At 48.4% G+C, this 142381-nt stretch overlaps 3 protein-coding genes and 1 non-coding gene across 5 annotated transcripts; 3 read left to right on the top strand and 1 right to left on the bottom strand.

Moving 5' to 3' along the window:
- The first annotated feature begins 4012 nt into the window (after positions 1-4012).
- On the top strand, positions 4013-17636 carry LOC111144046 (leucine zipper transcription factor like 1). The gene is made up of 10 exons (XM_022498125.1): positions 4013-4128; positions 6180-6304; positions 8775-8969; positions 9330-9390; positions 10534-10605; positions 12244-12309; positions 12396-12473; positions 15041-15217; positions 15957-16060; positions 17164-17636. The coding sequence occupies exons 1-10, from the start codon at positions 4126-4128 to the stop codon at positions 17180-17182; spliced, it is 900 nt and encodes a 299-aa protein (XP_022353833.1). The 5' UTR covers positions 4013-4125; the 3' UTR covers positions 17183-17636.
- A 20952-nt stretch (positions 17637-38588) lies between these two features.
- LOC111144287 (solute carrier family 6 member 20) lies at positions 38589-70363 on the top strand. Of its 2 annotated transcripts, XM_022498528.1 has the most exons (12): positions 38589-38654; positions 38727-38856; positions 52261-52401; positions 54161-54252; positions 55599-55826; positions 58514-58624; positions 59353-59594; positions 60483-60645; positions 63583-63787; positions 65562-65721; positions 67278-67443; positions 69102-70363. In XM_022498528.1, exons 2-12 carry the CDS (start codon positions 38736-38738, stop codon positions 69249-69251), a joined length of 1779 nt encoding a protein of 592 aa, XP_022354236.1. In that variant the 5' UTR covers positions 38589-38654; positions 38727-38735; the 3' UTR covers positions 69252-70363. The 2 variants fall into 2 exon arrangements, with proteins under 2 accessions (XP_022354236.1, XP_022354237.1); XM_022498529.1 differs by lacking the exons at positions 38589-38654; positions 58514-58624 and having other exon boundaries at positions 38736-38856; positions 69102-69251.
- A 5051-nt stretch (positions 70364-75414) lies between these two features.
- On the bottom strand, positions 75415-136719 carry LOC111143885 (SAC1 like phosphatidylinositide phosphatase). The gene is made up of 20 exons (XM_022497913.1): positions 136629-136719; positions 117904-118001; positions 114626-114700; positions 113235-113362; positions 110588-110737; positions 108022-108081; positions 107110-107143; positions 102300-102401; positions 99889-99974; positions 98991-99077; positions 98413-98481; positions 91820-91899; positions 87792-87890; positions 85266-85404; positions 83224-83293; positions 83030-83102; positions 82214-82307; positions 82006-82098; positions 81025-81082; positions 75415-77269 (listed from the first exon to the last, which is right to left on the bottom strand). The coding sequence occupies exons 1-20, from the start codon at positions 136658-136660 to the stop codon at positions 77133-77135; spliced, it is 1764 nt and encodes a 587-aa protein (XP_022353621.1). The 5' UTR covers positions 136661-136719; the 3' UTR covers positions 75415-77132.
- Positions 136720-137075: 356 nt separating this feature from the next.
- Positions 137076-137148, top strand: TRNAR-ACG. Its single transcript has one exon. It is a non-coding gene; the product is annotated as a tRNA-Arg (tRNA).
- Positions 137149-142381: the final 5233 nt, after the last annotated feature.

The raw sequence follows: 142381 nt of genomic DNA, 5'->3' as shown, positions 1-142381 counted from the left end.
ATTATAACCCCCTTGGTTCAGAAAATTTTAGATTAAAAAGGAATTTTAAATTAAAACAACTATCCGTCTGCAGGTTTGCAGAGCAACTCGAAAATCCCCAAGCCCCAAACATACTCACGAATGACATATTTGCATGATCTACCCACTCTTTTCATCTCCCAGCATTAATAACACTTAGCAAGCACGGACAGGAGTTTGCCCACGGGAAAATACACTTAAGTTTCCTTCGATACGCAAACTGATAACTTCACCTAAATGTCATAAGAGTGGTTATGAAACTCATTTTTTATCTTGCATCCACTGTACCCAGTAAAGTGACCTTCCCTCTATGTGAACTCATGAATGTCCACTGTAGTAAGAAAGAGCCAGAGATTGTGAAGCTGAACTATTGCCCTGGAGTATGGCTAGCCCATCATGGGCACTAAGCAATGGCGACCATTATCAAATTCAACAAACACTCAACAGAAATGTGAGAGATGGTGTGATCAAGCAGACATTTAACTGAGCTTGGAGTGGGTCATGTTGCAGGGGGTGGGTATTGAGACGTTGATGTATGGACCTTGCAGGGAGACAAGAGTTCTGCCCGGATGCCCCTGGGAGGCAATGGTGGGGGTGGCCAACCCAGTGCCTCTAGAACATCCTTCCATGCCTGAGGGTGCTCCAGGTTACACGCAGGGACACCCTGCCCTCTGTTCTTCTTGTCCCTCAGGCTCAAGTTCCTTCCATGGGTAACTGCATGTATAGCAACCCTTAATCATTTAAGTGAAGGATTCCTGATTGTGCCCCAAGACTTTGCCAAGCCCCACACAAACGGGAAATCTACACCTTTGTCCCCTGCTTTTCAACAGCCACGGGACACCCATAAGCTTCCCCAAACAGAAGTTAAGGTGCCCCACGTTCACAGGAGTGGCGCTAAAACTGAAAGAGAAAGCCAGGGCACCTATATTTGGGTAGGATTAAATGGTTGAGAAACTCTCACCGGTGATCATGAGATTTGGATTCTAGACCTGACTCCACTCTCTCTTGTACTGGGCAAGACCCTTTACTTTTCTGAGCTGTCTTTCTGCATTGGAAAATACTGTTTCCTCCTAGCTCTTAGTTTGTCAGAATTGAAACTTACCCATTTTGATTATTTCCATTGTACCGTATTGGCCATTTAATTCAATAAACCTGTGTTCATTGTCGCGCATCTTTTTCTAAAGATGTCATCCCTTCGTACATTCCATAGGATATATCTGCTCCCACTTTGTTCTAGCAATGGAAGTTTCAAGTTTATTTTTTAAGGCACCGAACTTGCGTCTTGCAACAACTCCTAAGCCTGGTGCGTAAAGGAAGGTGGCAAGAAACGAAAAGAAAAATGAAATTCTCGAAACCAGAGTATGATTTAATGTCCCCCATACCGGAAGACTTCACACCTACTTTCTGGTTTTTCTCCTGAAAACTTAGCTTCATCACGCACTCCAACTTCAGATGCCTCTGCCTAGCCTCCAAGGACCTGGACACGTAGCCGTGGCTCTCAATCCCCCCCATCCATTAAGAATCAGGCAGAACCGGGACTGTGAAGTCCTTTCTAGACTTTTAGGTCCCAGTTGTGACCCTCTTTAAGTAGCACTATGTAGTGGCCAAAATCAACACAAAGCCAAAAGCGTGATCTAAGTTGGCTTATCTATTCCTGAGTCAGGACTAACTCATGCCAGATAGCTTCTCCTGAATTTTAAGTCTCCCAAATTCTCAGGAAGTTCCCCACTCTGTGCTCCTTCCTATTTATTTCCCATTTCCTATTTGCTCCTTCCTTTATTATTTCCTGTCATGCCAAGCTCATTTTTTAGCTTATTCATTCCCTCCTCAGTGTGTCTGGCTCATGCTTCTGAGCCTGCTGAAACGCCCACTCAATGGCTTTCACCCACCCAGCCCCGAGCCCATGGCACACGCAATAATCTGTTTCACCCTGCACATTTGCCTCTTCTAGGACAATCTCCTTCCTTCCTCCCTCCCTTCCCTCATGCTTTTCTTTTTATATAAAATTGACAAAGAAAATTCTAAGAAATACATTGTAAAACGATTCCCCTCTTTGAGCTCATTAAGTTGGCCATTTCTTCATCACCTCACATATTTACCTTTTTTTAAATTTATGAGAACACTTAAACTCTACTCCCAAGGAATTTTAATTATCCAATACAGTGTTATCATCAACAACCACATTATGCATGAGATCCTCAGAACTTACTCATTTTATAAATGAAAGATTGTACCTTTTTGCCAGCATCTTATTTCCCCCACTCTAAGCCCCTGGCAATTGCCTTTCTATTCTGTTTCTATGAGTTAGAATTTTTTTCCCCCTAATTCCACATATGAGTAATAACATGCAATATTTGTCTTTCTTTTGTGGCTTATTTCACTCAGCATACTTAACACCCTCCAAGTCTATCCATGTTGTCCCAAGTAGCAAAATCTTATTTTATGGTTGCATAATATTCCAGTGTGTGTGTGTGTGTGTGTGTGTGTGTGTGTGTGTACACATCTTTTTTTAAAAAAGATTTTATTTATTTATTTGACAGAGAGAAATCACAAGTAGGCAGAGAGGCAGTCAGAGAGAGAGAGAGAGAGAGAGAGAGAGAGAGAGAGATAGGAGGAATCAGGCTCCCTGCCGAGCAGAGAGCCCAATGCAGGGCTTGATCCCAGGACACTGGGATCATGATCTGAGCCAAAGATCATGATCCCAGCGTCCTGGGATCAAGCACTGCCCCACTGAGCCACCCAGGAGCCCAGTACACATCTTCTTTATCCATTCATCTTTGGTGGACACTTGGGTTGCTTCTGTATCTTGACTGTCGTACAATGCTACAGTAAACATAGGAGTGCATGTCTTTCTCAGGGCTTTTGTTTTCTTTGGGTAAATACCCAGTAGTGGAATTACTGGCTCATATAGTTCTGTTTTCAACTTTTGAGTAACTTCCATACTGTTTCTTCCTGTGGCTGTACCAATTTATGTTCTCACCCAGAGTGCACGAGGATTCTCTTTCTCCACATCTTCCCCAACACTTACTTCTGAGTCTAGCCATTCTGACAGGTGTAAGGTGTTATCTCATTGTGGTTTGATTTGCATTTCCCTGAGGACTTAGGACAGTGTTTCTTAAAGAGTGCTCCCTATCCCTCCTGGTGTGTGATAAAAACTGCAGATTCCAAACACCCAAGCTAGACTTCCTGATTCAGAATTTCTGGAGGGGTGAGGTCCAGGAAGCATTTGTTCAACAAGTTTCCCTGATGATTCTAGGCATAATTTGAAATTCACTGCTCTTTCACCAACTCACATTTAATTTTAAGATTTATTTACCTATTTATTCGACAGAGAGAGACACAGCGAGAGAGGGAACACAAGCAGGGGTAGTGGGAGAGGGAAAAGCAGGCTTCCCACTGAGCAGGGAGCCCGATTTGGGGCTGAGTCCTGGGATCATGACCTGAGCCAAAGGCAGATGCTTAATAACTGAGCCATCCAGGGACCCGTCGCGTTTAATTTTTAAGGATAAAGCAAGACTGTAAGGGGGGGGGGATTAGCTGGGCGGGGAGACCGCTATTCAAAAGTCTATCGTGGCATCAGGCAGAGCAGGAGCTGCCGGTCTTGGAGAGGAATCAGTCCGGCCACCCACGCCCAGGCCCCCTGAGACCACTAAAAAGTCGGGGAGTCAGCCCTTCAAACCCCAACCGGCGTCGTCACAAAGCCCGGGAAGGGAGGGACAGCCCTTCCCGGCAACCCAAACTCCGACGCTCCAGAGCGCCCCTGAACGTGAGGGTCCAGGCGGCCTCTCCTCTCCGGTTACCACCGGCAACAGCGGCCGGGTCCCAAAGTCGGCGTGGCGCAGATAGGCGGAACTTCCGGCTCTGGAAACCAGTGCGCATGCGGCAGTTGGCCGGTTACACTCTACTTCCTGTCGCGTGATCGTGAGGGCCAATAAAAGTGCAGCACTTAGGGCCACGTGCCTCCGTTCCCATTAGCAACCGGAGGCTTCTAAACAAGTTGCCCTCCCTCCGCATCTTCTGCGGCCCAACCACCCGCGGCGACCCGGGGCTTGGCGGGGCTCCGTCTGGCCTCTCGGGCTCCTCTAGGCTGCGACTCTCGCCGCCGCCATGGTGAGTAGCCGGCCGGGAGCGACAGCGCGCGGAGGAGATGCAGAGCGGGGCCGAGGGAGGGCGTGGCTGCGTGAGCCCGCTCATGGGTCTCCCGGCTGGTCCCCAGACTTCAGTTAACCTCGGCCGCAGCCCCTCCTGCATAGGAGCAGCCTCTCTCCGTCGCGTGGCGCCGCGTCCTTCCTCGCTCCCGCCTGGGACCAGTGGCCTAGGTCACACCTCGGAGGGAACGGCCTCCTGCAGAAGGCGCAGGGCAGGCTTCTCTGTTCCTAAAACTCCCCAAGTTTTTAAGACACACGCAGGCGCACCATTGGGCGGCATGAACAGTTATGTATGATAACGAGTTGAGGAGGGAGAACGTGATGGAATCTGGCTTTCGGGTGTGAGAGCGACATTAAGAGTCCACACCGTCCACTTGACAGCCCAGGACACTTGAATGATTTATTTTGACCTGTTCAGAAGAGGCTAGTTGTCCCGTGTGCTAAAATATATACATTCATCCTTCCAGCGGTTATAGGATGTCAGCTTAAATAGGAGCCTTACTTAGAGCAGTGCACGGTGTTCAGAAAAAGGGCTGAAACCAGAGTTGGGGCACCATTGAAATGGGCCACTGAAACACATCAGCAATGAAATGAATTTAACATTGTGGGTCAGCTGTACTCAAATTAAAAAATAAGTAAAAGCTCCCAGGTGATCATAAAAATAAAAGAAGTTGCTAGTGAGCTTTACAAAAGCAATTTGAGCAGCATATGGGTTTAAGGACTAGGGGATAGCATGGGGATTGCCACAGTAGAATGGACATGGAGAAATGCAAGGGTAGCTATAGGGATTCTCAGGTTTGAGGTTTTTTGGGTTTTTTTTTAAGCATGAATAAAGTTTATATATATATATAGCCTTCCCCATAGTCCGAAGGAAGAAGAAACCTGTAGAATGTTGAGAGGGGAAAATAATTGGTTAATCAAGTCCTCCAGGAGTCTGAAAGAGAACCAATTAAGGCATGATGAAGAAGTGACCTTCAAAAGGAAGAATGCTTTTAAGTGCATCTGTTGGCACATATCTATTGCTTGGAGGCACTGTGCTTAGTACTGGGGACGGGGTTACCTCGGGGAACAGGGTGGGCAGGGTCCTGGCCTTTAGAGACATATGTCCTAAGGAAATCGAGTCTGCAGAGAGGAGGTGTGTGGCTGCAGAAGGGCCACCGTGAGCAACTTGGGAGTTGAAGGAGATCATGCCTGATTGTTAGCCTTGGTGTTGGAGGCATCCCAACCCTGTGTGTCCACAGTGACAAGCCTGAAAAAGGCTTGGAAGTTAGATCTTAGTCTGTCGTAGGAAGGCTATGATAAGTGATAGATCATTATTCCTAAAATAAAAGATCATTGCTGACTCATTTAGTCCCTGCATTAGATGTTCAATGGCATGATGTCCTTTTCTTTTCAGCATAGCTATAAAATGAAAACTTCATTGATTTCTAGCTCATAGTTGTCAGACTCTCTGTTGGTTTAAAATAAAGACCCAATTACTGTCTGTTTCAAAACCAAATACATTTTTTAAAGCTCTATTAGCTAGGGTAAGGTTAAGTTGGTGTAGTAGATATTAAAAAAAAAAAACAACCCACCAAAAACAAAAACAGTGGCGTAAAGAATGCAGAAGTGTATTTTGCTCACTTAACAACCATCTCACGAGTCATCTGAGGTCTGTAGGTCAGTGCTGCTCCACAAAATCAGGAATGCCAGTCTCTTTCATCCTGCTATCTGCCCGACCCCTCCAGAGAAATAGGTGTGACAAAGACATACCACAACAGAAGGCTCAGGCTTTGAAGATGGCCCACGTCTCTTCTGCTCACATCCATTACTGAGCAGTAGTCACGTGGCCAGACCTGGTTGCAGGAAGAGCTGGGAAGCATCATCTAGTTGGGCAGTCATTTACCCAGGGAGAAGGGAAGAGCAAAATTTGGTGGACATCTAGCAATCACTACACCTGGATATCTTGTATATTTTCATTGTTGGTTCCTTCATCACATCTTCAAGACTAACAATTACTTCTCTCTCTTTTAGGCAGAGTTGGGCCTAAACGAGCACCATCAAAATGAAGTTATCAACTACATGCGTTTTGCTCGTTCAAAAAGAGGTCTGAGACTCAAAACTGTAGATTCCTGCTTCCAAGACCTCAAGGAGAGCAGGTATCAGAGGACTTTAAGGAAACCCAGAGGGAAACATGGATCCTTTCTGGGAGCCATAGTGGGAATGCTGTAGCAGAGACCATACAGACCATGGCTGGGATTACCGTGGTCAGTTACTCACTGAGAGTAGCTACACCACGCCTTGTGGATGTGGGAAATTCAAGAAAGTGGGTTGTGGTGAGAGGAATTTATTACTAGACATACACCCGTGATAATTATGAGATTGCAAAGTTTCAGAAGAGCCCTTAGGAAGTAGTGAAATGCATGTAGGTTAGTGATCACTTTGCTGTATTAAAGATCCCAGAACTTTAATTACCGGAGTTATTAATGAAAGGATTAGAGCCATAAGCCATGACAGTCTGCAAGAAAACCCCTACGTAGTTCCTATTGAAGAATTAGAAGGGGGTAAAACAGCAGAAAACCCTGAAAAGCCATTAACTAACAGAAATTCTTAATAGATGATAACTAGTTGGGTTGAACCCGTCATGGAATATAATGAAGTCCATAAAAAATGCATGTTTTATCTAGAGAAAAACAGGGGAATCAACAAAAGAAAAGGACTAAGTAATAAAGAGACATACGACTACTTGGGGGTCAGACTTTGGCACAGTTAAATGTCCGATGAGGTGGAAATGCACAAGGCCTCCACGTGAGTGCTGAGTGTCACAAAGCCGTGCTCCGCACTCGGTAGCAGACAGTGTCAGCTCTAGGCCACTACCGAATATAATCTGGTCGGCTGGTTTCCTAACCCCCAGCTGATGAAAGCTGCAGGCTCACTGGCCCAGCTATGAGTCAGAAGAAGTACTTCAGTACTCACTTTATACATCGAGTACCTTAATTGTTCATAGTCATGAACTTGGGTTGCCAAAAAAAAAAAAAAAGTTGAAGCAGATTTGGTATGTTCCATTAAAGAATACAGGAAGATTGTTGATATATTGAATAAGGACTTTCATCAAAAATAGTTAAAGTTTTGGGTTTTTTTTAGACTGGTTAAAATCAGGCTAAAGGAAACGCTGAAGAATGGTAAATCAAATACTGTTCACTTGGGTATAGTATAACTCTGATAAGATTTTGTGGTCCCTGTCTTCATTATGTCCTTCTGGAAGTGAGGAAGAAAAACTGGGGCTGGGGGCCTTGCTCCTTATTCCCTGAGCGGCTGGGAGTGGGTCAGAAGCAGGTGCAGGGCAGGGTAGGGTGGGACTTGGTGGGGGTGGGCGGGGAGGGGAGAGGCCCTCTTACTGCTGAACTTCCCTTGGAAGTAGGAGCCATGTGCAGACACTTTCTCAGGATTCAGCTGTCAGGCATGTTAACTGAGATTGCTGGAAATGCATGTGGGGCTGAGTCACCCCACTCCCCGCAGGACCAGCGGCATACCACCTCCGAGCCTGTGTTCCCATCTGTAAAGTGAGGGGATTGAAGAACATGGTTCTGAACTTCCCTCCCACGTTCCATAGTGTAATGGTTAGCACTCTGGACTCTGAACCCCCCTCCAAACCCAAACACTGTCTGTGCAAGAGTAGGTTTAATGCTACTGGTGATGTGATGAGTGGTCAGTGCTCAGAGGAGCTTTTTTTTTTCTTTTTAATTCAATTAATTAACATATTGTATTCAGAGGTATTCATATTCAGTTTCATAGGTAGAGGTCAGTGATTCATCAGTTGCACATAACCCCCAGTGGTCATTACATCATGAATCATGAGCCCTCCTTAATCCCCATCACCCAGTTACCCCCTCCCTCACCCATCACCCCTCCAGCTACCCTCAGTTTGTTTCCTGTGGTTAAGAGTCCATTATAATTTGTCTCCCTCTCTGATTCCATCTTGTTTTATTTTTTCCTCTCTTCCACTGCGATCCTCTGTTTTGTTTCTTAAATTCCCCATATGAGTGAAATCATATGGTAATTGTCATTCTCAGAGGAGCTTTAACTAAGAGAAGTCGGTTTCTTTTTCATTGGGGCCTAAATGCTAGGAGAAGCAACATGTAATTGACCGTTGATTTTCTTACAGTCATTTACTCTCATGTGGGTAGTTCATGCAATTATTGAAATGCTAAACAAATAATAGAAAGAAAAGAGAAACTACACCTTCCGGGTGACTTTTGAAACCACTAAATGGGCTAAAACTAATTTTAGCAGAGATTAAAGTAGAAAAAATTTTAAACTGAAAAACTAAAGAAAAACATAAATGTTTGGGGGACTGTTTGCAAGCATGGACTTCGTAGTAGAGGATGTGCTCATCCACTGCGTGGTCATTTAAGTAGACTCAAAGATTACCTGAGCTTAGAAGAAAACTAACTGAGCTTGAGTTATTTTTAGTGTGTCTTATTAAGAAAGAAGATCGCTCCCAGAGAGACTTCCACTATAACCCTTGAACCCTTCCGATGACGTGAATGTGGGTTTCTTAATTTTGTTGTATTTCGTAAATGGTCTGGGTTGTTTCTCCTGAAGCCTGAGACTGTGGCTGTTTTTCAGGCTAGTGGAGGAGACCTTCACTGTAGATGAGGTCTCCGAGGTCCTGAGTGGGCTGCAGGCTGTGGTCTACAGCGAGGTGGAGTCTGAGCTCATCAACACAGCCCACACCAATGTCCTGCTCCTGCGGCAGCTCTTCTCCCAGGCTGAGAAGTGGTACCTCAAGCTACAGACCGATATCTCTGAACTTGAAAACAGGTACCCACATCTGTACCTGCAGTTAGGGTAGGAGGGGCCCAGGCAGGATCTCAAAAGTTAGCGAATGCCTTTGCCACTTCTTAAGACCGGCGTGTGAGAAAGTCTGGGGGGAGCAGCAGTGAAGCATCCGGTCACCGAGTGGTCTCTTATGTGCAGAATGCTGGAATATTCCAGTTCAGTCCATGTGGCTTAGATTCCCAGCCATTAGTAACTATTTTGGATATGGTAAAGTTTCCTTCATGGTGCTCTGCCCTCCTGCCGTGTTGTAGTAGATTGGGACCCGTGATTTTATTCTTCTGGGTGTGGGTCCAGATCTAGTCTAAATGAACTTTTTTTTTCATATTTGTTTTGATCTTCAAGAGAATTATTGGAACAAGTTGCAGAATTTGAAAAAGCAGAATTTACATCTTCCAATAAAAAGGTAATTTTTGGTCATTCTAAGTTCATTTCTGAACAGCCAGTGTTTCAGATCCTGAAGTTGCACAGAGCAGTCAGGGGTGAAAGTGAAAACCATCAAGGAAGAGCCTTCAGTTCAAGAGCAAACCTCACAGATTGCCTTGTATTTTCAGGCAAAAAAAGGAACAGTTTGGAAGGAACTCTGGAAACCCGCTTCAGTCTCCTCTTGCTCACTTGTGTGTGCTCTCTCTGTCTCTCTCACTCTCTCTCTCTCTCTCTCTCTCTCTCACACACACACACACACACACACACACACAGAATCCCTGCAGTCCATCTTACTCCCCGCCCTATAAACTCTTCACTTGGTTGACGCTCAGCGCGGGCGTCGGTCCTGGCCCTTTCTCTCCCGCCGGTGACCTTGAACAGGTTGCCTCTGTCGCTGAGCCCTGTTTTCCCCATCTGTTAAGTGGACACAATCCTCGCAATGACTCTTGACCTGCTTCTCTTTTTAGAGAAGCATCATCGTTTGCAGTGACCACCTCACACGGCGTCGGGCGGGCGCCCCGCAAACACTCCCTGGTGTCCGAGCGAGAGAAACGGTGCTCACATGAGCCCATGAACAGACACGTACAACACAATTTTCCAGTGATTCACTTGGAACATAATTCTGGCTAAGAAATGTCTGGGCCGGAGGGCGTGGATTCACCTGTTTTTAATGTGTATTGCTGAAGGGCCGCGGTATTTGCGGCAAGTTTCTCCTCGCCCGCGGCGTAGCCACACATGACCGTTTTCCCCGACGCGGGTTCAGGCAGAAGTCTGTTTCATCCCCCACATGTTAAAACTCCTGTCCCTAGAGGCTGGCGTCTGTATCTGCTCTAGCTTCCAGCACCTTCCGTCCTGCCTTTCTTCCCTCCTTTCCCTTCCATCTGAATTTATTTCAAAGGATATGGGGAGGACGGGTTCCCTCACATCCCTAATCTGTTTGGGGCACCGCAGAGCAGGCACTGTCCTTGTCACTGGGGTGTAGCAGAGAACCAGACCTACAAAAACCCCCGCCCTGTGGAGTTGGCAACCCCATGGATATGTTTTTACAGTGTTTTTCGCTTAGAATGTGCAAGTGTTGAGTGATTACATGTGATTTTGGTTTGGTTTCTATATTTTGTGTCAGCCCGTCATAGAGACCATGAAGCCCAAACTCGCTCCACTTAATGAGGGCGGAAGCACGGAACTCCTGAACAAGGTAATGTCCTCGTGGCAAGAAAGCCAGACCCTCTCCCTCGGCCCTCTCATGGCCTGCACAACTGGAGGGTGGAGAAACTGAGGGAGGAGGTGGCGGATTCGGGCTGTGGTCCACTGAGGGTAATCAGTCCACTATAGTTGTTCTGCTTCGTGGTGCCATGGGCCAGAAGAGGGCACTCACCTTCCAGAAAGTCTGAAGCAGCTCTTAATTTCATCGTTTTGTGATGACACGAAGGGCATGGCATTTTGGACAGTGTTTTATTAATGGACATTTGAAGTTTATGATCTACAATAGCAAGGATGGGGTTTTGAATTAGGAGTTTTATAAAAGTTAAATACCAATATACAAGTATTTGTCACAGCTCCTGCATTCTCAACATTGTGCTAGATGTTATTAGATAAAAAGCAGTATAATACTGAGTCTTTTGTCCTCAGAAACCTTATCGTTTCATTGAGCAGGGAGAATTAATATTTTGGAAGCGGGATTGCTACCCGTGTGCCCAGGGTGGCTGAGAAGAAACACTTCACGAGGATATGAGCAATAGAGGACAGACTTTGGAGGGAGGTGGTCCCTGAGCTGGGCTGAAGGCTGAAGACGGATGAAATTGTCAGAGGGAAGAACGGGAGCATGGCAGACAGGGCAGTGGCGTGGGCAGCTGTGAGAGGCAGAAAGAAGAGTGCTCTGACTTGGCACAGAGTCCGTGCTCTCTGATAGGGCCGATGTGTGTGTTGGAGCTCGGGGAGGCAGAGAGTCGACTGGGCTCACAGCTGACTCTCGTGATAGAGCTGCTTGGAGCAAAGGCCTGTGGCCTCAGGTCAGGCAGAAGCATCTAGGGTCTTGGGCAGAGTGTGGCACTGATAGAAACTGTGTTTTAGGATAAGTACCTGTGCTTATGTCAGCGTGCTGTGTCAGCTGGGAAAAGACCCAAGAGTGGCAAGATCAGCTGAGTGAGAGGTGGGACGAGAGGGCTGAGGACAGAGGCCTGAAGGGAGCCTGAGAGACCGGGGAAGAGACTTAGAGCCGCAAGTGACGCACCAGTGTGGAGACCAGTGGGCTGGGTGGGACGAGAATCGCACCAGCAACCAGAACACACAGGTGTTCAAGCTGTTCTATAATTTCAACTTAATTTTGGGGGCTCCTGGGTGCCTCAGTCAGTTAAATGGATGCCTTCGGCTCAGGTCATGATCCCAGTGTACTGTGATCAAGCCCCACATTGGGCTCTCTGCTCAACAGGGAGACTGCTTCTCCCTCTGCCTCTGCCTCTGCCTGCCTCTCTGCCTACTTGTTATCTCTCTCTGTCTCTCTCTCTGCCAAATAAACAAACAAACAAACTTAAATTTTGCAATTCAATTTTGAGGTGAAACACTTTCAAGTATTAAAAATACCACAGTTAAAATAATAAACCTGAATTGGGGCGCCTGGGTGGCTCAGTGGGTTAAAGCCTCTGCCTTCGGCTTGGGTCATGATTCCAGGGTCCTGGGATCAAGCCCCACATCAGGCTCTCTGCTCAGCAGGGAGCCTGCTTCCCTTCCTCTCTCTCTGCCTGCCTCTCTGCCTGCTTGTGATCTCTGTCTGTCAAATAAATAAATAAAATCTTAAAAAATAATAATAATAATAAACCTGAATTTACTCACAAAGGAAATTTCCAGACTTCAAGAAGAGAACGAGAAATTGAGGTCAAGGCTGAAGACCATTGAAATGCAGGTAACTGAGAAGTACTTTGACAAAAATATTGGAAGCATTGCCTACGGACTGAATATTGAATGTGTGTTGTTTAAATCTGATTATAGGCAACGCATGCATTAGATGAGAAGTCAAAGCTAGAAAGAGCACTGCAGGATTTACAGCTCGACCAGGGAAATCAAAAGGTGAGAGAAGTTTTGAAGGTAGGCAGTAATACTGTAATAGCTTTGTGACAGTGGGTCACTGCACCAATCATGGGGGTCCCTGTGTACGGCACAGAAATCCTGTCACTGTGTTGGTCACCTGAAAAGGATAGGGCATTGCGTATCAATTATACTTTAATTTTTTTAAAAAAGGTGTAATAACTTTTAGCTTTCTTTTTCACATTTTTCAAGTAGAATAAAGTTACAAACTTAATATGAAGTGTTGAGGGGCGCCTGGGTGGCTCAGTTGGGCGTCCGACTCTTGATCTCGCTCAGGTCTTGATCTCAGGGTCATGAGTTCGAGCCTTGCCTTGGGCTACACAGTGGGCTCCACAAGGGCATGGAGCTACTTAAAAAGAAGTCTTAGTTACTGTTTGTTATGGCCCTTCCCTTCCACTCCCTGAGAAGGGTGCCACTGTTGTCCTGCCTCGGGACACCCCCATCCAGGAAAGGCTGGGGTGAGGGGCATCGCCGAGGCAGGGACACAGCTCACATGTTCCCCATGTCCCCAGAGCCCCCTAGCACACAGATATGCTGAAGTTGTTTTGTTTTAAGTTCCTCCCCCTTTTACCGTGACATTGCACTTACAATGGGGGGAAAGGAAGTGAAGAAAGAAAGACTTTTTAGTTCATTGGGTGTGTATTTGGTTTTATTATACGGAACTCATTATTAGTGAAGTCAGCCTTCGGTGAGTATGACAAAAGAGAATGAATTTACGGGGTCTGCATCTTCACATCCCCCATGTCTGGCGGGGCTCGTGTGATACGCTGAAACACAGGGCTGGGTCTCCAGGCCTGTCTCGGTGGGTCAGTGAGGCTCGCTCCTGCTGTTGGAAGTTCTCACAGACAAAGTTCTGTCTCCTGTGGCCTTCCCGTCTGCACCAGATGTTGGAACAGACTTCCTGTCCCCAGGCCATGTACGTGGCTTTGCAGGGTGGCTCTGGCTTTTCCCGTGGTTGTACTGTCCTTGCCAGTGTCTGCTAAACACTCCCCAGACTTACTTTGCTCGACTTCTATTGTTAACAGTTTTTTTTATTTTTTTAAGATTTTATTTATTTGTCAGAGAGCCAAGTGAGCACAAATTGGGGGAGGAGCAGCAGGAGAGGGAGAAGCAGACTCCTCACTGAGCTGGGAGCCTGAGTGGGGCTCGATCCCAGGACCCTGAGATCATGACCTGAGCCGAAGGCAGATGCTTAACCAACGGAGCCAGCCAGGCATCCCTCTTTTTACACTTTTTTATGGAAAAATTCGAACACACAGAACAGTAGGGGGACTAGGACAATACACCCCGGGTACTTGTCACTCAGCTTTACTGATCACCAGGGCTTGGCCAGTCTGGTTCCCCATTTACCTCTTCTTCTCCCCTCCCACCATGTTTTTTTTGAAGCAGATCTCAGACATTACATCATTTCATCTGTAGATATTTTTAAAATAGGAATATTAAAAAAAAATAAAAATAGGAAGATAATTCTTAGATGACTTAAAAAAAAAAAGGAAAATAAATATGGTTTTCAATGCTATTTAAAGGACCATAGATTTATAAAACACAGAGCTACATACTTCAGAATGGCTTTCTAATTTCTCAAAAGTAAAACTGTTGCAAACATTTTTAGATAATGAACTTGTTTTTAAAGCCATTTTGGACTTTGTTCCAATTTTACTTTTCAGACTTTAGCAAAAGCAAAATGTGTACATGCTTTCACTAGCTGTGATGAAGTAAAATCTTTTTAAAAGACCAAGCTTTGCGCAGTGGCAGTATCGTAGCCAATGAGGTTTATCCGAGGCGCGATTATTGCTAATTGAAAATCTTTTTAAAAGACCAGATTTCAAAAATGAGTGAGGAATTTTGTTGGTAATACTGCTTCTCCTTCACGTTTAGCAATTAGAGACTATTTTCCTGTTTAGTAATGCAACTTTTTTCTATTACAAATTTGTCCAGTCATAGACAAGATCCAGCTGACAGAGTGTACAAACATGCCTGTCACAGTAATACAAAAAAAAAAAAAACCTTAAGATCTTATAAATTTAGCAAGTCATATAATCAGTAAGCATTGATTAGGCTCTCATATTTTAATGTAAATATTGACTAAGACATAGATTTATTAAATTTTTTATATAAACTCTGTAAGTTTATTATTTTTCCATCTATATCATTCAAAATTCTTCACCAGGATTTTTTTTTTAACCTGACTTTTCAAAAACGAAACGTGTTTGCCATCCCTACCCGGGGACATACAACCTTGTTAGACTTAAGATCGCACCTCTCTCCTGTTCCTCTTTGGAATTCAAGCAATTTGTAAATGATATTTTACATGTCTGGAGTTGAGTGACCACTGAGTGTCCGTCAGGTTCACGGGGGTCGAGGGTGAGCTGGGCACACCAGCAACCCTCTAGGAGCAGGAGCTTACCCAGGCTGGTGGGGGGCCGGGGAGTCTGGGGGCCGACGCACACACACACAACATTCCTATCACAACACCAAATCACTGTTGTACAACAGTCACCAACTGGGATGTCAACATGAAATTATGTCAGTGTGTATATCTTTCCTAGGATTTTATAAAAGCCCAAGACTTGAATGACTTGGAGAACACAGTAGCTGCTTTGAAGAGTGAGTTTCAGAAGACACTTAACGACAAGACAGAAAACCAGAAGTCCCTGGAGGAGAATCTGGCGACCGCCAAGCACGACCTACTCAGGGTTCAGGAGCAGCTGAGCATGGCTGAAAAGGTCAGGTTTGTCTGCGTGCGTCTACCTCGCTGAGGAACAGGGGTCACCGAGGGACCCACGCTAGAGGCCAGCCATAGATTTTCCTTACCTTTTCTCAGGGTATTGGCCAATATGTGTTCGAGAATTATCATTTCTGGGCATTGAGCTCCTTCTGTGTTTGACACTAAGATATCTATGATAATAAAAAATTGCCACTCCTTCCTTTGGAATGGTCAGAGACTCGGCCACGGATAGCTTATGTGAGCGGCCCTGCACCCCCATGTTGCCCGGCCCCCTACAGCCCAGCACAGGGATGGCTGACTTCTCTTGAAAGGATTCTACCCCTTGTTTTTAATTTCTATGAAATATGTAGAGAACCATGTTCTTCAGTTTAGGGATGAGACTCTTAAGCATATGGGAGCTAAAATATAACTGAACGAAAAATCCTCCTCCTAGAATACTGATACCATGTTGGGATTCTGGGGAAAGATCATGTGTATTTCACCTGAGAATTAGTTTACCATTTCAAACAGATTTCTCATTGTCCTTAGTTACATGCTGACAATGTTGCTGTTTTCTTGGGAGGAATGTATTTTTAAAATTTGCAGTCTTAATTTTATGTAAGTATATTCTAAAAAGAAATTCAAAAATAATATAAAAGTATTAGTAAAATTAGAGCAAAAGTATACATGTTTATGAGATGTGTTATTTCTCTCTGTCTCCATTTCGTACTGACGGACCGACATTTTTCACTGTGCAGGAATTAGAGAAGAAATTCCAACAAACAGCAGCTTACCGAAACATGAAAGAGATTCTCACCAAGAAGAATGACCAAATCAAAGACCTGAGGCGAAGACTGGCCAAGTAAGCCTTGCTGATCCCGTGTGGCTCTTGGTTTTGTCTCACCGCCAGATCGCTGTGTGTTCGTCACTAAATCTCAGTTTTTGTCCAGAGAGGCCAGGCCTGGGGTGCTTGGTGTCCTCTAGTCTAGAAGGCTGCATTTGAGGAACATGGAGGAGGTCTGGCCAGGCCATCCCCACTACCCTTGAGGGCTTCGGTATAGGTTCCTTGGGACTTTAGACCTACACGCACACGTCTACACCAGGCTACCCTTGGCAATGCATTCCTTTAAGCAGGACAGCAGAAAGGAAACCCAGCAAGCTTCCAAGGCATCCTTGGGCATTTCTCATTTCTCCTTAGGAATGTCCTCAAGAGCCTAAGGCCTGGTCGTCCTATGCCCACCCTCAACGACAGTTCAGGTGCTAGAGAATGTGGTCCCTGCAAGTGGGTGCCCTTGCCAGCCTGGCTTAGAGCCCCATGCGCCGCAGAGCACTGGGTCCCTAGCCGTGCACTGCCCTGGGATGGGGAGGGACATGTGCCATTACCGGAGCTCAGCGCCCAGAGCGGGGACCCAGCGGCCGCACACCCGCCACACAGTCACAGCTCAACCCCAGTCCTCCCGGCCCACGTGTGCTCCACTCCTCGGGCTCATGTCTGTCCTCCACAGTTTGCTCTGGAAACTCCGCGGCCCTCTTACCTTAATCAGGGCTCCGGGGGGGACAGAGTGAGGAAGTAAATCCCAGATGCACTTCATCTGTAGAGAAGGGGGGGAGGTCTGTTAACCTTGTCCTCGCGTCGCCCCATCAGCACCTTGTGACCGTCCAACGACTCAGATCATTATGGAGTCTCTGCTGTCCTCAGCTGTCATGGGTCTAAATGCCAGCTCCAGAGACTCGGAGTCCGAAGGTGGCCTCGCACTTCCCTGGTCCTTCGTCCCTGCTGGGGGAGCCTCGCACGGTGCCGTGGCGGTCTCTGACTTCACCCTGTAGTGATTCTAAGTGAAAAATGCACTGTGACTGGGGTTGTCGCTGGAGAGCTGGCGGGTCAACTCACTGGGGAGCAATGACAGCAACAAAGAGTATCATGTCATTATTTATGGTCTTAACAGAATTTTCATCTCTTTGCAGGTACGAACCTGAAGATTAAAACCCAAAGAAGATTTCTCCTGGAAGCCGCCCAGCACGTGAAAGCACAAGCCGTTTCACCCCTCAGGCATGTATTTTGAAGCAGTTTGTTATATTCCCTCTCTTTATTTTTCTAATATATAGACTTGGCTTCTAATATTTAGAACGAGACTTCCCGTTCCAGTTCCCTAATTGAGAAGAGGGGAACCTACTGACCGACTCTGGCCGGTCCTCCCAGAGCCCTCTGAGCGCTCCTGAGTCTTCATTCCGATGCAGTGAGAATTCTTTATTAGTCAAGAAGAGATGGTTAGAGTAGAAAGAAGAGTCTTAGCCGTTTGCATTAGTATGAAAAGCACCCGTTTCAATAAATGTGAGAGCAGCGTTGTCTATTCTTGTACGTTCCCCAGAGCAAAAATACAGTTATTAAAGAGAGTTACTACAAATAAACCTGATTTTTCAAAATCAAGTTCATTTTCTCTATTTCATTTTAAAATACGAATGCACTGAAAATGTGCTACTAACTTTTATAGGCAGCATTTTTATCAATTATAAGGAAAATTAATAGCAAACATGAGGATCTGATTAACTTCAGTCTCTCTAGCTAAACGCTGTAATTATCAGAGGATGTGCATTTTTTTTTAAGATTTTATTTATTTGACAGACAGAGATCACAAGCAGGCAGAGAGGCAGGCAGAGAGAGAGGGGGAAGCAGGCTCCCTGCTAAGCAGAGAGCCTAATGTGGGGCTTGATCTCAGGACCCTGGGATCATGATCTGAGCCAAAGGCAGAGGCTTTAACACACTGGGCCACCCAGGCGCCCCCCCACCCCCATGCAGACATTTTTTGCAACCCCACCTAGTCATGAATCTGGATCGCTGAAGTCAGGTCCATCCATACTTCTACAGTTGAGAAAGTCTCTAGACTCAGAATAAATATAATCTTTATACCTCAGTTGTCCAGAATATTCTCTTAAATTATGACTTATATCCCACATAAAACCAGTTAGGAGACCTAAGATTCAACTTCTGATCGTTGTTCATTTATTTGTATGCATCTAGAGTAACTGCATTTTCAAGGGATTCTGATTCTGTTTCCATTGGTTCTGCTTTTTTTCTGGAGTGATTTTGGATAAATCATTAAAAATGAGGCCTCAATCTCTGCAGTCATGTAATGCAGTGATTTGCCATAAAGGTAAATAAAATAAGGTACACAAAGCAGTAATGCATCAGAAAGAAAGGACTGACTTCTGTCACATTTAGAAAGTAACTGTTTGCATTTCCAGAAGCAGTGTCACGCCCTAAGGGAGTGCTCTCTGCTGAGAGGTCATCCCACTTGCACAAATGAAGATTTTACTCACCAAGAAGGGTTTACCGATCAGATGATAAGGCTCATTATTTTTATTCAAGCTTGTAATACTAGCCTTGAATTTGCTGTTTTTCTTAGAGGCTTTGTGTTAAAACACCGAAGGAACAAATGGTAAAGGGTAAGACCAACGACCTCCCCTGAAAAGGACACAGAAGGCAATCTTAAAAAGACGAATGAATCAGAGAAGGGAAAAATCCAACAGGCCAGCATCTATCGCATAATCTCTCCCCACCTGCCTCTCACCGTTCAGGTCACTCGTGAATCTCTCTTCCTTCTAGAGCTTTTACCTGCCTAGTTCTTTAGCCCCAAGTTGATACTCTCTCCAAAGATCTATCCCATTCCTTAAGGACCAGGATATTCTATATAATTCAGAAACAGAACATGCTAGAAGAGCCATCAGAGACCATTTGATCATTCCCTCCCTGCATCTTCTCAATGTGATGCCCACGGGAGCGGAAGAGGTGTTGAGAAAGCTATATTGCTAAGGAGAACTTCAGCTTGTTTTTTGGTAGCAACTTTGAAATATTCTGTATGGTGTGTTCCTGTTCAATCATAAATTCAAAAGTAATTCTGAAACCTTAAAACCTAACTGTGCCCCACGGGAAGATAATATAGGACATTCTTTGACGTAAATCAACACGATGATTCTGTTGCATCTAAATACCTTGTGCTCGGCTTTTGCCCAGCATCGGGCTGGCCATTCTTTTGGAATGAAAAGATAAGTCTATATTTGCACAAAACAAAGTTTTAAATATTTATTTTTTGCACACTTACCTAGTTTTAAGATTTATCGCATTTGACTAAGCAAGCAAGCCCCTCCAGTCTGTATATTTTGGGCTCCTAAGAGCATTGGCTGAAGCCGTGATTAACCCTCCGGGGCACTAAGCCGTCTAGACGGTACATTCCTGGCTGTCGTGATGCAACTTTGGTCGAACTTAAAAATTCAAGGCTCCTGCTATGCTTTGACTCAGACCTTTTGTCGACAAAAATAAGTATAAAGGGTTTTTGTTACTAATTTTTTCTGTTCAACATCTAAGCATTCATTTTTTTCCCCATTATGTGGTTCGTTCTGAGTCTCTGTTAACTGTCTCGTGATCACCCACTCACGTCTTATAAGACTGTTGGGGAAATATTGCTCTACATTGAATGGAATGTAATTCTGTTTCATAAAACCTTTGCTATCACTTCTGTTCTGATGAATGGGACAGTCGGTGGAGATGCATACACTTTGACATGCTAGGTGCTCTTGGATAGAGTGGATTGCACACATTGGGCGTGAACAATTTCCGTGGCTTATGTGTAAATGCTTATTATATACTGAAGTTTTGCCATCAGAAGTTCAAGACCTGATTCCTCTCATGTAAGCAAGTCTTTTAAAAATAAAGACAGAAGGGGCACCTGGGTGGCTCAGTGGGTTAAGCCATTGCCTTTAGCTCAGGTCATGATCTCAGAATCCTGGGATCGAGCCCCTCATCTGGCTCTCTGCTCAGTGGGGAGACTGCTTCCCCCTCTCTCTCTGCCTGCCTCTCTGCCTACTTGTGATCTCTGTCTGCCAAATAAATAAAGTCTTTAAAAAAATAAATAAAGACAGAATAGTAGTATTTAGGCAATACTGTTTTTTAAAAGATGTTATTTATTTATTTGAGAGAAAGTGAGAGAGCACGAGTGGAGGGGGGAGGGTCAGAGGGCAAGGAAGAAGCAGACTCTCCGCTGAGCCAAGAGCCTGATGCAGGACTCGACCCTAGGACTGCGAGATCATGACCTGAACCAAAGGCAGCCGCTTAACAGACCGAGCCACCCAGGTGCCCCTCAATAACATTATTTAAACAACAATTTTTAATACTACACGGAAAAAAACTTGGAGTATTTTACAGATTTTTTAAAAAGACACTGATATTAAATAAAGCAAAATTAGAATTTGAAAATGCTTCATAATATTTTCCAAGTACCGAGAGGACATGAGGTGGGTACAGTGTACCAACAACGAGGTGGCAGTACCCTCACTGCCTTGCAGAGAACTGAGGAGGGGCCACGTGCTGCCAACAGACTCTTGTTCTGGAATCCTGTCGGTCGGGAGAATCCGAAGTCCCAGGGAGCTCGGCGGTGTAGCAGCACCCCTACTGTGTGCCATGGCCCACAGAGGACAGCCCCCCAGCGGCCCCCAGCGGGCTGCTCATTAGCAGTAGTGTGGCCTCCCTCCTTGATTCAGCGAGGGGACGGCTGGCTGCCCGTGGGCTGGCTCTCCTGCCAGGCACACACCCCCCAGGCCCTTCCTCCAAGCCTTCTAGCCCGGTCCTTGGTACGCCCTGGTCTCCGACCTCCTGGGAGGGGCATCGCAGCAGTGTGTTAGGACTGGCCTTGTGTGTCCTTGCCAAGGTGCCAAATCCCGGGTCACAGAGGAGAGCCCACGTATCCATAAACTGTCCTTAGCCGGCTCCTGTTCTGCCACCCACGGGGCCAGCATCCTCCAGACCCCCTGTGCCCACGCACACTCTTCCAGTTCCTGCCAGCCCATGTGAGCCCGGTTCTTCAGCCCTTTCCTCCTTGGAAAGGAAGCAAATAATTCGGTTCCTTTCCAAGCAGGACAGTGTTTCTTTTTACACAGGCCATGCTGGTCCTCGTCCCCGTTGTCCGATGTAGGAGGATTGAGCACAAGTGGGGGCAGGTCTTGGGGAGGACAGAGGCACTCTCACTAGTCTTCTCTGCCAAGAGAGGCTAAATGTGATTTCCAGGTGGGGGGGGCAGGGGGCTGCTCTGTAGCTCAGGCATGAGCCACCTGCTAGACCCAAGTATTCAGGGGGGTCTGGGGTATGGAGGCCCTTGAGGGCATCTGCCCAGATGGGCCTACGTCCCATCTCAGAGTCCCGCCCTTCCTAACCAGAGCCTGGCTTGAGCCACCGGGACTTGACAGGCCTGTGAACTTGGTCCACTTCGGGATCAGACCACTCGTGACCCCATCTTGGATTCTCCTCATAGAGGAGATGTGGGTCTCTTCAGTGTGCCCTAGGGCATTCTGATTGTCGCAGCCTCTCCTGTGGTGACAGCTGGTTGACCAGAGCCTGCTGCTCTCTTCATCACCCCAGTCATTCCCAGGCTGGAGTTTGGTCGCTGGCACAGCAGCACACCTGCGTCCGTCACCTCCGCACTCAACACCAGGAAGGGGATCCTGTTGTCATCTGGTGGGCATCCAAGTCCAGTAGCTGGGCTCCCCTAAAAGCAGGCCCTGAGACAAGGGTTTTGGTTGATTAGTTTGCTTGGGAGGGGACCCCAGGAAGGAGGGTGAGGGCAGGGGGGTGGAAGGCAGAAAAGGGAGGGAGCCGAGAAAGGGCGTGTTCACGTGCGGGCGACCGCTGTGGGCCACCAAGCTCCATCCCCCTCAGGAGCGAAGAGGCTGTGGTGCCCTCCACCAGCTCCTTTATCAGGTTGAGCGTTGCTCGTGGGATGTGAACTCCCAGCCCTTCTCGTGCCTGGGTCGAGCATGCTCCAGTGTTCAAGAAGAGACATAGAACCTTCTGCCGGCCACCTCCTGGCAGGGATAAGCAGGATGTGTGGGGCACTGCCAGCACCAGGTCCCACCATGAACTGGGAGGACAGAAGCTATATGCGGTGGACGTTCTGTACATGCTGTCGGTCCTTCCCAAAGGCTGAACTCAGATGAGGAATCACAACCCTGCTCAGCCTTTCTTTTTTTTTTTTTTTAAAGATTTTATTTATTTTTATTTATTTGCCTGAGATCACAAGTAGACAGAGAGGCAGGCAGAGAGAGAGAGCGAGAGGGAAGCAGGCTCCCCGCCGAGCAGAGAGCCCGATGCGGGACTCGATCCCAGGACCCTGAGATCATGACCCGAGCCGAAGGCAGCGGCCTAACCCACTGAGCCACCCAGGCGCCCCCCTGCTCAGCCTTTCAAGCCCAGCGTGTGCTCAGGTGGCCAGACCACAGCCACCTCCCCATGGCCAGGGCTCTGAGGAAAAGCATATCCCTGGACCAAGCGAGCCCTCAGCCCACAGCACCCCTCAGTGACTCAAGTGTGAGGGCCTGTGACAGAAGCTCCGTGCCAGTGTCTGTGAAACTTCACCCCTGCGTCCTGCACAAGCGCTGCTTAAGCCATGAAAACCTTGGGTAGATTGTTCAAAATTAGATATTACCTCTAAGTTAGTTTTCTGATAACAAAAATTTCCCCATACCAATGACCAAAATTGTTTGAAAACCCGGACACTAGAAAAACCTTTCGTACACAACATAATTCCCATCCTTTTAAGTGGTGAGTCACAATTATAATTTTATCTTCCTGACGATCAGAAGTCGGTGTCACAAGTGTCCATGACTGTCTAGCGACCGCGGGCTGCTGAGGCGTGGAGTGCTGTTTGCCCCAGTAATAAGTGGTTTGCAAGCACTGTAGTTTGTTTTTTAAAAAAAATATTAGAGAGAGAGATAGTGTGCGAGCAGGGGGAGAGACAGAGGGAGAGAAACCTGAAGCTGACTCCCTGGCGAATGTGGAGCCCCATGCAGGGCTTGATCCCGTGACACATAAGCTCACGACCTGAGCCAAAACAGAAAGCTGAACTCTCAAGAAACTGAGCCACCCAGGGGGCCCAAGCACCATGTTTTTTGAATGACTACATCTTTTCTTAGGGTTTCCCCACGTCCACTGGTGTCCTTTCATCAGGCTGGTAGCTCACACTCTGACTGTGACCCGTGCCTAGCCTCTGCCTCTAAGTGGTACGGGCTTGGAAAAGCTTATTAGAATTATTTCTATCCCCAGAGTGAGGGCTTAAGGGACTCCTCTTCTATGGGTGATGTGCATAGACTTGGCATCTTGGCAGCTCCAAGACCTTTTCAGGTGCTTTATAAGACAGTGTTCGCCGGCCAGGTTATCTGCATTGCTACATGGTTGCAGTTTGCAGGTAAGTAATTCTGGCTAAGTGGGATACTGTATCGTTTCTTTATTTCTCTTGCCTTATCGCACTGGCCAGGACCTCTAGTACAGTGTTAAATGGAAGGTGATAGAGGAAAGCTTTGCCTCATTCCCAGTCTCTAGGGGAACCCTTTAAATACTTCACAAATAAGAATAATGTTTGCAAGGGGTGCCTGATGGCTCAGTCAGTTACGTGTCCACCTCTTGATTTCGGCTCAGGTCATGCTGTCAGTGTTGGGAGATCGAGACCACGCTGGGTGTGGAGCCTGCCTAAGATTCTCTCCCTCTCCCTCTGCTCCTCCCCAACCCCCCCCCAAAAAAGAATGTTTACAATATCCTGTATTAGCTTAAGGATGTTCTTGTCTATTCCCAGTTAGCTGAGAGCATTTACAAAGGTTATAAGTGGGCATTGAATTTTGCCAGATGTTGAGATGATACTCTTTTTCTCATCTTTTTCTGTTAAGGTTGCAAAGTACAACACTTAATTTCCTGATATTCAACTATTCTCAGTGTCCTGAAACCACTCCTCTCAGTCAGCTGCCTATCCGTTGCTGACTGCCCAGCTAAAGAGAACCGCCTTGGCCAAGTTTACACGCCCCTCCGGGTGACAGCATCTGACAAGGGTCAATGTAGAGGTATAAAGGCCAGGCCCTCTTACCCCCTTTACAACCCCCCACAGGGTTGAGAGCCTTTCCATGGGGCCTGCCCAGCCCTGCTCTTCCCCTTCCCACGGACTCCCCCCAACCCCACCCATCTGGGGTCCTGCACACCAATCTCTATGTCATCTGCTTCCCGAGGGACCCCACCTGCAGCAGTCATGATGCACTATCCTTTTATACCTTGCTGGTTCCTATTAGTTGACATACTCCTTGGGGGTCTTGCATCAATATTCACATCAGACTTTGCTCTGGAATTTCCTTTCCTTGTAAAACAGCTATTATTTGAAAGCCACCAACAGTACCTCTGAAATTGATCCCTGGTTCATACTGAACTAAACCTTTGAATCCTTGAACCAGTGCCCGTCCCACTTGGTAACTAACATCCATGATCTGTTGTCAGAGTCAAGCCCGCCTGAAAAAGAACATAAATAGATAAGGAGAAGCCTGGAGGAGCCAGGTGGGGGTGACAGGCAACCCCCGGTGTCCCCCAGGACAGCTGCCTGATTAACTCAGTCAAGGGCTCCTCGCTCCTGGCGGAGGCTGCTGGTAGGTTCCGGAGGCCTGAGCAGCAGGTGCGAAGCTGGAGCATTGGGGTCGGAGACGGGGACTCTGCCGGCAGCGCCGTCTCTCAGGTGCGCGCCCTCGGTCAGCACTGTCTGTTCTCTGTCCCTTTGGTTTTACATTTTCTGCTTCCTTGTACATTCTTGCCACATAGTGTCTTGGACTCTAAAATCGCATCTTCACACCTGCTTCAGGGTCCACAGTGGGGATTTGCTCTAGACAATTATGACATTATTCTAGACAAACCACCTGATACCACCTTTTTTGAGATATAATTTACATACAGTTACCTGCACCCGTATCAGGGGTCCGGTTTGATGAGTTCGGACAGACGCAGATGCTTGAGTGTCCACAATGAGGTTGGGCCATTTTCACCGCCCCCCCCCCCAAAAATAGCTCGTGTTCAGTGACCTTCCCGTGCCCTGGGCTCAGAGCCATGCTCATCTGCTTTCTCTTGGGAACGCTCAGCTCGTTTCACACAGCATGCTTTCTTTTATGTCTGGCTCCTTCTGCTCAGCAAAATGTACTTGACCTTCATCCACATTGCCATGGGCAGCGTCCATTCCTGTTGGCGCTGGCCAACCCTCCAGGGCGCCATGTGTCAACCATTTGTTTAATCGGCTAAGTCTTAGAATACTTCAGCAGGGACTTAGCAGGCTGAAATCAATAAATCAGTTCCTTTTCAGGCTTGAGTGCCTACTAGGTGCCCAGCCCTGGTGTTTGAAACACATCACACACAAAATAGTCATTTGTGCCCTCAGGGAGCCAAGGGTAAGAGAACACAGAAAATAATAATAATAAATCCATGATATGGCATATACATGATTTTCCTAGAGTTGCTGGAGCAAATTACCTCAGCCTCGGTGGCTTAGAACAACAGAGATGAATTCTTGCCCACATCTGGAGGTCAGGCATCCAAAATGAAGGCGTTGGTAGCCCTGGTTCCTTCTGGAAGCCCGAAGAGAAAATCCACTCCCTGTAGCTCCCGTTGCTTCCAATGGCAGCCGGCAGTCCTTGCTGGTGGACTCATCACCCCCCATCTGCACCCCCGTCTTCGCATCCCCTGGGCCTCTGTGTGTCTTCTCCCCTTCTCTTCTGTGGACACTTGCCATTGGAGTTTGTGCCCTCCCTAACCAGGATGCTCTCATCTCCAGACCTTTAATTATACCTGCAAAGTCCCTTTTCCAAACGAGGTCACACCCATAGGTTCTGGGCGGACATTTCTGGGGGCTACCCTTCAAACCACGCAGTGTTTTGGAGGAATAAGTTGCTGGAGTAAAGTAACAAGAGTTGTATAGAATGAGGAGGAACAGGAGTGCCGGGGATGCTGAGTGCAAGGTCAGTAGGCGGGTCAGAACAGTCCTCCTTGTTCCCAGGCTGAGGGAACAGCAGGCAAAGGCCTCTGCCGAGAGTGGCCGGCATGTGGGAGGGCAGCAAGGAGCCCCAGGGCTGGATCCTGCTGGCCATGAGGCTGACTGGGAAGAATCTAGATTTTACTCAGAAGGAGCCGTTGCAGAGGTGAGCCTCAGAGTGATAAAACCCAGCCACTCTCTGGCTGTGTTGAGCTCAGACCTCCTTGGACAACACTGGGAGCAGGGGCAGCTCAGGAGTCACCCGGGTGAGTCCCGGGCTTGGATCAAGGGAGGAGCCGTGCAGGTGGGAAGAGCGGTTGAGTCTGGGTGTTTTGAATCGAGGGAAAGCTTAGCAGCAAAGCGCACAGATCCTAGGTGTACACTCACAGCACTCCCACATGGCAAGCACTTTGTGTAGCCCCCAGATGAAGACTCGCCTGCGATCTGCCCCTGGAGGCCTTCAGGGCTGCTGGGGGGGGGCAGCCCCACCTTTGCCCAGGGGCAATCACTCCTCCGCCTTCCAGCCCCTGAGGCTCCTCGTGGCTGCTCTTGAACTTGACACACATGGACTCACACTGCGTACCGTGTGCTGCTTCCTTCCACACCGTGCATGCGATTCCCGTCCTGCCGCAGTCCATCCACCTCGTCCTGCCTCCCGTCTGCTCACCTGCATGCTCCGCGGTTCCCTTATAGTCTCACCGCTGCTGGACAGTTGTGGTTGTTCGGGGCTGGGTTCCAACACACTGCTGGGGGACTTCCGGTGGAGATCGGTGCCCGCGGGAGGGCCACTGCCAGATGGTGCCACGCACCAGCGTTCGGCGTGAGACGTTTCCACGTTGCCGGCTGCCACGCCTGCCTGACACTAGGCGAGTCTGACCCCGGATCTGTGTTGAGGATGAAACCAACAGGACATCGGGGCGGACTGGAAGTGTGGTCTGAGAGACGGGAGTCCAGAATGACTCTAGAGGGTCGGCCTGAGCGACTAACTGCTCAGTGACACTTGGGTGAGCAGAGATGAGGAGCGGGTTCCCGGAGGTGAAGGTCAGGAAGTCTGTCTGTGCCTCGCAGACATCCCAGCGAGGACGCTCGAGAGACGGTAGACACCCCAGTCTAGACGTCTGGGCTGGAGAGACAGCGGTGTAGATGAGATGGCTGTAAACCGTGAGAGAGGAAATCACACCAAAGAGGTGAGTATGGGTGAGAAGCAGGGGTGCTATTATGTATAGTGAGAGCGGGGAGAAGAGGACGACTCAGCAGAGGAGACAGGGAGGGGCTGCAGAGAGCCAGAGCCCAGGCCAGAGGAAGGAGCAAACAGGGGGGGGGGGGGTAGGTAAGGAAGGGACACTGAAGACTGACCTTCAAGCTAAGCCATGTGGGGTCACTGGTGACCTTGACCAGACGGTTTCCTTAGACTGGGGGCTGGGAGTGCTAGGTCTAGTGCAGGTGACTGTAAGTAACAGGAGGAGAGAGACTTGGAGTATAGACGCCTCTTGATGAGTTTTGGTATAAAAGAGCAAATACAAAACCAAAACCAAAAAGCAACAGGGAAGAAGCCTGAGTGGAAAGGGATATCAAGCGAAGGGACCGTTTCCCTGAGATGGGAGAAGTCCAGCATGTTCTGTCTTCCTCCCCATTAGAACATGCGCAAGCCGAAGATGGTTTTGTTGACTCCGAAGGCATTTTCGTGAAAGTGGGAAAGGCAGGAGAGAGAGTGGGCAGAAGTGGGCTGTTCACCAGGAGCCCCGGGAAGTTGCAGCCAGGTCTATGAACCCCGAACCCCGTGTGCCCTGCAGGCGTGAACAGGCCTACAAACCCCCCAGGAGGGGCCGGCTACAGCATGGGATTTGACTTGAGGGGGCCTGGGGAGGGGCCCGCATGAGTCTGCATTTCTCCCGGGCTCCCCGGCAGTGCCCACGCTCGGCCCCAGACCCCATTTCCAGGATGGACAGGGGAGAAAGAAATCCCAAACAATGTGACCTGGGGAGCTCTTGCAGAACGAAGCACGTGTGTTTCCTGGCAGAGCGAGGCTCACAGGGCTTTTCCAGTTAGGCTGTGTGAGCACAAGCCCAGAACAGCACCGCGGGGCACAGTGGGAGTCCTCAGGGGGTCCCCGATGGGGACAGCGCGGGCCCCATGGACACTCTGACCCTTGAAAATATTTTCACAGAGCCCCATCTGTTCTCCCTCAGCGGATCAGGCCTCCTAGCTGGTCCTGATTGTTTGTTCCCTGCACAAGTATGTGGGGCACAGAAGCACATCGGGCCAACAGCAACAGAAAGGACGGAGGGGTTCTCTGTGGCCCGCTGGGCCCGGTGTTTGCAGAGCACGCAGCTGCGGGTCCTCAAGGGGGATCAGCTGAGTGGCCCCGGGGGGCGGCCGAACTGTTTTCCCAATAAACCCATTGCTGCCGTGTCTGTTCACTGGAGCCTGTGAAACGCCTGTTTGTTCTCCTCAGGCCTTTCTGAAGGATGCCCTCTCGGCGGTGTCCGTGCCCACGGACCCAGCAGCATCTGCGGCAACTTGCAGAAAATCGTTTCAGGTGACTTGGCTGAAGGAAGTTGTCCTTGGGAAGGGGTCACATGGACAGGAGGACCCCCCAATCCCCGATGTTGCCTTTGCAGTTTCCTTTTTTTTTTTTTTAGATTTTATTTATTCATTTGACACACAGAGAGAGAGAGACCACAAGTAGGCAGAGAGAGAGAGAGAGAGAGAGAGAGAAGCAGACTCCCTGCTGAGCACGGAGCCCAATGTGGGGGGCTCCATCCCAAGACCCTGAGATCATGACCTGAGCCGAAGGCAGAGGCCCAGCCCACTGAGCCACCCAGGCGCCCCTTTTGGAGGCCCCAGAGTTCGCGCCAGGACAGACTCTATAATAGAGTCTACAAATTCAAACATTCACTCTAGCGTTTCCCAGCATCGTTTTCCACTTAGGCCTCCTGTGCTGGCAAGCCTTAGACTTCTTTTCATTTTCTTTTCTCCTGTGTCCGTGACTTTGTCACGTCCCTCAGTGGCAGGAGGACCAGAAACAGTCGCAGCCTGCAGCCACCCCCTCCCCACCCCACCTCGCCCCGGCCCCGCTCTGTGTGGCCGCCCCGCCTTGCATCCCGGCTGGCCACTCTCCACCATCCTGGGGCTCACCGCCGCACTGGGGTGGGCCGCACAGTCCGAAGGGCTCGGCAGGGTTCGGGGAGGAAGGCCAGCAGTATCTCCCAGGCTGCAAATGTAAGACGCCAACTCAGAAAGCTGACATGCTCACTTTTCTCCCCCGAAGCCCATCCATCAGGATATAGTCTAGTGTCTAAAGTGCATGTGCAGCGCTACCTGTCACAGGTGCCGTGGGAAAACCAAACTGACACATTTTCTACAAGTTAAGAAAAAAAATGGTGTTCAATGAGCCCCAGTGAAACCATCTGACAAATCCTGAATATAGGCCATTCTGCAAAGGCCTGCAATTCGCCTGGTCTCTCCAGAAAGTTCATGCCACAAAAATAAAAAGGTGGGAAAACCATCTGAAAAGCAGCCCTGGGGACACCTGGGTGGCTCAGTGGGTTAAGCTTCTGCCTTCGGCTCAGGTCATGATCTCCGGGTCCTGGGATCGAGCCCTGCATCCGGCTCTCTGCTCAGTAGTGGAGCCTCCTTCTCCCTCTGCTCCCCCTGCTTGTGCTCTCTCTCTCTCTCTCTCTAACAAACATATAAATAAAACCTTTAAAAATAAAAAAAAGTTAATTAAAAAATAAAAGCAGCTCCATTTGCAACGGCCAAATGCAAGGTACGAGTCCTGATTCGCTCCTGGATAGCCATAAAGGGCCCTGGGGACAGCCCCCTGAAATGTTCACTTTGCATATTTTGATGAAGCCGAAAGTTACGTCCTTAGAACATTTTAACTCCTATCTGGCTTCCAAGTTACATGCCTCAGATTTAAGTTCTACCTTTTTATTTTTTCAAAATCCCACAAAGTAAATGCTCCTCGGTGGTGAGATCTTGGTCATGGATTACGGGCTCACTGTGCCGTTCTGGCACATCCTCTAGTGTATCCTGATACCTATTCTTTTTTAAGATCCTACCTGGGAGTCACTGGGCTGTGGGAATCTGTAGTGGGAAATGCTGAGCTCTTAGCACTTTAAATATTGCTCTGTCTCCATTTCTCCCTCTTCTCCTTCTAGAATTCTAAGGAAACATATGCCACTTTCCTGCTCTACGTACTGTAACCTTTGTCTCTCTGTGCAGTGTTCCAGAAAATTCCTTCTGACGGATCCTTGAGTTTGATGACTTGTCTAATCCACTTTTTTTAAAGGATTTTATTTATCTGACAGAGATCACAAGCAGGCAGAGAGGCAGGCAGAGAGAGAGGGGGAAGCAGGCTCCCCTGCTAAGCAGAGAGCCGGATGCGGGGCTCGATCCCAGGACTCTGGGATCATGACCTGAGCTGAAAGCAGAGGCTTCAACCCACTGAGCCACCACTTTTAAACCCGTCCACTGAGTTTCTGATTTCCATTACTGCGTTTTTTCATTTCTTAGAAATTCCACTCGGTTCTTATTGTAATGTATCACTAATACATATACATATATACACATATAAAATGTATCATTCTCCATTCTCCGCTCTTTCTGTTTCCTGCTCTGCCAGCCACAGACAGGCTCTCCTAGCCGTCCTACCAATTTTTGCTTCCAGTTTCTTAAAGCTGTTTTATTCATTGTATTCCACTTTGAAAACGTCCCATCTTTCTGGTGAGAGATGTCCATTCTGTCACTAATAACACTTTTTGGGTTTCAAGTCTGTTCGTCTAAAGTAATACACCTCTCCGTGGCTTTCTTGGGGATACTATTTTCTCGGCGTTTCCTTTTCATCAATTCACCCTAAGTTTTTCTGTGAGCTTAGGTTTAGTATGTTTCTTCTAAATGAAATTTTTATCCCAGTCTTTGTCCTCGTCTATTTAAGTCATATATATTTACCGCAACTCCTGCCACACTGGGATGCATTTCCCCATCTTATTTTTTGCTTCCTCTTTGTTCTAAATTCTTACTCATGCTTCCCCCTCCTTTGTTTGCTTTCATCAGACCGTGCAAGAATATAAAGCCACTAGAACTGCAGGCTGGCGTAGAGTAGTGACGCAATGACCCGGATACAACCGCGGTTAGGGATCGTCTACCAAAGCTGAAAATACGCACACACGCATCCGCTTCAGCAAACGCGCCCATAGAAACGCGTGCGCACATGCACCCGGACACATGCACCCGAAGGCCCTGGCAGCTCTCTTCACGGCTGCCAAGCCCAAAGATGATCCAGATGTCCCCCGAGAGTAAAGTGGGTAACCGATCCGTGGTTATAATCATAGAGAAAACACAACAGAGCATCAAAAAAGGAAAAAGAATCAACTACAGCTACATGTACCAACTTGGAGGAAACTTAAAAAACAATAATCGGGTGATATAAACAAAACCAAACCCCGAAGGATAGTCGCTGTATTTTCCATACTATAGAGTTCAAACACAGATAAGATGAAAGTCTAGTGATCGGGGATTCACGCCTTGGGAAGGAGGGGAGTAAAATCATAGGGAAAAGCAAGAAAGGCGCAGTCAGCAGAGGGCTCCCTCTGCACGGAGAGTGGGGGCCTGACGCGCAGGATGGCGGAAGGGGCCACTCGGGGCTGGCAATCCCATTCTGGACCTGGGCGAGACGATCATTTGTGGGCCGTAGATCTGATGTGCGTCTGTCTGCCTGGCTGTTCTATCTCACCATGAACAGGGAAAACAGGAATAGGGTCCATAAGTATCTCTTTTTCTACTCATTACCATCTTTTGCCAAACTCCCACACTCCCTGACAAGGTCGATGTCTTTCCATCGGGGTGTCTCGTCTTCGAAGTCGCTGTACGCTCGGGGTCGGCCTGGGGATTTGAGGTCCCAGGGGAGCCTCATTCTTACCCAAGTCACTCCCTGATCAGAGGTAAAGGAGTGAATGGTGGATGAGGCACAGAGAATGTGGGACACACACACACACACACACACACACACACAGAAAAGCTATTTGCCATGTCAGGGAGAGGAGCAGAGTGGCCGGTGGGACAGACACCAGCCCCAGAGGCACAAGGAGGCAGTGGGAGCCCACGCTCAGGGAGGCAGGCCAGGAGGGAGAGGGGCAGGAAGGGTCCCGTGCTGGAGGGAGAGCCGTCAGCTAGCCAAGGGCTGCTCAGGACCTGGGTTAAGTCATCAGTGGGCCGAGGGAGATGGAAGGAGAGGCTTAGGCACCCAGAGAAGATCCGGGACCCCGGCCCAGGGCCATGAGACAGGACAGAGATCTTGGAGCAACAGCAGCATCAAGGTCCTGCTGAGGATTCACGGCCCATGGCTGCCGCAGACCCAGTCACAGCTCTGCGAGATCTTTCCAGAAGCACTCACCAGCAGTCTGGTGAACCCGGAGAGGCTCGCATCTGGGTGGCTCAAGGCTGAGAGACATTAAAAGGACTGGGAGTCAAGGGAGTTAGCAGGGCGATACGTGGAATTGGGTGCCCGTAAAGTCCAGGCCAGAGACCATGGTCCCTGGAAACAGAAAGGCAGTGGGAAGGGTTGGGGGTTCGGGTTTCCACTCTCGCAGCTGGAATGGCTTCAGGAGACAGAGCCATCGAGGGCATACCCAGCCTCCCAACAGGAAGATGAGGGGTCGCATTCAGCAAAAGAAAGTCCCATCTTTTCTGGGGACAGGATAGCATTCAGACATGGCTGTGTCCCACTTCCTTGCTCACAGTCCTGGCCCAGCAGGTGGGAAGCTCTCTGTGGCAGCAGTTAGCACAGAAAACCCCCTTCAGTCTCCCAGGCCCCCGTCAGGAGTGTCCGGCGGGGCTTCCTGCAGTGATGGGGACACTCCTTGTCCGGCTGCCCAGCACGGCAGCCCCCAGCCACATGCACTACCCGACTCTCGGAGCATGCCTAGTATTTATTTCCCGTTAGCTCATTTAACGTTAAGTAGGGGACACCAGAGTGGCTCAGTCGGTTAAGCATCTGCCTTCCAGCTCAGGTCATGACCTGAGGGTCCTGGGATCGAGTCCTGCATCAGGCTCCTTGCTCAGCAGGGAGCCTGCTTCTCCCTCCCCCTGCCAGTGCGCTTTCTCTCTCTCTCTCTCTCTCTCTCTGACAAATAAATAAGATCTTACAAAAATAAAATAAGGTTAAACAATGGCAATGTGGCCAGTGGCTGCTCCGTTGGACCATCCAGCTTCAGCTCTCCTCCCTGAAAACAGAGGCCTGGGCTTGGCAGCGTGGCCTCAGTGCACTTGGGGACCTTAACGCTTTTGTCCCAAGTTCTCCACGGAAACCCTGTATCTAGAAACCTGCTGGTGGGGCGGCTCCACTCGGGTCCATGACTCAGGCTCCCACTACGGCCTACCAAGCGCCAGGCATGCCATGGAATTCTGGGGCTCCATGGGCGCCGCCTGTGAGCAAGGGGTGGGGTGCCCTCACTGCACACGCAGCACCGGGGAGGACGCAAGATGGCTCACCGTGGACAGACATTCTGGAATATTTACCAGCTTATCTTAAAAGGCATTAGACAAACAGTAGCTTCGCCCATATGGTAATGATCGAAAGCTTCCTTTGAAAATGCATTTACGTGAAACAGTGAATTTCTTTTAAAGGAAAACGATCCATAGAGAATAGTCCTCGTGGTTCACAAATGGGGCACAATATGGGCTCAAAACCCCAGCAGATGTGACCATGGCGCAGGGAGCACTGAAGGGTCTGATCTGGGGGTCCGGGCATTTGGACCAGGGCCGGCGGCGTGCCCTGGCAGCTTGTCAGAAAAGCACCCCAGGAGGCCCCACCCATCCTGGACCTCCCGAAGCTGGACCTGCATTTGAATGAGCCCCCAGGGCATCTGTGGGCACACGGATGCTTGAGGGGCATGCGCTCAAAGGGGCTGGTGACAATGAGAGTCGGGGTGGTGGGGGAGAGGGGGGGGGGGGGTGGCGGTGGCTCCCCAGGAGTTCCACTTGCAGCCAGAGGAGGCTCAGGTCTCCTGGGAGCTCCTGCCTGCTCAGCACGCCACACACACAAACACACACACACGTGCACACTCAGCCCTGATGTCGAGGGGCCTCCAGCCTGGCTCTCAGGAGGACCCTCCCCTTCACCCCCTGAGAGCCCCACCCCACCCCGACCGCCACCCCCAGCAGCTCCTTGGGGCTTCTGCGAGCCCATCTGCGCTCCCGCAGAGAGAGCAAGCAGGTACCTTGGGCAGCCGGGTGGGGGCGCTGTTCTGGCCCTGGGTGTACCTCCAGTCCCCCAGCCCGGCAGCCTGCTGGCACGTGGTGGATAAGCCACAAAAACTCGAATGTCTGAAGAAAATTTCTGAAATGTGGGCACCTCGGTTATCGATGCTAAAGAGCAATAATGATGAAATGACCCCAAAGTGCTCATTTATCCTCTGGACTTTACGGACACTCAATGTCAGGAATAGGAATAGGGAGAAAAAGATGAGTAAGACATGACACCGGGGCGCCTGGGTGGCTCAGTTGGTTAAGCATCTGCCTTCAGCTCAGGTCGTGATCCTAGGGTCCTGTGATCAGCGGGGAGTCTGTTTCTCCCTCTCCCTGTGCCGCTCCCCCTGCTTGTGTTCTCTCGTGCTTGTGCTCTCTGTTAAATAAATAAATCTTAAAAAAAAAAAAAAAAAAAAAAAAGACGTGACACTAGCCATGGAGCAGAGGGGACACATATCCTGCTCTCTTCGTGACAAGGCTGCACGGCCAGTGGACAGGACAGCATTAGAAACCAGATCTGCAGCCCCAGGCTTGGGGCGGCGGAGGGGTGGGGGGCAGGGAAGAGGGAGCAATGTAGCCTGGCCAGGGGCAGGGGTGGTGCTGGGCTTCCAACAAAGGGTAGTGTTTCATCTGGGTTAAGAAGAATGGAGAGGACTCTCTCCCAGGTCAAGAAGGCAGAAGGTGTTCCTGGCTGAGGGAACAGCCCAGGTGTATAAAAAATGCACAGCATTGTTGGGAAGGTGAAAAGTCTAGGTGAGCAAGGGTCAAATTCCTCCTGGCCCAATTAAAAAATAAATTCCTCAGGGCTGTCTGGACTAGGCTCCGGAGTTTGGACTTTATCTCATGGGGAACTAGGGATTGATGCGGTGGGCGGGGGGGGGGGGTGTGTTAAGTAACAGCATTATCGAGCAGGCGAGCGCATTAATTATTGACAGCTGCGTGGCTGGAATTGGTGGTAAAGACCTGGAACCCCCCCACACAGGGCCACGGCCACACCCGTGTAGTTGAATCAGGACCGTCCCTCCTTCCCCAAATCAGATAACTGGAGCAGGCTGACCCTCTGACCTGATTGACAGGGGGCCTGATAAGACCAGACAGGTGGGAGGGAGGGGAAGACTCTGTCCTGGCAGTGGGAGGCCCCAGGGAGCACTCAGGGTGAGGCCTCCCTTGGGCATCGGCCCTGCTGAGACCCGGCCCCGCTGAGACCCGGCCCCGCTCCCCTGGCCCCCACCACACAGAACTTGCTCCCCCAGTCCCGGGGCCCTGCGGAGTGCTGGCACCTGCTCCCACAGGCTCGGGAGGGCCACCTCTTCCAGAATCTTGCAAGCTGATTGTTAAAGGCAACCACGATTAAAACTTCAGTTATATAAACTAACAGGGAAACGGCATAAAACAGAGGTGACAAATGCCTTCAAACCCCACCACTTCCTAATGATTCACTAATTCACTAATTTGCTTATGATTCACTGCACCTCCGTCCTGCTCTCCAGGCTGTGTCTACTGCGTGTGTCTCATGGAGATCCAGACAACGGCAGGCTCCTGTGCGTCTCTGCCCAACTCCACGTTCAGCGGCAACATGTTGGAAGCTTGGACTTGGCCACAGGGGGAGTATTTACACCAGCGAAATCAGCAAGCGCTATAACCCAGAGTTCTGTAGAGAGCTGGTCCCTTTAGCATTTGCCACTGCTCACCTCCACCCCCTGCTTTGCTGGTTCCCCAGGGAAGCGCAGCTGCCCCTCCCAGGCCTGTTCTCCCAGCAGCACTTCTGGTCTGGTCAGATTAGAGGGAGCTGTCGGTGGACGTCAGAAGACACCCTCACCAGGAACCCTGAGCCATCTGCCCCTGAGGATTTACTTAGTCCTACTATGGGGTGTCTCTGTGCGCTCCGCCCGGAACCCCCTCCCACCCTGATCAGGCTCCTGCAGGGTCTGGCAGTGTGGCCTGACCCCTGGGGCTGGGGAATGGAAGAGGGGCCTTGCCTTTGTCACACCAACCCCCTACAAGCAGGTGGCCGGCAACCATGCTGGACATCTGTCCGGAGTACTCAGCTCCTGAATGCCACCATGGGGCCAGCCGCCCTCTAGGGAAAACTCACCCTCGAGAGTTGTTTGTTAAGAGTTTGTTAAAATCAAGAACATCCGTTCATCCGAAGACACCACTGAGAGAATAAAAAGACAACTCGCAGACTGAGGGAAGGCATTCGTCATACCTAAAACTGACACGGGGCTCATATCCAGAAGAAGTAAGGAACTATCTAGGTCAGGAGGAAAAGACAAGTCAATTACGAGCTGGCAAAAGAACACACACTTTATGGCAGAGGATACCCAGACGACCCAGTTCACCTAGAGAAAGGTATGCAGCCTCCTTCATGTGTGCGGGAAATTGAAATTTAAATAAGTCCCAGTGAACCATAGCGACACACTCACCAAACTGGGGAGCGCTTTTAAAACAGAATGACAGATATTGCTGAGGATACAGCAACACGGCCGAAACTCTCGTGGGAGTGCAAACTGGTCCTACCTCTCCGGGCAACAGTTTGGCAATATGTGCTCACGCTGAACCTCCAGTTACCGTCCAGCCCAGGAGTTCCCAGCGATGAGCGGACTCATCTCCCAGTGGCACTTGGATGCTCATCACCGCCTTATTCACGATAGCCCCAAACTGGAGATGGTACCATGTCCCTGAGGCAGCACCCAGAGTCGGTTCGTGGCATGGAGAACTATGCAGCAGGGAGAAGGGCCTAGAGAGGTGCTCCCTGAGCAGAACGACTTGCGCAAGGAAGCCGGGCATGAAAGCGCACACGCTGCCCAAGTTCATGTGCCTAGAGGTCCAAGCAGCGGAAACTAACACATAGCCATAGACCCAGAATGGTGAGTCCCTCTGGGGAGAGGGCAAGTTGTAGGAAGAACACTCACTAGAATCCCAAAGTTTAAAAAGCAGCAACAGTCCTCCTTGCTGCATTGAAGATCTCTGCTGCTTTGGCTGTTGGAGGTGGAAAGTTCAAGGACAGGTTGCCCATCTGAGGAGCCTCCACCTTCCTCGGGAGCCACCGGCTGGCCAGGCAGGGACTCAGGGGGAAACCAGAGTAGTGATCTCATTTTGGCTTCAAGGAAGATTTCCACTAGCAATTCCACTTCTTATCTCTTTATAGGTAGGTATCAAGCATTTTCTTACCTGACACCATACCAGGCACTGTTCAAAGTCTATCATTATTATTAACTAATTTAGCATGCTACCTTTTCCATTCATCCAAACCTCTGGGGACGTCTACCAGTGCCCCCTTTATCAAGCACTTACTATGTGGCAGACAGGAAGCTATCACTTAATTCTCACATGAGCCCTTGGGAGGCGGATATGTTGTTTCCATTACAGATTAGGCAACAGAGGCTCAGAGAGGTTCAGTGACTTGTCCAAGGTCACACAGCTCAGTGGTAGAGCTGAGCTCTAAAGCCAGCTCTAGCACTTCTCCAAGCACCAGGCTGAGACAGGTGTAGTGACCACCTTGAGCCAAACAACCTTTCCAGACACGTTTTTTAGGCTTCAACTCCGGCATAATGAATCAGAATCTCTAGCCCTTAGACCCAACTGAGCAGTGGAGTATCCCACAGAGGTTGTTCAAAACAAATCCTGATCCCCATCTGGCACTACAGAGCCAGACTCCATGCTCTGCACACAGTAGGCTGTAGGGTCCATCTGTAGATGGAAGGAAACCTGCCTGCCTGGCTTCCTCTTCCTCCAAGAAGTGCATGTCTGCGCAGGAGTGGAGGCGCTACGGAGTCCCTCCCTTCCTTCCAGTCTCTGGGCAAAAGGCATGTTTCCTCCTGTGGGAAGCCCTCCGGGACCACCCCAGCCTACCCCACGCGGTACTGCTCACCCTTTTGCTTTGCCTTAGTTGTCTTCCTCGTGTCTCAGTCTTTTATATGGACCAAAATGAACCATATGAAATTGTCTTCTCTGTAGGCCAACAGTAGCTGAAAATGGGGCCTTTTATCCCGGCCAATTTAAGCATTTCCCTCCCCGGATGTCAATTCCCGCAAGGGTTGGGATGTCTGCGTGTGGCTCACAGCCGGTCCCCAGATGAAGCCCCGCACCCGGTAGGCACCCAGGAAACGATGGGTAGATCGCTGGGAGAACCTGACGGCTCTGAACAGCCGCGAAGCAACACGCGGGCCCCGAGGTGGAGCCGGAGGGCCCCGGCACCACCCTCTGCCCCGCCGTCCCAGGCGCAATCCCAGGCGCCTTCCCAGCGGCGGCGGCGACAGCCCGGCGGGGTGGGGCTCGCCGTCATCCATTTACCAGCCTCGCCCCTCCGGCAGGCGCACGTTAATGAGATTAGCAATTAAAAAGCGAGTGAGCAGCCGGGGCTGAGGCGCGGGGCCACCCCCAGGCCGAGCGGGCGGGTCGTCCGGGCTGCGGCGCTCCGAAGCAGCCCCGCGCGGCGCCCGAGGGGGAGCCGGCTTCCAGCTCGCGGCCATGGAGAAGTCGCGGCCGCTGTGGGCCAACCCGCTGCAGTTCGTCTTCGCCTGCATCTCCTACGCCGTGGGCCTGGGCAACGTGTGGCGCTTCCCCTACCTGTGCCAGATGTACGGCGGAGGTGAGTGCGGTGCGTGCGGGAGCCCCGACTCCAGGCCGGTAAACTGAGGCTCGCCGCGGGCGAGGGGGCACGGGGGTGCAGAGCCCGCCGTCCCGGACCCAGCACATCCCTATCCGCTGCCGACCTGTTACCCAAAACCGCCCTCCTGCGGCCTCTGCAACGCCCCAGCCCCAGCCCAGCGGCCGCCGAGCCTCCTCCGCACTCGGGCTCAGTGGGCCTCAGGAGGCTCCGGACTGTTTTCCCCCCGGGGGAAGAGGCTGACTTCTAGGGAGTAAAGCTGACATTTAAGTGTAAAAAGTGAGCAGGGAATTGTCTTCTTCAACAGAAACTCCTGCTACAGTTTTCAGATACGAAACATACTCCCAGCAGTTTGGTTTGAAACCGGTTACAAGGGTCTTGAGCAATTCTTAAAAAATTTTTTTATTATTAAAACACTGGTTTGAATTTGGAGCCACAGATGGCAGGAAAGGCAAATCATTCTGTTTCTAATTTTTCTTGTTTTGTTTTTTGTTTTGTTTTCTTTTTTGTTATTGTTTTTGGTTTTTTGGTTTGGTTTTTCAAATGTTTCCTCTTTTTCTCTGAAGCATCAGGGCGCATTTACTAGACAGACCCACCTACGCCCATTGTAGTCCCTTAACATTGTGGGGAGCTTGGGAACACCTTAGTGACACGCCAGGGAGCGTCTCTGCAGGCCAGCCTATCATTTTGTAAGGCTGAGAGGGCTTGAAGTCTCAGCATTAAAGAAGAGTTTTTTTCCTTGGTTCCATTTCTAGAATTCTACCGAAAGGAAATTATCAGAGGTCTGACCAAGGGTGGCGATGGAAGGACAGTCTCAGTCTTTTAATAAGAGTAAAATGTTAGAAACTTCCCAAGCCCTCAAGGAAAGGGATTTAGTCCAATAAGTTATGGAACGTCGGTGTGCAGCCGCTGGGATGGAGTTTTCAGAAACTTTCATAGGAGTTTTCTCCTATCATCTATTCAGTGGAGGGAGGGGAAGTTAGATTAAAAACTGTACATAAGGGGTGGTCTCAGCTATGTTTAGAAATAGGCCAGGAAAAGAGAATGAGAACAAAAAATACACCAAAATGTTAACAGTAGTTAGCTCAGGGTGGTTTTTCTTTGCCTTGGAGTGTGTGTGTGTGTGTGTGTGTGTGTGTGTGTGTGTGTGATGTTTTCTATAATCAGGAATGTTTTTTCACCATAAAGGACAATAAAAGATGTTAGACCAAAGTATTAACAAGATTTAACCCATTTAAGAAGGACCAAGACCTAAAGTACTGCTCCCCTTAGCCTCCTCTCACCTGTTCAAAAAAAAGAAAAAAACTGGCAAAAGGTTAACTCTCTGATTCCTTTTTTTATTAGAAGGGCATAAACATATCATAATTATGGGAAGGGTATGCTTTGCCATGTGGTATAATGGCTTCATAGCTGGCTTTTCAAAGAATTGCTTGTCAGGATGAGATTTCTGGGTCCTTCTGTGCTCAGCACACCTACTGCCCACAGTACCTTTGTCCTGGCTGCGTGGTTTCCACCCCTCGGGCCAGGTGAGCCCCACTGTCACATGACTGTTAATTCCTTGTTTCTAACAATACCATCCCCTGAATAGCCCGCAGGTGACGTGGGTTGGGTAGAGTAATTCTGTAATTGTATATATGTAGGGAGTTGCTAGGGGAACCGCAGGACTTTCAGGACCCGGAAGAGAAAAGAAGAAATCCTGTACCTGGTACAGGGTATACTCGGGCTGGCTGGGCTGGGTGGATAGAGAGAGATGGAGGATGGCTGATGGATGGGTAGACACTAAGGAGAGAGACAGGATTGGTGGCTCGCTGGGTCCGGGATGGACAAAAATAGGCTGGGCAGGTGGCACGTTCTCAAGGTCTAAGTATCTACAGAGTAAAGACCCAACAGCTTATCCTGGCCCAGCCAGGGCTTCATCACCTGACACCTGCTCCTCTTTCCACCCCATTTCCACCTGCTCATCTGCCAGCCCCACCGAATGTTCTAGACTATTCTGGACAGTTCTCTGTCAGCGAATGCATACTCCCTGCCTGCACACTTTGCACGAACTATTTCTTCTACCTGGGAAGCTGTCTATAGCCTGGAGGCCTCCTTTCTCTGCCTCCCATCAACCCCCGTGGTGGGAGTCAGAGGCGGCACCAAAAAGTATTTGTTGGACTGCTAAGCGGGATCCGTTAGAAACACATGGGGTACATGAGGTGGGGATGTGCGTGGTTTTCCCTGAGCCTTTCCCTGTCCAGGGGTGTTGCCTATTAATAAGTGATTTATGTGGCCCAAAAGCCAGGCCATTTGCAGACCCATTCTTCACCTAAAGCTAAAGGGTAAGCCAACCACATCGTGAAAGTCTCCGGAGGAGGGTTTTTCTCAACAGCACCATGACCCGCCGCCTACAGCCAACAAAGGGCTTATTTATAAACTACAGGGCCAAGTTGTGCCAAATACTTCCCAGAATAAAGAGGATTAGGGATCCGTGCTCCTTTCCACGGGGCTGGCTCTGTGCGGAAGGGGGTGGGGGTGGGGGCTGTGTCCTTCCTGCTGTCCAAGCCAGGTCCAGCACAAGGAATGTTAATTCTGAAGATTACATTTCGGGTACCAGCCGCCTCTGTGCATGCGGGCGCGAGAGGAAAAATAGCCCAGACCCTCACCGGGAACGAGTCAGCAGCCCTTGGTGACCGTGTCCGCGTCCAAGGCACTGTTGTTCTGGAAGAAATCCAGGATGCGAATGCATGGGTTCACCCGTGTAGAAAAGAAATGCACCAGCAACTGCTTTTTATACACATGTGCTAGAGTCATGGAAGAGACACCGACAGATGGGGAACAGTTGTGTGGCCGGTGGCAACGTGGATGATTTTCCCCCTAAGTTTTCTCTCTGTTCTATGGGATCTGTGAAGAGGATGAAGTCGGAGGACTGCCTGCCTGCATGGGTTCGATGACTCTCAGACGGGATGTCCCACTTCCCCCCTCAAAGCCCCCTCTGCTCCTCTCTGGTGCTTAGAGTGTAGCCTTCCCGGGATCCTGATAAATGGCAGGTCTCTGGCCACCGCCCCCAGAGATTCTGACTCAGGTACCTGCCGAGAGGCAAGGGCAGGATCTACCCTTCTAGCAAGGTCCTAAGTGGTGCTGATGCTGCTGGTCCTTGGAGCACACCTTAGACAGAGGTCAGGGGTGTTCTCATGCTGCCCCCAGGCCAGCAGCTGCTGGGAGTGAGGTAGCAGGGTGCTGGGAAAACGTGGAGCAACCGGCTTTTGATAGGAGAAGTCAGACCTAACTTGGAGCATCTGATGATTATCGCCGTGTAAATGCTCCCACCATGGCTGACGTCACACACTCATATCCTGGGACACGTCCCACCGTGAGGTCCCGGGATGCAGGGCTGGCAGCAGTGTGCGCGCCAGCTCCCGTGAGCTGGTCTGAGCTGGCGCTGCGTGCCCCTGCAGCCACAGCCCTCCCGGCCAGCGCCTTCCCCCCCGGACAGAGCCACAGCAGCTCAGCGTGCAGATGGACAGGCGGACGGCACCTGCTGTGGCTCGCCATACAGCGTGTGTGCGCACGTGTGATTGATGAATGCACGTTTGTGTTTCTACAGTTCTCCTCAGTGGGATGGAAACCTGAGGTTCAGAGGTTGTAGTGCATCGAGCCCTTAAAATTTCCAAAGTCAACTCCAGATAGTAGGTGAGAGCATGTGCTCTGTGCGTCTCTCGAGAAGCCCTGACCGCCGCTGTTGCTACAGGGGCTTCTAGACAAGGTGCTGGGAACCGGCTGGTCTGGGCTCTTGGCCACAGGCCCTCAATGTCCTCCTCCCAGCACCCCTGCAGTTGGTCCTGTCTGCCCCACTCAGAGATGGGAGACAAGTCCAGGGAAGAAAAGGGGGCTTCTGGAGGTGGAGCTGGGGTTTAGGCCATTTCCCTCAAGAAACGGAACTCTCCCCAGACCCCCTGGGGTTGGGGTTTCCTCTTCTGATAAAGGCAAGACTCCTGCAGAGGCCTGGGCCTCCCCCGCCCCACACACCCCTGCCCCTCCTCAGGACAGGACTAACCCTGCCTGGCTCAGGTTCCTTCCCCACACGGCCTGCTGTGACATTCAACCACAGCTTCCCCTGCACGCCAGAGGGGTCTGGCCGAGCACCTGCTGTCTGCTGTGTCCACCCAAGAGAAGCCCTTGACACTTGCAGGCCAGCCCTCTCTCTCCACCCCTGCCCTTCCCCCAAATGTCAGTGCCTCCCCCCTCCCAGGGGGGATACCCACACTCCTTGCCTCTTCCAGGACACCCCCTACTCCTTAATTTAAAAGTGTCTGTAAAGCCACGTCTTACCATGCATGGCACCGTGGACTCGGACGTGGCTCACCCCGGTCCCCGCCCCACCCCCGCAGGGAAGAAAGACCCCCAACCAGATCACAGCGTCCACCTGCCAGTGGGGAAGCCTCTAGCAGCCCCCCGAGAGCTGGACCGCATGCTGATGTCTGGGTCCCACCCCCAATTCCTGAGTTGGTCTCACTCCAGTCCTTACCAGGTGGCATATTAAAGCTCCGCAGGGGGTCCTGCTGTGCCATAGGGATGAGAGCCACCATCTGAGATCCTTCCCCAAACAGACACGAACCTAGAACATTAAACAGTCAACAAGGCAAACCTCTTAGGAGTTTAATTTCAGTTCTTCAGCAAGCACAGATTGAGGATCTTCTGCTGCTGGGGACAAAGACGGTCATCACCCTGGAGGACGCGACAGCATGGGAAGGTCTCTTCCACAAGGAGGGGCGTCCAGAGGGCTCTTCAGGAGGCTTGACTAGGTGCCTCAGGAGGAAGGACTAACTGCCTGGGAGAAGCCAGGAGGGCTTCTGGCTGGACAGATGAGTCTGAGCTCACCAGGTAGATTTAACGACAGGATCATTCTGGGCAGAAGAAACCATGTGTGAAGATGACACAGAAGGGTGTACATCTGAGGGGAATGGCAGGAAACTCCAGGTGGCCGGGAGGGCACACGAGGAAGGGTCCAGGAGGAATGCAAACAGAAGGGCCTTGACTAGCAGGTTGGCAAGATGGAACCGGCATAGCGAAGCCAGGATTCCAGGCGGGGAAGGGGCACCTTCAGACTTTACAGAGCCTACAGACGGACGGACCGATGGATGGCAGGACCGCGTTCACCAGGGAGGCCAGTGAAGGGATACTGCTGGCAGGAGGCCTGGGCGGGGGGTCGGATGGGCAACTGCAAGTTCTAGACCAAGGTGGGAGGCAGGGTAAGCAGGACTTCCATTTTTCGTACTTGTGTTTCTGTTCTTTATTCCCAAAAGTTGATCGGAGTTGACTCTACATAGACTTTTCTGGGAAAGCCCAGTTGGGAGGAGGTGACTGAGGAGGAGGCAGGCCATGGGGTTGGGTGTGCAGAGAACAGGACCGCACTCCTCAGAGGGTGGTCCCTGGACAGCAGCTTCCGCATCACCTAGGAAATTGGGTTCTGTACTCCTTAAACACACACGCAGGCACACACACACACCCCAAAAAGGAAAAAATCAGGGTAAAAAGTCCCTGTGTGGTTTTGGAGAAACAAAGGCATGGAAGTGGAAAGATGGCGTGAGTTTGAAAGCCTGAGTGAACTTCCCCTGAAAGTGGCTGCCTCTGGCTGTTTGGTGTCTTTGTGGGTCTCAAAGGACAGAGCCGAGATTTGCGGAGATAAATTTCATACAGAGAGGAGTTTCTTTTGTAGGGAGCTTCTTGGGTGTGGCAAACAGATACGGTACTGGCTGTGATCATTAGAAAAATAAGTAGCGGGGTACCTGGGTGCCTCTGCCTTCGGCTTAGGTCATAGTCTCAGGGTCCTGGATTGAGCCCCGAATCGGGGCTCAGCAGGGAGCCTGCTTCCTCCCCCCGCCCTGTCTGCCTCTCTGCCTATTCGGGATCTCTGTCAAATAAATAAAACCTTAAAAAAAGAAAAAAGAAAAAGAAGCAACTTGTTCTAGAAGATGTATTCGTGTGTGTGTGCGCGCACACACGCGAGCACATTGGGTCATAAATGTAAGAATACATGTTCATGGTAGAAAATTTGGAAAATAGAGAAATATGTAAAGAAATACAAAATCACCCCAATTCCAGTAGCCAAAAAGTCATGACTGTTCGATCTGGAGGCATATTTTATATGTAATTCCATGTCTTAATGATTTTACTTGCCCTGCGACAATCAGCGATTGTTTCCAAAATCATTTAATATTCTTTGAAGCTGTGAACTTACACGGCCCTTCGAGATTCTGTTTACAGACGTAGCACTAACTAATTTGCCCATTCTCCAGGGTGGTATGGGACTTGATCTCACAAACCTTGCAGGCTAGATGTCTGGGTAGTAAGTACATTCTCAACAGTTTGCCTCGGACTACAACAGTAGGTCTCCCGGCATGGAGGGTGGAGACCCTACCCCGCGTCCCCCGCTGATTACTAGCGTCTCCGGCCAGCTGTTGACCCTCCGGAGGGGGGCACCAGAGCTCCTTCTGGGAAGTCAGTCCTTTTTGCAGACATTAGCCCACTTATCCTTGTCAATGGGCTGCTGGGGCTGCCCGATGGGCTAGCTGAGAAGGTGAAACCCTCGAGTGTGGGCTTCCCGGGTGAGAGGGTCCAGGCGTCTCCCCTGCTGTCAAAGGCTGCTGTGTCCCTGGGTCCTCTCCTCCCCGCCTTTCTCATGATCTGGCAGTCAGGTCCGGGCCGGTCACCTGCAGACGGGGCTGAACGACCCGAATGTTCTGCGGGGCAGGGACACTCTGAGCCCACCACTGTGGCTCTTCGCTCTGTGGGACCTGGTAACTCACAAAACTTTTTTTTTTTTTTTTGCTTACAAAAGTTTTTTTTTAATGTTTACTGGGAACTAGGGAGCCCTTTCTGTGACACGGCTAGGGAAACATCTGGTAGAATTTGTTGTTCCAGCTGCTCTGTCCACGGCCCTCTCTGCTGCTTGGTTCTTTCTAGAGACCCAGGAGATGCACTTGCTGTCCCTGCCTCACCTTCTGTCGTTTCCGCTGTATCCTCTTCCCCTGGGCTACGGGGTCATTTTTCATTTTTTACTTACAACCTGCATTGGCTTTAAATTCATTTGCCCTATTTTTTCATCTTCATAAAATCTTTTTTCTCCTTAAATTGTCCTTTCTTCCTCATGGCCTGACGCTCTTCCTTAAGCGCTGTGTTCTCTTGGCTCTTAGAGACCAGCTACTAGAAGTTGGCTACAGATTTCTTCTGTGCGTGCTGGCAAATTGCTTTTGAAGGAAAGCATTTGCTTGAGAAGCCTTTAGAGGAGCCCTTGTGTCTTGATCCGCAGTGTATTATCCGGGGGCCAAACACTGCCTTCTGAGCGCTCACCCTTCCGAGGGAGGTGCAGAGCAGTATAGACTTGCCTCAGGTCCAGATTACCTAATGCAGCCACAAAATAAAGGGAGAGTTCAAAGGAGCCTTCTATGAAATTTTACGGTTTTAACAACGTGATGGTTTTAGCAACCATGACGAACTTTCCCAGACCTCTCCTGTCATCTCTCTCTGGTAAGAGCTTCACAAATTGCCCACCCACGTTGAACCACCCACAAAACCACTTACCATCCAGTGGCCATTCAGCAAACACCCACTGAACGTGCATTTACTTTATATCGGGCCCCGTGGTGGGAACTGGAGATTCCACGGTGGGCCAGGCAGACCCCGTCTCTGCACTTGGGAGCTGTTTTGGGAAGTGGGGGTGAGCGGAGCAGTAGACTGTGAGGGGGGCACCCCCACTTAGCTTTGGGTGATGTGGAGAGGCTCCTGGAGGAAGCTGTGTGCGTAGAAGGTCCAGCGAGCCTGAGGGACTCTGTCCTGCATCCACCAGATACCCACTGTGCTGGGCTCTCTGCTCTGTTCCGAGCAGACCAGCGAGCGAGGGCATCCCTGCTGTGGGGAGCAAGGCAGCAGGCAGACGCTGGAATTACAGCATCATGTCACAGGAGTTACTGCTCTGCTTGGAAGGTCCAGCGGGGTGAGAAGTTGGAGGGTCTCTCTGGTGTGGGGGCCATGGTCACTAAGGCAGACCGGGAAGGCTCCTCTGAGTGGGGGCAGGTTGGGCAGAGAAATGAGAGAAGGGAGAAAACATTCCAGGCAGAGGGATCAGAGAGGGCAATTGTGTAGAGGCTGGACCAGCGGGAAGGGCCACGGGGCTCAGGGGCGTGAGGGAGGCCACCAGCCTGGAGAGGAGAGCAGAGCCCTGGGTCTCAGAGCCAGAGGCCATGGGAAGGAGTGTGGGTGTTATTCTAGGTGTGAGGAGAAGCCAAGCAGGCTTTGACCAGGTATGTGTGGGAAGGGCAGAGAGGGACACAGTTGGACGATCAGCTGTCAGGGGGGAACTGTGGAGTGGACGGACACCAGGAAGACCAGCCCCAGGACACAAGCATGCTCACTGGGGAGGTGGCAGTAAGAGCTCTCCAGGCTCGGAGCTGTGTTTATATCTCAGAGTAGAATTGTCCTCTGTGACTAACCATTCCCCACGCCCAGGGTCGTGCAGACACACACAGGCCGGTGCTACCTGACCTATCTCGGCACCCCAGAGCCCTCTGAAGCTTAAGGACGAAGAAGGAATGATGGAATTCGAGGGTCGCCCATCGGCAGCCAGCACGACGACAGGTGTCTCCCACAAGAATCCTTAGGGGCTGCTCAGTCTGGCGGGCAGGGGTCTGATGGGAAACAGGAGGGTGATCTCAGCTCAAAATACCTCCCAGCAAAGTCACATCATCATTTCCAGGGGGGCAAACCCGTAACTTTCTGCAGAGAAACCTGGCAGAGCCTACCTTGACCAAGTGAGCCAAGTGAACCCACCCGAGAGCTGGGCAAGGCGGCATCATGTGCCCCTGGACAAAGACCCAGGTGGCTTCGGTGTTCCTGCCAAAACCCAAAGCAAGGGACATTCCACAGAAGAACTGGTGAGGATTCTATGGCAGGTCAAGGTTGTGAAAGACAAGGAGAGCCCGAGAGGCTGTCCCAGTTTGAAGCTGAGTGAGGGTATCCAGCCTGAGACGCCTCTCATGATGGTGAGGCCGGAAGGAGGATGGGGGTGGGGGAGTTGGTCAAATTGCAGGAAGGTCTGCAGGTTAATTTTTGTTTGTTTGTTTGTTTATTTAACACAGATCACAAGCAGGCAGAGAGGCAGGCAGAGAGAGGGGGAAGCAGGCTCCCCACTGAGCAGAGAGCCCGACACAGGGCTCGATCCCAGGACCCCAAGACCATGACCCGAGCCGCGAAGGCAGAGGCTCAACCCACTGAGCCACCCAGGTGACCCAGGTCTGTGGGTTAAATCCTCATGCTGCTGCCATGTCACTCTCCTGGTTCTCCTTGCCCTGGGGTTATGCAAGAGAATGTCCTTATTTTTAGGAGCAGTGTGATGAAGTATTGAGAGGTAAAAAGGGGGGGTGCAAAAACCGAAGTAGTACGTAGAGCAGTGAATTCTTTCTCTCAGTTCTGTGGGTGCCTGGGGATTTCTCCAGGCTTCATCAGGTCTGGCTGTTGTGGGGATGTCGGCCTGCAAGTCCTCCCACATGGGCACTCAGCATGGAGTTCGATGGGCCTTCGGTTCTCCTCCTGTGGCTTCTCATCCCTGGGTCATGGGAGCAAAGGATTTTTATCCATCTCTCCCTGACAATGGGGTCTGCTCATACTAAGGCAGGATCAGAGGAGAGAAGTCCGTGGAAGAGGGTTGGTCAGTGGACTCATTTTCAAACTCATCACAAAACTAATTTTTCTTTTCTTGAGATACGCAGGAAAGTAAACTTTTTTTTTTTGGTGTCCATTCTAAGAATTTTGATAAATGTTTGGTTGCATTACCTCCACTGCAGTAATGCCCCTTAGAGTCAGCCCTTCCCTTCCCGACCCCCAGCAACCACAGATCTGTTTTCTGTCCCTGTGGGGTTGCTGTTTTCCAGAATGTCCTATAAGGGGAATCATACAGTGCGGAGTCTTTCAAACCTGGCATCTTTAACTTAGCATAACACTTCTGAGAGTCTGTGGTGCTGTAGCATGGATTAGTAGTTTGTTCCTTTTGCTGGCTGAGTAGTATTTCATTGGATGGATGTACACAACTTATCCACTCATCTAATGGAGAACCACTAAGTTGTTTCCAGTTTCTGATGACTCTGAACGGAGCTGCTATAAACATTCATGCAGAGGTTTTGATGCGAATGTTGTCGCTTCTCTAGAGGAAACACTTAGGGGTACGACGGCTGGGGCACACAGGAAGAGTGTGCTTAACTTTATGCGAAACTGCCAAACCCCTTTCCAGAGCGGCTGCACCACCTTCCAGGCCAGCAGCAATGCCCGGGAGTCCCCCCAGGTCCTCACCAGCACTCGGTATTGTCAGCCTGGTTTATTTTAGCCGTCCTGATAGGTGTGCAGTGGCATCTCACCGTGATCCGTATGCTTGTTGTCACAATGAACACCAACATTGAGCATCTTTTCATGAGCTCATTTGCAGTTCGTGTATTTTCTTTGCTGAAACGTCTGTTCAGATCCTTTGTACTTTTTTTGAATGGGTTCTTCGTTTCCTCATTGTTCAGTTTGGAGAGTCCTTTACAAATTCTAGATGCTGTCTTTGTCAGATTTGTGTTTTGCAAATGTTTCTCCCAGTCTTCAGCTTGCCTTTTTCATTTTCCTACCTGTGTCTGTCACAGCACAGTTTGAAAATGAAATCTGACTTACCGTTGCCGTCCTTCATAGATAGTGCTTTTGATGGGGTAGGTGAGAAATCTTTGCCTAGCCTGTGGTCAGAAAGTTTTTCTCCTGGGCCATCTTCTAGAAGTTTTATAGTTTTGAGTTGTGCATACGGGTCTATGATCCATTTTGAGAGGTATTGGGGGGGGTGGGGTTCTAAAATGTGAGATACGGGATGAGATTCATCTTTTTCTGCATTGGTGTTCAGTTCTAACACCACTTTTTTAAAAGATTTTATTTATTTATTTGATGGGGGTGGGCACAACCTGGGGGGTGGCGGCAGACGGGGAGAGGAAGAAGCAGACTCCCTGCCAAGCAGGGAGCCCATTGCAGGGCTCAATCCCAGCAACCTGGGATCATGACCTGAGCCGAAGGCAGAGGCTTTACCCCACTGAGCCACCCAGGCGCCCCTCTAAAACCATGTGTGGAGAAAACGGTTGCAGAGTGAACTCACGGGGATCATGTGTTTGGATAGTTGGAGGATGGGAGGGGAGATAGAAATGTCTGATGGGCAGACCCCGAGTGTCCCTGTGACCCTGCCTGGGCACCAGGTCTTTGATTTCCAGCCTCCCCATGGGCCATGGGCCATCAGGCAGGCCCTGTCAGAGAGAAAATCTGCCATGGATCTTACCAGGCCTCGTGTGGTTACTGTTTAACACCTTGGGTGCAAGTGAGCTTTTCTTATGACAACTGAGAGTTTGAATGCTGTTCCAAGCAGGTGATGTCCATGCAACCTTTGTTGTTAGGTTTGGGGTGGGTGGGGACCCCCCCCCACAACAACACTGCCTCTTGAACTCCCTGCTCCAAGAAGAACCTGGGGAGATGCCAAAACATGTTTCAACAGGGCAGGATGGGAGGAGGGCCTGGTAGAGACATCAGCACAGAGTCCAGAAGTGAGAGGGGAGCATGTGTCGTGGGCCCCAGTGTAAGTGGGGAGATCAGAGCTGGGAAGGCGAGGCCTGGTGGCGATGGCATAGTCAGTGCCTTTCTCTCTGTGGTGGGAGATGGCGCTGCTTGGACTCTGCTTGGTCTTGGTGCCAGCGATCCTCTTTCTGGGATTTCTGCCCCGAGGAAAGAACCGAACACGTGGGCCAGGCTTTGTCCCACTGCTCTGTTTAGGATGACAAAGGATGAAATGAGTCTGGGCACGTTTTCCTAGCAGAACGCCAGGCAGCTACGGGGGGGGGGGGGTGATGCACACGGACATGTTGCGGTCGGGAGAGGGATCGTGAGATCCCGCCGGGGGAGAAGAGGGAGCTCGGGGGCTCTGTATGTACAGTGAAGACATTGTTGCAAACATTAGACGTTCATGTAAGCATCTATATTTCATTCTTTGACTTGAACACTTTTGCAACCAGTTCCTTCTGTAACCAGCCCTTAATCCCCGCAGCTGTAGTGTCAGGGTTTTATTTTAATCAGGAGTCCTGCCCTCTTCTCCTCCTGGAACCTTTTGTCAGGTCCCCTGCCAAGGAGCTGGGAGCCCAGGGGGAGAGATGAGCAGGGCTTCAGAGAAGGAGGGAAGGAGGGGCGGGGCTCCCAGGAGAAGCAGCAGGGTGAGGCCCTGCAAGCAGAGGTGAAGGGAGCCCCCAGCAGGTGTCAGCAGTGGGGAGGGCTTCCAGAGCTACGGCCACACCCCAGGCTCCCCACTGTCATCACAGGCATTCATCCGCTGATCCCTGCTCAGGGACCCATGAGTTTTAAATTTGTGTTGGTGATAGTACTCTTCATTAAAATAAAATTTTAGACCGAGGGCCCCTGCATAAAACAGATACACATACAATAGAGGTACTCTGTCAAAGAAGATGGTGGTCTAGGCTCTGTCTGTTGGGGACCCCTTGTCTCCCCACACATACATCATTGGTTGGTACAACAGAAGATGGACTAAGGTTTCTGGCAGAGGAGCTGGGGCAGCTGAGGCATTGAGAAAGGCACTCAAGGGGCTTGGGACAGTGGCAGTTTACTACCTGGGATGGAAGTGTTTCAACGTTTTAACTAACAAGTCCACATGTCATCCACGGACAGATGGTTGAACAGATGGATGGATAAGTAGAAAGATGAAAAGATGGAAGAATGGATGGACGGATGGATGATGGATGGTTGGATGGGTGAATGGATGAGTGGTTGGATGGTAGATGGGTGGATGGTTGGGTGGATGGGTAGGTGGATGGTTGGATTGGGTGGATGGATGGGTGGGTGGATTGATGGACGAATGGAAGAACACAGATGGATGAATGACAGATGGGTGAGAGGAATGAAAGAACAGTGTGTTGGGGAGCCTGGGTGGCTCAGTGAGTTAAAGCCTCTGCCTTCGGCTCGGGTCATGATCCCAGGGTCCTGGGATCAAGCCCCGCATCAGGCTCTGCTCAGCAGGGAGCCTGCTTCCCCCTCTCTCTGCCTGCCTCTCTGCCTACTTGTGATCTCTGTCTGTCAATAAATTAATTTTCTAAATCTTAAAAAAAAAAAAAAAGAACAGTGGGTTGTGGAACAAGGTAGAAAAGAGTGAAGGCAGAGGGTTAGAGGATGGATGGAAAGGTGGAAGGATGGGTGGGTGGAAAGGTAGAAGGATGAATGCATATGTGGAAAGACTGAAGGAAGGAAGGGAGGGTGGCTGGAGGGATATGTGAATGGAGGTCCTGCAGGCTCCAGAGTGAAACGTGTTAGTGATGGCCTGGTCTTGGCTCTGGACACCCGCAGGCAGCTTCCTGGTGCCCTACTTCGTCATGCTCATTGTGGAGGGCATGCCTCTCCTGTACCTGGAACTGGCCGTGGGGCAGCGCATGCGGCAGGGAAGCGTCGGCGCCTGGAAGACCATCAGCCCCTACCTTGGTGGTGTCGGTAAGTGGGTCCTCTCCCATCTGGGGCCCCCTGGAGACCCCCTGCTGTATCCCGGACACTGGGGGGTGGGGGTGGGAGCCCACGGGCAGAGCAGCTGGAGCAAGGAGCCCGCACAGGTTCTAAGAGCAAGCCCTTGAGGGTGGACTCACGCCCCGGGTTGGGGGGCTGTAGAAAGCCAGTAGAGAGGGCAGGATTTCTTACTCGTGTGCCGCTGAGAAAGGGGGGATGCATACCCACTGGGGAGCGGATGCCACATTGCTTCTCTTTTCCGGGCCTCCGTTTGCTCTTCTATAAAAGGAAGCTAGCTGCCCCATCAAGGAGCTGTAACACAGGGTCCAGCCAGCTTCCATTCTGGGAGCTCCTCTAGGTACCTGTGCCTGCACGTACCTGGCACAGAACAACGTCTCCCACTCCGTGAGCACCGGCTCCGTGCCAGGTGCCTGCCGGTACCATAGATGCTTTACGGACCCACATGCTCTGGGTCATAGCACTGAGAGCCTGTGGGATGCGTTGGTCCCTCCATGCGCAGAGGCAGAGCCTGCATGCCCACCTCCCCTGAGAGACTGCCAGCGGGCATCCGGGCACCTCTTGGAGATCGTTAACCTGCCCTGTGCAACCCTCACGTTTCAGGGATCCCTGGGCGCTGCAGGAGGGACTTTGGCCCACACGGGCCACGGTGTCTTGGGCTCCACCCTCCCTCCCCCAGGCAGGAAGGCAGGCAGGGGCACAGGGTGGTGTTTTGGGAGCAACAGGGACATACATGGGCCTGGGATGTAGGCTTTGTGCAAAAGCGATGCGCCCGTGCCCTCCCAGACCATCTCCAAACCCCAGCGGCCTCCTTATCCTGAAGGGCTGTTAATTTTTAACAAGGCGGTGTGTGGTTTTACCATGGGCCCATGTCATCAATTGCAGAGGGCTTCTCCAAGGTGGCATTTGCTGCCTCAGAGGAAAGCTACCAGATGCTTATGCCAAGCCCAGGTGCGGGAGAATGTTTAACCACTGGCCCTCGAGGAGGGGCGGGGGTAGGGAGGATCTGGCTGTAGCGTTCACCAGTGCCCCTGGTGTAAATATTTGCACTGGTGGTGGTGGGGAGGGGGCTGCAGACCTTTCATGCAGTGTTCCACAGGGCAGGGGTGCCTCTGGGGGGCTGGTGTGGGTGGGTGTCATGCACCCCTGCCCCGGGCCCTGCAGGCTGGCCAGGTCAGCGCCAACCTGTCCCTTCCCCTCCTCACACCCCGTCCCACACCACTGCTCCCTGCTGCCATGAAGCCAGGCTGGGCACAAGGGACCCCACTTGAGGGGAGCCCCAGGGGACATCTGTGACCTCCAGCATCGGGGTGGCACTGGGCAGGTGAGCAGGCCACTCACACTCCGTGCTGAGCCCATGCCTGCCATGTCACAGCTGAGCGCTCTCGGGCCATCTCCCTGCCTCATTTTCTCCTCTGGGAAGTACGGGTAATAATGCCCACCCCCACCCACCCGTGACCACATTGTTGCCAAGACCTAAAGCCCAGCAGGTGCTCGACGTCGCACCTGGCACTGAAGTGTGACAGACTGGCATTGGACTCACGTTCTCAAGGCTGGGGAGTGAGGTTGTGGGGACGGACTGGCTCTTAGAGAGGGGCCACGGGCGCCTGGCCACAGCTGGCTCTCCTGCAAAGCGGCCGGAGGAGGCTTTGCTGTCCTGGTGCAGTCACTGGGGTGCGTCCCGGGCTGGTGGACACGGGCCAGGCCTCAGCACCCCTCTGCCTCCTCCTAGGCCTGGCCAGCGTGGTGGTGTCCTTCTTCCTGTCCATGTACTACAACATCATCAACGCCTGGGCCTTCTGGTATCTCTTCCACTCCTTCCAGGTGAGTCAGCCCAGGTGGGAGCAGGAGCCACCCCCAGGGGGCAGCCTCTGGGGCTGGGGTCAGGGGCAGGCCAAGCACCCCACGCCAAGCGGCGGGCTCCTGCCGTGGTGTGCACGGGCGTGCGTGGGGCTCCGCATTCCCTCTGAAAGCTAGGACCCCTCCACCCTCCACAAAATACTGAGCAGCACCCCTGGAAATCTATGGAGAGAGCCCCTGGGGAGGGATTCAGCCAACCCAGCAAGACAGGAGGGGAGCCCTTCCTCCGCCTCTGGTTCACCCCCCACCCCTCCCTGCTCCGGTCACTCGTCCTCCCAGCTTTCTGACTCCAGGCCGAGCCCCCACTTCTCCCTGTAGACCCGAGTTCTCCTAGAAGGACCATTGGCCCCCCTGTAACACAACAGGGACTGCTCCCAAAGATAAACATTTTAAACATGTACTTCGGAAGATAGTCGCAGCGGGCGCTCATGGTAGTGATTGGGAGGGAGCTGAAAATCACAGAGAAGAGAGAACCCCGATTCCTCGCGAGGTGCTCCTTGTGTCCAAGCCAAGAGGGGTCTTCGCTTCTGTGGCCCGTGCTCAGGGCCTTTCATCAGTGCCTGCCTGTCACTCTTGAGGACCACCCCCCACCAGCCTCTGCCCCCTCTTGCCCTCCAGCAGCCCCCTTCGGTCTTGGACAGAAGGTTACTGGGCAGATGCCACACCCTTTGCCCCTGACCCAGACCTTCAGAGGACAGACACTGTCCCCAAGTTCTGAAAGTAAGGCAGGGCTGGCCATGCACTGTGGACTAGCCCCAGCTTGTGGGGCCGCTCTCTGGAGCACAGGGGCACAGCCTTGAATCTTTGGAACCCCAAGTAATGCTTGGGTGAATGACCTCAATGAGCGGGACTTGGCATCTACACTCGGAAGATAGTACGTCCACACCCCACTCTGGCCTCCCTGGTCACCCCACTGGAAAATTCCCTGTGTACATCCTTGACACAAAGGACTCCCTACTCTGAGCTTAGTTGCAGCCGCTCATCTCCCTGACTCCACAGCCTTGCCCATCCTCCACCTTCTGGGTAGAAATAGCAGCTCCTTGTATTCTCCCCATGGGTGACAGTTCCTGCTCCTCTGTGCAGACCTATCATGTGTAGTTGGGCAGGTCACGCACTGAACAAGAGGCCTCCAGCTCAAGAGTTGCCGTGTACATCGCCGGTGTTGCAGATCTGTATTGAGCTTGCGATGCCTGTCTGTGCCCCTGACCGGCCCTCCCGTTCCCTGCCCAGAATGGCCGCTACCAGGGCCATTCCCATCCTCCCCACTCAGCCCTCACCTGTCTATATAAATGCTTCTTTTGATCCCAAAGGATCCCCTGCCGTGGTCCGTGTGCCCACTGAACGACAACCACACGGGCTACGACGAGGAGTGTGAGAAGGCGTCCTCTACCCAGTACTTCTGGTACAGGAAAACCCTCAACATCTCCCCGTCCATCCAGGACAGCGGGCACGTGCAGTGGGAGCCGGCGCTCTGCCTCGTCCTGGCCTGGCTGGTGGTGTACCTGTGCATCCTGAGGGGCACCCAGTCCACTGGCAAGGTGGGGATGGCAGAGCCCCTGCCCGGGCTGGGCACAGCCAACGGCTATCTTCCGCCCTCCGGGGGTGCGGGTGCGGGGGGACACTGGGCTGGGGGGGGACACTGGGCCGGCGGGGAGGGTATGGACACGAATCACCTACCAGACCACCAGGCACATGGCCAGTGGTGCTCTAAGTTGCCATCTCAAAAGGAGGACTTTTCCACTGCCTAAAAAGATGAGCGTTTCTGTGCCAGCCAGCCCCACGTCCATACCACCCAAGGGGCGCCAAGCAACTAGACAGTGAGTTTTCCCTTCCCTGGAGATGTCCCCATGAGGCCCTTGCCGCTGGCCCTCCAATTTAGCGGCGAGGTTGGTGTCACCCGGAGAACCTGTAGAGAGAGCTCTGATATCTGACTCCTCCCTGCCCCCTGCCCGGAAGTCCTGGAGTCATGGTGTGGAGAGGAACCTGAGCATGGGTTGATGAAAGCTCCCCCAGGTGATTGGGACTACAGCTGAGTCTCAGAACCTTTGCTCTAAGCTGCTGTCAGTGACCTTGCAGAGCTGTCCCGCCGGATGGATGAACCTTCCCTCGTTGGTGCCTCCCCAGGCTTATTCTCCTGTGGGGGCATGGATGCTCTTTGATCTGCCCCATGGAGAAAGTGTTCCTACAGTCTCTCCAGCACCTGGCATCTTTCTGGAGCTGCAGCAGATGCCCTACCCTCCCCCTCCCAGGGCATGCCCTATCCTCATACTCGGGCACTCGTCCTACCTGATCCCTTGTGGGTTGGGTGTGCACCTTGTCTCCATCTTGGGGAGCCCTTCATAGTAGGGTTCATCATCCCACTCACGTGAGGCATCGAGGGGCAGAGGGACCTGCCCAAGGGCACCAACCAGTGAGGGAGGAGCCTGGGCAGACCCAGCTTTGCCCCTGAAACTCCCCAACCTCTTGGTTTGGCGAATTACCTTCTGTTTGTTCTTCCCGGATTTTCATGACATAATTCACCCCAATTTTCCCTTCAGAAGGTCCTAAGAGGCCACCAGTCCTCATCCTCTTGACCACCTGGGTCGCCTCCTGAAGCCCCACCATGTTTCTCTCGATGCCGCAAGACCAGAACTGCTGGTGATATTTTAGGTGCCCTGTGATGACCCCAGGGCCATGCCCATCCCACGGCCAGGCTGAGGGACTAATGAGTCCTTTCTGGAAGAATTTAGAGCCTGTAGCTACTCATGTACTCAAGCTGTCCCATCTTGAAGTTTGGCTCATAGTTTATGCTCATAAAAAAAAGTTCTTTGCAATTTGTCTTTGCCAGATTATCATGAACGTGACAAAGATCTGAGGGCAGTGTCTATAAACTTGGAGATTTAATGAGGCCATCTCTTTTCGAGAGCATTTATAAATGTGTGAAATGAGGTCATGTCCTGCCGTGAACTTCTATTTCCTCTGTTCAAGCCACGCCCCCTCTCCATGCAAAAGTACCCCCGCAGCTTTATGGGGGAGTAATTCGGTTAAAAACTGTGTACTATTTCCTGGCCTCTTCTCTTGGAATCTCCTTCCCCCCATCCCCCAACTTCAAGAGTTGTCGTGGATGGGTCAAAAATGGTCTCTCCCCATGGTGTAGGCTGGGTCACCTGTCCAGCTTCCCTGATGGGGGAGAAGTGAGCCCAGAGTGCTTCTGGGAAACTTACTGACCTGAGAGGAAGGGGGGAAGTTCCAAGGGCCTACCCTCAGTATCCAGTAAGTGTCCACCAGTTACGGACATTGGTTACCCCTTTCCAGTTGTCCTCAATGGTCTTCAGCTCACTGGCCTCCTGTCCTTGACCACATCTGTCTCCATCTTGCTCCTGGATTATTTTTCTATCAAGTCAGCTGGCTTGATGGCTCTTCTCAAATTAAAACGGCCTCGAGAGGAATCAGTGATAAGAGACAGGCCCCACCTCTGCCTGCTGTCCCCGGGGGATGAGCAGGTGCGAACCGCTCGTCTGGTGGCCTCAGAAGGTTCCAGGCAAGATGGTGCCACACCTCAGCAGGAAATGGGGGCTGAGGGCGAGCCCATCTGGACATGGGCCTCCAACCAGATGAACCCAACCTTCAAGCAAACTGCTTTTGCAGAAAGAATTTTGCAAAATACCTCTGTGCTTTCTGTAAAGAGACTGTGGTACCTACATGGGTTGATTCCGAGAAAAAGTGCCTGGTCTGGATGGACAGGCGCGCACCTGCAGGTCCCGGTTTGAAGGTCGTGTAAGAGTTTGCGTCGGCAGGCCAGGGGTATGACGCTGCCGAGCCACCGTGGAACCCACTGAGCTCGCGATGCCTGTCAGCAGGGAAGGATTTGGTTGAAGAAAAATGCCACTCATGTGCAGAAACAAAGTCAGATGATTGAATTTCTGTCATATTTCGGATAGGGACATTGTCCCCACACCAACATCATCACCTTTCCAGAGCCCTCATGGCCAAGTTTTTCTTGGGTCTCAGTTCTGTGGAGAAATGCCATGGCTGCAAGCCCCTGAGGGTTTTGTTTTTTTTTTTTTTTTTTTTTTCCCCAGCCCAAACTCAGAATCATTCCAGTTGTCGATAGCCTGAATGCCCGAGACAGAGTGGCATGCTCTATGGGGACCACGCACGGGTCTGTCCCAGGGACAAAGGGGCCCGGTGATCGCGGGTCGCAGGGAGGCTGACGCTGCCCTCTGCCGCCCTCTGGTGCCCGCAGGTGGTATACTTCACCGCGTTGCTGCCTTACTGCGTGCTCATGATCTACCTGGTCCGGGGCCTCACGCTCCACGGAGCCACTAACGGCATAGCCTACATGTTCACGCCCAAGGTACGGGCTGGAGGGAGGGGTACCCCCCGTCCTGCAGGGTGGGTGGAAAGGCGGGGGAGACCCAGGGAGGTGGGAGCAGTGTGGGTTACCTATGAGCGCTGGGTCCTGTCCTCAGCCAGGCGGGGGTCCTGTTCATGCTGGGAGCACTGAGTTTTTTGTCCACCCATCCCCCTCATCCTCCCTGCACCCCAACCGACTATGGCCTTGGCCTCATGTCTGGCCTCGCACATACCCTCCTAGCAGCCTGTGGACCATATGATTTGTCGTCCAACAGTCTGTCTCCCTCACCCCTTTCCCTGCAGGGTATTCTGTGATCCCTCCCCAGCCCACCCGCTCCCCTGTGCCCCGCAGCCAACCCTCCTCTGTCGGCAGGGTGTGGGGAGATGGGGGGGTCCTATTTCCTTTGGGACAAAACAAGTTCTTCATTTAGCAAATCTGGTCCCTGGAAACAAAAGGACTGGCAGCGCCCCCACCCCAAAATGCCCCCCCATTCCAGATGGCTCCCAGTGTCTTAAGTTAACTTCACGGTGGACTTTTCAATTGCGCACGTCCGCTGGGAAGGGTGCCACAGAAACCGGACAGGAGCGATGTGTGCGTGTCAGCCGCTGGGGAGTTGATGGGCTCCGGCCCCCAGCACAGGTGCAGTGGGTCCCCTACTGCCGGGCCCTCCGCCCCCTACCGGCAGGTCACGGGTGGTTCAGTGGCCCCCTCCCCTGCCGGCTTTGCAGCTGGAGCAGCTGGCCAACCCCAAGGCCTGGATCAACGCGGCCACCCAGATCTTCTTCTCCCTGGGCCTGGGCTTCGGCAGCCTGATCGCCTTCGCCAGCTACAACGAGCCGTCCAACAACTGCCAGAAGCACGCCGTCATCGTGTCCCTCATCAACACCTCCACCTCCATCTTTGCCAGCATCGTGACCTTCTCCATCTATGGCTTCAAGGCCACCTTCAACTACGAGAGCTGCTTGAACAAGTAAGCCCATCCCGGGCCGTGTCGGGTGGGCGGGGTGCGTCCACCCAAGCTCCCCCCAAGGGCCGCTGGGAAGAGGTGGGCGCCAGGAAGGCAAGGGGTGAGGGGCAGAGGGCACTGGCTTTGCAGCCCTCCATCCAGGGCCCCAGCCTGGGCGCCCCTGCCTGAGGGGCTGAGGGCAGTTCAACAGACAAGCCTTCCTTTCTTCTGCCTCATCTCCCTGACCTTGGAAGTAGTCTAGCGGCTCTGTGGGTGAGTCCTGAAGAGGACAGAGTCTGCTCTCTGTCTCCGCCTTCCCAAAACACGACCACCCTCATCCAGATCCCATGTGGGAGTCACCGGCCACAGCTGGCTACTTACAGATTTAAATGGGGATGGATTTATATAATTAACTCAATTTTAATTAAATTAATTAGTTGATTAAACGTTAATTAATCAAAGCAGTTGTGATTTTAAGTTAAATTAAGTCAGTTAAATTTCTGTTTAAATTGATTTCCACTTACATGTAAATGAATTCAGGTCGGTTTCTCCGTTACACTCCCCACATTCAAGGGCTCAGCTGCCACAGCACCCCCCCCACCCCGCCCCAGAACATTCCCATCATCCCAAACATTCTGGAGGAACATGCCGGCCCAGAGATCAAGGTGGCTTAGCTGGGTGGGTTGGTTTCTCATCTCTGGTCCCACTTGAAGCTCCTTCAAAGCCATTCAAAATCACACACACACCCCCACCCCTGCTAAACTTTAAAAGGCCACAGATCTACAGATTCCCGTTGTTGGAGAGACCCTGCCCCATCAGAGGGGAAGGACCCCCAGCAGCCCAGCTTCAAGAGGGTTCCGTGACCGTGGCCTTTCTAATCAGCCAAGGTCCACCTGGTCCTCTGCTCGGCAGGGTGATTCTGCTGCTGACCAATTCCTTTGACCTGGAGGATGGCTTTCTGACCGCCAGCAACCTGGAGCAGGTGAAGGGCTACCTGGCGTCCACCTTCCCTGGCAAATACAGTGAGGTGCTCCCGCAGATGAGAAACTGTAGCTTGCAATCAGAGCTGGCCACGGTAAGGCTCGGGCAAGGTCTCGGCCGGCTTCCCTTCCCCAGGAGCCGCCCACAGGAGCAAGTGCAAGCCGGTGGGGGTTCTGCAGTCAGCCACAGGGTCGGGCCTGTGTGTCATTTGCCAGATGGAGTGACACCTTCTTTGCAAAGCAGAGAACACCTTCTTTGCAAATGCCCATGAGTTGGGGGTGGGGGGGAACCTGCCGGTTCATACCCAGCGGGAGGCATTTGACATTAACTTTGGTCCTCCTGAATCCCTCCCACGGATGCTGCATTGGAGGAACCCGGGGCCTGGAGCTGTTTCCGTCACCATCATGCTGGGATCATGGGCCTTCTGGTCTAAGCCGTGGTTAGAGATGTCTGGCTTCTCAGCCAGCCATAGCTAAACAGCCTAAGGTAACTGGGGTATAACCCACCTGCCCCCACCAGACCCCTTCTCCTGTGGCTCAGGAGCTGGCTGAGCCCACCCCATGGAGGCTGCACTTGGTGATTGGCCCCTGGCACCCTGTCAACGCGGGCCACCTTCCCAGGGAACATTGGCTCTGGCTCGGGCAGTCGGCTTGCATCACTGTTATGGATCGGCTCATTTCACGCACAAGGCAACACTGTCCTTCCTGGCTCTCTGCTCACCCCGGCCTGTGGCCTGACACCCCCTTCCCGCCCCCCACCCCCCGCTCCCCAGCCCCCAGCCATCAAGGCCTTGATCCACTCCCTTTGGGCCTCAGCTCCTGTTCCGTGTTCTCATTTCAAAGTTCCTTTTTGTTTGGGGGCCCCTGGGAGCTTTCCGCCCTGACTTCTGGGCTTGGCTCAGTGTCCGAGAATGAGGGGGTGACTGATGGCTTCAGACTGTCTTTCTCTATTGCGTTCGTTGCTGGGTTTTCCCTCCCCTGTGATGCCTTATTCTCTGCTGTTTGGAACTGATCTAGCGAATTTCTCCTCTTGAATTTGTCCTCTGCCTTTTTAACTCAACCAGGTCTGAAATTCAACAGGGTCTTGACTTCCCGCCCACCCGGAACAGGGACTGTAGTTTTAAATACCGCCTGTGTCCGCCTCTGTCCTTTTCTCAGCTCCTGTGTTGGAGGCTGTGCTGTTTTACACGACAGTGTGTGTCTCTCCTCGCCTTTGTGCCTTTTTACCTGTTCACCATTTCCTCTGGCACCCCAGACATCTTCCGGGATCATCATCTCCCTTAAAACGCGTTCCTTTAGAGCAGCTTGCTTTTTTCCCTCTTTAGTTTTAATTCCAGTATCGTTCCCGGGCTGTATTCATTTCCGGTGTATAGCACCTGCTTCTTGATAAATTTCCTCGGATGTCGTCTGTATGCTAATGCCGATACTCAGTCCCCTCTTTTTAAGGACTGTCTCCCCTGTGTGGAAGGTCCCAGGTTTATAGTTATTTTCTCTGGACACTTTGGAGAGGTTTGCCATATGATTTCAGTTGCCTTGAAATTTCCTGTCCTCCTCCGAAGCTCTCGGCTGCCCCATGCTTTCGCTCTGATTTCTCTGGCCCATCCCTTGAACTCTGGCCTCGGTAACTGAAGCATGGATGTATTTTGTATTCATCCGACATGGGTTGGATGAATACGCCAGGATGCCCCCAGCCCCAGGGTGGGTTGGGTGAGGTTGGGGCCTCCTGGAGCCACAGATCCACGTGTCTTTACCAGTTCTGGAAAATTCACACCCCTTAACCTCTTCATCATTGCCTGTACTTCTCTCTCTCTGCTCTGGAATTCCTTCCGGACCTCCGCATCCTGCCACTGCATGTCCACTCGCTTCTCTTTTATGTTTTCCCAGCTTCTTATCTTTTTTTTTTTTTTTTCGTTGTGGATCCGTTCCTGGAATATGCCTCCCGGTTCCCTAAGTTTCTCTTCAGCTACAAGTCGTATTTAGCTGTTGATGGAGCCTGTCGGTTCAGTGATTTGTTAAACACGATTTTTTTTTTTTCCCTCACATTTGCTCCCCATGCTGAGTTTCCTGGGATACGCTTACTTTTGGCAGTTTTATCTTCTGCTTCTTTGAAAAGGTCCTACATAGCTATTCCAGGGGTGGCCTTGGGCAGGAGAGTGAGGGCAGTCGGTTTCCTGACTGACACCATGGAGAATTTGTTGGCTCATGATAATAATGATAAAAAGCAAAGCCAACTTTAGCAGGTTTTGTTACTGTTTGTAAATTCTCTACAAGGGACCACCCCCTGTTGTCTGCACGCAGAGCTGGTGAATCCCACTATGCTAATTGGTATGCCAGAAGTCTGCCAAGCCAACCGGTGTCGGCCATTCTGGGGGAGTTATTCCTAACTCTTTCCTCCGTGGCTTGTCGTCTTTGGGTTTATACATCTGTTTGCAAGCTCGCTGCTCGATCTCTCTGGTGGTCCTGCAGGTCTAGATTGCAGGAGTTTGCCCCCAGAGTGGGTTTGCTTCTGCTGCTGGTACCCAGGGGGCACCCTCCCCCATGCCCCCAACCCCAAGACCTCTTCCAAACCTCTTGGAGGGTTCGTCTGTAAGCGGGAGCTCCAGGCTCTGGTTCCACAGGTGGCTATCCCTGCAGGGCTCTGGCTACAGAGCAACCCTGCCCTCCCAGGCCCCGTGGCTTCACCCACCCACCTCGCCTCCCAGCCACTGGGGCCGCACAATGCCTCAGTGGCCGTCCTATTGGAAGCACAAATTATCCGAACCTTGTCTGATTGTATTTCATCCCGAATGGACGTGAGTTGGGGCAGGAGATGGGAGCTCAGTGTTCCAAAGTGATGAAAGGGGCTCCTCATGGCTCACGTGTCTACCCAGCCCTGCTAAGCCCGAGGGGCCCGTGTGCACATGGCAAACCCCAGCTCGGCCCGTGGCTTCTCCTGGCCACCTCCCAGGTCCCGCAGGTTGCTTTGTATCGGGTGTGCTTAAGGAGCCCCAAGCCCCTTGGGTGGGTAACTGCTATCTTCTCACCATGGGCAGGCGGTCCAGGGCACCGGCTTGTCTTTCATCGTCTACACCGAGGCCATTAAAAACATGGAGGTGTCCCAGCTGTGGTCAGTGCTCTATTTCTTCATGCTGCTGATGCTGGGCATTGGGAGCATGCTGGGGAACACGGCGGCCATCCTCACGCCTCTGACTGACAGCAAGGTCATCTCCAGCCACCTGCCCAAGGAGGCCATCTCCGGTGAGTGGGCCCATCCATGGGGGATAGGGGACTCAGGGAGGGCCAGGCATGGTGCACAAGCAGATGGACGAGCCTTGTGGTCTCTTGTCCTTGGGGCCGTGTGGGATTCGGAGTGCATGACTCGCCTGTGCTTCTGGTTCTCCATCACGGGGAAGGATGGTGGCCACCCCAGCCTTGGGGAAGGCCACACTTACCAGCATGGTGCTCCAAACTCTTCAGGCCAGGAGACAATCTGCTCTGGTCTTTGTTTCAATCGAAGCATAACACTTAGAGCATGTACATTTCCTAAACACAATCTCAGTGATTTTTACATGTAACCACCCCCTAAGTCAAGATACAGAGCGTTTCCAGCACCCCCGAGAGCCCTTCCCCACCTCTTCCCAGTCCACATGCTCCCAGCCCCAGAAGCCACCTCTTCGTGACTGCTACTGCTTCAGGATCGTTTTCCCGCTCTTGAACTTCATATACATGGAATCACGCTGTCTGTGCTGTATGTCTCTTGTCTTCACCAAACTCGATGCGGTCCTCCCCATTGTTGCAAGTGACCATCGATCTGTCCCTTTCCTGCCTGCGTGATAGATGATCACCTAGAAGACCACCCAGCACTGTGTATCTTCCCTTCTGCTGTCGTGGGCCATTTGGGTTGCTAGGGAAGGAACGTGTTTTTCTGATCACGCATCTCCCTGCTTCACTCCATCACCCATCTGCTCCACCATCATACCTGGTGATAGAACCCAGTGGCCCCCCACTCCTGCCCACGATGACCCCATCCCACCACATCTAGGACGTCCCTTCTCCCAGCCTCATCCCACCGAGCTCACATCCCATCCCCTTAAAATCCTGGCCAGCCAGATGGAGCTGCCCACCCCTTGTCAGAACCTTCTAGCACTGAGCATCGCTCTTCCCACATGGTCTCTGTGGCCACATGCTATGTGCCGTTAGCTCCCAGCCAGCACATAGCCCCTTCCTCGAGGTGTGTCCCCTCAAGATGGCACGGGGGCTTGGTGACGGGTGGGACATGGTGTGGCGGTGAGAAGGGCAGGTGGGAGCTTAAGGGTCAAATACTTCATGGGGTCCCTGGGGGAGTCTGCCCGTGGAGGCTGGTTCAAGAACCTGGGTTCTGGAAGCAGAAGGGCCTCTGTCTGAATCCTGACTTCCCCTCTTAGATGCTGTGGGATGTTGGGAAAGTCCTCCTTATCTTTGAGCCTTGGTTTCCCCAGCTGTGAAAGGGAGCTCCCCAGGCTATTGGATCCAATGCACGAGACGTGCCAGGGGCACGTATAGTGGGAGCTGGGTAGACATTCCTGTCTTCCTCTCCCCTCCCTACTCCCTCTTCTGGCCAGACATGAATCCTCTCTAGGAGGTTCTGAAAGGGGTGCCCTGATTCACCTCCGTGAGCTCAGAAGCTGAGTTGTAGGGGTAAATGACATCACCAGACCCATAGGCTGGGTGGGACCCACCCCCACCCCCACCCCCACCCCCACCCCCACCCCCACCCCCACAGCATGGGGAGACAACAGCACCCACAACTTTCTCTTTTCCGCTGAGCTTGACGCCCCCTGCAGGACATCTCCCTGAATTAACATTAGTGACTTGTGCAGACACACACTCCTTGGGACACCTTTGTTGTCCCCTGAACACACACACCTGTGGCATACAGAGGCAGAGAGGCCAGTCCATGGCTAAGTCCCCCTGGGGTCTGTGGCTCCACATAGGAAACTGGATGAACAGGTAGGCGTCTCAGGCAAATGAGCGTGTGGTCTTGTGGCCCCAGGTCTGGTGTGCCTCGTCAACTGTGTCATTGGCCTGGTGTTCACCATGGAGTCTGGCAACTATTGGTTTGACATATTCAATGACTACGCGGCCACGCTGTCCCTGCTGCTCATCGTGCTGGTGGAGACCATTGCTGTGTGTTACGTGTATGGGCTAAGGAGGTAAGGAGGCCCCACCCCTGACACCTGCTGGGGGAAGGGCCCATGAAGGCCACGCCCCCACGAAGGCCTCGCCCCACAAGGAAAGCAAGTCCACAGTTTTCTCCTCCAACTTGGCACTGTTTTTCCCTTGGCCCAGCTAATTCTCTGCCTCGCTCCCACCTTCAACCAGTATCTCGTCTTTCTGCTTTCTGTATTGCAATGGGAGTGGGGAGGACCAGCCATGACCCTAGAAACCAGACCCGTTGAGCCATGTTTCCCTCTGTGTCCCTCGAAGCTCTGGGGTCCCCTGTCACACCAAGGGACTTACACATGATCAAGTAATTTCGGGATGTCACAAATAAGAGAGAGTCAACATTTCTTTCCTATAGGACTACTTGGAGCCTCAAAGACCACTGTGAGTCTCAAAGGGGGTATAATGTGTAGCATGTCCAAAACGTTTTCGGTCAAGAAAGACTTTGGAATCTGTCCTTCCATTTGCTATCTGTTGAGGACATTCGGGTTAGAGTGACCCACTCTTCCTTGTTTTCCCAGGACCAAGGGGTTTCCTGAGACGTTCAGTGTGAACACTGGGGACGTCCTGGGTCAGCCGGGACAAGTGGGTCACCTAGATGTGGTAGTCTAGAGGGAGAAACAGATCGGTCCCCTGAGAGGGTAGGTGTTTCCCAGGAAGAGAGAAAGTTGCGGAAAGAGGACCAAAAGGCAGGGCCCAGGGGAGATGCTGGAGAAGGGACACAAGTCCATGCAAAGGGGTGGTACTAAGTGGTCAGGGTTGGAGGGAGGGAGAAACCAAAGGTGCCTCGCAGAGCGGAGTTTGTAAGCAGCAGGACCCAGGAATGGCCGGGAGAGGAGAGTCTCTCGGCTCGCCCAGGGGACAGCGCCATCTAGCGACCACCGACCCACAGTGCCATGTCACCCTTCGTTCCACAGCCAGCTAGCTCTTCCCATATCTCTCTATCCAGGCAAGTTGGAGGGGGAGCGGGGATGAGCAGGGGATGTGAAGGGACAAAAGAGCGTGTCATCTTGAAAAATCTCAGGCATTCACATGAAGCACAGGACCCTTCATGGCCTGAAACCCAGGGTCCAGCCAGGTCAGCAGCAGCACGGGAACAGGTGGCTGTCTGCAGGCTTCTGTGGGAACTCAGCACAAGCCACAGGCCCAAGCGTGGCAGGTGGCTGTGACTACCGCCGGTGACGGTCCTGCCTCACCCCACCCCACCACACACCCGCCCCTCTCCATGCCTGCTTCTCCCGCCATGGGGAGTAGCCCTTATGGTCTACACCAGCAGCCTTCATCCAAAGGTGGCACCAGGAAGGTATCTTCTGATGTCCCTGTAACCATGAGGCGGTTGCTTTGCTGCCCTGCTCTGTGGCGGCCTCAGCCCTTCTCCCCTCCCCACCCCGCACGCCCTCTCCCCAGGTGTCAGAGAGGAACCCCAAAGAGGTCATCATCGGTGGTGCTCAGAACAGGATCTTTCTAAGCAAAGGGATATGAAAGCTGGAGCCGTCTTGCCCCAACAGCATGGATAATCCTGACTTTCGCTGCATTTTCCAAACAGATTTGAAAGTGACCTTGAGGCCATGACCGGTCGTGGCCTGAACTGGTACTGGAAGGCCATGTGGGCCGGCATGAGCCCCCTGCTCATCGTCAGCCTCTTTGTCTTCTACCTGAGTGACTACATCCTCACAGGGACCCTGCAGTACCAAGCGTGGGACGCCTTCCAGGTACCCTCCGGCTCTGGGCCCCCTGGGCTCCCTTCCAAGCACCGGCTTTACGTTCGCTGAAACCGACCCATTTCCCTGGGGTGGGCAGGTCAGTTGTCACGACACAGAAACACTACCCAGGTAATGAAAAACACTCAGCTCAGGACAGCAGAAGTGGGCTTTGGTTTTTCGCTGTGTACTCCAGTAAAGAGAGTAGGATTCCCTCCCAGGACTTCCCAGGGGGCCTCTGGAGGCCGGTAGAAGGTCTGCCAGGTGCTGGTTCCCACCCCTGACCTCTGTCCACTTAGGCCTCCTCGGGGAAGGCAGAGCGAGCCTGGAGGGCCCGGCCCCTGACCCCCGGAAAGCATGGCCCCTGGAAGGGACATTGCAGGAGCCCTAGGGGACTTGCATCAGCACTTGGGTGCCGGATCCTGGCAGGGTCCGGGTCCGGGTGCGGCTGGGACAGACAGAACAGGCTCGCTTGGGGCTCCACACAGCTGCTGTGCCCCAACCGGAAGGACAGCGTGTCAGCATGTGAACAGCCAGGGGCCGCACGGGGACCCTCGGCCTCGCGGCCAGGCCAGCTGTCCCGATACAGACGCGCTTTCATAGAGAACGTGATCGATAGTGGCTGAAGGCGCCCCCAGCCCTGGTTCCAGCGGCTGCGCTTCTCCAGCCGTGGCTGGGGGACGGGGGTGTGTCTTCCCCAATCCACAGCAGCCTGATACATCCGTAAAATGCAAGGACAGTGAAGCACTTGAAAAGTGACATGAGGAGAATAGAGGAGAATATTTGCAGAGTACAAGCTCCCATCACTTCTGATACCCAACAGACAGAAGACGAAGCGGTCACATTGCTACAACAGCTTCTCAATGCCTCCCCCCGCCCTGCCCCAGTTTCTGCATGGGTCAGGATGGAACAAAAAAAGGGAATAGGCAAGCAACAGAAAGTTCGCGGGCTGGTTTCCCACACCACACCCTAAGCAGCGTTTGGGGTCACAAACCACGCTTGGGCCACAGCAAACACCTGCTTCCCCTGGACGTAGCTGTTCCGTGGCTCCCACTTTTTGGCCTCATTTCTCATCAGCTTTAATTCATGTGCATTCAGGGAAGCGTCCAGCAACTGAATCCAGAGGTCCCTCAAGGTTTCTCCTGACCAGAGCTGTGCCATTCAATGGGGCAGCCAACAGCCACATGGGGCTGTGCCCATCTGAGTTCACCACAACTGCATACAATTTAAAATTCAGTTCTTCACCCTCACCGGCCGCATTTCCAGGGCTCAGTAGCCCCCTGTGTCTGGTGGCTGCCATGTTGGACAACCCTGATACGGAACACGTGTGTCATTACAGAATGTTCTGTTGGGCAGCACCGGGCTCAGGTTAGCCCCCTGCACATAGGTGCCCCTATTGGTGCCCCGAAGGGAAGGCCCTTGATTATTCCTGTCGGTGATCTTTCAGAGGCAGGGCCAAAATAGTGGCTGTATGCACACTAGCTGAAGTTCACGGAAGAGAGAGAAGGCAAGGGGGACGGCAAGCGGGGGGTGGTCTATCCAGCATACTTGCTGGTGAGCTGCAGAGCCAGGTGGCCCCGGACAACCCCCCACCCCCAGCACACGCCTCTCCACCAGGTCAACCTCTGCGTGCAGTGGTTTCTTCCTGCTGACCCTGTTTCCCCTTGCAGGGACAGCTCGTGACCAAGGACTACCCCCCATACGCCTTGGCCGTCATCGGGCTGCTGGTGGCCTCCTCCACCATGTGCATCCCCCTGGTGGCCCTGGGGACTTTCATCACACGCTGTCTCAAGAGGGGAGACACGCCCCCCGCGGCCTGAGGACTGGGCTTCCCAGAGACCATGCTCAGCTGCTCCCTGTCCGGCAGCTACGACTTACAGACGGAATCTCCTTGGCTGCTTCGGACAATATTTGCTCCAGAAACACTCAGCCTGTCGTCTTCCTGAGTTCGTCAAGAAGGACAGTGGAGGAAGAAGGTTCCCTTGGGAGGACCCACACCCCACCCACGGAGCAGCCCCTGCTCCCCTCTGTGCCCCTCCCTGTGACCAGAGACACGGGCTTTTCAAGGCCAGTCTGGAAGACAACTGCTTTCTTGACTTTAGGGAAGTCCTAGAATTAGGCCACACTGTGAGCTGAAATTTGACTATAATTTTCATGGAATAAAATTTAAGCGACTTTTTTTTTCTTCTGAAGAAATCCCAAAATAGGAGAGGGCAGTTGTTTTTTAGATCAGCTGGAAGAGAGGTTTTCTCCAAGTGCCTAAGATGACAGCCGAATGTCACTGGTGGAAAACCAGGTCTCTCTTTTTGAGTCCCTGTGAATATGTAACTGCTGGGTCCTTCACTAACACGACCGACTGGCCAGGTGGATGGAGGCCTTTGCTGGGGTCCAAAAGGGGCTCACTTCTGTGATCTGAGGTCTCTCACGGTGGGTCCAGGCCCGATCCTCCCAATTACAGTGCGCAACCCCAAACCACCCGAGAAGTCCATGCAGACAGCCCCTACCACTGGATGTTGGAAAAGATGCCAGAACCACTTGTGGGTGAGGGCACAGCCAACTTGTTGTTCTATTTGGACATGGCGGCCAACTCATTAGAGCAAAGACCATGAACGTCACTTACAGTCCATCTTAAATTATTTGTACATAGGTTTTCTAGAGTGTAGAAAACAGAGCCTTTTGGAACTGAAGACACCATATTTATGATACAGCATCAGTCCACAGTGCCAATGTCCCCTGTCTTTGACCGCAGTAAGTAGGTCAAGGTTATCCCTAAGCGGAGAGGGCCGCTTCCTGCCCTAACATTCTGTGCTTCCTGGACATACAGGATTCAGTGAAGTTTCTTTGGGTAGATTTGTACAAACATCTTCGCAGACACTTAATTGGAGCATTAGTTGGAGGGGTTTGTTGGTGGTTTTTTGTTTTTTTGTTTTTTTAACTTCATTTTCATGGCTCTAAGTGTCCTATATAACAAAAATAGGCATTAGGAAGGTCTTTTGCCTTTTATAGCCATCCTATCAATATTTCACAACTTCACCTCATTATTTAAAAAAAAAAGTCACTTGCCTCTAGAATGCACCAGCATTTCCTAACCACAAATACTCAGTCCTCTAATTTTTTTCATCAGAGGGTTTAGGGCCAACAAACCTTACCTACCAGAGCTTGAAGAGTGGGCACGCTCCATGTCAAATACACAGCACAGTCTGTTCCTGAATCCCTACAGAGAGGAACCCCCCCCCCCCAAGCTCACAGGCACAGTCATGGTCTTGCAACATGGGCCACCCCTCCTGGGGTCTGGCGTCAGTGGGGTGTGTCAGTCCTAAATGCCAAGTAGCCTCAGGACCATGGGGCCGACGCCGTCCTCATTCCTGTATTGAGTTACTGTATGTCCCTGCCGCTACCCCTGGCCGGCCATCTGAACCACTTGGGAGCGAGGCTTGCCGTCTCCCCGTGCGTACCCAGGCCCCGCCCGGAGCCAGCCCAACCCGAGGACCAGGGCCCCACAATGGGTCGTGCATTTAGGAATACTTACATCAAGAAGAACCTTCAGACATTTAAAAGCATTTTTGAGTCCTTCGATTGTCATGGACAAACCACTAATACAGAATAATTTTTGCACCCAAAGCTGGACAGATGAAATCCCGCTGTTCTAGAATAATGTGCTCGAGCTAAAGGCCTCGGGTTTTGGTTCAGTTTTATTCTGGTTCCTGTGAACTTCATGAAGGGCAGAACAGTTCTCAAGCATCCTCTTGAAGCCATAGTTAAGTCCTGTCTCGAAAAAATCCTCGGTTGACCATTTTCAGGGTATTGCATGGAAGTGGTCATCTGGCGTTCATCCACCTGCCTCCCAGAGAGCTGGAGGGGAAAAGCGACGTTCCGTCCCTGTCCACGTGACAGTCACCTAGATGCCATGGCCAGATCGCGGGCTCCAGGGAGCTTTCTATTAATGCTAGAGACCTAATGGCCCTTGGCTTAGCTCTAAGAAATCAGGGACGGAACTATCTGGTTTTTAGCAATTTTCCCCATAAATAAAACCCTAGACAAGTGTATCTGTAAGGTTTTGGTTATGTACTGGCTGCAGTTTTAAGAGCTTTCCACACAAGATTTTCCTGCATTATGTAAAGAGACGAGTTGATTTGGGAAACATGACAAATAAAGGAAGATCCAGCCAGTGTCTCGTTTCTGTCCCCTTCTCCGTGTTTCCCCCAAGCGGCCAGGGAAGCCACGCTGCCGCAGTGGACAAAGACCCGAATGGGATGGTCAGATTCCCTAAGAAAAGCCAGAAAAATGTCTAATTTGCTGCATGTAAAACAGGTGTAACCTCTATCTTTTCAATCCTTCTGACGGGCATCCTGGGCAGCCTGTCTGTCTCAGGGTCTGGCTGAGACCATAAGAAACCACGGTAGGCATGAGTGTGCCCTTAACAACTATGCTGGGGGCAGAGGGGGTGTATGCAAACTGCTGTGTTCGACTTTTGTCTGCGTTACATAAAAGATTAATCTCTGGCTGTTCCACTTGATTGACAGAAAAGCTGGGACAGAGAATTAACTCCCCGATCAGTTTTTACTTGACATTAGTCAGGGGAAGAAAAATAAGTAACAGATTCAAACATCCACTTGAAAGGCTAAAACATCATTGACAAACAGGAAATTCTCAACCAGAATGTCGTGACCAGTCCCTGACATGGGAACCACTTCTCTTCCTGACTGTGGCTCACCTGCACAGTATCAGTGTTACTAAGAGCACCAACTGGTGGGTTACACACCAGTCCCGGGGTAGGTGCTGGGGATGGTGCTGAACACAACAGACATCATCCCTGGCCTTCCTGGCACTTACGTTCTGGGAGGGAAGAGAGACAGTCATGGGCAACAAATGAGTACAAACTGTGATTGTTTCTAAGAAGGCAAGAAATGGGTCAAGTGATGGTTTGAGAGGGAAAGTACGTCAATCAGGTGGTTGAGGAGGAGCTTTGAGGATGGAATGTCTGTCTAGACAGAGTCAACAGCATGTGCAAAGGCCCGGGGGTGAGAAAGAGCAGAAAGGAGGCCAATGGTTGGAATGGGGAGAGTGCTCGGAGGTGGGCTTGGAGGAGTAGGCAGGCTCGAGTCAGTCAGGCCTTGTGGGCCAGGCAAGGGGCTGAAGATTTTTCTTCAAAGAGCAACAGAACCCCACTGAGGATTTAACGTGGGCACCTTGCCCTGTGTGATCTGTAGGAGAAGATTTATATAGCACATATAACCAACAAACAACTCTAGAATATAAAGAAGTTCACAACAAATCAAGAAGGACAATCTAACAGAAACCGGCAAAAGACGTCAACAAGGCACAAAACAGGAACACCAATGACCAAAGAAGGAATGACAAAAAGATGCTCAGGGTCATCTGGGATTGGAGAAATGCCAGAATGCGATCAGTATCTCATCCGTACCTGCTAGATGAAAAAAATCAGGAAGTCTGGCATACCGAGCGCTGATAGTCACATGGAACCACTCGGCACGGAAATGGCACGAGTCCATTTAGAAAATGATTTCGTGTTATTCTTGTGTTTCTGGTTCCTCGTTCTCCTACTGGGGAGACAGCAGGGAGAGACACACTCCCACGGGAGCCAGGAGGCGTGGAGAAGGTGCACAGCTGGACCGAGTGCAAGAGTTACCAACCAGAAACCACCGAAATGTCCATTAGCATCAGACCGGACCGGATAAAAAGGAACATGTGATCTATTAAATCCGAATGGACACAGAGACGGTCATAAATTCATTCACTATAAACAAGCTGGCAGGAGGGGACGACAGCTGGGACCACCGAGCGGAGGAGTCCTAGAAGCATCACGCCGAGTGCGCACACAACGATACACAGATGGACTCGACTAGTAAGGCGAGGAAATGCAGCAAGAGCAAGCAAAGCCAGTGGAAAGCTCTCCGGGAGGACGCAGGGGTGGCCCTGGGAAGAACATGGGTCTCCCCAGGGGCAGGGTCTCCTTGACCCCATTCTGCTACGGGCCCCAACAGCACAGGAGGGAAGCCACGAAACTTTAGACTGAGCAGAGGTACTGGACTTGTCCAGCGAGACGCCTTCTTCCCCCAGCGCTCCTCCCACAGAGGGAAGGGAGCCCAGAGCTATAGGTAGCGCTGGGGGAGGTCCCTGCACACCGCAGTGTCTGTCTCCTCCTCCTCCCTCTCCCTTCTCCCCTGCCCCCGGCCCCCTCCCCGGTGAGCACAAGCTGCTGGTGACGGAGGGCCCCAGGCTCGGAGCCACACAGCCCATGCCCAGTGCAGCAGAGATGAGCGATGCCTGCCAGGCCCAGCCCAGACTGCAGGGTTTGGGGAGCAAAACAAATGGTATCGCTGTTCTGTGCCGTTCTGGGGGCTAATGTGCCACGCAGAGTCTGGTTACCAGAACTCGTCAGTCCTGGTCTAAGCTGTACCACCTGACAGGAGGCCACCGAAATCTCTGGGGCACCAGCCCAGCGTCTTGCTCCTCCCTGGCTGCAGGGGCAGGCCTCCTAACACGGCCCCAGGGACGCCCACCTCGTAGCACTCATGCCCCACCCCTGCATGAGCTGGACCCAGGGACTGGTTTCGAACCCACGGAGAACAGCAGACCTGACGACGTTTCTGAGATTCGGTTACGGGAAAGACTGGCACTTAGGTCTTGCTGGCTTCTATAAGCCAAGCAGCTGTGCTAGGGAGCCCATGGGCAATGGACAGGGCATTCCAAAAGCTTATCATAACACGTCTTTATTGGGCTACTTTCTTCTGACATTGGGACTCTTGGACGATAAAACCCCAAGACCTTGGTTTGTTTAAGCTGCTTCCCCCCATGCCACCCCTGGCACACCTCCAATTCCATTCCAAACTGACCCCACAAGTACAGCCCAGACCGTTAGAACCAAGGAATCTGGGTCACATGACTCTGGGGACCGGCGCCCCCCTACTCCTAGTCCCAGAATCCTCAACAGGACAAAGTTGGTCATTCTGGAGTGGCAAGTAAGAGCGCAGTCACCGCGGATCGCACACGGAGTCATGTCTCACTTGTACTGGATGTAAACAGGCGATGAGAGCATCACTGACCTTTCTCTTCGCCCCAGGAAGCAAGGAGCTAGAGATGAGCCAGCACATATACCAATTAGTGTACCAGAGGAAGGACAGACGGTCACAGGGGTGGGTGCGTGGGAGAGAATTCCTGAAAAACCCTTCGCAGGAAGCTGCTGGGGCGGCTCCCTTCAGTAGCCTGGGCAGGAGAGGCAGCTGCTGGAGCCCAGAGAGCCGACGCCAGGGACAGGCACGACATAGCTGGAGGCGGCTTGGCTCGGCTCGCGGCAGGGACAGAGGACCCCACAGCCCACCTCCAAGGCCTTTCATCTCACTGCCCACGTGGGCAGGGGGTCTCCGAGGTGCATTCCCACCTGTCGGGGACACATTACTGTGGCCCGAGAGATCAGTTTCTAATAGGCAAGACTGTCGCTCTGCGCTGGTGAGACCTGTTATCATTTTGAGAAACAAATTAACTTGGCGGGGCAGGGTGCAGGGGATATCTTTTTATGGAAAAGTACTTTACTAAATAATTCGCTGGTTTTATCTTTAACTAAAAATTACTTATACACACAGACACGACTTCTCAAGTGATAACTGGAAAGCAGGTTTCAGAAGGTATGAATTTTCTTGCTTCCTTACACTGTCTACTTTTCTATAAAGCCCCTGCATGCACTGCTTTGTGTGAGTTCTAAAATTCTAAAATACAGGGGCGCCTGGGTGGTTCAGTCCGTTAAGCATCTGCCTTGGGTTCAGGTCATGATCTCAGGGTCCTGGGATCGAGCCCCACATCGGGCTCCCTGCTCAGCGGGGAGCCTGCTTCTCCCTCTCCCTCTGCTGCTGCCCCTGCATGTGTTCTCTCGCTCTCTCTCAAATAAAATCTTTTTTAAAAAGTTGTAAAATAAAAAAAGAACCTCCCTTTTAAGACAAAGTATAGGAGTGATACCAACAGTGGTTAGAAAAGAGTATGACATTTATTTTCACTTAAGGATTACAGTACATGAATTTAGAAATAAAATCACGGCAGGGCCCTGGATACGGACACTTTTAGGCGCTACACACCGGCATGGTCCCCCCACTGTGGAGCAGCCACACGAGCCACACAGGCGGGGCGGCTCTCAGTGGGTCTTTGCTGTGGTTGTGGAAGTCAGTTCTTCATGGGAGATGCCCAGGGGCACTTGACTTACTATATTACAGTAGACATGAACCGAGTTTCAAACATTTCATCTTTGGAACAAATTATGCTTATTTACATGTTAAGAATAGGTAGCTCTGATCACTTCCCTCCTGGGAGTTTTCATGAATGATTTTAAGCTACAGAGGGCTTCCAGCTATTACCTCCTTTAGAGTTTCTAGAAGCAACGACTCTTATTAATGTTTATAAAAGATAATGTTGGGAAATAAAAAGTCATGTTGAAATAAAGGCGCTTTGAGAGATACTGAAGGACCACAGAAGGTCTTCCTTACTATTGAAAAAAAACTGTACATATTTTCCAGCACAACACAAATATTGTAGCAGGATTTAATCGAACGATTTTAAAACAGTGGCAAGAATACTACCCTACACACTTTTCTAATATTTAAACCTCATAATTACAGTTTGAATATACAGTCCAACTTAGAATCAGAACTACGCGCAGCTTCTAAAGCGTATTTTTCAGGCTTGTTTTTGCACATAAATTAACATTGAAGTTGGTCCTTGATTTGGAGAACTCCAACTATGTGGAAGCACGAAATTTCAGACACACTTATTGACACAAACCTTTCCAGAGTGAGAAGGGCTGATGGTGCCATGCGTGGAAAGCGGCTGCTGCCTCCAAGCGCGACACCACGTCCCGCCAAGAGTCTCCCGGAGGCTCACTCGGCTCGATGAACGGGCCCAGGGGGAGCAACACAGCCGGGAGGGAGGAGGTGGCCCACCGAGGGGCTTCTCCACGTTGGGGTAAATCCTTAAACAGAGGTGGCTTTGGACCTTTAGCGTAAGACACAGACTTTACATTCTTTGATTTCATTTACACCTTTTAAAAAAGATAAAGTCTATCGGAACTTCCTCTTCTTTACACTCCAGTTCAAGCTGGACTCACAGAGCGGCCCAACCGAAACTCCACTGGAACGCCAGGCCCGGCTCCCCTCCGCCCGACCAGGAGGTCACGGGCTTCCCCGGCTAACTACCTGACGTCTGCGAGAGACTCACGCTGTGTGAACAGAGGTGCATTAGCTCATTATTCACCTTTTAAGTTCAAAGATGTGTGGGGAAGTCTGCTTGCAATCAGGAACTGCCTTTACAGTGACAATAAGGAAACTGAGCTAGAAAAATAATTTTACCATTTTAAATACGGAAAGAAGCTAGATCTCTTAAATATATTACTTATTCTGCAAGAGTTGATTAAATCGACAAAGAACAGATTCCTTCCGCTCCAGGGGCTGGATTCAGGTTACCTTTTAATTACAGAAGAGCTTCCAATTATAACTAGAGCCGTCCCAGTAGTGAAGAGATGGTCAAGGCAGGAACTTTGGGCCGATTGTAGGTCCTCCCCTCAAACGGAGCCCAGGGCAAGCTTCTGGAGAAAGGCTTTCGAAAGACCTTGGGCCCACGTGGAAAGCGGGTCAGTAAAGACTCCAGTTCTGCATAATGGAATCTTCCAAGCCAAGCCGCTTTCCACAGACACAAATTCAGTCCATCTTTTCTTTCTGGACCAATCTGGGAGCATCGACAAAATCCTTGCCGTTATAAAGAATAATGAAAAATGTTCCAATACTTGCAACTCCCCAGAAGAGCACGTAGGCCAGTGTTTCTGTCCAAGTGTCACCTGTTGATATAAAAAAACAAAGAACTGGGGCACCTGAGTGGCTCAGTTGAGTGTCTGCCTTTAGCTCAGGCCATGATCCCAGGGTCCTGGGATCGAACCCCACTTCAGGCTCCCTGCTCGGTGGGGAGCCTGATTCTCCCTCTCCCACTCCCCCTGCTTGTGCACTCTCTCACACTCCCTCTCTCTCAAATAAATAAATAACCTTTTAAAATAAAAAATAGGAAAAAATTTTTTAAAAAAACAAAGAGTTGGTAAATCAAAATCATTTTATTGAAGGGCGCCCAGGTGGCTCAAATGGTCGAGCATCTGCCTTTGGCTCAGGTCATGATCTCGGGCTCCCCGTTCAGCAGGGAGTCTGCTTCTCCCTCTCCCTCTGCCCCTCCCCCCACTCGAGCGTGCCGGCGTGCACACGCTTTCTCTGTCTCTAACGAATAAATGGGATCCCAGATCCAGTTTTCAGCAGCTTAGCAACATTAAAGTCTAGTGTTTAAACATTACAATTTAAAGTTTCATCTTGACCACATCAAAGTTGATCAGCACATCTACAGGAAAAATACAACCACCTCTCAATTAAGGTTTGAACGACTGGATCTTGAACTCTGGCCGGCTTCAGAATCCTTTCCAGAGCTCGGTAAGACATCAGCTGCTGGGCCAGCCCAGAGATTCTGATTTGGCAGGATGGGGGCGGGGGGGTGGGCCAAGAATCTGAATTTCTAACAAGTTCTCAGATCATGTCAAGGCCACTGGCCCAGAGACCACAACATGAGAGCCACCTGACTAAACTGTGTGGTATCACACAAAAGGTCATTTACTTTAAGATCAGGTACCTTCCTATTACAAGAGGCTATCAGTAATACATTCGCCACAATCAAAATGCCTACACAAAAACTAACTTCACAAAACACACGCTTCAGAAAAGCTCTGTATGAAAGTGTATAAAATAAAACTCAGTAACAGATTTTAATGATCTATTGCACACAACACTCCTGATAGGCATTTTTGCAACATCTAGAGTTCAGGAAGGTTAGCAGCCAGGGGAAAAGATCTACTTTGCCCTTCTCCTTGCCGAGTCGAACCGAGTGCTGCTTTTCTCCTGCAACAGGCCACAGATGGGGAGCCCCACGGAGCAGGAGAGGGTGGGGGCACGCGCCAGGGGAGAACAGGCTCCAGGCTCCTTCTTCATCAGCTGTCAGAGTTCACGCTACCCTCATCCCCCATTCTCTAAAAACCCGAAGTACAGACTACTCAGACACTATCCTATCTAAACACCACAGGGCTCATCATTTCATGGCAATGAACTGACATAAGATGTTGCATCAATCTCTTTGTACTTAAAAACACATACGGGGCGCCTGGGTGGCTCAGTTGGTTGAGTGACTGACTTCGGCTCAGGTCATGATCCCGGAGTCCCAGGATCGAGTCCCGCATCAGACTCCCTGCTTACTGGGGAGCCTGCCTCTCCCTCTGACCCTCTCCCTCCTCAAGCTTGCTCTCACTCTCTCTCTCCTCAAATAAATAAATAAAATCTTTAAAAAAAAATACAAAGTTATGTGAGCACTAATGTTCATACCTTTGAGTTTTAAAATTCTTCTCGGACAAAAAAGAAAGGCAGTTCCTCACAAGCCCAACCGGGGACCATCCCCAAAGGAACTATCCCCCTCTGTTCAGGCTGAGCTGTCTGTCTTTTGACTTGCCTGCCTCTCTAGAGGCTCCAAAGGGAAGTCAAGAAAATACAGAACAGATCAAAGTAACGAAATGAATTCAACAGGACACAGGCTCTCAGAAAACGGCATCCGCTAGGCAGTGTTTTAAAGAAGTCAGGGAGTCGAGGGAGCGATGATCGTGGGTGTCAGAGAAATTGTGGCGGCAGGTGCTGGCTGGCCCTGTCCTCCTCCTTCCTGCCCCGGAACCGGACCCAGGACCCGAAGTTAGGCCACGCAGCTCTGCCTGTGCTCTAGGACCCCTCAGTCTGTTTTGTACTCAGAGCTAAGAATGGTTTTTACATTTTTAAAGAGTTGTAAAAACAAGCAATGGCAACAGAGATGATACAGTTTGGGAAATCTAGACTAATTATTATCTTGCCTTTTACAGAAAATGTTTGTGAACTGCTGCCCTAGAGTAACAGCAGGACGGCTCCCTCCCCGTGTGGTGACCGTCTACAATGCTAAATCCCCAGGGGATTGCAGGGTTGCAGAGACCAACAGGAAGCCTCCGAGAGCTTCCCCTCCAGAGTGCGCATTGGGGGGTGGGGTTAAGGGTCCCTAGCTCAGCAAACCTGTGCGGAGGGCTTACTATATCCTGGACACTGGAGACAAAACAATGAGAAAGACACGGTGTCTGCCCTCAAAGAGTCGCTCATCCAGTGGGAAAAACAAACGAGTATGCAAATCATGACACACAAGGAGAACTACACACAGGGGATGCCGGGGACACCGGAAAGGGACACCACCTCCAAAGAAGAGATCCCCAGGTGCTTATGCGGTCAGAGGACAAAGTGCTGTAAGAAAGGGACACAATGCTATGGAGATGAAAAGGGGATAAGGTCCAGGTGGGAGAAAAAAGGGTCATGGTGAGAGGGGCGCATGGGAACGGGGCCCTGCCAATGAGTGGGGCTCAGATAAGACAGCCCCTCGTGCACAATACAGCCAGCTCAGACTCCTAGCCCATAGCACTGGGAAGTACTTAACATAGACACATTTATCCTAAATGCTTATTAGCTTAGTAACACAGGAAAATACTGAGAGAAAAACAGTGAAGACCTTGTTAACACAAGTTCTTATCAATCTACTAAAAAAAAAAATTTTTTTTTTTTTGAGATGGGGTGAGACAGAATCTTAACCAGGTTCTGTGCTCAGCATGGAGCCAGGTGTGGGGCTTGATCTCAAGACCCTGAGATCATGAGCTGAGCTGAAACCAAGAGTCAGATGCTTAACCCACTGAGCCACCCAAGCGCCCCTCAACCTACTAAAGTTTGATGATGAGTAGTGTGTTCCTCTACTAACAGCATTTATTTGTCCAATAACAGGTGGCTGGTTAAATAAACTATATATCCATAAATGGATTTTAATGCAGCCATTACAAGTAAAGAACATGGGGAAATGCTTTTATTGCTCAGTGAAAACATTACAAAAAATGTGTATCTCACTTGTGAAAAAAAATCAGACACACTTACAAAGATTAAAACATCAAAATGTTAAGAGTAGTTAGCTTATCTCTAGAAATCAGGATGATGAATAATATTTTCTTCTGTCTTGCCTAACTGTATTTTCTGTAATTCTTATGTATCACTTGAGAGGTAAAAAACATAAAGTTTAAACGTTAGGTAAAAAAACAAAAAACAACTGAGGGTTGCCAGGGGGAGGGAGATAGGGAGAGGGTAGCTGGGTTATGGACATTGGGGAGGGTATGTGCTATGGTGAGTGCTGTGAAGTGTGTACACCTGGCGATTCACAGACCTGTACCCCTGGGGCTAATAATACATTATATGTTTATAAAAAAATTTAAAAATTATTTTAAAAAAGAGTATTAAAAAAACAAACAAACAAAAACAAGAAACAAAACAACGATTATCAGTATTTGTGATCCTATATTCTTCCTCCTGTCACATCTAAGGACTAATCACATCTGCTCGCTTTGCTCATGAAATTTAACAGGGAAACAGCAAGTGCCGTGAACTCGCCATCTCAAGACTCCGTACAAGGAAGTGCCACATTCTCAGAACTCAGCGTGAGGCTGTGAAGGAAGAGCAGACTTACCGGCCATCAGCAAACAGATAATGCACATGGAGAAGGCAACAACCATGATAATAGGCAACTGGAAAGAAAAATGAAGAGACACGCCATCACTTAAGAACGCTACTCGAAGGCCGTGAAGTCAGCTGCGCTTGAAAAAGAATAAAACCCTTCTGCAACCTGATACACACAGTAGCTGTTCCCAACAAAACATCGTTATTTGGGGGGGTTCAATCACAGCTGCCTGAGTCTTCAGACTGATTAGGACACATCTGAAGAAGCCTGGCTCTGGTCCAAACCCGGGAGGGCTAAGTGAGCAGGGCTGCCCACATGAGAGGCTGGGACACCAGCCAGCTCCATTCGGGGACACTGTGTCCGCTGGATGGGACCTCAGAGGGGCTCCTGCAAAGTCTGGTGAGCAGAGGAGTCAAAAAGGAGAGAAGTGTCAAAAACACACTCTGCCTTCCATGTTACTGGGCCCCAGCAACCCCTGATCGTAATGGGGAGTGGGGTCTTCTGGAAACGAGAAACCTTCCACGCTCCCCAGGCTCCCTTTTGCTCACGTGTTCTCGCATAGCAAGACAATGAAGTGTAGCAGAAAACAAACACCGCACAGTTGTTTCACTCTTTTCCCTCATCTTCTCCTCGGGGAAACAAAGTTTTTACAGTCCATTTAGAACAATTATAAAGTTTTCAATCAAGGGGAGTCGGCACCATCTACACCGTCAGACATAATGCTTTTAAAAACTTGAAAAACGGGGGCATCTACTTGGTGCAGTCGGTTAAGCATCCGACTCTTGATTTCAGCTCAGGTCATTTTCTCAGGTCGTGGGACCGAGCCCCGAGTTGGGCTCCATGATCAGCAGGGGGTCTGTTTGAGAGTCTCTCTCGCTCCTCTCCCTCTGCCCCTCCCCACAGCCGCTTGCACACATACGCTCTCTCTCAAATCAATTAATCTTAAAAAAAAAAAAAAAAAAAAAAGCTTGAAAAACAAAGGTTTCTTACAGCCAGGAATTTCAAATCCCGTGGAACACTTAAAGGACTATGAGATTCTAATTCATCCACTGAGTAGTTCCCAAGAAATAAGTCTATGGAATCCTAGAACAGAGTAAGAAAATCAGTAACTTCCAGTGTGATGTAATTCCATTACTCAAGAAAAATACAAAGTTAGGACCACCTGAGGCACAAACATGAGCACCAAACACAAACCCACCTGCCTAAAGCCGTCCGAGAAGTTGTTCTTGTAATACCGTATCAGGGAGTTCCAGCCGTCCATCAGAAGTCCCAGCTGGGTTCTCTTCCCGGTTCTGGTTAAAAGACGTGAATTCTGAGTTACAGATCTATATATTAAATTCTCCCACGGTTTTGTGGCCAGTAAGTATGGGGTATGGAGATCAGTGAGTTACAAAGATTTTAAAAATCAGCCCTGAAAGTATAAAGGAGACACCTCACAAAGGAAACCTCTAGCGGGTCCAAGAAATACACATTCTTCTCCTAAAATGTTACCTATTATTAGGCACAACGAGAGAAACACCGGGGGCCAGCTGCAAAGGTAAGAAATGCGAAGAGAAACACCCAGCCCAGGTTAGGTGGTCAGAACACAGCAGAGACTAGGAATCCTAGTTTGCTCCCAGGGAATCCCTATGGCAGAGAAAGACCCACACCTGTAACAAATCCCCAGTGCCTTGCCCTCTCCCTGACCAGTCCAGTCCTGGGAAGCCACAAGGACATCACCTAGCTGCTCCCCCGAGGTTCAGAGCCTCAGCCCCACCAGGGACCACAGTGACCTGGGTGCACCGCGAGCTCTGGGAGGGGTTGCGGGGCCTTGGGCGCCTCCCACACGGCATAACCGCCCACGGAGGCTTAGAACCCTCCAGCACCTGGGCTCCCCTCCCAGCAAGCCTGACTTGACCACTGTGACCCATGGCCCCAGGGACTGGGGCTCTGCTGCAGTCCAAAAGTTGCCGGGGCGTCCTGATGGGACTCGAGGCCTGTGGACCTGCAGCGCTACTAGAAAAGCACGGCTTGCCTGGTGAAGTCCGTCTTCAAGGCACCGGTGCCCGCGTACTGCTTGGCACAAGCATTTGCGTTGTCAGCCCAGGCTGTGAAAACACGGAAAAGTCAACGGGCAGTGATTTACGCGACAACCGGCGTTCCTAAATCCAAACTATTAATTTAATTCACCATTTGAGTAACTTTGCCTCTATCAAGGAAATTACCTACCGTTTTTGTAAATCTTCTCAAATTCATTTTGTTCTTCAAGCTTCTGTCCCACATGCAGAACTCCTAGTCTCTGGAATAAGAAGCACACCACGCGCAAGTGTAACCGATCGCAGCGCACGTGATTCAGGACCAGAGCAGACGGTCCCACACGGTACCACATGGTCCCTGGCTGCAGGCGGGAGACGCAGTCCTTGCCTATGACACAGTGGAGGGCTGGGGGAGCAGCAGCTCACCACGGCCTCCCCTGAGGACTCCTCCCCCTGCGCCCACCTTGTGCCCCAGCCCCACAGGAACAGAGGGGCCAAAGGGAGAGTGGCAATAGGACCCCAGCCATCACCTCCTCCTTCCCGGCCACCCCCAAACCTCTCACTGCCTCCACCCTCTAGCGTCCCTACCACTCCTGGCCCCAGGCTTCCCCTAGACCCAGCCCCAGCCCCACCCCTCCTGGGGCCTCATGCCACATGCCCACACCCACCTCCCCACAAACTGCACAAACACAGCACCCCTTGCACATGACCTCAGAGGACTCCTGGACATGCTGAATCCCCCTGTGGACTCCCCGAAGGGCACAGATTAGGAGCCCCAGCCTGGGTCCTCATCTCGGACCTCAACCACCTCAGAGTCCCCACTGTCTCTCTGCACCTCAGCTGACAGCTCACTATCTCTACCTCAGAGCCACGCTCCCACCCCAGACAGCGCAGGAACCCTCGTGGTAACCCTCAGCTGGCAGGGGGAGGGCACGGCTGGAGGCCCCCCACCAGCTGGCACCGACGCCCCAAGACTCTCGGAAGGTTGCTCAGATTTTACAACACCACATTCAGCTCATGGAAGAGTTAAGTATAGATTACAGAACCTGGTTCAATAAGCTTTTGTTTATCGGGCTTGGAAACCGTTCTGCGTGTTTTTTGCTACTGTCATTTCTATTAAAAAATATACCCTGACGTCAGTCCCACAGCACGAGGAGGACGGGTACAACACGAACTAGAGCGCGCTCAAGCAGGGAAAGCGCTCATTTGGCCTGCGTTGCTTAGGATTTAAGGGCACTTCACTTTAAAGGAGGTGTTCTACCTCCATAATGCCCTCCTGGTGTCACAAAATTATCCTAAACAAAGCTGAACTGTCATAAACAAAGGTTACCATTCAGGCAAGAAACCACCTGGCGTGCATTTTGTGTGCCCCTCGTGATAAAGGCCAATGTGACCTGGAAATCTGGGCTTTACGTTTTTAATTCCAAGGATAAACACAAGAAAATATTTATAGCTCCTCTTCTCAAATAGCCCAGTCTTGGTGGTAAAGCAAAGTTGTGCTGGAAACTTCTTACCTGAAGGTCAGTACTGCTAGCCAGTGATAAAACAGATGCACACAAAAACCACCCTGAGGTGCTACTCTGTGCTAACAGGAAAGAAAGTTTTAAATAAAAACAGCTCAGCGGGCCAGAGTTCAATGAAACGGACTCACTTATCGTGCTCGCTGGTGTCAGGGGGAACTGCTACGACCCTCTTGGAAAGCGTATTCTCTTTAACGCAGTAAATTCCACTTCTAGCCCTTAACCCAAAGGGAAGAATTCACGTTAATACTAACGTGCAGATTTGGTCTCTACAGTACAATTTACAAGCCAAAAACGTAGCAACTTAGTAACTGCAACTCTTAAAACAACTATGGCTCCTCAAAATCCTGCAGGAAAAGGCAGAATTAAACACTCTGGAAATGGGCGTCTGGCTAGCTCAGTCGGTGGAGCACGCAGCTCTTGATCTCAGGGTCGTGAGTTCAAGCCCCGCGATGGGTGGAGAGATTACTTAAACATAAAATCTTAAAAAAAAAAAAAAAAGCCCCCAAACTGCGTACACATACGCTGACCACAGGTATGGAGATGTGCACACCTATGGACGGGAAGACAAAAACACAAAAGCTGGGTCAGCGTAGGCAGCACCGTGAATGTTTTCTGTCCTTTGCTCCTGTAATGGTTCTTGTTAAGGTTTTTAAGGACGCAGCTTCTTCCATTTTGGGCTCCACTGCGGACTGAGAAGAGACAGAGCGCGCACCTGGAGCTGGGCCTGCAGCGAGCGGCGCGCCAGAAGGCTCTGGATCACATTGGTTCTGTCCAGACAGTCCATGCAGTTGCTGCGGAACACGCCCTCCTGGCTCGTCACCACCATGCCGGCCGCGTCCACTAGAAAATAACTACAACATATTTGTATAAACACCCTCATACCACAGTCAGTCTGACGCACTGACGACCAACTCTCGCGTCACGGCTCCCGTCGGAACATCATGGAAACCGGCACATTCAAGGGTCGGATGGGAAGCGCGTGGCCCAGGGGTGTGGGATGACTGGAGAGCCAAAAAGAAGTTGGAAGAGCTGAGGCCAGAAGCAGGACCCCCTCTGCCACAGCTGTTCATCATGGCCCTGTGTATCAAGATTTCTCGAAGCATGACCCTACACAGTCCGTTTCAGAATTCCCTGACCTGTTTGCCAGAAATGAACACACTTGGCCTTGAGATAAATTCAAGTCAGAGTCTCCGAAGCAAGGAAGGGGTGGAAATTGTGCATTAAGAACACTTTTAAAATCTTTCTAAAAATGGGTAATATATGCAAATACTACGAAGTTGAAAAGATTCAACGGGGTATTTGAAAAATCAGGTTTCCTTTCTCCCCTTCACCACCCAGGTGTCCGCACTGGAGCCAACCATGGTCACCGATTCCTGTGTTTTGTTAATTTTTAACATTTCCCCAGATAATCTATGAACTAAAAAACTGGACAAAGTGCCCTGTGGTGGGGAAGAGCCGAGGCCCCAGGCCTTAGCTCCTCAGGTAACTTAGCAGCTGGGTAACTACAAATCATCACCCTCATCTCTCCGAACCAAAGTTTTCATCCACAAACCCGAGGCGGCGCTGCTCCAAGATTGGAATAAGGTCACGCGCCGTGCGCAAGTGCTCAGCAGAGTGCACGGACAGAGCACGCCATGAACAGCAGGTAACAGTAGCTTTACTGCAATTACTCCCCAAAATCAGAATGGGCAGGGAAACACAAGAGATTTACCAGGGGCCAAATAAAAATCATGACCTTAAAAGTAAGGGCCCCCAAGAAAATGCCAAGGCTAAAAATCTAGATGAGGGTCATGCAGAGTTGGTGAGGTTCGTCTGGAGCTGGTGTGTGTAGTACTTTTGTGGCCATGAGTGCAGGGGGGCGCCGGCACCCATGAGGACCTCAAAAATATATACCAGGTATTTTACAAATATTACTTCTTCAACTATACACTGAGCCTATAAGGTAGTAATATTATCTCCACTTTACAAATGGAGAAACCAAGGTTTGAAGGTAACTAACTCACCCCTGGATCACACAGCTAATAAGAAGCACACAGATTTTGGGGATTTGTGGGTGGCTCAGTCAGTTAAGCACCTGACCGTTGATCTGGGCTCAAGTCATGATCTCAGGGTCATGAGACAGAGCCCCAAGTCAGGCTCCATGCTCAGTGGGGAGTCTGCTTGTCCCTCTCCCTCTGCTCCTGTTCATATGTGCTAATACATCTAAATCTTTTTTTTTTTTAAAAAGCAGCAAATTTCAAAATGAGATGTGTAAAACCCTGAAGCCCAGATTCTTTCCACTTCCCCAAAAACCCCCAGGAAAAATGTCCAGAGAGGTCATGTGCAGGTCATTGGTAAAGCTCCACTGTCCCCATGGAACACAGTGGGTGGGGAGGGAGAGAGATCCTGGGGTCAGTCCTCCTTTCTCACACTCTTGCACGACAGCAATTAAGGGGCAAACTAAAGGAGCCCCCTCCTCTGACAGTGTCCCAAGTCCAGCTGGTGTCACTCTAGCCCAGTAACAAAGTATGTCAGTCCCCCTTCACTAGCTGCTCCGGACAAAACCTCGTAGGAAAAGAGCAGATTTAACTAACTGCATAGTCTACTACTTAATATGTACAAAATATTATCTCTAAAAACAGAAATGCCGAGGGAAAAAGCTCTACTATGTTACTGTGCAACTAACACGAAAAAGTGCCCGTGGGTTGCCAGGGATAGAACTATACACAGGCAGAACAACATGATTTCTTCTGGCTTTAGAGTAAGTGAAGACATGTGGTGAGGCAACCACAAACCCGGGAGCCAACATGGTAAATAACATGGTAAACACGCATGGAAAGTACCATAAAGTTATTCAGACCCTTTGAACCATTAATCCTACTCTCAAGAATCTATTTTAGGAAATAATTTTCACAGAAGTAAGAATATATATGCCCAGAGTGATTCACTGCGGCTCAATCTTTTGTGGTAGGAAGAGGAAAGAAAACAAGCCAGATGCTTAGTATGAAAAAGAACACTTAACTGAACCTGTATTATGAAGCAGAAAAGCCATTACACACCATCCTTACAGAGACAAAATCAGAGATCTGCGACAGAGTGCTCAGTGAATACAACTGAATATAAAAATACTAGTACATGAACTTCAATTTACAGCTTTGTAAATAAGTGGCAGCTGATTTGAAAAATGTGAAAATACCTGGCTTTGGGTTGCTTTTAAGAATTTAAAAATATTCCTCCATGGGGAAATGATATAGCTTACCTTAGTTCATCTTGAATTTCTGCTACCTGATCCACGAGAATACTTAGTCGATCCCATCTCATATTTTTACATTCTTTATGGAAGTCAAAGGCAACGTATCTACCAAAAGAAAAATATGCAGAAACTGACCAAAGATTAGTCACTTTCCTTCTACTACTATGTTCATAAGCTGATTTGCCTCTGTTTGAGCATACGGATTTTCTTCTTCACTGTGTGTGGGGTTTACACACACACACACACACACACACACACACACACACACTTCTATCTTCACGTGTTCTTCTACATGCCCTGAGATAGGAACAGAGAAGCAGCCCAGCACAAAGCAGAAGTGAACTCCGGTACAGCAATCGGGCATATAATATAAAGGAGCCGTAGCCAAATGAATAGCCAGGGTATATTCCCTACCCCCAGGGACCCCAAGGTCCCTTTTTATTATTTTTTAAATCAGTTAAAATGTTCAAAACGGTCAAATCAGTGCGAGGAGGACTCGACAAGTGTCGGATCTGTACTGGGGTTTGTCAGAAGCACCGAGGAAGCATGGCCCCCACTCTGGTCACTTACTGTCCATCACCTTCTTTTTTTTTTTTTTTTTTTTTTTTTAAGATTTTATTTATCTACCTGAGAGAGAGAGATCATAAGTAGACAGAGAGGCAGGCAGAGACAGAGAGAGAGAGGGAAGCAGGCTCCCCGTCAAGCAGAGAGCCCGATGTGGGGCTCGATCCCAGGACCCTGAGATCATAACCTGAGCTGAAGGCAGCGGCTTAACCCACTGAGCCACCCAGGCGCCCCGGTCCATCACCTTCTTTAACAAATCAAAACATCCGCCGTCTTTAGCACTATGTGTACATCTCACATAGATGTGGCAGAGGGACTCTTCCTGCCCATTGGCAATGGGTTAGTTAATTGCTTTTAGTTATCCGGTATTTAACAGGCCCAATTCTGAAGGTCAGAACACATCTGACAGTGAAGGTGTCCTACTATGAGCTGGAAAATGTTGCCAACTGAGAGCGGGGGAAAAGAAAATCATGAACCCATTCCTGAAAGTCAAGGGAGTCAGGAACTAGGTCAGGTCATAACTAGGAGGACTGGAAGGACAGCGAGCTCTGGCCTGCACAGTGAAATTCAGAGGAGGCATCTGCCCTCGTGTCACTCCCTACATCACTCCCTCCGCTCCAACAGACCGAAGGAGCATCAGGAGGGTGTGGGCTTCTAAGCAGGTCTGGTAGCTCCTGCCACCTTAATGGTTATCTCACTGATGAGGTGAGAACGGTCTCCTTAAAAATCAGTAAAAAAGCAGAGGTTAGCGAGCCCCGAGGCTAGACCTGGTGAAGCTGGAGTGGAGCAAGCTTTTCCAGAAGCTGCTCCCACAAGAGTGACAGAGGGACAGTCACTTCAGGGTGCTCCCACAAGAGCAACAGCCCTAGACTGGCTCGAAGGACGTAAGCAGCTAGCTAGCACCTAAATGCGTTGGGATTCTTAGCGTACATCCTTCTAAAATCGCACTGGTATCTCCTAAGAATGAACTGAAGAGTAACATTTTGGCAACGGAGGACTATAAATATATTATTTTGCTTCTGACCCCAACAGTCAAGCAGTTCTGCTTCTTTCCGAGTTCTAGGAAGAAATGCTCAGAGACACGTCAGCTTACACGGCTCATTTTCTCATTCAGTTCCCAAAAGGAAAACTTCCATTGCTAACGAGGCTCACTGTTACTCAGAATTGCAACCATATGACCTTTCTCCTTCTGGTCATCCACTTAATTTACTCAAAGCAACAACCAATGAACCACTAAAAAGTGAATCAATCCAATAGCCCAATATCTGAAACATGACAGTGAGTGTACCATTTAATTTCCCTTTAACCAACAGACTGATCTCTCCCCCTGCCTTCTAGAATACGGACTTACTAAATTAAAAATTATTTACTAAAATAAAAAATATACTTCTTTAATATGCTCCTCTGTCTAGTGGTCTTTTGCGCTCACAGAAGGAAAATGACAACAGCTCTGGGTCTTTACTCTCTAGGTGAGGGCTGTGTGTGGCTTCCAAGCTCCCGGAAACACCAAGGGCATTAACTCTAGACCCTGACTGACACTGCACGTTCTCCAAGTCAGCGGCTGCTACAAACCCAAGACGACTCTGAGACAAGTGTGTCTCGGGAAGCCCCTGGGGCAGACAGAGGACCTTCACAAGGGGGTACAGAGCAGCCAGCAGACAAACTGCTCTCAGAGTACGCACACTGGACCCCAAACCCGGAGATTCTCATTTTTCAGGTCTAAGGTATATTCTGAGTTCCTCTAAGTCCTCCAGAGAGTGTTTAAGAAAGTTCCACTGTGAGAAAGCAGAAGTATGCATGGCGTGGGGATCTGACAAATTTGCTAGAGCTTTTGAGTTGGAGGAAAGACACTTAAATTCTTCCCCAAAGGTTCATTATATCATTCTATTTTTGTGGATGCTTAAAATTTCTCATAGGTTAAAAAAACTTCTCCCTAAATAACCCCAAACTATTGCTTTGGAAAGTTTCCCCCCAGTGCCTGTGACCACTTCCTACCACAGCACCTCACCTCCTGCCCAGTTTCCTGCTGCAGCAAACTCCAAACGGGCTGACTCATGACCTCGCACCTTTCCACAGGGCAGCTGTGGGATGTTCTAGGATTACCCTCTTTTGACAAGGCCATGCAGAGTCTGCAAGTGCAGCCTGGTGACGTACAGAGGCAAATCTGCCACTCCCGACAAGGCCTCCACGCCAGTGTAAACTTCTCCAGCTCATGTGTGGGTCAGGACCACAGAGATCACACCAAATGATCACGAGGAACCCAAATTCATGACCCAGTGGCCACACGACACACAGCCTCACAGAGGGGATTTTGATCAGGGACTAAACTTCCACAAAATTCAAATTAAAATCTGACCCTTAAGAAGTTATTGGGCAATATAACTGTGTCAGAGAAAAACTTCAAGCTAACAGAATCATGCTTTGATCTAGTATTGCTGGGGGGGAAGCTGAGCTATAATTCAGGACTCCACTACTACCCGAAGGTGGAGTGTTTCACCGGAACTTTTCATGAGCTAACGTAACATGAACAAAGAGCGCCCCCTGCTGTCCAAACGTCTGCCTCATGCCACAGGCCGCTCTGCTCTTAGAAAGACCTCCCCCTCCATCAGCTTGATAATGACCTCAAAAAAGTGAAAAATCAGGGGCACGTGGGTGGCTCAGTGGGTTAAGCTGCTTTCAGCTCGGGTCATAATCTCAGGGTCCTGGGATCGTGCCCCACATCAGGCTACCTGCTCAGCGGGGAGTCTGCTTCCCCCTCTCTCTCTGCCTGCCTCTCTGCCTACTTGTGATCTCTGTCAATAAATAAACAAAATCTTAAAAAAAAAGTGAAAAATCGTCTTTGGCTTTCTTTTGGTTAGCGACAACAGGAGGCAACATAGGTCTTTTGTAAAAGCGAAGCAGTGTGACACAGACCTTTGGAAAGTGAGGGACATCGTATGTCTAGTGAGATCTATGTACTGGTGTATACAGTAGTTTCCCCTTATCCACAGTTTCACCTCCCACAGTTTTAGCTCCCAGTCAACTATGGTCTGAAAGCAGTTGGTCTCCCGACATGCGGTCAGGCTGCCAGTGGCCTGACGCTCCATCACAGTGCCCACGTCACTGGGCTTTCTTCATCACATGGGCACCAAGCCCCTTACATCATCACAGTACGCACAACTACAGTACAGCAAGGTAATTTGAGAGAGACCACATTCACACAGCTCCTCCTACAGTATATTGTTTTAATTATTTTACTATTATTGTTATTATTCTATTATCAGTTTATCTGCTACTGGGCCGACATTACGTATTAAGCTTTATCATAGGTATGTGTGTCTAAGGAAAATCACGGTAAACGTAGGCTTCAGAACCATGTGTGGTTTCGGGCATCCACTGGGGGTGTGGAAATGGATGCCCGTGGGTGAGGAGGGACCCCGGATATGTAAGTGCACATCTAATCCGAAAAGACCTGATTTGTAGGGAGGTACCTGATCATTCCACTGCCCAAGGAAGACACCATTGTTGCAAACGCCTGTTCAAGTGGTTTTTCTGAGCCCTTCTGATTCACCTGTGAAAGATGAAAAACACCACAGCTTTAAGTTCCTTTAAAAGGAGCAAACGACATCAGCAAAATGGTGGACCAGGAAGCTCCAAGCTCTTGTTTTCGCACAGAAACACTGAAAACAACAGAAGCTATCTGAGCCGCCTTTGTAGCTCTGGAAAACAATCAAAGGTTTAAAGCAATGAAGCAAATGCCCGACGGGGGGGGGGGGGGGGGGGGGGCATCTTCAAAACTGTAGGACAGTTCTGTGACATTTTTACTTGCCCTTACCCCACCCAGTCCCTGGGGCAGTGACGGTCTCAGTCCTAAGCCACAACCAAGTTCTCGGTTCACCTTCTCAAACCGGAGAGAGGGCCCCAGACCTTATCTGCAAGTTACCGCCTATGTTTTGTTCTGACCTGAAGGATGGGTTTGCCTGTCTCTGCCTCGCACAACTCTGAACACGAGCAGGGCACGACGTGGACATGGCTCATACACGCCACAAGAGAACTACAAACCAACAGCTGTCTAGGGCAAGGGATCTCAGGAAATATAAAACAGACCATCTACAGACTACAGGAGAAGCTGAGGTCATTTAGAAGCAGCCACGTATAAGGAGGATTCTAGAATGCCACATGTACACCCAGGCAAGAGGCATGTCTGGAAGTTCCTGAGAAGACCTGGAGCCCTTCCCTCAGGCTGAGTGGTATGCTCAGGCTAGCCTGGCTACCCAGAGAAGAACTGCTCCAGCACAGAACCATCTGCAGAGACTCAGAGATGCAGCTGTTCTCTCTTTTTTGGTTTTTGGCTTTGTCAGTTTTGGTTCCTGGCATTCAAAGAAATCTCTGTCAAAACATTAGCTGAACATGAGCTCAAAGAACAGAGGCTTCAGTGAGCATAAACAAGGGAGCCTTTACAAAAATGGCTGGGAAACATCTGAAAACAAATGGATTACTACAGCCTTCAACAATCGAAACAAAAACGCCACAAAATCCAGGGAAAGGAGAATGTGACTTCCAGAGTTACCGTATCATAACCACCCAGTGCCTGATTTTCAACAAAAATACCAAGGCATAACAAAAGACAGGAAAACAAGGCTTATTCAGTTGAGAAGCATGAACTGACAGAAACCATCCCTGCAGAAGACTTATCAGAAAAAGCGTTTTAAAAAAACGAGTGTCAGGGACGCCTGGGTGGCTCAGTTGGTTAAGCGGCTGCCTTCAGCTCAGGTCATGATCCCAGCGTCCTGGGATCGAGTCCCACATCAGGCTCCTTGCTCAGCGGGGAGCCTGCTTCTCCCTCTGCCTCTTCCTACCACTCTGTCTGCCTGTGCTCATGCTCTCTCTCTCTCTCTCTAAAAAAAAAATAAATAAATAAAATCTTTAAAAAAACGAGTGTCTTAAATATGCTCAGGGCTAAAGGAAAACACAGGGTTCAAAAGGAAACCAGGAAAACAGTATATGAACAAAATAGGATTACCAGCAAACAAACAAAAATCATTCAAAGGAACTAAAAAGTAAGTCTGGAGCTGAAAAGTACCAAACAGAAATTAAACATTCACTAGCAGAGTTTCAGGAGCACATTTGTGCAGGAAGAAAATCAAATCAGCCCACTTCTAGATGAGACAAATGAACTAGCCAAGTCTGAGGAACAGAAAGAAAAATGCATAAGGAAAAGTGAGCAGAGCCCTGGAGATGTCTGGGATATCACCAGGGGACAAACACCCATTCTGGGAGTCCCAGAAGGCAAAGAGAGAGAGAAAAGGCTAGAGGTCTTTTTTTAAAGGAAAAAAAAAAAATGCCCCCAAACTTCCTGAATTTGATGAAAGACATAAATCTTCGAATCCAAGAAGCTCACCCAGTTCCAAGTATGATAAAAGAAACCCATACCAAACACATTCTACTCAAATTACTGAAAGACAGAGAGGATCTTAAAAGCAACAAGAAGGAAAAAAACACATTATATACAAAGTATTCTCAATAGGACTACAGGCCCGTTTCTCTTCAGAAAACTTGGAGGCTAGAAGGCAGTGGACTGATCTACTTAAAGCACTGAAAGAAAAGAACCCTAAACCAAAAATTCTGTATCTGGCAAAACTGTCCTTTAAAAATGAGAGAGAATGGCGTCCCTGGGTGGCTCAGTCAGTTCAGCGTCTGCCTTTGGTCCCAGGGTCCTAGGATCAAGCACCACATTGGGCTCCCTGTTTGGCGGGAAGCCTGCTTCTCCCTCTTCCACTCCCCCTGCTTGTGTTCCCTCTCTCGCTGTGACTCTCTGTGTCAAATAAATAAATAAAATCTTTAAAATAAATAAATAAGTAAAATAAAATAATAATAATGAGAGAAATTAAGACGTTCTTAAGCTCAGAGAGCTCATTATCACTGGGCCTGGGCTACAAGGAAAGCTAACAGGGATCCTTCAGGTTGGAATGAAAGAATATAAACAGGCTGGAGCCATGTGAAGGTATTCAGATTTCCTGTGAAGGTAATATAAAAGGCAGCATTACTATAATCTTGATCCATAGCTCCATTTTTTTTATATTCTATGGGACTCAGAAGTCAAATGCATTTAAGAAATTATAAATCTACATTACTGGGAACGAAATGTATAAAGATGTAATTTGTGACATTAATAACATAAAGAGGGACAAAGCTTTACAGGAATCAAGTTTTTGTATGCAAACTGAAATTGATTGGTACCAATTCAAATTAAATATTACAACTTTATTGATTTATTTTTTTATTGAGACTTTATGTATTTATTTGACAGAGAGGAACACAGCAAAAGAGGGAAAACAAGCAGGGGGAGTGGGAGAGGGAGAAGCAGGCTCCCCACCTGCTGAGCAGGAAGCCCAATGCAGGGCTTAATCCCAGGACCCTAGGATCATGACCTGAGCAGAAGGCAGTCATTTAGCAAGTGAGCCACCCAGGCACCCCAAATATTACAACTTTAATTAAAACATTATATATAACCTTCATGGTAACCAAAAACAAAATATCCACAGAATATAAACAAAAGAAAATGAGAAGGTAATCAAAATATATAACTACAAAAAAATTCAACACAAGACAGTAATAGAGGAAGACAAGGGGAAAAAAAAACTATAAGACGTACAGAAAACGAAGAGCAAAATGGCAGAACTGAGTCTCTACAAAGAAGTAATTACTTCAAGTATAAATGGATTAACTCTCTATAATCAATAGGCACAGACTGACAGAATGAATTAAAAAACATGATCCAACCATATGCTGTATAAAACAATCACTTTAGATCTAAAAACACAAGTAGGGGCACCTGGGTGGATCAGTGGGTTAAAGTCTCTGCCTTCGGCTCAGGTCATGATCTCAAGGTCCTGGGATCGAGCCCCACTTTGGGCTCTCTGCTCAGCATGGAGCCTGCTTCCCCCTCTCTCTTCACCTGCCTCTGCCTACTTGTGAACTCTCTGTCAAATAAATAAAATCTTAAATAAATAAATAAATAAATAAAAATAAAGGGGCGCCTGGGTGGCTCAGGGGGTTAAGCTTCTGCCTTCGGTTCGGGTCATGATCTCAGGGTCCTGGGATCGAGCCCTGCATCGGGCTCTCTGCTCAGCAGGGAGCCTGCTCTCACCTCTCTCTCTGCCTGCCTCTCTGCCTACTTGTGATCTCTGTCTGTCAAATAAATAAATAAAATATTTAAAAAAAATAAAAAATAATAAAAACAGTATTCTGGAAGTAAAAGGATGGAAAGATATTGCATGCAAATAATTAGTAATCAAAACAGGGCAGGGGCAGCTTTAGCAACATGAGACAAAACAGACTTCAAGTCAAAAACTATTATAAGGACAAAGAATAACATTATATAGTGATAGAAGAGTCCACTCATCACAAAGGTAAAAACAATGAAGATACACACACACCAAACATCAGAGCCCAAGAATACAGGAAGCAACACTGAGAGAACTGAAGGGGGAGAGAAACATTCTACAATAGCTGGAGATGTCAACAGCTCCCTTTCAGTAATGGACAGAACCACCAGACAGATCAGTAAGAAAACACAACCTAAATACCACGAACAAATCAGACCCGAGAGACATAAACAAAACACTCCACCCAACAACAGCAGAATACACATTTTTCTCAAGTGTGCGTGGAACAGTATCTGAGACAGAGTAGCTGTTAGGCCACAAGACCAGTCTTCATAATATTCAATATTCAAATTCAGTAACTCTCATACAAAGTATCTCTTCTATTCACAGTGGAATGAAGCTAACCCTCCGTAACAAGGAAAAACCAGAGATTTCATAAACATGAGGAAATTAAACAGCACATTCTTTTTTTCCTGAAGATTTTATTTATTTATTTATTTGAGAGAGTATCCCAACGTACAAGTGGGGGTGGGAGGGGCAGAGGAAGAGGCAGAAGCAGACTCCCCGCTGAGCACGGAGCATGACATGGGGCTCCACCCTAGGACCCTGGGATCATGACCTGAGTGGAAGGCAGACACTTAACTGACTGAGCCACCCAGGCGTCCCTAAACAGCACACTCTTAAACAATCATTGTGTTAAGGAAGAAATCACAAGAGAAATTAGAAAATAAACAGAGACAAATAAAAACAAAATAAAATATACCAAAACTTATGAAATAAAGCCAAAGCAGCACTAAGGGAAATTTGCAGCTATAAACACATACATTCAAAAATAAGACCAGGACACCTGGGTGCTCAGTCAGCTGATGGCCAACTAGTGATTCTGGCTTAGGTCATGATCTCATGGGTTGTAAAATAGGAGGCCCACCCCGGGCTCTGTACTCACAGTAGAGTCTGCTTGGGATTCTCTCTTCCTCCTCTCCCTCTGCCCGTCCCCCTGCTCACACACGTTCACATTCTCTCTCTCTCCCCGTCTCAAATAAATAAATAAATAAATAAAATATTTTAAAAAAAAAAGACCTTAAATCAAGGACCTCATTTTACACTTTAAGGAATGAAAAAGAACAGCAAATGAAACTCCAAGCTAGCAAAGGGAAGGAAATAGAGATTAGAGATAAACAAAGGATAGTAAAATAGAGAAAAAATTAATAAAACCAAAACTTGGTTCTTTGAAAGATCAAAACTGACAAACTATTACCTATAATGACCAAGAAAAAAGAGAAGACTCAATTTACTAACATCAGGAATGACAGGGGCGCCTGGGTGGCTCAGGGGGTTAAGCTTCTGCCTTCGGCTCGGGTCATGATCTCAGGGTCCTGGGATCAAGCCCTGCATCGGGCTCTCTGCTCAGCAGGGAGCCTGCTTCTCCCACTCTCTCTCTGCCTGCCTCTCTGCCTACTTGTGATCTCTGTCTGTCAAGTAAATAAATAAAATCTTAAAAAAAAAATCAGGAATGACAGATGGGATATTACTACTGATTTTGAAGAAATAATAAGGATTGTAACAGAATTCAATGAACATTTGTAGGTCAATGAACCAGGCCAGCTAGATGAAATGGACACATTTCTAGAAACAATCTACCAAAATATTAATCACGAAAATATAGAAAATCTGAATAGACCTATAACTAGCAGTTATCAAAAAAACACAAAAAAATGGGAGAAAACATTTACAAAGCACATCTAATAAGGGATTAGTTGCAGAATATATAAAGAACTACCAAAACTCAACAAAAACAACCACCCCTTGATTTAAAATGAGCAAAATACTTGAGTAGACCTATCTCCAAAGAAGACATACAGCTATCCAATATATACATGAAAAGAAGCTCAACATCACTAGTCATGCAAATCAAAACCGCAATTACACACCACTCCACCACCATAAAGACAACTATAATCAAAAAACAAAACAAAACAAACCCTGAAAAATAACAAGTGTTAGCAAGGATGTGGAGAAAGCGGAACCCTGGCACACTGCGGTGGGAACATACAGAGTAGCCACTGTGAAGAACAGCAGTGGTTCCTTAAAAAGTTAAACCTAGAATCACCATATGATCCAGCAATCAACTTCTAGGTATAGCCCTAAAAGAAATGAAAGCAGGGACACAAATGGATACCTGCACACCAATGTTCAGAGCAGCATTATTCACAGTGACACAACGTAGAAACAACCCCATGTCTGTCGACAGATAAATGGATAAACCAAATATGGAACATACAAAGGAATGTTATCCGGTCCTCAAAAGGAATGAAATTTTGATACATGCTGTACCGTGGACAGACCTTAAGAACATTAAGCTTGATGAAATAAGCAAAACCCAAAGGAATCAGTATTCTATGATCCTCTTACATGGGGAACTTAGAATAGGAAAATTTATATAGGTAGAAAGTAGAATGGTTACCAGGGGCTGAGGGCAGAAGGATAACAGGAAGTTATTGTCTAGCGGACACTGGGCTTCTGTTTGGTGTGATGCAAAGTCCTGGAAATGGTCAACGGTGCCAGGAGCACAACACTGTCAAGCACATTAATGCCACTGAAACGCACACTTCAAAACAAGTTAAAATGGTACACGTATTTTTTCAAATGTGAAGTTTTTTCTTTTGTTCCCCCCAAGATACAAGTAAGAAACCTACCAGATTGATTATTACTTGTTTTCCATAAATAATTACTTGTGAATCAAAATGCCTTTGGAAACCATCCATCTAGAAAGAGAAAAAAAGAGTTACATGCTTTACCAAATGACACTATATTTATAAAACTTTTTAAAGTATCTCCTTCAATGTCCTGTCTGTATATTCGAGAGAATGACAGTAGGATTGGGACCAGGTCTTCAAGGCATTCTAAACAGCATGTCGTACGCAGCCATTACAAGCCGCTGGATTCTGAGCTAAAATACCATATTTTAATTCCGAGCACGGCCTCAAACAGAACACACCGAGGACTACAGAATGCCATGAAGCTGCAAATCTTACAGGACCTCTAAAGTCTGAATCTGCCATGCCGTCCGATCATCCACGAGTTTTCCACATTCCCAATGTGCCATCTTTGCAGCCTCTAGGCCAGAGATTCAGCAGGTACCAGAACCAAAGAGAACGGCTGCAGAGATGCTGGGTTCTGACTCACGAGGATTCAGATTCGTGCCCCACGAACAAACCACAATGACACGAAGCTCCTATTTTTAGCCAAGGAGAAAAGCACAGAAGATACTCACGTGATTTGCTACTTTGTTGATTAGCGGCCGTGGTTTGTACTTGAGGTTTGGTCTTTGAGACCAGAAAACGGGTATTGATCCACGAGTCTAAAAGAAAAGAGAGAAATATGAAAAGAAACATACACACAAACTTGTTTTTCTCAGCTTATCTCCTGTCTGGGGTGTATGTGCATCACTGACCACAAAGGGAAAAGCATGACTACAATCTACCAACTATGAGAGCAGTCTGTGGGTACCCACTCCTACAGCTCCTCTTCCGTGGGAATACATTCAGAAAGGACTTTTCCTCCCGGCTTTATATACATGTTTACTACCTGGGGAGTGCACAGTTCTGTGTTTCCCCTAAGCTCCAAAATAAATGAATTTATCTACAAGCAATTATTAAGTTGTATCTGTCGTGTAGTCAGACATGATGATGAAACTAGAAAATGCTTTATTGGTCCTCGAATGAGAATGTTCATGAACTTACAAATACGCTGAGCCACTACTGTTCTAGAGAACAAACGACCCACAGCACCGTAAGGCGGCAACAGGGGACAGACTGTCCCCCAAAGATGCGCAAGGTGTGTTAACGCCCTCGCCAGCTACCTTCTGTCCCATCATCACTGCCTTGAAGAAGTGGAGAGGGTGAAGTGGGGAAGTAGCTCCACCTCCATAACCCTTGGACCTCCTCTCCTCCCCTCTCCGTAAGGATTTAATTAATTCAAGGGCAGGAAATATGGGCAGGTGAGTGCCAGGTGATGGGAGTAGCTTTGTTCTGAGGGAACGTTTCCCACATCTCAGACAACAGTATTACTTTAAGAAGCAGGGGAGCAGAGGGAAATTTCAACACCAGGGCAGAAAGTCCAATGGAAGCAGAGGAGGGCTGGCGGGCCGCCTCACGGCCACGGCCACTTGCCTGTACAAATGAGGCCCTGCTCCCGTTGTAGTGCACAATTTGTTCTGTTTCTACAAAGTTAGCGGCGTGGCCTTCAGAATCAATTCCTAAATTGAAAAAAAAGTCAAAGTTAACTAGATTTCTTACATGAGAAACACATCAGAAACTCAGCAATTCCATTTAAACTTGGAAAGAATTAAGTCAGTTCATATTAGGGGGAAAATACTTGTAAAAATCAATTTCAGACAAATGCATGGTACACCATCCAAAAGCTACCAGAAGCTCACTCATTGCAACAGGCTTAAGGCAGTGTATTAAGGACTTATTAATAAACAGATGAAGTTGGTTGCTGTTTGATATATCAATTGTTTAGACATACAAAATTCCTCTAAAACAGTGTTTCTCAAACTTGAAAAATATTTTCAAGAAAAGTCAAATTCTCAAGGACCCCGACAGGATGCCCACAGATCCCAGTTTGAAAAACACTATCTTAAAAGTTAAAACCATTAAACACAATATTAAATGCAAATATGGGTCATTATGTTAACAGTATTTTGTTGTAATAAGGCAAATGGTCCAGCAGATGCTTATAATGATTTTAATTATCAAAATAAAAGCACAAAAATTTTATGATCCTAGAATTCTTGTAACTCCATGAACATACCCACAAAGCCTCATTTGAAAAGCACTGCTCTCAAGTGTTCAGTCTTAATGTTGGTTAGTCCTTTCAATTGCGTGAAGCAATCCTCTACAACCTGTTCACATAATCCCCTAACCCTAACCCTAACCCTAACTTTCAAGCTGTTCCCTGACTCAAATTACCCTGATTTCATAAAGAAATCAATAGATTTTTTTTTAACCAACTCAAATATTTCTTAACACCTTTTCTATCTAGTTCTCAAATGTAACATTTTAAGGTGAGGGAGATGGTTTTGTTAATAGCGACGGGGACAAAATTACTGAGTCAAATCGGAAATGAAAAGCTTCCTCAAAACCTTCTAAGATTACTTGTCAGAAGCATCTTCTACTTGGGTTCTTTCCATAATTCTCATTAAGGAGTATTTTCAGAAATTAGAGTGAGACTGGTGTGGGGGGTGGGGGCACAAGAAGGGAGGGAGGAAAGGACAGAAGGGGGGACAGGGGCCAGGTGGGGTGGCAGACCTTTATGAAGTGATTTCCAAGATACATGAAATTTAAAAAACAGAAAAAACCAAGGTGCAAGAAAATGTGCTCAGTATAGAACCAATGTCTACAAAAGGGGGAGGAGAATACGCAACGGTAACAGCATAAAATAAGGATCTGGGGGCGCCTGGGTGGCGCAGTGGGTTAAGCCTCTGCCTTCTGCCAGGTCTCGATCTCAGGGTCATGGGATTGAGCCCCTCATTGGATTCTTTGCTCAGCAGGGAGCCTGCTTTCCCCTCCGTCCCGCCCCAGGCCTGCCTCTCTGCCTACTTGTGATCTCTCTCTGTCAAATAAATAAAATCTTTAAAAAAAATTATAATGATCTGAAAGGATAAATAAGAAGCTAACAACTGAGTAAGACGCAGCCGACGGCCTCAAAGCCAAGAAGCAGTTTTACTGCGTATCTGTTTACATTTCTTGATACCTGAACTACGTGAATGCATTACCTATTCAAAAATTTAATGAAGACTCTATCTCCATCCAAGAAAATCTAGTTACGAAGGAGTCGCTAATTCCAATTCTGGTTCTGCGATTTTGGGCCAGGTCGCTTACTAAATGCCTTTCTTCTGCTTTATTACCTATAATAAGGGAATAACCTTTAAAACTTCGTGGCCTGAAATGTCTACAGCTGATCTAATGGCCCACAGGATTTTATTCTGATACACCCTGGCTTACAAAAAAAGAAAAATAAAAGACAGGAAGAAAAGAAAATAGGACGAGTAGGAAAAACTTCTCTTCATAAAGCCAGTAATTTTTTAAAGCAGATTTTAAAAAGCCTAGTTTAAGTCAATTAGCGTGCTGCTAGTACAAATCCTAGGGAATAAATGCTCGAAATGTCAATCTTTACAGTTGAAGGCATAAAGTCAAATGTCTAGCTTTACGCGTGCAAAGAAACCAAGAGTAATAAAAGAAATACTTTCTGGTGTGAGTTTAGGCTGCTGAAACTACACTGAGTTCAACCGGCTTTCAGACATCCAGCGAACAACATGAATAATTCCTCTTAAAGCAATAAGAAGCAACATATAGGGTCTCATTAACGTTTGCCATATTAACTACAGTAGCTGGAGTAAAGCACAGAAAACCTACCTAATTATTATAATGAAGCAGGAGATAATACTTAGTGAAGGCTATCAAATGATAATGGGAACAAATGAAATACAAAAGGTTACAGTCATGTCACCGTATGACAAAACATTAATCAGTGACAGATAAAACCCAGTACTGAATCACGCTGACGGTATTAATCTCACCTCTTACGTAATAGCGCACACCGGCTCTGAAACAACTCCTCCTCGAGATGAGAATCCAGTCAAAGTATTTTCCATTAATAGAACACGAGTGCATAGTAATAACTTAGCTATGTTAAGAAAAATATTGACATTTATAGAAATCATAGGTATTGTTTCCAGAGGACATCTGAACCTATTTACCCTAGCAAGAACGACATTGTCTTTAAGAGAAAAATGAACCAAGAATGTACAATCTTTTTGGGTTCTTCAGGAATGTTCGCAAGCCTTTAGTACTGTAATATTCGACTGTGAAGTCTGGTCAAGTCATTAGTCCTATAATGACATACAGACAGTATGTTCTAGGGGTTGATTATGTTGTTTGTATTTTGAAAATACAATTTCCTTTCCCTGCCATCCTCAACCACTTTCTAAAAGTAAATTATCTACATCACCAAAAGACCCAGCTTAGAATGAAAAACATACAGTAGTTCTGCCTTCAAATAAGAAATGGAAAAGGGCAGGGTGCCAGGCTACTGCAATTAAAAAAAACACAGAAATATATGTATAATCACAAATACAAATCAGTGATAACAGTTAGTATACATATGAAGATTTACAGATCAAACTGTGATTTAAGAATTATCGAGAAACAAATTCTGGCTCTACTTTTTCCTTGAAACAGGAAAAGCGAAACCGAGTAAGAAAAAAACAGTATCTCCCCGCAAAGCTTTTCTTAATCTAAAACTACCTCCCTAACAACTGGTAAAGGGTACCCGCTGTCCACCTGCTCGCTACCGCTCAGCAACGCACAGGGCGAACCCTCAGGGCCCCGCCTCTCCACCTCCCTGCCAGAATGAAGGGCTGCAGAAGCGTCTGGAGACGGCAGATCTCTAAAAACAATGTTATTAGGAAGTATAACAAATAGAAAAGAATACACAGTGTATCTAAATATTTGCAAAAAGAGCCATGTCTGGGGAACTATTGCTTCCATTGGGGAGAGAGAGATGGCTTGACATTAGGAAGGCAATGCCGCTTACTAAATTATATACTCAGAATTGGTTAAAATGACGTGTTTCCGTTAAATATCGTCTGATCGTAACAAACATCACTGAACCCGCTAAGGCATCCGCCCCACACACCCCCGGCAGCTCTGAAGCACCGAGCGCGGGCACCCCTCTGTATCTAGTCCACGGGCAGACCGCTAGCCACTCGGTTCACCACTCCCTCACTGGTCTTTCTAGTTCTGCCGCTGAGCAATCTGCTGGCTAGACTGGACGGTTTATTTTTTTTACCGAAAAGGGATCATACTGTGTATGTCTTTGGCTTGCCCTTGCTCAGCAACACGTGCCTGGGGCTCCCTTGCTGCTGGGGCTGGATTCTATTCCACTGGGTGAAGACGGGCTATGCTAGTCTGTCCAGACGACTGTCCAGGTTGTCTCCAATTTCTGCTAGCAGAAAAGTGCTGCAAACAAACATTCTGGGGAAGGGGCTCTAAGGAGCTAGGACTGCAGGTCACGGAGCAGATTCATCATCTGATTTTATTAGGAAATGCCAAACTCTTCTAAGAATTACTCTTTCATCTTTTTCTTTTTTTTTTTTAAAGATTTTTTTTTTTTTTTTTGACAGACAGATCACAAGTAGGCAGAGAGGCAGGCAGAGAGAGAGAGGAGGAGGAGGCAGGCTCCCTGCTGAGCAGAGAGCCCGATGCGGGACTCGATCCCAGGACCCTGAGATCATGACCTGAGCCGAAGGCAGAAGCTTTAACCACTGAGCCACCCAGGCGCCCCTGACTTTTCATCTTTACCTCTTGACAGTGTAAGGGAAAGACACATTTCTTTCACTGTCTTGAAGGCCTTATCTTTCCTGCTTTCTCATTTGTTTGGGTTTGCCCTCATCTTATCTTTCACATGTAACACTTTTTCTTAACACAACTGGAATCATCCATTATAGAGCATAACAGCACAGTAAATTAAGTATCTATGACCCACCCCCTCCAACTTCAGAACAGTACCAAAATGCTGATCTATCTGTTAACTTCTCCATCCCATCCAAGTGCCTTCCTGCCCAGAAGCAGCAACTATTCTCAAGAGACCATACTCCTGCCTTTTTAATTTCACCACAGGCAACCATGACTTAAAAACACGTGGCTTGGGGGGCGCCTGGGTGGCTCAGTGGGTTAAGCCTCTGCCTTCGGCTCAGGTCATGATCTCAGGGTCCTGGGATCAAGCCCCACATCGGGCTCTCTGCTCAGCGGGGAGCCTGCTTTCCACCCTCTCTCTCTGCCTGCCTCTCTGCCTACTTGTGATCTCTGTCAAATAAATAAATAAAATCTTAAAAAAAAAAAAAAAACACGTGGCTTGCTTAGGCTTGAGTTTATAAAAACAGCACCACGTTTCTGACCGACTTCAGCCCTTGTCTATTTCCACCAGTAAGTTCCTAAGATTCATGCTTGGAGAGCACGAGCCAGTAGGCCACTCCTCGCTGGTGCCATGTGCCATGTGCAAGCACCACACGAGAGCCCTGACTCTCCTCGGAGGGAACTCGTGGTGCTGGTTCCATCCAAGGGTGGTGCTGTGAACACTCTTGCAAACACCCATCGTATGGACATACTGGGTATGCAAGGGGAAGTTCTGGTAAATTCACGAGAGAATGCCAAATCATTCTCAAAGTGATGGTCCTGACGGACACTAGCAATGTGAATTTCCAATGAGTCACCCTTCTCTTTGACCTGGGACCTTCAGACTTAACGATGACTCATCCTGAACTCCCAATTCACTTTTCTTTAAAACCCACAGCACTAAGAGAAGAATCTAAGGCCATATTTTTTCATTCATTTACCCACTACTTATTTTGGGTCAGGGCACAAAGATGAGTAAGGTATGAGCCTGCCCTTAGAGAACTAAGGATAGCACAGAATATGAGTGACTGCTTTATGAATCATTTCCTTAGATTAAAAGAGAAATACATACATACTTTAAAGAATCTAGAAAGCATGGAAGGAACAAGAAGAAAATAAAAACCACAGAGCGGCCCAGCACCATGACGGAATAGATACACCTCCGGTCTGGATCAGTGAGCTCCGCCCAGGGCCACACGCTCCCACTCGGATGCCCCTGCCATACCTTCTCAGCCTCCAACACTCCTCCCTCCTCCCACTCACCCAACTGACACAGTTTCCTGGTCCTCTGCAGAAATAAAAGCCATCCCCCTGTCCTCCCACCACAGCTCTCTATCAACTGGCATCCACATCCACATCCACCTGTCTGCTTCCCTTCCTGGTGGTAGAGGACCTGTGCACCTGTCACACACCATGAGGATGTCACTCCAGCACATGACTGTGCTCTCCCCTTCTGCGAAACGTTCTCATCTGTCATATCCGCCATTTGGGGAGGAGAGTCAGGGGAGCACGCACATAATCTGCCTCTCGAATGTTCACACTGAACCAATCAGCACCCGATCAGCTGATTATCCCCGAGCCTGCAAACAGTCTTTTCATTTGCTTGGGGGACACCACGCTCACCTGGGTGGCTCCCCTCTTCCTCGCTGCCCTTCGCTGGGTCACCTTCATTTCTCCTGTCCTTCCAGCTCACTCGCGCCAGCACTCCCCCCCAACCCCCATCCTCACTGAGGCCTGCAGTGTGTGGCTTCAGCAATTCTTCACCATCTAGAACTCCCTCAGGCCATCTTCTTTTTCCAGGCCTTTAATTTTCTCTAGATGCTTTCCTTCCTCTGATGAACTCATCAGCCTCACGGCTTCAATGCCATCTATGCCCAGACGACTCTCAAATTTATGTCTGCACCATGACCTTCCCTTATAAACTCCCGCCCCATTACTCCACCTTCTTCCATGACATTTCGACTTGGAAGCTAGAGCAATCCCGAAGGAACAGAGTACCCGATGGGTACTCTGGCCTTACCCCCACTTCCAGACGCTTCCACACGTCGACGGCTGGCTGGCTGGCTTCCTTAGTCTGGCCAGAAACCTTAGATTCGTACTAAACCCCCTTCTTTCATAGCCCATGTACAATTTTTCAGAAAATCCTGTAAGCTCTACCTTCAAGACAGATCTAGAGCCTGACCATTTCCACCACCATCCCTGCTACCATCCCGGCCCCAGACACTGCCACCTCTCACACCTGAACTACTGCAACTGCCTCTAGCTAGCCTGGTACCCTCCCACGCTCGCCTCTGGCCCGCTCTCCACACCGCTGTCACAGTGAGCCTGTCCTATCATGCCGATCTCCACTCGGGTCACCATTACAGCTCACACAGGGCCCTGGATGCCCCAGACCTGGCTCCTTCCCTGAGCTGGATCCCTCCTGTCCATCCACAGTCGTCAACTAGGTATGGCCCTGCCTCGAGGTCGCTGTTCCTGCCCAGCTGTCTGTATGTACTTCAAACACTGAAACTGTGTGACGCAGAAACTTACTAAAGCATTAGATTAAAGGTAAACGAAGGGGCGCCTGAGTGGCTCAATGGGTTAAGCTTCTGCCTTCGGCTCGGTTCATGGGACCTTCGGCTGGGATCAAGCTCCGCATCAGGCTTTCTGCTCAGCAGGGAGCCTGCTTCTCCCCCTCCCCTCTGCCTGCCTCTCTGCCTAGCTGTGATCTGTCAAAGAAATAACATCTTAAAAAAAAAAAGTTCATTTAAAAAATGGAGGGGGTATCATTTATAACCAGTATTCTAAAATTTTATGGTAATGGGTTTGATTTTGTTATCAAGAGCAATTTCTGTTCATTCTAAAACACTCTCCTCATCCGACTGGGATTGTTCCTAAATCGGCCTCGTACTAATACGGAACTGAGGACGGGCAGACAACTGGAGAGGATACAGCCGTGCAACACTGGAAGCGCGAACCGATGGACCTGAAATGAAGAGAGACAGGACGCTGAGGAAAACACATGCTCTTCGAATGAAAAGAATCACTGCATAAAACATACTTACACTATGTAACAATATTCGGGTGTTATGGAGATAACATACAAATAAGGTATCAAACTTATGGGTAAATTCTTTAAAAACGTCTCTCACATACTCTTGTCTTTCCAATTAAAACACGATTTAAGCATGTGATACAATCATTTGGGCTGAAGTGTGCAGGTTCCGGAACACTAATCAAACTGCATGAAGCCGCCGGACATCTACCTCCCTCCCTGTCAGTCTTTGCCTACAGCACCTTCACTGCTCTGGGGAAAAGAGATACCCGTGCTAAGGTTTGCAGCTCAAACTACTTTTCCAAAAGAAGCAAAACAAAAGAAAAGAAATAAAGACACTAGGCAAATCTATGAACCTAAGTGTGGTGTGTTATGCTTCCTGGCTGGGCCTCCCTGCTCCCCCTCATCTGTACCAACTAAGGACAGAAGAAGATGGCATCCATGCGTATCTCTCTTGGGTGACTGAAGACAAATGCAGAGCTCTGCATTTGCCCAGGGACCTCGTGGGGCCCCTCATTTCTCCACTACTGACCCACCAGGACCCCTTCTCTCTTACTCACAGAAAGCAATGTTCTTTTATGAAAGTATTTCTTCTTTTTAAGGCTTCTATGGGAGATCAACATAAAATCATTGGGCTTCTTCAAACCAGAAAATGCGAGGAGGCAGACCTATTAAAGCTCCTAAGTTATAAGCTGAGTTAAATGAGAAGTATTTACCACAATCCCTGGTGATTAGGCAGCCATTTTACATGTGTAGCCAATTAGAACTTGGACTGAAACAGATAAGCAGGTTTTATTAGGGTCCATTACCTCTGGCTGGGCAGAAAGTTCTCTTAGAAGATGACCATTCCATACAAACCGCTGATCTGCCTGAGAAGGAAGATATAAAATTAATCAAGTGGCTCCTGCCAACCTGAGTTTCTACAAAATGAAAAGTCTCCACAATCAGAGTCTCCACCTGGCGGCCACAGGCAGGTCTTCCCCTCAAAACCGCCGCTCCTTGGGGTGTCCTGTCCCACTGGCTCAGGCAGAAACCTAGGAGTCCTCTGGGGTCGGTCTTTCTCTTATCTGTAGTCAACTGCCAAGTCCTACATCTCCTTCCAAATCCGCCCCCTCTCCTACATCCCTGCTCCCACAGGCCTGGCTAGCACTTGATCTGCCCTAACTACTATGGGCAGCTTCCCCCCATCCCCACCCCCCGCCTCCTGTCTCAGCCTCGCCCCTCCCACCCACCCCTCCACAGGCTGCCAGCAGAAGCTCTCCAACACGACCCCTCTCCTGTCTGCTGGGGAGTCTTCACGGGCTCGCTGTCACCTAAAGAACACCCCTCTGCAGGGCCTAACCCTTGCTGGCATCTGGCAGCACCTCCAGGAGCCACCTGCCGGCATCCCTAGCCACTCTGACTTTCACACTATAAATACAGGAGAAGTCCCCTCAACAACACCGGAGGTTGACCAACTCTCTGTTCTCTTTACAAAACACACCTATAGACCACCACTCCGCCACTCCCCCAAGTCCCGGGAGAGGCCACAACCGGGCTCTGGGCCCACTTCGCCGCTCAGGTGTGCGCTCGCCATCACAGGCCGCCAGCTGTACTTGGTAGCCATCACGACATAACCAAGCTCAGGGTCGTACACATCTGTGAGACAGGACTTAAAAACAAACGACTTTTTTTTGGAGAGCTGAACGATAACAGAACTTAAAGCAATTAAAGGCAAGCTGCTGAACCAATACAGCTGTTGGAGCCGCAAGAGGAGGGGCAGCTCTGGAAGGTCTGAGAAACGGTCAGAATCTACAGGATTCTGCCAACAGACCGCTCTGTGGGTGTCCAAACCTCTACCAGCTCAAACTGGAAAAGTGAAAGGGATGTACTTTCCACAGGGATCAAGGAACCCAAAACAAAGAAAAGCTTACAGTTAGTCTTCAATCAAAAAATCAACCAGTCGGTGTCGAATTTTATGTTTTTAGTCAGACAAATGTCTAAGATATGTATGGTTCATCTGCCAACTTCACGATTTCCTACATTGACTCTGACTCTTGGGTAGCTGACAAATTCCCTTCCCAGCGTGCAGGACAGCTGTCTCAGTTTTGCATTACACTGCCACCACCTCCCCCTGGAACCCTCCCTCTCCCACTGTCCCCTGACCACGATGGCCTATTCAGAACAGTATTCGGTCTCCATTCACAAGCACCCTCCTTTGTAAAGTCATCCCCAGCTCCCCCAGACCGAGTGAGACCCAAGTTTCCCTTGGGATCCCACTCCATTTTGGTACAGGCCTCATCACAGCAATGGTCCCTTATTCTGTGACTGCCCAGACTTCTGCTTCCCCAGGAGGCCGCAGACCCCCACAAGGGGCCATCCTTTCTGTTCCGTGTCCCCACTGGCTAGTGTAGCCACTGGTACACAGCAGGCATCTGAGAGACGTTTCGTAAACAAATGGAGAACACAGCATAGCAACTGCTTTTAAAAGCAACCGTCTCTGCAGTTAAAAGACAAATTGCTTGATTGCTTAGCTTACATCTAAATTTACGTCCAAGCCTACATATAATTTTCCTAGATTAGAGTACAAAATCTTAAAAGAGCCACTCAACAAAAATATTGATTTAGGGTGGACCATATGAAATTACCATTTATACTGGTCAAAAATGGTCAGTGACTGGCAATTTCATAGGGGCCAGCCTAACAAGTAACAGACAGCAACCTTTACAATTTGGTCTGCCCCCAAACACATCTGAAGTCTGTTACTAAAATATCCAGGCAGCCATCATCCAGGTTCCTGAACAGCAGGAATTTTAGGATGATACCATTTGAGGACCTTTATATATATATATGTGTGTATATATATATATACACACATATATATATATAAAGATATATATATCTTTAAAGATGCACTCATATTTAAAAAGAAGGGGGGGCAAGGCAAAATAACAACCAAAAAACCCACTTTAAATCATTATTTTTCAAGTTCTTATATTAGCAAATTCTTACTTTTCTAGTTATAAAAACTATAACACCATTGCAGAAAGAATATCACCAACAGGCACGTTAATTTTATTAGGACAATTATGTTGTTAACATTAGTAACTCAGGAAACTACCGGCATGTCTGTTGAGACTGTACTTCTCAATTCTTGTACCACTGGTTCTCAGTCCTGTCTGGGCCACACAGACCGATTCTGGGATCCTGAATTTGCAATTGTGACGGGTACTGAAAACACAGTGTGTTTTCAACCCCACACGTAGGTCTGACATAGCCAGGATTGCAAAAAAAGCAATAAATATTTTTATGGATGACACAGAGCTATATCCCTTTAAAAAAAAAAAAAAAGAAGAAAAGAAAAGCAAAATAAGGAAAAATAAAGATGAAGCTTACCCTTTCCAAAAGACTCATTTCTTGGAATTCCGGACTAGTGTTAGACAACCGCTGCAAAGTATGGGTCAAATCATACGTCATTGAGAAGTAAAACCCATCCACATTCAGGACGTGGTTTATCATCGCTAGGAAAGTTTTATTATCTTGTAACTGTTAACAAAGGGGAGGAAAACATCAGTGTGTCTCAGACTTGAAACGGAATCTGTCCTCATCTGTGAGCCCATCGGCCCTGTTAAATGCCACCGGCACAGGTGAGACAGGAGAACGCTCACCATTTCCCCAGGACCTAGGCCAGCTCCTGCCCATGGAGGAGGTTCAGTGAACAGCATGGGGGTATTATTATATTAACTGATGGGCTGCATCTCCTGCCCTTTAGGGGCAAAACTTAACTTTAACTTCTAATGGGCAGAAGTTACTTTAACAGAACATCACCGCCTTAGGTGATGACCTCCCACATGCCTGACCCTTTAGAGACTCTCTTTCATCCTCACAACAAACCCTGCAGTTTAGTGTAATTACTCTTATCTGACAAGTGAAAAATATAAAGTCATGAGAGGCCCAATAACACAGCAAGTAAATAACAAGGGAGTAATATTACCCTCATTCCTAAGAAATTTTACTGGGCTGGATAGGAATTAAATTCTTTTTTTTTAAATGCAAAGATTAGGGGCGCCTGGGTGGCTCAGTCATTAAGCCTCTGCCTTTGGCTCAGGTCATGATCTCAGGGTCCTGGGATCAAGCCCCACATCAGGCTCCCTGCTCAGCGGGAAGCCTGCTTCTCCCTCTCCCACACCCCTGCTTGTGTTCCCTCTCACTGCCAAATAAATAAATAAAATGAAATAAAATGCAAAGACTAAAGAGAAAAGTCCAGTAAAATAATACTTAGTTTTATTTTCTGATAATCACTTTAGCTAAATACTGGGACATTTATTTTATCCTTACTTTAAGAAATAATTGATAATGTCTGGTAATGTTTAATGATTATCAAATGATTAACATGTTAATTTACCTGTTACAAATCTATATATTACAAAATTTTTAATTCGGGCTCAGATATATATATATATATAAAGTCTGATATATATACATATTTTTTAAGAATATATATATGTGGGGGCGCCTGGGTGGCTCAGTGGGTTAAAGCCTCTGTCTTCGGCTCGGGACATGATCCCAGGGTCCTGGGATCGAGCCCCGCATCGGCCTCTCTGCTCAGGGGGGAGCCTGCTTCCTCCTCTCTCTCTGCCTGTCTCTCTGCCTACTTGTGATCTCTGTCTGTCAAATAAATAAAATCTTAAAAAAAAAAAAATATATATATATATATATATATATTTTTTTTTTTTTTTTAAAAGAACAAAAGGTACCAGCAAAGCACATGCAGTGGGCAATGTTAAAATAAGTTGCACGGCTAACAAGCAAGTACAGCAATCAAGGAAAAACTGTTCAGGTAAATATTACTGGGCTATTAAATAAATACAACCATTTTTATTGCCTTAAACACCATGTCTTATAGGGGTGAACATACTGATCTGTGGAGTATCTTTTCTACACCCTGTCATACACCTTTCTTTTCTTTTTTCTTTTAAAGATGTATTCATTTATTTAAGAGAGAAAGAGAGAGAAAAAGAGAGAGGAAGAGAGAGAGAAAGAAAGAGAGGCTCTCTGCTGAGCACGGAGCCCAGTGCCGGGCCCAATCCCAGGACCCTGAGATCATAACCTGAGCCAAAACCAAGAGTCGGCTGCTCAAACTGAGCTACCCAGGTGCCCCTAATTGTCTTCTCTTACCCTGACACCTTATCCTTGGCACTCTCCAGGTCATGGATACCCCGAAGAGTTCCTTTCCTGGGGAGTCTATCGCAGGCATCACTTCCTCTGGGACATCTTCAACTCTCTCATCACAACCACTGCATTACGAATGTCGAGCTCACCTTCACTAAGACCCCGGGCTGCAGACCGAGAGCCTCGTGAAGGGCGAGCACAAGCATTCCCAGAGTCAGCCGCGACTTCTCTACCCCACCCAGGTTCAACCCCAACTTCCCTCCGAGAGCTGCTGCTTTTTCGTTCCTTTGCATTTCCAGCTTGCTTTGCCAGCGCTTGATTTCCCGTGCCCTGGTAACTGAAATTTAAACCGCTTTATTGGGGGACTGCATTCCCTAACACCTGAAGCAGGGTAACTAACTGAAAGATGCACGTACACAATCCGTGCTAAAGGGGTGCCGCTGGGACATCCACACGCGCGCTGCTGTCCCCATGCAGCAAACGCAAAGAAAATTCTTTCTCCGGACAAGGTGGGAATGAAATGAGGTCAGCAGAACTTCAAAGGCATCTCACATTTTATTTCTTTGCAAAAAGGATATGAAGTTAATTCTGGTTGTTGGCTATAGGGGCTTTTTCTGTTTGTCCTTTTCTCTATATATGAAATTTCAAAACTCAAGAATGTGAGTCAGTTTAAAAAAAAAAAAAACCAACAACAGTAAGATACAGAAAGGACTTTTAGAAAGCATGTGTGTAGAGGAACTCTTGCTTGCTGGACTGTTGAAATCCTTAGGCTTAAAAGAAATCCATCCGGTGTTCCTTGTCCCACTGCCCTCAGCGTCGCCCAACGGGACGATGTCAGCTTTTGCAATGAGCAAGTGATTTTGGTTCTTACCTGAATATCAGTTAAGTGCAACATCGTCTTCTTATAAGAAAGGATGTCAAAATCTGTTGCTTTCCAGATGACATGATTGAAAAATTCACCTATTTTTGTCTTTTTGGTAATAACGATTAGATAGTTACCTGCAAAAAACACACACAACATGACTAGAAAGGAGGCGACTCGAAGGCCAATAGTGGCACTCCACACAGTTAAGCCCCACAGGCCAGCAGTCAGACTGCACAGGGCCGCACAGATGAAAGGCATGACTTTTTTTTTTTTTTTTTTTTTTTTAAGGAAATCTTAGGATTTGTGAATAGAAAGAACAGGGCATTATTTAGAAAAGATCCTACTGAAAGCTCAAATCTTTTCTCAAAAAAATAAAAGTAAAAGCAGTGATCTTACCAGATGGAGTAAAGCCAGAAAATGCTTCTTTCCCTCTCTGGCATATAGACCTCTGCTAATGCGTTTCCCAGCATGTAGCTTCAAGCATCATGTGTCATGAGATCTGACCACTCCCGGAGAGGGGTTAATGTCCCATCTACACCACCCCTATGGCCTCTGTGTCATTATAAATGGCAGAGAAATGTGCTGGGGCGGTAGGACTATCTGGTCCTTGCAGGATCACGAAGATGAACAGTGCAGAATTAAGAAGGCATCACAGCACCAGGAGTAATACCCTAACCATGATCCTGGCCACTGCCTCCTCCCACAAATAAAACGGGGTAAGCCTTTACCACTAAATTCATTCTTAAGCTCCATTCAAGGCTCCTCGCACAAGTGTCCTTCCAGGAAGTCTTCCTGTGAACACCTCTCTCCTGGAACTTGTCATATCGTACTATAATGATTTACTACTTAAAAGCATCTCTCACTAGACTGTAAACTGCAAGGAATAAAAGGGGGGGGGGCCTGGCATCTTCTAGCATCTTCTATAACTTAGCATCTAGCACACTGCCTGGTAATACAGGAATGTTTTTTAAGTTCAATGAAATGAAATTTAGATAAACAAAATTTCCTTCTTAATAACTCAGAACCAGGTAGCACTCTCCGACCCACACTAGGTCATGTCCAACCTCAATACGGGGCTGACAGTAGAGGACACACTGGTTCATCAGTGCATTAGAATGTTTACTTACTTAAATACTCTTAGAATTTATGAAAAATGTGTAGTTGACTAGGGATTTCAACTCCAGTTGAAATAAAACCAAAAACGAAACTTTTTTCAACAGAACCTTCAGGCTGATAGATTTTACCACTTGTCATCTGGAGTATGTCACTTTTAGAAATTAATGACAAATATCTAACCTACAGGTTTACTGCCTCAAGCACGATAGGAAGTATGCCTTCATCTTATACTGTGTCAATTTAATTAACTTCTTTGCCCATCTTAGCTTATTTTTTCTTACCTGCCACCAGATGGATTGTGCCCAGTATACCAAATATTGGTCTTGTAACAGCTGAAGGAGGAACATCTTTCTTGACTTTAAACAAGGAAAAAAAAAAAAGGAAAAGAAAAAAATCACATAGAAGAAGACATCAGTACAAAAGGAGACCTAGTTTGACTTCTGTAGTTACTTGAAAATCAGTACACACGATTTGTTCTAAGAAAGCAATAGTCCGGAGCGCCTGGGTAGCTCAGAGGGTTAAGCCTCTGCCTTAGGCTCAGGTCATGGTCCCAGGGTCCTGGGATCGAGCCCCGCATCGGGCTCTCTGCTCAGTGGGGAGCCTACTTCTCCCTCTTTCTCTGCCTGCCTCTGCCTACTTGTGATCTCTCTCTCTCTGTGTGTCAAATAAATAAATAAATAAATAAAATCTTAAAAAAAAGAAAGAAAGAAAGAAAGCAATAGTCCTTCATGAGTGGTAGACCTCCATTTTGGCAATATATAAAATAAAGATGTTCATGTGACGTATAAAGGCCTCTGCCTGTCTAGAATAAGGTGTCCAAAGTAACATGCTTCTGAATCCTCATCAAGTAAATCATGAAGTATTTCTATGGTCATTTTTTAACCAAATTTATTCAACCTCTTGCCAGAAACTAAGTCCATGTCCATTTAAGGGAACTAGAAAGTTAATGGGGAAGAAGGCACGAATTTAACACCAACATGCAACTAATAGAACCCAAACAGAGACTTGCCCATCCACCTCTACAAATACGGAAAACGGAGGCAAGACCGAAGGGACGAAGGAGGAAGGAAACGCAGGTGTGCAGGGAGCCAACAACATTAACTGTGACTTTACCAATAATGTCCTTAATAATAAAAAATGTATCCTCGATTATATGGTTCATTTCGTAACTGTTAAACTTTAAGTCAACGTGTTTCACAAAACACATCGATAGAACTCCAGGGAATAATGCCCCAGAGTGGGGGAGGTAAGGGTCCCCATCAAATGAGCTCATTCTGCTGTAGACATGCACGTCACCTCTCTTCCCTCTCCCAGAGTCATAAGGCATGAGTCTCTGAGGAGGCCTACAGGGGAACAAAGCTGCTCCGTGGTTTCATTCACGACTCCCAGACTCATGTGGCTATACAATTTTTCTTTCACAGTTTCTTTACTATCCTAGAACTCATTCTGAAACACTGCTGTCAATCCAAGTGCTGTTTCTTAAAGGCAGTCCTGTTGTTCTGCATAAAGTAATTCCAAATAAGGTCTGAAGTTCACTACTGTTTCTCTCGGTGATTCAATTTACTTAGCAACGCTATGCTACAATTAACGAACATGATGGATGGGAATGCCAGTGCAGCAAAAAGCTTAGAGAAAATCCTGAATATACCGAGATCGTCTGATAAACCTGAATGTACTATTTATGGATAGAGCTCCAAGTTACACTAACTGGTGTATAATAACAATAAAACTGATAATTCCTAAGAATACATATTAGTTTTTCATGGAAGGAAAAAAAAAGAATCCTCTTTCTATGGCAATGGTCTGCATTCCCAATGGCTAAAAAAAAAAAGAAAAGAAAAAGAACAAGTTGCAGAGCAACTGTGAGTACTGTGTGTGAGTCAGCCCCTCATCACCACTGGCTTCGGGTCAAAGTATTTCTTCAAGTGTTTACTGATGACTACTTGGTGTCCTTTTTACACCCAAACTATTGGTGACCTTTAGCACTGTCCCGCCTAATGGGTCTGCAATCTCTACCTACTAACGTCACTGAAAGGTCAAAAATAATTGAAAGCACATCCGTGCTAAAGCTTTTGTAGGACACCAGGTTGCAGCAAAACGGTCTAAAGAAGTAGTGTTACTAGACTTTAGAAGTGCCCTAACATTGGTTAAAACCAATCAGCTCTCTTGAGAAAGCAGCCATCAAACAACAGACATAGGAAATGCCAAATGATCAAACTAAAACAGACCACTAATTCCATCTGGTCAAAGGAAAACTATATATGGTACTTCCCAGAATAACCAGATAACTAAGAAAATAGAAATTTAGAGCCATCCCCTTCTTATACATTACTATCCTATTCAAAGTATTTTCATATTTTACTTTATCTATTCAAAGGATATTTACACTGACTGAATTCCTACTCTGTGGTTACTCAAATACTGTACTTAAAAAAAAGACGGAGGGGCGCCTGGGTGGCTCAGTCGGTTAAGTGTCTGCCTTAGGCTCAGGTCATGATCCCGGGGTCCTGAGATCAAGCCCCACATTAGGCTCCCTGCTTGGTGGAGAGCCTGCTTCTCCCTCTCCCTCTGCTGCTTCCCCTGCTTGTGCTTGCTCTCTCTCTCTCTGTCAAATGAATAAATAAAATCTTAAAAAGAAAAAAAAGACAGAAAAAACTTTCTAGAGGTGAATATTTAAACACATGAAATATGAAATTCTAAATGTTATATCATGTGGTACACTAATTTATCAACAAAATTATTTCACTTTTAATCAGAAATCAGTATACCATTTATTTGGGGGAAAAAATTGTTTTTCACACACTAGAGAAGCAAAACCGAAATATAACTGGAGAGACAGACAAGATATAGACAGAAAAAACTTAGGAACATTACTTGCCTACAATACAAGTTTTAGTCAATGATACATACATATACGTATTTTTTTCATTATTAAATTATACTCAGTCATGAATATTTCCAAAACCTAAAGCAGCTGTTAAAATTCCACACACTTGGGACACCTGGGTGGCTCAGCTGGTTAAGCAGCTGCCTTCGGCTCAGGTCATGATCCCAGCGTCCTGGGATCGAGTCCCACATTGGGCTCCTTGCTCATCCGGGAGCCTGCTTCTCCCTCTGCCTCTGCCTGCCATTCTGTCTGCCTGTGCTCGCTCTCTCTCCCTCTCTCTCTGACAAATAAATAAATAAAATCTTTAAAAAAAAAAAATTCCACATACTTAATGCTCAAACAACTTTCTCGCCCTCAAATACCTTAAGTCTCACAGCTAGAAAGGAACTGACCTCAACAAAACCGATCCTGTTAAAGTACAGATAAGGGAAGAAAAAAAGAAATAATTATGTTTTTAAATCCTTACAGACAGTAAAACTTTCGAGATCATTCTTCCTTTTTAGAATAAAGGAGGAAGCATAAAACAAAAGGCATAAAAATCAAATGAGGCAGCAGGAATTCAAATTTATAAGACGAGACTCAGAGCCACACACGGCTACACCCCCGATCCATTTACAGAGTCTCTCTGGGCTGCTCCTGCCCCCGCCCCATCCCCCCACTGCTGAGAGCTACCTGACAGGGTAACTTCCGTGGACACACGGTCAATGACAAGTACGTCGTCCGCTCCGTCATCACAGGCTTCCACATAAAATTTTTCAGGTGTGACGTGCCTAAGAAGAAATTCAAAACCATAAATAACCACAGCAGATGAAATGCAGGCTTCTTTAAAAAAAAAAAAAAGAACTATTTATCGTAACAGTTTCTGCATTGCTTAAATCTGACATCAAATTGATTTCCCAGGTACTGAATAAATGTTTTTGCTGTCCTGACGCATTCCCGGCAATGGTTTTCACTGGTGCACTAAGCTCACAAGGTTTGCTGTAAAACCAGTTTGACTTATACAAGAAAATCATATGAAATTCTAACTTACTACATTCAACACACTGCAGAAGGTAGCACGGTAGTCAGGAACCTGGTCTGTAGAACTAGGCTACCTGTGCTGTGCGAACTCAGGCAAGTTACTCATCCTCTCTGTTCTTCAGTTCCCTTATTCATAAAACAGGGATAATATCAGATAATCGAACAACATGGTTGTGAGGATAAAATGAGCTCAGAACAACATCTGACACATAGTAAGGAAGATGTATTAGCTAAAAATACTAAGAAATGCAAATAAAATATTTCCAGAAAATTGTTTAAAGTAAACTATTTTAAAGGTGTCTAGGGGCGCCTGGGTGGCTCAGTGGGTTAAAGCCTCTGCCTTCAGCTCAAGTCATGATCCCACGGTCCTGGAATAGAGCCTAGCATCAGGCTCCCTGCTCAGCAGGGGTCCTGGGATAGAGCCCCGCACAGCCTGCCTCCCTTCCTCTCTCTCTGCCTGCCTCTCTGCCTACTTGTGATCGCTGTCTGTCAAATAAATAAATAAAATCTTAAAATAAATAAATAAATAAATAAAGGTGCCTGGGTGGCTCAGTGGGTTAAGCCTCTGCCCTAGGCTCAGGTCATGATCCCAGGGTCCTGGGATCAAGCCCCATATCACGCTCTCTACTCGGCGGGGAGCCTACCTCTGCCTCTCTTTCTGCTGGCCACTCCCCCTACTTGTTGTTCTATCAAATAAATAAAATCATTAAAATTTTTAAAATAAACTACTTTAACATTTGGGCGTTTTGTTTTTGTTGTTAGAATGCCATATAAAAAAACAAGAATGAGGGCAGAAGAAAACTCATTCTGCAAAATAAGAAATAAAGGGGGTAAAAATCAGGATTGGGACAGACTATTTGGAGCGGATGCAACTCTGTAACCAGAGTCCAACAAAAACCACACTTTTTGGTTCCTCAGGAGAACACGTGGGTAACTCAGGCGAGCAGGGAGCTCGAGGTCCAAGGTCCTGGGCTGCTTCCGGCAACAGTAACCCCTACACAAACAAGACAGTGAAAACAGGGAAGCCCAGCTGGGGCTCTTGCGGCCCTCCAGGAGCTGACCAGGTCTGGGGAAGGAAGGAGTTTTCTTTCTGTGGGGTCTTCTGTTTTGTTTTGTTTGTATTTTCCAGGAACTAATATTTACTGTCTTAAGCCTCCTTTGAAAGAATTTCTGTCTGTGCAGCAACCAATCTGAGGGCTTTTTCCTTTCCTCTTAAATTCTACTTCCTCTATTCCACTGGCCCTGCCTGTGAAAAATCTTACACAGATCCCCACAACCATCACCGACATCATTCCCGACACACAGATGGCATTTCCACTACCTGGGATTACAGGAACAAGTCCCACAGCGGACCAGACGGTACTGAACATTTCGGACGACAAGCTCTCAACTCTTAAGGATCCAAATGCAACTTACATCCTCTTATAGTTCATCTATAACTAACTCTTTAATATGGGGCTAGTTTCCTCAAGGGGCTGGGGGGTAGGTTGCTAAGAGAATGAAAATCCATCAGTTTTAATACAAGTCAAGCAAAATACAACAAAGACAAATCTGCTTTAAATATGGGAGTCGGAGTGCCTGGGTGGCTCAGTGCGATAAGCTTCTGGCCTTCAGCTCAGGTCATGATCTCAGGGTCCTGGGATCGAGCCCCACATTGGGCTTTCTGCTCAGCAGGGAGCCTGCTCTCACCTCTCTCTCTGCCTGCCTCTCTGCCTACTTGTGATCTCTGTCTGTCAAATAAGTAAAATCTTAAAAAAAAAAAAAAAATGGGAGTCTTCAACTCAAACCAAATACAAGAGTTCATTCCTTTCTATAACACCCAATAGCATTCCAGCGGATCTGTTTATCCATTCACTTGCTGCTGGACATTTGAGCTGCTTCTGGTTTGGGGTATTATGAATGAAGGTTCTGTGAACATTCCTGTACAGGTCTGAGGCAGACGTACCCCTCCATTTCTCCTAGGTGACTCCCTGGAGGTGGAAAGGCTGGATCTCATGGGAGTTATGGGTTTAACTTCCACAGAAGGGGAAAAGGGCGGGGCTGCTCAAACTTTCCAGGGTGACAGAGATGTTCACCATCTTGGTACTGGTGATGGTTTTGTGGGTGTAAAAATACGTCAACATGTGTAATACTACTGTACACTTGAAATATGTGGAGTTTACTGTCTGCCCAAATATACTTCCAAAAAAATTTTTTTTGAGAGGTCCTGAAACCAACGAAAACGAATAAAGCAAATTTCCAGACAATCAACTCATAAGGTAGTTATCTCTAGTCTTCAATCATGAAAACCAAACCAAACCAAACCAATATGCCAGTCCTTGTCTGCAGATGTCGTGTACCAGCGTGAATCGCTCACTAAGAGTGAGTCAATAAATGTGCTGAAAGCTAACCATGTGTGAAGCATTACACAAGCATTAGGGGCTGGGAGGCAGGGGAGAGATAAAAAATAACAAACAGGAAAAAAATTTCAATAAAAAAAAGAGACCTCAAAACCAAGACTTCTTTATAATCTATAAAAGCTTTCAAAGAAAGTGCTGTCTCCCAAGCAGAAGCCATTGTGACAAGCCCCCTCCTGAGGGCCACCCCCATCTTAGAGAGGCAGACAGCATAGATGCCCAGCGGCATTCTTTGAGGCTGAAACAGGCTTAGGACCTGAAAGAGTGCCCGTGGCTGGAGCTACATGGGAACATCCTGTCCCACCTCTGATGTCTGAAAAACTCCAGGAGATCTTTTCACAAGATTCAAATGAATAACAAAGAATCTATCCTCTGTTCTCTTACTTCTAAAATAATGATTACAGCATTGCTAAAGAGCTGTCCATTACCAATGCTGCTTCAATGTTAAGTCGACCCCCAAAGACGTGTTCTAGGCCCAGCAGTGAGCGCCAAAGCAACCACCCATGATCGTGGTCAGTCAACAAACACATGGGGGCCTTGTTTAGATGGGAAATCGAAAATGATGGTTAGGGTTTGAAGCCGAAGGCCCAGAAAGAATTTTTGAGATGTCTTTGGTGCAAAAAGGTGGTTTTACTAAAGCATGGGGACAAGACCCGTGGGCAGAAAGAGCTGCACTAGGGTCAAGAGGAGGGGAGAGGGGGTTAGGGACAGTGAGACTTACAGAACTCTCTAAGGAATTTTGGAAGCATGGTTTCCAGGATCCTGAGGGGGCTAGCTATTGTTGGGAAAGGTTGTCTATTACTGTTTAGTAAACCCTCAGTCATGAGACCCTTCAGATGTATATTGGTGGGTCATATGATTGGAGGATGTATCTTGGGGGAGGGGAGAGGGGAGTAAGAGATAAAGGGCCACATTTAAGCAAGAGGCTCGGAACCTGACCAAGGCAAAGGGCTTACAGTGACCATCAAGCCAAATGCAAAGACGCAATGCAAACAGGTTTATGAAACGACCCAGTCCGAAATAGCCATAGGGCCTTACTAACCACTGAGCTACTCACAACCAGGCACAGTGATATCCCCATACTCCCTCACTCCGCCCTCACCCCTGCCTTGTGGCAAAAAGCCTCTCCTCTACTGCCCTGCCCGCCACTTCCCTGTGGTGTACTCGATAAACTTCTCTCTCTCTTGTTCTGTCTTGGGTGAATTCTCTCACTGCCCCCCCACTGCCAGGCCCCACCTGATGTGGACACCCCACGGCCACAGCCCTTCATTAAGCCCGGGGACGAGACCGCTCATCCTAACTGCCTCACAGACAGCGGGAACTAAATGAGCACTTATGAAGTACTTTTGCAAAGAATAAAAGGTCTGCCTCATTCATGACAGGACCAGAAAAGTTATTTACTTCACACTTTAAAGAAATAATATTGTTGAAGGTTCTGATATCTTTGCCACATGGGCCACCTCTGAACAACCTGGTTTTGATAGGAAGATACTGGAATCATACTTTATCTTCTAAATATATATCCCCAAAGTTCAAGACCATATGAAACAGAGCTCTGATTTATCAAAAAACAAATATTCCAGAATAATAATGTGAACAAAAATTATAAATGAATGTCTTTCTTGATTTATTTGTAAATATGACTCTATAACAAAAAAAAAAGCTTTTAGTACAAAAGACAATGTTAGCTCTAAGAAGCCAGCATGAAATGCTGGTTATCCCTAGCTACTTCTTCCAGTAATCATTTTTACTTTGCATAGTTAAGAATTTAAACAATTAGGGGCACCTGGGTGGTTCAGTCTGTTAAGTGTCTTCATGATCCCAGGGTTCTGGGATTGAGCCTCTCAGCAGGGAGTCTGCTTCTCCCTCTCTCTGCTCATGCACTCGCTCCCTCTCTCTCTCTGTCTCAAATAAATATTTTTAAAATATTGAGTTTGAACAATTAAACCGGATACAGAATGTGCTGGAATTTAAACTGTATCATAGAAGTGTCTGTGGTAGACTGCGTCCTAAAGATGTCCCCCGCCAAGATTCCCATCTCCTGATTACTCATTCACTCTAGGTACTGCCCTGTGGATGGAATAAGGTTACTAATCAACTGGCCTTAAAACAGGGTTATCTTGGGTAGTCAGGGCCCAGTGGAATCACAGGCATCACAGGAGCCCATAAAAGCAGAAGAGGAAAGAAGAGCCCGTCAGAGAGGTGCAGCAGAAGGGGAACAAGAAAGTTCGGGAAGGAGACAGATTTGATCAACTGTTGATGGCTCCTGAGATGCTGCGGCCACATACAAGGACAGCAGAGAAGCTTCTAGAAACTAAGAGTGGTCCCATGCTGACAGCCAGCAAGGAAACAGGGACCTCAGTCCCACAACAGTCCCTGAGTGTTACTTTAACTATGCTCTGCATCCTGCTTAGGGGCCTATGCTCCTCTCCGTTCACAGCTGTGTTTGGGGGCACAGGGTTGGCACAATTCTCCCCGTGAAGGGTGTGTCACTTCTTGAATAACCAATGTTCCTTTTCGTACAAAAAGATGACTAATAGACATACAATCTCAGAAATCAGATTCCTCCACGCTTTAATACAATGCACAAAACACAGAGCTTATAGCTCAACAGCCAACAGAAAAAGGCATAGTGTTGGGGCACCTGGGTGGCTCAGTGGGTTAAAGCCTCTGCCTTCGGCTCAGGTCATGATCCCAGGGTCCTGGGATCGAGCCCCACATCGGGCTCTCTGCAGGGAGCCTGCTTCCCCCTCTCTCTTTGCCTGCCTCTCTGCCTACTTGTGATCTCTGTCAAATAAATAAATAAAATCTTTAAAAGAAGAAAAAGGCATAGTGTTTTCCCTCAGTGGCTCACCCTCTTATACGCTGACTACCTTTAGAGCTCTCTCTTTTTTTTTTTAAGATTTTATTTATGTACTTGAGAGAGAACACATAAGCAGGGAGACGGGCAGAGGCAGAGGGGGAAGCAAACTCCCCACTGAGCAGGGAGCCCCACATAGGGCTTGATCCCAGGACCCTGGGACCTGAACCGAAAGCAGATGCCCAACTGAGTGAGCCACCCAGGCATCCCTGACTACCTTTATCTACATAAATGCATTTAAGCTCCTCACTTGCAAAACTTCTATAATGAAAATAAATTATTTGAATAAAATCAACTGAAAAGTCACACCTGTTTTCATATACAAGTTGTGGTGTGTAACCTAACAGATAACCTTTCTGTTACTGATAAAGTATACATTGTAAAATCCAGTGTTTATAGGAGAAGAGTCTATTAAAATTTATGTATGTATGTATATATACAAAGTTATGTAAAATGTGTATGTACATATCTTTTGAAAATATATATGAAATAAGAATGCCCGGCTGGCTCAGTTGTAGATCATGCAACTCTTGATCTCAGGGTCATGGGTGTGAGCCCCATACTGGGTATAGAGATTACTTTAAAAAAATAAAAGGTTAGGGGCGTGTGGGTGGCTCAAGTCATTTAAGCTTCTCACTCTTGATTTCAGCTCAGGTTATTATCTCAAGGTCATAAGACAGAGCCCCACATCAGGCTAGGCACTGGGCATGGAGCCTGCTTAAGATTCTCCCTCCCTCTCTCTCTCCCACTGCCCCTATTGGCCTCTCAACCCCACCTACTCTCTCTCTTTCTCTCTAAAAATAAAATAAAATAATAAAAGGTTTAAATTATATATGAAATAAAAAGCATCTCTATTATAAGCAATCAAAGTTTTTCCCCACTTGGTATTTAAACTTAAAACTGATGTGAAAAGTTCTAGGAACACTGATGAAATACACACATCTTGGATTAAGATTTTCAAGCATATACAAAAAAAGTAGAGAGCTGTTAAACTAAGCCTTTACTAATTGTCACATTCCTGATAATCACAAAGTTAGTGACTTCACTATGTCCTTAGAGTCCTAAAAATTATAAAGTTAGAAACTGAAATTTCTTTTAGAAGAAGATGACACTGCTATAACACTTCCAGTCTGGACAGACACATTTGAAATGACAGATCAACTAATTAAAATTTTAACTGAAGTAGAAAGAAATGCATTTCCAAGAGTAAATTCCATCCATTAAAAAAAGCTCTGATATTCTTTCAGAACATGGAATCTGGGGGGTACCAACAGGAGGGTGCAGCGCATGGGGCAGACACTAGTCATTCAAATGCAGGTCTGGAAGAGGGAAAGTGCTTGGAAATAGGCTGACTCGCTAAGTCACCACAGAGACTCATCGCCTGTGGGGTGAGAGCCAACAAAGCAAGCCAATTCCCACAGCAGAATGCTGAAAAGCCTCAAGGACCGGAAGGAAAAGGTAATAAGGACTGGGGTAGATAGGGGCGAGGTGGCTCACAGTCTGTGTAAGTCGCTCAGATCCCTACCCAAACCTACAGCAGCGCCTGCCCACACACCCCCCCGCCCCACCCCCACCCTGGGATTTAATGCTTAGAACAGTTCAACAGAAGATGCTCTAAGGCCTCCAGACATGAGGCACAGCTGAGGGCCAAGGAAAGAGCCAAGTCAAGTCAAGAGACAAAGAAGGTCTACTTAGAGACTGGGAAACTCATCCAACCCTCTTTCTCTGCTAGATGCCCAGGATGTTGGCAGCCCAGCTCACACCATCCCTCTCCCGGAGCCCTCACAGAAGCTCTGAATACCGTCTCTGAAGAAACTCGTTGTCCTGGAAGCAAAGACCAGCAACTGCTGACCTTGAGCTGCACCCCCTTTCGCTCTAAGAAAGAGCTGAGCTCCTGTGCGATCCCTCTAAAGCAAAGGCCACCAGTTTGTAAGTCCTGACCCACAAGCAGACCCTCCGATCAATTTTTAGTGCCTCCTTCTTCAATATGAAATGACAACCGAGGATCACCAGATATTAGGAAAGCTTCCATCACATAAGAGAGAGTCTAAAACAAACAATAATAACTCTGGATAAAAAAAACTATGCCAAGAGCAGACTACAACCTCAAAGCACACTTATAATTGACGTGGCCCCAGACAGAAGACCTTGCATTCATGAAATAAGAACAAGAAAAGCACATTCAGAAAGCAAGAATGTATTCTTGGACTGAGAACAGAAGTAATAATTTGACTACTGGACAGAAAGACTGGAAGAGAAAACTGAAGAACTCTCCTTGAGAACAGAATAAAAAGATAAGAGCTGTAAAACAGGAAAACATAGGAAGAAAGGGGAGGAGGAATAGGGGAAGGGGGAAAGAGAGAGGAGCCTGATCCAGGATATTCAACATCAATTCAGCAGGAATTCCAAAAGAGCACACAAGGAAAAAAGGAAAGAACATATTTCAAAGAAATAGAGAAAACAAAACAAAAATAGTGAAAAACACACACATACACACACACACCGAGGCACATTAAGCATTAAAATTCAAAACACCACACAAAGACAATCCTAAAGTTTCCAGAAAAAGAAAAATAAAAAAGAAAGAAAGAAGCATTGAAATATTCAACAGTCACACTACTGGATTATTCAGCAACAATACACACTGCATGATTCAACAGCAGGTCTTCAAAATTCTACAGGATAATAATTTCTAATTGAGAATTCTATTAACCACACTATCCAAGTGTGAGGATAGAATGAAAACACCTTCAGATGTACAACATCTCAAGATACCTTTCTTAGAAGGAAAAGCCTGTTTCACCAAAATGGAATGAATCAAGAGGTAGAATGAGAATCCAAAACAGGACAGAAGTGAAAAAAATTCTCCTGACAAAGGGATTGTCCGGGACCACAGCTATGCAATGAGCCTAAAGAAAAGCCAGTATGGATTAAAGCAGGGTGTACAGGGCTCCCAGAATTAAATCTCAGAGAAGAAAATGAATTCATAGTTACCCAACGTGTTTCAGAGGAATTTTACTGCTGTCCCAGAGACTGAAGATTCATTAGCAATAGGTACATTTTTTTTTTTTTTTGAAGTCATGCAAAGGATGGGGCGCCTGGCTGGTTCGGTGGGTTAAGCCTCTGCCTTCAGCTCAGGTCATGAAGTCAGGATCCTGGGATCGAGCCCCACATCGGGCTCTGCTCAGCAGGGAGCCTGCTTCCTCTCTCCCTCTCTCTCTGCCTACTTGTGATCTCTCTCTCTGCCTACTTGTGATCTCTCTCTCTCTGTCAAATAAATAAATAAAATCTTTAAAAAAAAAAATTTTTTTTTAAAGTCATGCAAAGGAGGCCTGGATGGCTCAGTGGGTGAAGCCTCTGCCTTCGGCTCAGGTCATGATCTCAGGGTCCTGGGGTCGAGCCCTGCAACAGACTCTCTGCTCGGCGGGGAATCTGCTTCCCCTCTCTCTCTGCCTGCCTCTCTGCCTACTTGTGATCTCTCTCTGTGTCAAATAAATAAATAAAACCTTTAAATAAATAAATAAATAAATAAAAAGTCATGCAAAGAAAAAGGAAAAAGGCACTTTTCAATTCCCGGAAAAGCAAACATTTTTACTGACTTCATTTGAACCCTATCTACATGAGCATAGCAATGTGAACACTGAGTATCTTACTATAAATATACTGAGAGAAGAAGGGAGAAAAAGAGGGAGAGGTATAAAAGCTGAAGTCTCATCCTCAGAAGTAGGAAGTCATCAGATAACTAAAAGTGAAAAAATTCAGGAAGCAGCAGTACAAGCACACTGTTCAGAAACATGGAATAGAGGGGCATCTGGCTGTCTCCGTCACCGGAACATACGACTCTTAATCTCGGGTTAAAGTTCAAGTCCCATGCTGGGTACAGAGATCACTTAAAAAATATCATCTCTAAAACAATAGGAAGGAAGGAAAAAATACTAGAAGAGGGGTGCCTGGGTGGCTCAGTGCGTTAAGCCTCTGCCTTCGGCTCAGGCCATGATCCCAGGGTCCTGGGATAGAGCCCCACATCGAGCACCGTATGGGGCTCTCTGCTCAGCAGGGAGCCTACCTCCTCTCTCTCTCTCTGCCTGCCTCTCTGCCTACTTGTGATCTCTCTCTCTCTCTGTCATAAATAAATAAAATATTTTTTAAAAATAAAATAAAATACTACAAGGAACTGCTTAAAATGCTGAAAGTCAATGTCCGTGGGACAGTGGGAATTAGGAGTGCAGAACAGTGTTCTCTTTTATTATAAGCTCTATATACTGATGACTTTTAAAACACCCACAGGTATTATATTAAAATAAAAAAGAAGTTTAAAAAATATCTTAAGGGGTGCCTGGATGCTTTAGCCGGTTAAGCATCTGCCTTCGGCTCAGGTCATGATCCTGGGGTCCTGGGATCAGCCTGGTGCCCCTCCCACTCAGTGGGGAGTCTGCTTCTCCCTCTCCCTTCCCCCCACCCCCCTGCTCTCTCACCAGCTCTAATAAATAAAATCTTTTATAAGTACATAAATAATGTGTTAAAATAATAGAAACAAAAATAAGAGCAACTGTGGATCGAGATAGATCGGGCCCAACAAAGGCTCTAAGACAGTTGTTGGATCCTGCCGCTCAGAGAGACGCTGCTGGAATCCTGGTTGCTGATGCTCCACCGGCCTGTTCTGCTAATGTTGTTGAAAACAGCTCAAGAACTGGAGCAGTGAAGATATGAACAGTGACCGCCACCTAATCAACATCTCTGAGCAGTCATGGTAAGTGATGACTCAGAATCCCACTAAAGATCACAGCAGGTGTCCTCTCAGCTCAGAGTCATCTACACATCCCTTCGCTGTCCTCTTCTTCCCACCACTCTTTAACTGCCCTTACTACTGACCTGAAGTATATGCACTTTACCCAGTAAATTGTATTCTGTAAGTTTTATGTTCCCCAGGTTTCATTTCAAAAGCTAGTGAAATCAGAGGAGCCTGGGTGGCTCAGTCATTAAGGGTCTGCCTTCCGCTCAGGTCATGATCCCAGAGACCTGGGATCCAGTCCCGCATCGGGCTCCTTGCTCAGTGGGGAGTCTGCTTCTCCCTCTCCCTCCGCCTGCTTGTGTTCCCTCTCTCACTGTCTTTCTCTCTGTCAAATAAAATCTTAAAAAAAAAAAACAAGCTAGAGAAATTAGCTTCAGCTCTCTAGCACTTACCATCAGAAACACTGGAGTAAGCCATCCAGTGGTGTAAGTTTTGCTGGTGCACATGGTCTTATTGTTATTTTTGTTTGGGGAGCCTCACCAAATAGACTACCAGGTAGACACGGACTCTGCTTATCCATTCTCCTTGGTGTTTCTCACCCAAGAAGAGAGCAGAAGTTCAAGTACTATTCTTAGAGAATACTACATAATCAGTCAGCAAATATCTACCTTAAGTTGGGTTTTTTTCTACAGACTTTAACTAATGTTTTCTTTGGCTCAGTGACAGAGGATAAAGGATTTAAAAGCTGTTTTCCTTTCTCCCAGCTAAAGAAAGATCTCGGCCGGTCACATGTTAACTGGATTGGAGGGTATGGTGTACCTAAGGAGAGGGCAAAGAGGCAAAGCAGTGCTTCTCCAATCAGAAAGCCTACAAAGGGTCACTAGTGCCAATTTCCGCCTGGAGCTTTACAAAATTAACCAGTCAACGGGCTATACTGAATTCTCAACATAGTAAATACATGGAAACCAAGACAGAAGCCTCCATGATAACCAAGAATCTGGGAGGAAATATATCCTCTACAGCCAAAAGCATGGCCTTCAATTGCTGTCAAGTCTCTGATGTCAATAAACTCTCTCACATTACTTTTTTTATGAAATAGATTTTAGAAGCTAAGACACGGAGAGTCCCTCCAAGAAGATTATTTGGTCATTAACTATGCTGCTGATATCAAGCTCGGAAGTTGAGAGAAATACCGTACAGTAAAAAGAGCTCTGGTCCTATATAAACCGACAAGGCTGTCCGAATCCAACAGGCATGAAACCAGGAACCCTAACCGAACAAGACTACTGCCTCGTTTCTCTCAAACCTGTGTTCTGCTCTCTGTTCAGAGGACACATATTCTGGAAGATACACTGAAACAGCAGAATAGTTAAATAACAACTACTTCCTACTCTGACTGCTTTCATCTGGTTGACTATTTTGCTTTTATAGATTGCTGACCAAGTAGGAGATAAAAAAGAAAATTCCGAGGACTAGGAGTTTAACTCAATGTAGGTTAATTCCATTATACTTAATAGAAATGCATTTAATGTTATGGCTACCTGGGATTCACTAGCTCCTAAGAGTGCCTTTTAAAAATTATCCTTGTCAAATTTTAAGAAAAGCAACATATTTAATTATAAACACATTATAAACACAAAATATATTTTTTCAGAGTTGGCAATATGATTTTCTAGTGGCTGAAAACATCCCTTTCTCCCCCGTGTAACATTTACATCTCTAGGCGACAAAACTCACCTCTTCAAAAATCCTGTCCCATCCTGGGAGCAAAATTAACCCACTTCAAAAATATTACTATTTGCTGACCTCACACCCATCACAAGGGCTGTTATGAAAAACAAACAGAGAATAATGAGCGCTGCTGAGGATGTAGAGAAACTGGAAAACGGGGAGCTGTTGGCGGGAATATAAACTGTAGTGAAGTGTAGCACTGCAAGAAAACAGAATGGGGGGTCCTCAATGAAATTAAAAATAGGATTAGCTCATGATCCAGAAATTCCACCCCTGGGTATATGGTCAAGAGAACTGAAAGCAAGGTCTCAAAGAGATATTTACACACCCAGGCTCACAGTGGTATCACTCATAACAGCCAGAAAGATGGAAGAAACCTAAGCGCCCATCAACAGATGAATGCGGGAAACAAAACGCAGTACATACATAAAATGAAAATTCATACAAAAACATACAAAAAAGAAAATTCCGACCCCTACTATTACATGGATGAACTGAGTACATTATGCCAAGTGGAAATAAGCCAGTCACAAAGGGACAAATACTAGATGATTCCACTTCTATGATGTACTTAGAGGAGTCAAAATCACGGAGACAGAAAGTAGAATGGTGGCTGCCCGGGACTAGGGGGAGGAGGACTGGAGTTTTTGCTAGAGCCACAAAACTCTGGCAAAAACATGTATCCTCGAAAAATCTTACGTAAGAATTAAATCAAAGTCTTAATAATCAAACCTATCCTATCTGTGGTTCAAACCCTACAGGAATAACATTTTACTAGCCCTGACTAGCAAAAAGTAAAAACTCAGACAGTAAAGAAGGGTCCTCTGAGCCCACTACACCTCCACCCAGAAGGCGCTCCCACCACCCCTCATCCATCCACCCTCCGGGTTCCAGGGGTTCCAGCCTTGCGGAGCCACTGCTAGGGTACCTTTGGTACAGCCCAGGTTCATCCCAGACAACCCAGGAGCGCAACCCAATCTCAAACAGTTGCTATTTCCAGGAAGCTAATGCACTTTAAGATTTTATTTATTTATTTATTTGACAGAGAGAGATCACAAGTAGGCAGAGAGAGAGGGGAGGAAGCAGGCTCCCCACCAAGCAGAGAGCCCGATGCGGGACTCGATTCCAGGACCCTGAGATCACAACCCGAGCCGAAGGCAGAGGCTCAACCCCCTGAGCCACCCAGCCGCCCAAGCTAATGCACTTTAATTCTATCTTCTTCTTCAAAACCCTGAGGTCCCACCTACTTCCTATTCTCTGCACCTCCTAAAACCCATTATCTCCAAAACCCAGACTCTTCCAGAATAGTTCCAAGTCTAACGACCACCTAATCCGAAGCTCTAATCCACAGCAAAATCCTCCAGGGCCCCCAAGCCTTCCAGAGAACGCTCTTCTATTCTTCTGCCCCAGTATGCTTTGGTTCTCACTTGGCTCTAGAGTGTGTAAGAACCACTGGGACAGCTCAATTTAAACACGCAGATTCCCAGCCACCCCCTCCCCCGAGAGATTTTTCACTTACTAGGCCTCCTGTGAGGCTCTGGGAGACGCACAAGCACCGCTAGTAATCTGACGCAGCCCAGCACTAACCCAGGCTCCAGCCCCAGCCCCCAAGCCAACGCGTACCTTGGACATCGACTGTGCGTTATCTGTGCCCATATTTATAACCTTCTCTTCCCTCCATCCTTCCTTGCAAAGAGATGAGTGAATATGCTTTCTGTTGCTTGTACTGGACAGACCACGTATGTCTTTATCACCGTGTGACTCAGTTTCCATCTGGTCAGGGCTGCATCATGGCTGTCCCGCTGACCTCACAGCTCTCGCCATCTCTTACAAAGAAAGGTGACTTCCTAACAGGGAACAATGCTTCAGAGGCAAGCTGCAGCCTAATTCACTTTCTAAAGGACTTCCTGTCTTAACACCTATTTCAGCTGACTTTTTAAAGGCAAGGGTCCTTTAAATGTTTCCAGTAATGGATTTCTGGTGTAACTGTGTCATAATTTCAAATTTATCACTTTCTGACATTCTCTATGCTTTATCCAAGTAACTTAAAAAGAAAAAAGGAGTCACAAAATAGATTATTTAGAACGGTCTGGATTTTTTTTTTAAGATTTTATTTATTTATTTGACAGAGAGAGATCACAAGTAGGCAGAGAGGTAGGCAGAGGGAGGGGGAAGCAGGCTCCCCGCCGAGCAGAGAGCCCGATGTGGGGGGGGCTCGATCACAGGACCCTGAGATCATGACCTGAGCAGAAGGCAGAGGCTTAACCCACTGAGCCACCCAGGCACTCCAAACTGCCTGGATGTTTCAGAAGAATTTTAAATTCTGAGCATATCAATATTCTGTTTTCCGTATTAAAAATCCATATGGACGTGTTGACTATTTTCAAATATAAGTGACCCGCTTCTATACCAGGCACATCCAAGGACCCAGGTGAAAGCAATCTGATAAGAGAAAAAGCAGTCTGAATAACGCAGTGTAATGGAAAGATGTCCAGACTCTGGCCCTGCTGTGTTCCAAGGCCAGTTCTGCCATGGCTGGGCTGTGTGACCTGCCTGTGGGGCCAAGGGCAATTATTTCTGTCTTCAACAATGATGGAGGATATACGTCAACGCATGACTTCACAGAGGCACTAGAAAATAATCATCTACATAGAACGACTTAAGCAGCTGCTACTTCAAAAGAATACATTCCCAAGTACCCCGGAGTGTGTCATTTTGAGATGCTGGTGGTACCTCTACACTGGAAAGTGCATTTACTTAGGTGATTCACCGAGGATCTCTCTGCACAAGGCCTTATGCGAGGTACTGAGGAGCAGAGAAGAAATCAGTGTTGGGATGGTTGGAATATGTTCTACACACGTGCAACCTAGCGGGAGAAACAAAGCATAAGCACTACACTGTAACGATTTTTCATCATTTCTCGGGGGCAAAGTGAGTAGTTTAAACAGAGCTATGGAGGAGCACCTGGGTGGCTTAGTCGGTTGAGCGTCCAACTCTCGATCTCAGCTCAGGTCTTGATCTCAAAGTGGTGAGTTCAAGTGCCACATGGGGCTCCACACGGAGCCCACTTAAAAAAGGGGGGGTGCCCAGGTGGTAAAGTCAGGGAAGTGTCTGACTCCTGGTTTCGGCTCAGGGTCAGGAGGCTGATCTCAGGGTTGGGAGGCTGAGCCCCACATCGGGCCCCACACTCAGCACAGAGTCTGTTAGTTTCTCTTTCCCTCTGCTCTCTGCTCCTCCACCCTCCCCTGCAAGCCCATGCATGGACGTGCACTCTCTCTCTCTCTGGTTCGCAAGTTAATTAACGAACTAATTCATGTCTTTTAAAAAGGCAAACAGTGCTATGAATTGATCATTCTACTTCCAGTCTTCTACACTGCACATCAATCCTAAGAGACAGAAATGTGCAAGCCAGTTGGACGTGCGGTGTCCAGTCCCTGTGACGGTAAACTCTTCTGGGAGCTCAGTGAAGGGAAAGATGTGGGGACAAGGCTTCTCAGAGAAAGTGAGTCTCTGTCAATGACACTGGGTATCCCCTCCACACTCTCTTTCAATCGTCGTAATAATCCTGTGAAGTAGGACCGTTCTCATTTCACAGATGAAAAACGGATTCAGAGATAAGTAACATGGCCGTGACACAAAGCAAATAACAAAGTCAGGATCTGAATCAAAGTCTCCTCTGACCAAAAATGCCTGCATCTCTCAGCTCTACCACGGGCCCACGATTGTGATTAGCATGTAAAGTCAGGAGAGAAGACGGCATTTTGGAAGAAGGATCAAAACAAAATAAGCGCAAGCTTAAGGCTAAAAGAGCGTGGCCAAGTCGGTGGAAAGGGGAAAGAATGCACTGAGCAGTTAGAGGAAATATGGTTAAGGGTTAGCTTAGGAAGAGGTTGGAATCCAGATGACAAAGAAATGTGGGCTCAATCCTATTGGCAAGATGGAACTGGAGCCTGTAAGCAGGAGAGCAGCTAATAAAATCAGGGCAGTAATGAGCAAGGTGAACTCCACAGCGGGACAGAGATGGACTGCAAATGGGTGACATAATGCAGAACAAATTATCATTTAACATCCCGGGCATCTCAATATCGTGACACACTCAGTAGCGGCAGCAGTTTTGTAATAAATGGTCAAACTGCCTCTTGGATGGCTCTCTCTTAAAACATCTCCAGGCATGTTTTTAAAAATGGCTATTACTGGGGCGCCTGGTGGCTCAGTTGGTAGGCATCTGTGTTCGGCTCAGGTCATGAGCCCAGGGTGCTGGGATCAAGCCCCACATGGGGCAGTGGGAGGCCTGCTTCTCCCTCTCCTACTCCCCATGCTTGTGCGTTCCCTCTCTTGCTGTCTCCCTCTATCAAATAAATAAATATAATCTTTTTTTAAAAAATGGCTATTATTAGGGCGCCTGGGTGGCTCAGTCAGTTAAGTGTCTGCCTTCAGCTCAGGTCAGGATCCCAGGGTCCTGGAATCGAGCAGCCTCAGCGGGGAGCCTGCTTATCCCTATCCCTCTGCCTGCCACTCTGCCTACCTGTGTGTGCTCTATCTCTGTCAAATAAATTAAAACCATTAAAAATAAATAAATAAATAAATATGGTTATTATGTCCTACTAATTTTTATATGGGTCAGAAACTACTGCCATGTCCAAATGCATCTAAAAAATAAAGAACACCCCTTAGGTCGGAGGCCACATATAAGACAGAACCTTGGAAAGCATGCCTTGGAGCAGTAAGGCCCAAAAAGAGAGATTCCAACTCACAAATTTCTTGGTAAGAAAAACAAAATTACAGAAAAGCCGGCTCTTCACATATAGACTGGCATGCAAAACTTCTCCTGGGGGAATAAAGTTAAGGAATGACAAACTAGAGACCAGCTTTCACATAACCCCAGATGTACTTTCTCAACTCAGATTCATAGTTTCCACTTCTACAAAAATCAATACAAAAGCATCAACCGCCCCACTTAAGGGCCCTTCTCTTTTGTGGATATAGAACCTTTTTTTTTTTTTAAGGTTTAGACTGATGAATTTAGTGACTCCCTAGCAGCGTATAAGCAATCATGAGAATTCTCAAGTTCTCCACCTTTGCCACATTCAAGGAAAATTCAACTGCATTCCATAATCCAATACAGAGCAGCATCGAGCCAAGGCTCCATATTGCTTAAATACATTTGAGACTCGGTGTAGGATCGCACCAAGCCCTTCAGTGACTATCAGATAGTCAACGATAACCTAATTAGCCAGCAGAGCACACGTGACACCGGCCCAGCCAGTACCCTAGTCAAAGGCATTTTGCTGGATCCATTCACCACCAAGGTTGTCACCTTGCAGAGGGAAACTGGGAGAGAAGAAGGAAACCCGGCAAAGGAAAATGTGAACGAAATGTGCAACTCGGGCTTTCAAAGAGAATTACTCTACACAAAAGTGGCAAAGGAGGGGACTGAAAAAAATAAAAAAATAAAAAAATAATAATAATGTTTTCTGCAAAACAACTCATGTCAAGTAGATGACCTCACTCCCAATTTTGCACCCAAACTTTAAATTGAACCTTCCAGAAAGTTAAGTGAGTTTGAGGTTCCAGAGAGCACAGGAAGTGCCCAAACCACATTTTGATGTCCTCATATCCCTACAAAGGAAATACAATCCCTCTGCCTAAGTCCCAAGGTATTTTAGCTCACTTAGGGATAGGTAAGCTTCCCCAAAATTACATTTGCTTCTGAGGCCAAGACTTCTGCCCTCAGACTAGGGCAACTGGCTTTTCAGTCTAGAGGTAAAGTATTAAACCCAAAGTAGTACAAAGTTATTCAGAGGCAAGAAAACCAAGGGGCTAATAGTAATGCTCAAATGAATGCATGTTTTTATTCAGAACAAATGAAAAGAACCTACAATTACTCAATTTCCGTCTCTAACAACCAGAGCCTATTTCTCAAAGTCTCAAGAACTTAGCTTTACCGGGAAGTCCATCTGCAGTGCCAAAATTCTCGAGAATGGCCTCTGGCCGTCAACAGGAACTTAACCCGCTTTGTGCTTAAGTTGTATAATATTTAAAACCAAACAAATTCTTCAGGAGCTCAAGAGTATTGACGCTTCTTTTTATCTGTACCTTCAAAGCTGGTCAGACAGGCTTTGGTGCCCAGATAAGGTACGTCGATTTGTGCGTGGACTCTAACGTGCTGTCATGGGTCCATTACACAAGAGGGCGGGGTGGGGGGGTGAGCAAAATAACAAACTTCTCTTTCCTCTGCTAAGCATTCAAGATAAATTCAGCAGCCACCTTTCTAACAAACAAAGTGGGTGGGGAGGAACGCGCCCGGTGCTTGCCGCATCGCAACGCCGACCGCGGCTCGCTGGAGGCCGGTCTGCAGCTTCGCTCTTCCGCCGTGGGCGCTGAGGCCGAGCAGGGCGAAGAAAGGCCGGCGACGCTGTCATTCCCGGGCTCCCCGGCCTGGGGCGACTCCCGCCGGGCCTTCGGGCGGTCGCGACCTACAAGCTCCCGGACGGGCCACGCCGGGAGAGGAGGGCGGGGACCGCCAGGGGCTCCCACACCCGGCCCGCAGCCCCAAGACTCGGGAGCCCTGCCGGAGGCCGGGGTCCCGCACCTGCCGCCCCGCCCTGCCGCCCCGCAGGCCCCCTTCGCCCATCGGACTCCGGCTCGCGGGACTCACAGCTTCAGCCGCTCGTAGGTCGTCGCCGCCATCGTGCACCACTAGCTCCTTCTTCCTCTTTCCGCCCGCCCCGCCTCGCGCCGCGCCGCCACCTCCGCCACCGCGGTACCGTTTGCCCAGCTTCGCGGTCGCAGCGCCCGGGTCGTCCCACCCCTCTCCCCGCCCCGCCCGGCCCCCAGCGGACGGGAGGCGACCGTGGACAAACTTAGTAGGCGCGCTAGAGAGCGCGAAAGCAGCTGTCCAGAGTGCGGATTGGAGCGCGCCGAAAAGCGCCGTGACGTACACGCTGCGGATTGGCAGAGAGCGTTTGCTTGAGAAAGGCGGAGCCGTGGGAGCTGTGGGCGCGAGCGGCGGTGCGGGGGTGGCCGAAAGGCGGCGCTGCTGTGGGAAACCTGCCGAAGCTGCGTCAGGACTGATCTACATCACTGCAAGGCCAAGTTTAACACAGGGCCAGTGGCGCAATGGATAACGCGTCTGACTACGGATCAGAAGATTCTAGGTTCGACTCCTGGCTGGCTCGAGTTGTGCTTTTCTTTCCCCCTCTGGCTTAACGATACAGGGTTCCCGTGGAAGGGGCTCCGGCTAGAGTGTGAGGGTTAGATAGCTGAGTTTTACCGCCACTTTTGTCCGAAATGTCATCTTTTCGGTTTTGTCTGGCACAGGGAGTTGTGTGAGGTGGTTTGTAAATGATGATGAGCTCCCTCTTGGTGATGCAGGAGTCCCTGTAAATGGGATACATATAGGAAGACAAGCCCGAAAAGGCGGCCGTTTGGAGTCGGGGGCGCGCTGTAGCCGGAGGCTGGCCACCAGGGGACACCGAAGCGCTCTGCGGGCTGCGGTGCTGGCTTTCTTCCCTGGGGCAGAGAGCCCCGTAGTGACGAGAAAAGCGGCGCAGCCCGTTTCCCCGGACGGCGTGGGCTCCCCGGCTGCGGAGACCAAGCGCTGCTCTGCGTGCAGGCCCCGCCACCCTGGCCTCGGAGGTCTCCGCGTGCAAAGGCCACCTGACCCCAAATTTCCCCGGATGCCCTCAAACACGCATGTTTTTTACGGTGAGATCACCCCTAGGTTATCTGGCGTATTAGATTACGTCTGGCTCGAAGACCTCGAAAGCAGGAAACCTCTGCGGGGGAAAGCGGACTCGAACCCGTGGACTGGCCAAGACATCTTTCCAATATGACATTTTTTTTTTAAGATTTTATTTATTTATTTGACAGACAGAGATCATAAGTAGGCAGAGAGGCAAGCAGAGAGAGAGGAAGGGAAGCCGGTTCCCCGCCGAGCAGAGAGCCGGATGTGGGGCTCGATCCCAGGACCCCGGGATCATGACCCAGAGCCGAAGGCAGAGGCTTTAACCCTCTGAGCCACCCAGATGCCCCTCCAATATGACATTCTTTTTCCTCCTTTTCATGGAAAATTTGTGAAATACAGAAAACTATTTGGAATAAAAATAATGTGAGTTCCCATCCCGAGATCACAGCTATGAATAATTTTTTTTTTCGGGTCGCCTGGGTGGCTCAGTTGGTTGAGCAATTGCCTCAGGCTGGGGACATGATCCCAGAATTCTGGGATGGAAACTTACATCCATCCGGGCTCCCTGCTCAGCGGGGAGTCTGCTTCTCCTTCTGCTTCTCCTTCTCCCCTGCTTGTGCTCTCCTGCCCTCTCCCTGTAAAAATAAAGAAATACTTATTAAAAATAAATAATTTTTTCCTTTTAGATATTTTTGCTTCCAGGCTTTTAAATATGGCTATACCTGCCCACGTATTTTTCCAGATTTGGAATTGTATTAGAAATGCCTTTGTGGTCCCATTTTGTCCCCTTTGATTTCTGTCTGAGATTTCAGGTCATTAAATAGACTTTGAAGCTACCCCATCCAAGAACTAGATGATTTTAAGCATTATCCTCTTGTTGGGAATTTGGGGTGTTGTCAGCTTAACACTTTTTTTAAAGATAATGCTGTGTTGGATTATTTCCGATGTGGTTTATAAATTTCTAGACCTGGAAGGATCAGGTGGACATTTCTGAGACTTGGAACATATTTTCAAATTGCCCTCCAAAAAAATAAAACGGACACATTTCCATTAACAGCATCTGTTTTCTTGCTTGCTAACCAAAACTGAGTGTTATAGATTGCATTATGATTTCTTTGCAATTTTCATAATAGAAAATGGAACTTCTTTTTACATACATTACTTAACGTATCTATTCTCTTAATGTATGTGTATTATTGTTGTTCTTAGATCTGTTAGGTTTTGTTTTTTGTTTGTTTGTTTGTTTGTTTGTTTTGACAGAGAGAGAGATCACAAGTAGATAGAGAGGCAGGCAGAGAGAGAGGGAGAAGCAGGCTTCCCGCTGAGCAGAGAGACCAATGCGGGGCTGGATCCTAGGACCCCAAGACCATGACTGGAGCCAAAGGCAGAGGCTTAACCCACTGAACCACCCAGGCGCCCCTGTTAAGTTTTTTAATATATAAAGGACACTAATTCTTTGGTTATCAAAACACAATGCAGTCTTCCAGTTTATCATTTACCTTTTCCTTATAATATTTTTGAACCTAATAATTTTCACTACTATATATTCCAATTTACCAGTATTTCACTTTATGGTATCTTCTATGGCATAGATGGTCTTTAAAAAAAAAAATTGTGTGTTTGTATTGTTTTTCCCATTTAATCCATTTGTAATTATTTTTTGTCCTCCCAATGGAAAGATGAATTAAGTCTTAAAGCCTATCACTCTCATTGAGCAATTAATTACCAGCTCTAAACTTTTTGCTTGGACTAATTCAATCATTCCTACAACAATCCTATTAAGCAACTTCAGTTATCCCCATTTTTACATGTGCCAGAGCTAAATTTGCTTAAGGTTATTGAGCAATTAGGTGGTGGAGCCTGACTTGAGTCTGGGCTCTTGATCCCAAAGCCATCCTGGCCTTGAGCTTACTGTGCACCAGAGGGTGACAAGGTGAGTGGATTCAGAGTCATTCCATATCTGGGCATGAATGACAATCACGTACGTGCCTCAGCTTTCAATCAGATCTCGTCTCTCTAAGTCCTGATGATGCTTCAGCTCACCAGCTGTGGGCTCTTGGACATATCCTCTCCTTTAATAAGATGGGAATATAAATTGCAGCCTATTTCTTAAGGCTTTAAGAAAAGACTGTTTTCAGCTGAACAGCCACCACCCGGCAGAGAGCTCCTGACAGACTCTAATCATGTCACGATATAGAAGTTCTATTCACCGCAGAACAAAGAGACACAAAGGTTGAACTTTCTTTGCCAGTTGTGTAATACAAACCAAGGCCTTCATGAGCACTCAGTGAGAATGGAAAATGGAAACTCATCCAGGCAGAAACAGACATTCTTCCGGGGCTTTTCAGTGCCTAGCAAGCCCAAATCCGATCTAAGGAGAACAATGTTCAGGATAAGAAATCAGGCAAGGGTAAGTAATATGAGTGGACACCTTTAGCCAAGTTTTTCCTATCATGAAATTATGTTACCTGTGTAAATACAAATAAAATTTTTTATAAAATCTGCCGAGGGGTTTCCCATAGAAGCAATCCTAGCTCCGGATGAGGTTTTTGGCACCATATAAATGATCTCTGTTGCCCGATTTTATGTCCATGCTTCTATAGGGGAGGTGGCTCCCAAATGTAGCTCTTACATACTTTTTTTTTTTAAGATTTTATTTATTTATTTGTCAAAGAGAGAGACATCACAAGCAGGGGGAGCAGCAGGCAGAGAGAGGGGGGGGAAGCAGGCTCCCCGCTGAGCAGAGAGTCTGACTCGGGTCTTGATCCCAGAACCCTAAGATCATGACCTGAGCTGAAGGCAGAGGCTTAAACCTCTGAGTCACCCAGGCGCCCCCTCTTACATACTTTTGATCCGTTATGTCTGTTGGGGGGCTCCGCCTTACTGCCGAGTCTCCAAACTGGGTGCATTTCCTCACTTCCCCTCTATCACCTGCTGTGGGCCAGGTCCCATGGGCAACTCAGGGCCCACAGCCACCTGCCCTTGTGGGCTTGGGTCAGTCGGAGGGACGTGTATATAACCCAAGTGATGGGAGTGCCTTAGGTAACCAGGGCTTCTCCTAAAAGTGTTAACATCTGCAGCTGTCACATACCTGGAACCTTCTCCTGGACCAGACCACTGGCTTATTTCCCTCCTCTCCCCTTCCCCGACACCCCTCTGCAGAGTATGGCCTATTATGATTTGTTTTTACACCCAGAATCCAAGATTCAAATCACTTTTATATATGAAGCATTTCTGTTGTCAATCCAGGGAAAATGTGAACCCCACTTCTGGCAATGCTTGAAGAAAATGCACTTAATAATCCCAGGACATTCTTTCATTCCACCTTAAAAGTTTGTTGGACTCTGTAGAAAGCCTGAGTAGTACTCCCCCACCAAGAAGTCTACAGCCTAATCCCCAGAACCCGTGAATAGCTTATCCCACAAAGTAAAAGAGATTTCACAGCTGTGATTAGTTAAGGGGCCCTGAGATGAGCCAGGGATTATCCCAGACCACATGGGCGTGCCCAGTGTCCTCACGTGGGTCCTCACTACAAAGAAGCAGGAGGGGGAGAGAGAGAGAAGGTGTGACAACAGACTTCAGTGACAAAGCCGTAAGCCAAGGTGTGTGGGTGGCCTCTAGAAGCTGAAAAACGGCAAGGGACAGATTCGCCCCTAGAGCCTGCAGAAAGAACTTTGGTTCTACCGACACCTTGATTGAAGCTTTAGAAAACCCATTTCTCCAGAATCACGGGACGTGTGCGATTTTAAGCCACTAAATTTGGTTATTTGTCCCAGAAGCAATGAGAAACCAAGGGGTGCTGGGTGGCTCAGTTGATTAAGCATCTGCCTTCGGCTCAGGTTATGATCCCGGGGTCCTGGGATCGAGCCCTGCATCAGGCTCTCTGCTCTGTGGGGAGTCTGCTTCTCCCTTTTCCTGCCCCCGGCTTGTGTTCTCTCTCTCTCGCATAAATAAATACAATAAAATAAAAAGAAACCAATACAGACACCAGCAGAGAACAGTGACAGGCGACAGGCTCCTCCCCACCAACCCGCCCATGAGTGTTTCAGGCTAAATGGCTCTAACAAGACAGCCTGGGATAGGATTTCGGCTTGGTTTACCGGGTCCTCGATGCTCAGAGAGTAACTTTATCCTTCTGTGACTCAGTTGCCTTGTCCATAAGCTAAAGGATTATAAAGAATATGGTCCTTAGAATAGCACCTAGTACAGGCTGACCCCCCAATGAATGTCAGCTGTGCCTGTTGTTACCGCTTTAATCACAGAACTTAAGATCAAATCAGATTTCCTGTTTCAGACCCAAATGGCCCAAAGGCCTGAGCTGGCTAGTTGGTGTCTGTTCCTGACTGTGCCATCTCGACCCAGGACCAGGTTCAGGGATGTCATGTGGATCGCCTGAAATTGGCCATGAGGGGAATATTTATATTACAGAAACCAGCAAGCACCACAAATCAGAGCCTCGTCCCCACTGCCCACCCCAAAACTGGGCCACCAGCACACCTTGGCCCAAGCCACCTTTCTCCCTGACTATATAGTTTCATCCCTTATGGAATCAGGGTCACAGGAAAACTGATTTATGAAATCAGTACATGTGCTCTTTTACCATATAAAGAGGTTTTATTTTCCAGTAAGACACCCACCCCCACCCTGTCAGTATCCTTGTGCTCAACTTTCCTGCATCCCTGGCAGCCACGAGAACTAACCTGAAGCCCGAAGCAGCCCACAGA

The sequence above is a fragment of the Enhydra lutris genome, unplaced genomic scaffold, assembly GCF_002288905.1.
Source record: "Enhydra lutris kenyoni isolate GAN:26980312 unplaced genomic scaffold, ASM228890v2 scaffoldscaffold10, whole genome shotgun sequence".
Lineage (NCBI taxonomy): Eukaryota > Metazoa > Chordata > Mammalia > Carnivora > Mustelidae > Enhydra > Enhydra lutris.
The sequence above is the reverse complement of the archived record's forward strand: the minus strand, read 5'-3'. Positions and strand labels throughout refer to the sequence as shown.

Coding starts and splice junctions, on each gene's coding strand:
- LOC111144046 (XM_022498125.1), top strand. Junction 9,391..10,533: donor TTACATCTTCCAATAAAAAG/GTAATTTTTGGT, acceptor ATTTTGTGTCAG/CCCGTCATAGAGACCATGAA. Junction 10,606..12,243: donor GCACGGAACTCCTGAACAAG/GTAATGTCCTCG, acceptor TTACTCACAAAG/GAAATTTCCAGACTTCAAGA.
- LOC111144287 (XM_022498528.1), top strand. CDS start 38,736: ATGGAGAAGTCGCGGCCGCTGTGGGCCAACCCGCTGCAGTTCGTCTTC. Junction 52,402..54,160: donor CCCCTACCTTGGTGGTGTCG/GTAAGTGGGTCC, acceptor GCCTCCTCCTAG/GCCTGGCCAGCGTGGTGGTG. Junction 67,444..69,101: donor AAGCGTGGGACGCCTTCCAG/GTACCCTCCGGC, acceptor TTCCCCTTGCAG/GGACAGCTCGTGACCAAGGA.
- LOC111143885 (XM_022497913.1), bottom strand. CDS start 136,660: ATGGCGGCGACGACCTACGAGCGGCTGAAGCT. Junction 108,082..110,587: donor AAATGAGTCTTTTGGAAAGG/GTAAGCTTCATC, acceptor CTTCCTTCTCAG/GCAGATCAGCGGTTTGTATG. Junction 98,482..98,990: donor TCAACAAAGTAGCAAATCAC/GTGAGTATCTTC, acceptor TTCTCTTTCTAG/ATGGATGGTTTCCAAAGGCA.